The following is a 144,179-nucleotide window of genomic DNA, read 5'->3' as shown; positions in this document are numbered from 1 at the left end:
CCTTTCAGTCACTTCTAACCATTCCTAGTTCTAATCCCTCCCCTAATCCCACCTGCTCTCTTTCTCTGAGCCCCCACTGTTGTATGGGACACTGGTTGGCCTCCCCTCCCCCTACACTGACACTCAAGTCTCCATCACTCCCTCAGGGAAATCTTCAGGCTCCTCCTTAGCACCCCTGTGGAGCCTAGACCTGGCACCCACTTTAGGTGTAACAAAATGAGGCTGTGTCTGCATCCTGCCATCCCTGTAGGTGCCTCCTGGGGAGCTGTTTTCTTCCTGCCATGGCCCAAAACAGTGCTAGCATTTGCTAAATATATGTGGAGAATTGCATTGACCACAGGGAGACCCGTAAGCTCCTACAGTTCTGTGACCTGCTTGGCATTGGAGACAGCGCAGCTCACATCACCAGCTTTAAGACTTGGCTGCAGAAGCAGTCGGAGCTTTTTGCCCAGGGATTCTATCACTGAAGACGCGCATGCTCAACCTAGGGGAAACAGGCCCCAGTTCACTCCCAATGACTAAGTCCCCTCACAATACCCACTAATGACATGTGACCTTCAGTATGCTTGGTCTGTGGATTACAGGGGTGCAGATAGCCTCATTCTCACATGAGCAGCCCCACCTCGCCTCGTGTATATGTGTGTGTGTGTGTGTCTCTCTGTGTGTGTGCATATGTATGTGTTAAGACATTTGGTGTGTATGTGTGTGCATGTATGTTAACATGCTTGGTGTGTATGTGTGCATGCATGTGTATATGAGTGTATTGTGCATGTGTATGTGTGTGTATGTATGCTAACACATTTGGTGTATATGTGTGTGCCTGTGTGTGTGTTCATATGTATGTTAAAATGTTTGGTGTGTTTGTGTATGTGCATGTGCATATGTGTGCAGATATGTATGTTAACATGTTTTGTGTGTGTGTGTATGTGTGTACATGTGTATGTTAACACATTTGGTGTATATATGTGTGTGCATGTATATGTGTATATTGTGCATGTGTATGTATGTATGTATGTATGTTAACATGTTTGATGTGTATGCACGTGTGCATGTGTATGTGTATATGTATGCACATTTGTTAATAGTTTGGTGTGTGTGTGTGATGTGACGCATGTGGAGGCTAGAGGCTGACATCAGGTGTCTTCCTCCATCACTGCCTATCTCCTTAGTTTTTGAGACAGAGTCTCTCACCGAGCCTGGAGCTCACCAATTCAGCCAGTCTGAGCAGCCAATGAGTCCCAAGAATCCACCTCCCTCTGCCTCCCCAGCCGAGGTTACAGAAACGGGCTGTCACTTAGCTTTGCAGGAGGGTGCTGGGGACCCGAGTTCAGGTCCTCATGCTTCTGAGGCAGACACTTTACCCACTGGGCCATCTCCCAGCCCAGCTGTGTCTCCTCAACATTCCCAAAGGCTAGCTGGTCCAAGTCTGGCTTTGTCACCCAGTAGCACAGCCAGTGAGGTCCCCGCTAAGGGTGTTAAGGCATTAGCAACCAAACTTCTGCTTTAGGGTGGGGGTGCTCTCTTTGCCTTGACCCTTGCTGAGGTTGGCAGCGGGTAGCTACGAGAGGGAGAATTGTTCTTTTTGGAGAATGTGGCTGCTGGTGGGTTTCTCACTGGGTGGCCCCATAGGCAGCACCAAGCATTGGGCTTTTAGATAGATAGATAGATAGATAGATAGATAGATAGATAGATAGATATAGAGATATCACATATATGTGCGTGTGTCTGATACAAAGTACATACATATGTATAATATAATTATATATATATATGTGATACATATATAAAGTGTGATACATAAATATATGATACAAAGGTAGAAGGGGCATGTCAAAGAGGTATAAAGGTGAAATGAGGAGTGGATGCAATCATATTTTATTTTTATACATGTATAAAACTCTCAAGAACAAAGAAAAAATGTAATTAAAAAGAATGTTAAAGTATCTAAGTATGTCTTCAGTTAACTCTGCCATTCTTAAACCAGTCTGAAACACACACACAAACACTTCTCTTCTCTGGCATTCTCACTAACTCCCCAACTCCAGACAGTGGCTCTTGTTAAACTGCATAAAGACCAGAAGCTGAGAAGTTAAGGCTGCCAGGGTTTATTGGGAAATGAATAGGGACTAGACGCTGAGTCCTGGACTTCCCTGCAGAACCTGCAATTACCAGCAGGGGGCACCGGAACACTGGGTGTGGGACGGAAGATCTGCCTAGGTAGCCGGTCTGCTTTGCTCAGTCATGGCAGGGACCAGTGTGAGGAGCAGGCGAGGCTAATGTCTGCTGGCTGAGTACCGTGCACACAGCTGGGCCGCACTCCTCCCTCAGCGCGGCACACTGTGAGTGGCTGGGAGTGAGTCGTAGCTCTCCTGAAGAGGGTGATGAACTGCTCCTCAGACTACTGGCTCTACCAGCGGCTCTCAAACTGTGGGTTGCGACCCCTTTTTTTTTTGGGGGGGGGTCACATATCAATCAACTATTCTGCATACCAGATATTTACATTACAATTGATAGCCGTAGCAAAGTTACACTATGAAGTAGCAATGAAAATAATTCTATGGTTGGGGATCATCACAGCATGAGGAACTGTATCAAAGGGTCACAGCCCTGAAGAGTTGGAACCACTGAGCTTGAGGGATAAAGGGTTGGAGGCATGTATGCAGTTGATAGAGAACTTGCCTGGTATGTACAAAGCCTTGGGTTCCACCTCCAGCACTGCATAAAGTAGCCATGGTGGCACAAGTCTGTAGTCCCAGCATTTGAGAACCGATGGCAAGAGATCACAGGTCCTTGGCTACACGGAGCCCGTATTTCTGAGGCTGTGTTGTACGTCTATTAACACCTCATCTTCACCATGAGTTGCTGTCCAAATTCAAATGAGTGAAGTTTACCAATGGGACCAATGACAGTAGAGCAAAGGGGTAAGGAATGGGAGGAGTTTGTCTGGGGACTCTACTGAAGTTACGATGCTGACATGCACTTCCGGGAGGAGAGTCGGCGTGGGATGTATAACCACCAGCGTGAAGGACAGTGCATTTTTTTTTTCCTTTATTCCTTTATTCCTTTCTGTGGTCAAATACCTGGTGGAAGTGGCTTGGAGAGGGAGGCCAATTCGGGCTCTTAGTTCCAGGGCACAGTCCATCATAGTGAGAAGTGACACGGCAGCAGGGGTGTGAGGCGGCTGGTCACATGACATCCATCACATGACCGGAAGCAGAGAGATGGATGCCGGTGCTCGGCTCACTGTCTCCTTTGTATTTGGTCTGTGATCTCAGGCCATGGATGGAACCATTCACAGCAAGAGTGGGTCTTCCCACTCTTGTCCTCTGAGTACAGTGCCAGGGCCCCAGGGAGTTCCCCCAGCCTAGGATGCATGTGTCCCGTGGAGCAGCCCAGTGTTTGAGGCCTTGGTGTAAATGGGACTCCCAGAAGTTTCACTGAGCAGCGAAGAGCTAAGAGCTACAGCAGTGCCAAACCCTGCCTGTGCTACCCCACTGTCACTTCAGGCAAATCACAGCTCACTGGTGCCTCTTCCCTCAGCTGTGAAGGTGCGTGCTGTGCTGGATGAGTCTGTTTCCCTCCCTTGCTTGTCCAGGAGACCATACTTTAAGCAAGGGCAGAGTGATCCAGTGGTGTCTTGATCATGCATGCCTCTGTGTGTGTGTGTGTGTGTGTGTGTGTGTGTGTTGCATGCGTGTGTGACACGGGGCACATGTGCTGATCTTGCAGGAATCAGTTCTCTATGCCCACCATGTGAATCTCAGAGATCACACTCAGATCGCCGGGTTTGCAGCAAGCACCTTTTCTGCTCATCAGTGCCATCTGCTCTGCCTGGCTTTCCCCCTTAGATTCTGGATCTCAAACTCAGGTCTTCATGCTTGGACGGCAAGCGTGTTACCAACTGAGCCACCTCCCCTGTCTTAGTTCTAGTTTTGATTGTGAACCATGTTGGCTATGATATCCTGGACCAACTCCCAAAATCTAAACAGCTTCCAAAAAAACAAAACAAACAACAAACGAACAAAACCCCAAAACTCCACAAACCCAAAACAGAATCCTTTGGGTCTGGGACAGGAAGACTGAGACTGCACAACCCCAGACTTGAAGGATTTGGTGAGAAGTTGTCACTCAGAGGAGGGGCCTGGCTCTCCTAACCCCTCGTCACCATGTGTCCTCACGCCTGGAACACAGCAAAAGCACCAGTTGCAGCTTATCCTCCTGGGGCTGGCAGGTGGCAAAAGCCAGTATGTGAGCAGTCTGATGAATCTCAACCCCGGGGAGAGCTCAGCTGACTCCCACATTCATTCTGTGGAGTTTACCCTCCAGTGAGGAGGAGATCAGGCCTGCAATGTGTCGGTTGACTGTCTGAGGACTCCCAGCGCCTAGCACGCAGTGGAGACTGATGACCTGTTTTTTGACAGGTAAAGGGGCACAATGACCAGTGGTGACTTTATGTCATTCCTGTGTTCTTCTCTAGCCCCTCCCCCCTCTGTCCCTGTAATCCTCACCGGCACACCCCCATCATGCCTCTGATGAATGGCCAGTCCCCTAGAGCAGAAGAGGGGGGCACTTTCAGGGTACTGCAGGAAGCTGTGTAGGGCCTTGTCCTGCCTGACACCTTTATTAATCGCTTGGCCAGGAAGATAAACAGCTTGTTAATTAAATTTGCAGATGTTGCTAAATTGGGGGGGGGGGTGTTCTGACTGTTTGGTACTAGGAAGATAGAACGGTCTCATATTGGGCCTTGGGCAAGGTCAGCCTGGGCTAAGACTGCTGATGTGGGCGTGTGGGTTCCAGTAATACTAATGATAGCCAGCCTTTGTGGAGCACTTTACTGTATACCAGGCACTACTGTAGGTGCCCTACAGTGGCCAGCCTGGGTTTCCTCTACTTACGTGCAAGAGCATGGAATAACTCCGCTTTCCCCATGCTTGTTCATTCCTCTGTGAAGAATGTGGAACCATTGGTGGTAGGGTTCCAGAGCTTTAGTGTTATGGCTTTCACCAAAGAGAGGGAAGCACCCATCTTCCAGTTCATGGGGTGACCAACACCCAGACTCCTGACACAGAACTCCCCCAGGGCCTCGGATGAGGATGCTGCCTGACTGTAGGGCACAGATGTTGGCATGAAGACTTAAAGGGCTGGTAGGAGTGGGGTAAGTTGAACCTGGGGTTTCTAGCTGTGTAGAATCTAGAGGTCTGTGGGAGATCATGGGAGCCTGGTTGCTCTGAGGGGTCTAAGCATTACTGGAGTTGTTAGGGCCACTTGACCTCCATAGGACACTTAAACACACAATTGATACTGAAAAGCAGAGAAGAGACGATTGTTGTTATAAGAAGTCTGACCACAGCAAACAGGCCACTCCAGACCACACAGTTCCAAGGGGGGGGGGAGGTTTATTCAGGAGATAGGGCAAAGGTGGGGGGAAGAAGATGGAAGGATAAGAGAGCCAGGTCAGGGGGTCCTGCCTGTTTTATATGGGCAGTGACGTAGTATCTCCCAGGTGAAGGCGAGGTAGCCAGGTGGATTCTGGGAGTGTATGGTGGTTGCCTTGGCAACGATGTGGGGGTTGCCTAGATGTGATGTCACTGGGTTCGAAGCCTGATACCAACAAGGATCTATTCACTGGGGATGCATTGGGGAGAGGAACAAATAAAGGGGTCCACTTCTCCCCCTAACTCTGTCTTCAGGGCACCAATGAGGTTCAGGCTTAAACAAATGTTACTAAAGGCAAGAGCTGTGCATAGCTAAGCTGTCCTGGTCAAGGTGTGGTCCTGCCCTTCATCCCTGTCTGGGCTCAAGTCTCTCCTGCAAGGTGGTTTATCTAGCTGTCAGAACTGTGTAGTTTCTTTCTGGGAGACAGGCTCCCCCTCTTGCAGCACCAGCCTCCAGCCATTACCTTCTCCCAACATGACATTCTTGGGGAAATTCTCATTTTGGTGTGTGTGTGTGTGTGTGTATGTGTGTGTGTGTGTGTGTGTGTGTGTGTGTGTGTGTGTGTGTGTGGTCTGGTAGCCAAGGGGAGAGGCATGTGTCGTTTTAGAATAGCCTTACTTTTACCAGGACACTTAGGAGGACTCTGGAAGGATCTGAAGACTGCGGCGGGCAAGGTTTCTGCATCTAGGAGTCTAGGGGTCCACAGGTAGAGCGGCTAGGGCTCGAGCTCTTGACGGGAGCAGGGAAATCTGCAGCCATAGGGACCTGGAGCTGACTTTTAAGGGCTTTGAGGGATTGAGCTTAATTGAGGCTGGAATGATTTGAGAAGTTAGGAATCTAACATCTTGGAAGTCCGAAGGTGTGGCCCAGAATTTGGGGACGTGAGGGTCTAGGAAGACATAGTTATAGAGGTTTTGGATATAAGTGTGCTTGGAGATAAGGGGAGATAGAGTTCAGAGAGTCTGGGGCAGTCTGAAGCATTAGAAGTTTGTAGAGGAAGGAGCTGAAAGTGGAACATGGCCCAATAGCGCCTCTTAGTGTTCTTACTCATCTACTGCAACCAAAAAGGAGCTTGTGTGTGCATGCAGCTGCATTTTTGTATCTGGATATGTGTGTAAAAGACGAGAGCAACCTGGGATGTTGTTCTTCAGATGTCATCTACCTTGTATTATGAGTCAAGGTCTCTCTGGCCTGAAACTTACCAAGTAGGCTAGGCTGGCTGGCCAGTGAGGCCCAGGGACCTGCCTGTCTCCACAGTGCTGGGATTATAGTATGTCCCACTACAGATGGTGGTGTTGTTTGGTTGTTTAGGTAAATTTCATGGAGTAGAACTCGGGTCCTCACACCTCCAAGACAAGAATTATACTGACTAAGCCATCTCCCCACCCCCTGATATCTGCTTACAAAGATAGCCCTGGGTTAGGATTGCAGTGCTGACCTCTGGGGAGACAAATTCAGATCTCGGCAGGTGAGACAGATGGCTTCAGGGCTTCCTTTAGGTGATGGGGGTGGGGGAGGGGATTGGGAGCGGGGAACAGAAAGGTTCGTGTTTTTATAAAGGGGAAATAAAGACAGAAGATAAAGTTGTCCAGGGGGTGTCCCAGAGGGGACAGCTGTTGAGGGGCCACATGTAAATAAAGTCCCTCTTGAGAAAAGTTCCAGAAAAATAAAGCTATTCTACAGGGACACCCTTGCCCCTCCCTTTGGCTATCAAACTACGGAGACAGTGGATCCCGAGAGACTAGCATTTCCCCAGGAATCTCATGCTTAGAGAGTAGACAAGGGCCCTGGTGCCAGCCAGAGGGGAGCTTGTCTCCCAGGAAGAGACTTCACACAATGTTGATAGCTTGTCAGACCATCTTACAGGAGAGACTGGAAGTGAGATAGGGATGGGGCAGTAATGGGCGGGACCATTACATCAGTGAGGGGCAGAGCCACGTCTTGATAGCTTGCTCCACTTAGCCAAGTCCACCTCTGGTTCTATTTAAACCTGAAGGTGTTAAACCTTGGAGATGGACTTTGGGGGATCACTCACCTCCATAGCCACTGTGAATAGCTACCCTTCCTCTGCTTTTCACTATTTCTGGTCTAATTGGTCTAATGAGAATGGGCTGCTGAGCCTGGCTTGTTAGGGCTACAGGGACGAGACTGTGACCCAACAACACCACTAACATTAGCACATAATCGACAGTCATATTTATCCTCACCTCTGTCTCTGTCTCTCTGTCTCTGTCTCTGTCTCTCTGTCTCTGTCTCTCTGTCTCTCTCTGTCTCTATCTATCTATCTATCTATCTATCTCTCTGGTTAGATGGGCTGAGGGGCTTGGTTTAGTGCTGAGCAAAGCATTCTGGGTGGAGAATCTGGGGCAGCAGGGGGACTCTGTCAGAGGACAGCAGCTCTGATAAGATTCAGACAGCCAGAGACTGGAAGCCGAGTTCACAGGCTGAGCAGGGGACACTGGTGGCATCTGTAGGCCATGCGGCCACCTCCCACTTAAGGGTTGGCTGCCACCTGGGTAGGATGACAGCTATACCAAAGGTCAGGATGCATGTAAAATCCTGTTTAGGAGTTTTCAGTGATTGCTAAATTTGAAGTGTGACCTTCTGGGGCGAAATGGCCATTCCTGTGACAGAGTGCACCCGAGTAGAGTTCCCTGTGAGTCTGTAGCTCATGCCATTCCACTCAGGCACCACTGGGGCTACACATTCCCTGCACATCACCTCAGTCACTGCCTTCCAAAAGCACAACAAAGGCCACGGTGTGTTGCTAGTAGCCAGCAGAAGAACACAAGTTTTACACAGGAGTTTAAGGTCATCCTTACATAGTTGGTTACATCGTAAGTTCAATGTCTGTCTAGACTACATGATACCTTGTCTTAAAATGGGGAGGGGTGCTGGAGAAATGGTTCAGCATTTACTAGTGTTTGCCACTCTCCCAGAGGACCAGAGTTCAGTTCCCAGCACTTATGTTGGACAGCTCGCGACTTCCTGTAGCTCCAGGAGACCCGATGCTCTCTTCTGGGCTCCAGGCACCCACATACATGAGCACAGACAGACAAATGTGTAAACTGACGACATGACTGCTCCATGGTATGGTTGGGGCGGGGGAGGCTTTTATTATAGATACAATGGAGAAAATACCCAGAGGCATCTGGAGGAGTATGGAGCAGAGAGAAAAGTGGGAGACTGAACATGGCCAGCAGACTGGATCTGACTGGCCAGGAGAGAAACAGGAGCAGAGCAGAAAGAGGGATGGAGAGTAGGGGAGCAGAGCGTGGGGAAGAGAGAGGCAGAGCGAGAGACAAAGAGAGAGACAAAGAAAGGGAGCATATCTAACATCGGGTTATAAGGAGAGTGAGTAGCTGGGCAGGAAGGATCCCGGTGAACTGGAGAAGCTTAGGGTGGGGAAGAGGGTGAGAAGAACCAGAATAAAGCATAACAGGAACTTGTGATGCTGAAAAGCCTGGGGCCAGCCTGTGCTTCAGCCTGGGGCCAGCCTTGCTTTAGCCTGGGGCCACCTGTGCTTTACTATGCTAATGGGCACCACAGACAGCCCTTCTACCTTTCAGAATTTGGGAAAATCGGGTTTCCTTGGGACCTGAAAACAAACACATACACATACCTTTTTTTTTTTTTTTTTTAAATCTGGAGGAGGAGGAAGAGAAAGCAGCGGTGGCCACTGCAGCATCAAGCGGTGCTGATCTAGGATGCAGAGTCCACACCTTGCTCAGTGCGTTCCTGTGACTCTGAGTGCTTACATGGAAGCCCAGAAGGACGGAGGGGAAGCAATTGGACCAGTCCCCAGTTACATGGAGCATAGATCACAACAATATCACATTGTTGTAAGCACTGGACTCCCTTTGACCTTGTGAGGTTGGGAGGGGGAACCCAGGCCTGGGTCTGCTCATCTCCTGCATTTCTCTGGTGTCCATTACCACAGTCATCTCTCTGTATTAAATCCACAGCCTCCTCCTTAAAACCACCACACTCTGGGTCCAGTCAGATGGCTCAGCAGGTAGAGACAGGTGACACCACGCCTGAAGATGGGTTCACTCCCCAGGACCCACTGGATGCCTGAAAGTTGTCCTCTGAGCTCCAGAGTGTCCTGTGCTGTGATCTTCTGTGTGCACATGTGTGTTCTCTCTAGTGCGCACACACTGAAGAGATGTAATAAGAATGTGTTTTTAAGGGACCCCACTCTACAAATGCCAAGACACCTCAGTTCACTTCTAACCTGGTTTACAGAAAGGCAGGCACAGCCACCTCTCTGGCAGGCTGACAATTACATTTCTCCAAGCAAAAAGTGAAAAAAGCAAGCTCATTTCCCCCAGCAAAGGCACCCTGACACCCGCTGGTGATGAGCAGCCTCTGAATCCCCCAGGAAGGCAGGGCCATGACAGCAATCAGGTTGGCAAGGTCTGCTGCCTCAGCACTTGGGACCCGGCCAGAACTGGCTTCTCAAAGACACACCACATGGGGGAATCAGCAGAAGGGGCGAGCAGGTACCCACGTAAGGGACAACCGCAAACCAATTCAACACAAGTGTTTGGCGGGGGAGGGGATATCAATTTTAAGAACCTGTCAATGTGCATGACTTGGAAACATCTTGCAGACTTTTTCCGCCAGGGCTTGGGTGTAGTCGGTCAGTTGGTGGTGTGCTTGCCTGGCATGCACAAAGGCCTGGTTTCCCTTCCCAGCACTATACAGAGTGTGATGGTGCATACCTATAATTCTAACTTTCAGGAGGGAGAGACAGAGGCTCATAGACTATAAGCTACATAGAGAATTAGTAGTCTGCCTGGGATATATGAGGCTCTGTCTCAAAAAGGAGGCAGGCCTGAGAATATAGCTCAGTCCATAAAGCATTTGCCTTAGGGCCTAAGTTCAATTCCCAGAAAGAAGAAGAAGAAGAAGAAGAAGAAGAAGAAGAAGAAGAAGAAGAAGAAGAAGAAGAAGAAGAAGAAGAAGAAGAAGAAAAAAGGGGGAAAGGGGGGAAAAGGGGGAAAAGGGGAAAAAAAGGGGAAAGGGGGAAAGAGGGAAAGGGGGAAGAAAGAAGGGGAAGAAAGAAGGGGGAAAGGGGGAAGAAAGAAGGGGGAAAGGGGGAAGAAAGAAGGGGGAAAGGGGGAAGAAAGGGGGAAGGAAGGGGAAGGAAGGGGGAAGGAAGGGGAAGGAAGGGGGAAGAAGGGAAAGGAAGGGGGAAGAAGGGGAAGGAAGGGGGAAGAAGGGAAAGGAAGGGGGAAGAAGGGGAAGAAAGGGGGAAAGGGGGAAGAAGGGGAAGGAAGGGGGAAGAAGGGGAAGGGAGGGGGAAGAAGGGGAAGGGAGGGAGAAGAAGGAAGGGGAAGGGAGGGGGAAGAAGGAAGGGGAAGGGAGGGGAAGAAGGGGGAGGGGAAGAAGGGGAGGGGGAAGGGGAGGAGGAGGAGGAGGAGGAAGAAAGTCTGGCATAGTGGCGTGTGCTTATCATCCCAGGAGAGGCAAGTGGTAGAAAGGCCCCAGACTCTGACAGGGCAGCGTGTGTGGCCTGAAGGTGATCAAAAAGCAGCACCCAGTCCCACCTTTCTTCAGCCACACAGTAACAAGACAAGAACATGGTACTAACTTGGATTCTTGTTCAAGATATGAGCCAAAAGATTAGAGAAAATTAACAAAAAACAAATGAACCATGGTCCGCAGTAAAGAATTCAACTATACATAAAGAGTGTATTTAGCCCTTAGATTCCAGGAGGCCATCTCTAGACTATGTAAGCCAGCTCCCCTAGAATATCAGGCTGGGAGCCTTGGGACACACTGCCCAGACAACAGTGTCCCTTAAGACAAGCACTTGTGGGCTACAGAGGGTAGAGTGAGCTCTGCTCTTTTAGAAGATCCAAGTTCGGTTCCCAGTACCCACATGGCAGCTCACATCTGTTTGTAACTTCAGGTCCAGGGGCATTTGATACCTTCTTGTGGCCTTGATGGAACCCACAGTCATGTGCACACATGTGATAAAAAAAATTTAATCTTTGGTTTTTTTTTTTAAATAGAGACTACTTCATTAGTTATTTTTCCCATGGTGTGATGGGTTTCTATGTCAACTTCATACAGACTTCATTTGGGAAGAGAGACTCTCAGTTGAGAAAATGCCTGTAGGCCAACCAGTGGGCATTTTCTTAAATAGTGATTGATGTGGGAGAGTCCTGCCCACTGTGGTTGGTGTCACCCCTGGGCCCATCATCCTGGACAGTATGAAAAACCAGGCCGGGGTTGGGGGAGATAGCTCAGTGGTTAGATACCCACCATTCATCTAGAAGACCTGAGTTGGATTCTCTCAGAGGAGCTGCTCTGCTTGTGGCCTCTGTGTCAGCTCCTGCCTCCAGGTTTCTGCCTCGCTTTTGTCCTGGCTCCCTTAGTGATGGGCTGTGATGCAGAAGTAGAATAAACCCTTTCCTCCCCAGGTTGATTTTGGTCACAGTGTTTTATTATAGCAAGAGAAACTAAGACACGTGATCGTGATAACATACCAGACCAAACAACTTCAGGGAGGAAAGGTTTGTGTTGGCTCAGAGGTCAGAGGCCCACTCCACTATGGTGGCAGCAGAAGCATGAGGCAGCTGGTCACATGGCATCCACAGTCAGGAAGCAGAGAGATAGATGCTGGGGCTCAGCTCACCGTCTCCTGTTTACTCAGTGGACACATGCAGGCTGTGGATGGTGCAGCCAAAATTAAGGGCGAGGCTTCCCTTGTCAGTCAAACCATTTTGAAAACATTCTCACATATACCCAGAGATCTGTTTCCATGTTGATCATGAACCATCACAGGACTGTTCACAGAATGACCAGGTAAGTGACACAAAGCCAGACCCTGAGTCAAGCTGCAAGGGCTGGACACTGAGTTCAGTCATGGGGAACTAATGAAGCCCAGATGGTGAACCCAATAAAAAGTGAGCATTAAGGCTCAGGTGAGTTTCCCTTCTCGTCGGGACTGCAAGGGACACCAAACCTGCCACGGATGTAAAAATGCTGGTCTTCACCAGAAGGTGACTCAGAAGGTGAGGGCACCTGTTGCCAAGCCTGACGACCCAAGTTCAACACCCAGGACCCACATGGTGGAAAAAAAGGAACAGACTGCCAAGGGTTATCCTCTGCTCTCCACACCTGCACTTTAGCATAAGCTCACACACACACACACACACACACACACACACACACACACACACACACACACCCCTACATAATACACATACATACACACACCTACATCTATATACATACAAATACAAATAAATAAATGTTAAATTAAAAAAAGAAATGCTGGCCTTGGGACCCTGACTCTGCCGTTGGTATTAGAAGTGAGTCTGGCCTCTCTTTTGGACTGTGTTCTCTGGAGACCTTTCCATCCCTGTATTCCCTTCTATTTTAACCTCAACAACTGATTGAACTCTTTGTGGGTATATTTAAACTCTCGAATATAAAGTTAGGACTTTCATTTCTAGATTAGAGGAGGAAGGAGGAGGAGAAAAAGAAAAAAATTATAGACATGTTGATTAAAATAAAATAGATATTATTGGCAATAGCTACCTGATTAGGCAAGGTGGTATCTGTACCCAGGGGGCAGAGACAGGGGAATCCCTGTAAGCTGATGCTAGCCTGGTCTACACATTGAGTCCTAGACCAGAGCTATATAATCCCCAAAAGAAAGGAAGAAAAAGGAGGGAGAGAGAGAGACAGAGACAGAGAGACAGAGACAGAGAGACAGAGACAGAGAGACAGAGACAGAGAGACAGAGACAGAGAGACAGAGACAGAGAGACAGAGACAGAGAGACAGAGACAGGGAGAACCGAAACCCAATGGCAGATGCAGTTATAGGAACCCTGGGAGCATCTGGAATGATCTGAAACCTACAGTCACTGCTTTAAGTCCCACAGAAGAGAGAAGCTGGGATCAGTGGAGATAGTCACGAAAGAGCTTGCTGTGGGTGGTAGTTTGAATGAGAAATGTATCCCATAGCTTTATGTGTTTGGATACTTGGGTATCAGTCAATGGTGCTGTTTGGAAAGTTGAGGAACCTTTAGGAGACAGGTCACTGGAGGCGGGTCACTGGGGGTGGGCTTATCCACCCCTGCACAGCTTGCTGTCTGCTTTGTGTTTGCAGTTGAAGATGTGATGTCTCAGCTCCATGCTCCAGCTGCCATCCTGCCACTTTGCTGCGATGTTTCCCATCAGGATGGACTCTCCCTCTGGAACTGTAAGTCAATCCCATCTTCTGGAAGTGGCCTTGGTCATGGTGTTTCATCACAGCAACAGGAAAGTAACTGATACACTCTGGAAGCAGGAGGACCTGGGTAACCTGACTGTTCACTTCGGTGACTGTGTGAAAAGCTGGGTGTTGGGGTCTTGAGAGCAGGCTCGGTGGTTAAAAGCTGGCTGCTCTTAACAATCCAGTTCAGTTCCCAGAATAGGGGCATCAAGCAACTCACAACTCCACTTCCAGGAGATCCAGTGTCCTCTCTGGCTTCCACGGGAACATGTATGTATGTATGTGGCATACACATAAGCTCATGAAACCATACACACACACACACACACACACACACACACACACACACACACACACACAAATAAATAGATGAAACTTTTAAATTGTTTTAAATGCTTTATCTTTGTTTAAGTCAGATGCATGCACATGTAATCCTCATAAACTTGTCTGGGGTGGCAGCCCACCTATCACAGCTCGGAAGACAAAGATAAGATCCCCAGAGCAAGCTGGCAAGCTAGATGTGGTGAGTTGGCAACCTCTGGGATTGTGAAGGACCCTTCCTCATATATAAAGAGAAGACGGATCAAGGAAGATATCCAACCTCAACCTCTGCTTGCTGCTGACATAGGCTGACAAGAACCTGCAAACACACGTACACCCCCACACAAGCAAACATGGGAACACAGATGCACACACATCACACACTCATAGAGAGATGCTTACGAATTCTGCATCAACTGTACCAGCGCCATGTGTGTTGTCTTAACAGATGCTCTTAGTGGTGTGTAGGAGAAGCAACTGTGGAAATTCTCACAGCACTCCTTCAGTCCTTGTACACATCGAACCTGTCCTGCCAGCAGGTGGCAGTACAAGGCCAGAAATGAGGTAGCTGCAAGGGGCGCTCACTTTTGAGAGGTGAGTCTCTTGGGTAACAAGCACTTGGATCTCTGCAGAGGCCTGACACAGGGTTTGATGCTCTCGCCTTTGTTACTCTTAGGAGGTGGCGTTGGTGGGCACAGAGGCATCAGGGTTTGTCCTGTCTGGCCTAGGGATAGGGTTGATCACAAAATAAGACCTTACAAGCAGATGTCTCCTGCTCTTCTCTGTGGTGCCGGAAGATCATCACTGGGGAAAGTAGGGCACCGCATGGGGCAGGTGACTTCCATGTGTTCACCACCTAAAAACAAGGGAAGCATGAGTAGTGTTAATGAGCTCTGGGGGTGGGGTGATGGACTCACTAGGGAGCCAGCTTGGGGCTGAGTGGTGCAAACCTGTAGCTCTCAGCCTTCAGATCCATCCAATAAGATTAATGTTATTGTTATTATTATTATTATTATTATTATTATTATTATTATTATTATTATTATTAGTGTGTGTATGTGTGTGTGTGTGTGTGTGTGTGTGTGTGTGTGTGTGGTGTATAGTAGGTAGGTGTGCACACGTGAGCAGATCAGAACTTTGTGCCAGGTTCTCTCTTTTCACTTTTACTGACAGAGTCTCTGGTGCTCTATCCAATAATATTTCCAAGTTTCCTATTGACTATACACAGTAATAGATTGCATTATGATGTTCTCATACAAATATGGACTGAATTTTGATCCTATTCTCTTGTCACCTTTTACGCCTGCTGATGCCTTCTTCCCTTCTAGTCTCGTTTCATGTCTTTTTGAGAGTGAATCTGTGGGTTTAATTAGGATTACTTACAGACACTTGAGTGAGGGGTATTTACAGACAATATCTTTCCTTCTGTAGCAATTGCTAACTGCCTGTGGTTCCTCAGAAAGGGGTGGGGCCTTACAAGCCTTTCTGCCTTCTTCCATTATTATATGTGGATAGACCCAAAAGCAATTTAGAGAGGAAACAGTTTATTTTTTTCTCACACTTCCACATCACAGCCCAATCCCTGAAAGAAGTCAAGGCAAGAACCTGGAGGCAGGAGCTGATGCAGAGGCCATGGAGGGGTGCTGCTTACTGTCTTGCTCCCCAGTGTTTGTTCAGCCCATGTTAGTATAGAACCCAGGACCACCAGCATAGGAGTGGCCCAAGAATGAGCTGGACCCTCCCCCATCAATCAATCAGGCTCCCCACATTGCTATCTTTGGGAGGCATATTCTCAACTTAGGCTCCCTCATCTCTGGGGACTCTAGTTTATATCAAGTTTATATAAAACTAGACTGCACAGGCCCATCTTGGTCATTCTTGTGCAGGTAATCAGAGCTGATGTGAGTTCAATGATGCAAAACCCACATCATGTTCATGAGACCACATTCCTCAACACTCCACCCCTTCTTACTCTTACAGGCTTTCTGCCTCCTTTTCCGCAACGTCCCTGAACCCTAAAGAATGTGATGTAGCTGTAGATGGGCTTAGGGCTGAGCCGTCACTTATCCTGAGCATGGGGACCAGTTATAGCTATGAGAGGTAACCACCCAGTTACTCTCCCAGGGAACAAATCTTTTGCAGAGGTAAGCTCAGAGGGATGAGGGCCCTCTCCTGGGGTCCCCCACCACGTGGGAGGTTCCCCAGTGCCTCTTCAATGGTGTGTTGTGGGCAGTCCCAGACCCAGCATGCTCCATCCATATCAGTACCCTCAGAAACTCCTCATTTGCTGGTCTTTCTCTGACTTCAACCACCCAGAGAACCCTCATGCACAGAGTGAGCTACTCAAAGCAACTGTCGCTATTGGAGACACCTGGCATCCTTTAGGGACAGGACTCTTCCTACCCCAGCCTGCCCAGGTCAACACACAGGCCATCTGACTTGTTCCTGTGTGTCAAAGCATCTGGGGACATACTTCTTCTAGGTGACTGTGGTGGCTAATATTGATTGTCAGCTTGAAGGGATGGGTCGACAATTGCTTAGGATACTGCCCCAGTTCTGTTTCTGCTACTGTAATAAATACTCCAGAAAAAAAGCAACTTAATGGTGAAAGCTTTAGCTGAATCTCCCACATCAATTCTGAAGATCAAGAGACTCCCCACAGACTCCCCGCAGGCCAACCGTATCTACACAACCTCTTACGGACGTGTTCTTCCCAGGGAGAGTCTAGGTTGTGCTTACTAAACTAAACCACCATGCAGACAAACTTGTGGATGTACCCAAGAGAGTTTCCAGAGTGGGTCGTGGGGAGGGGAGAGGCGGCGGGGGAGGGGGGCGGAGAACACACTCTGCATGCGGTGGTACTGTCAGGTAGACTGATGTACCTGATGAACTGTACAGCAGGAAGTCACTTCCTCTCTATGGCGGACTGCATTCGTGCACTGGAAGCCAGAATAACCCTTTTGTCCTTTAAGTTGCCTTTGTCAGGTACCTTGTCACAGAAACCAATTCAGTGACCTTCGGGGACAAACTTCCATTGCCACCCTGCCACCGGGAACTACAGAGCACTGGGGCCTCATGCAGTGTCTCCCAGAACCGCTGGCTCGTGAGCAGCTGTGTATGCTTCTGCAAGTTCATACTCCATTCCAAGGCTGGCTGGGGCATTCTGAAAACATCCTGGAGAATCTTGATGTTGAGCAGGTGTTTGGGCAAGCGCTCTCTAGGGCATAGACTAGGAGAAAGGGGCCCTTAGCCCATGGAGACTTACATTCACACTATAAAGCAGGGCTGGGAGAGACATCTCAGTGAGCCCATTAGGGAAGAGGAGTCACTGGCTATATGCTGGCAGCCACTCTTCTGTTTCAATGCTTGGTTCTTTTGGCTGTCACCTGGGACACTTCATTACATCATTAATCTGAGAGGAGACCCAGTTTACCTAGCTCCAAGAACTCTGTGAACCATTGCAGTCAGCTCAATTGCCTGGGGCCTTTTGTGTTCTCCTAAAGTTGATGCTTAGAGTTAACAGAACCGTGGCCACTTCTCCATGTCCTAATAATCCTCAGGTCTATGACTTTACAGTAAAGTAATAATAGCTGTATCTCCAATCTTTTGTCATTGCAAAATGACGTTGTCAGCTACAATGACAATATCACACTCAAAAACCATACAGTTGACTTAAAGACAAAAAGAGACAAGAGACAGCTCAACAGCGAGCATTGTGAACTCTCGCCACAGGTGAGTACGGCTCTCAGACTCATCAGAGAGACTTCCTTGTACTGTAGATGATGCACACAGGCACCCACACTGGCCAAGGTGCAGAGAGTAAGTTTAGCGGAGTGCTCTGTCACAAACCGGACTTTTCCATCACAGTCTCAGGAAGCATCGCTGAAGAAGAGACAGAAAGATTATTAAATAAAGCACAATCCTGGGAGGAACAGGGTGAAGTGGTGTCTTCTGGACATGACAGGATCACTGCACTTAAGAACTCCTAGCAGCTGTGGCTGCCTGTGCAAGGCCTACCTAAGATCAAGCTAGTCAGCATTCCAACATGGACTGAGAAGGGGCTCATGAGCCCCCGTCCTTAGCTGAGGAGCTATTGACAGTTGATGGCTTTGAGAAGATAAAGATACTTTGCTTTAAAGGTATGGCCCCTGGAATGTTGACCATGCTCCAGTGGATGGCCCCATGGGGAGCACAAGTTTAACTGGGTGTAATAGAGAGGAAGAGGAAGAGGAAGAGGAGGAGGAGAAGAGAAGGAGGAGGAGGAGGAAGAGGAAGAAGAAGAAGAAGAAGAAGAAGAAGAAGAAGAAGAAGAAGAAGAAGAAGAAGAAGAAGAAGAAGAAGAAGAAGAAGAAGAAGAAGAAGAAGCAATGACTCAAAAGTTGGGAATGAATGAAAGGATGGATATAAGAGGAGTTAGCAGAGGGAGGATGAATATGATCACAATACATTGTCTGCATGTATGAAACTCTTAAATAATTCATAAAATATTATATTTTTAAAAAACACCAAAGTGAAACAACCCCTCAGGTGTGGTCCGAGTCTGGAGTTCAGTGGGTAGAGTGCTGCCTAGCACCCATAAAGCCCTGGGTTCAATCCCAGCCCTGCTTACACCAAGCGTGATGGTGCACACCTGCAATCCTAGTACACAGCAGGTGGAGACAGAAAAATTTCAAGGTTACCATCAACTACATAGCAAGGTCAGCCTGGGCTACATGGGATCTTGTCAAAAAAGGAAGAGTTTGACCAGGGACCTCAAACAGGTGGACACAACTATTCACAGACAGGTTTGAGGGAAGGGACCTAAGCTTGTTGCTTAGCTTAGCAGAAACACTTGAATGGCTCATTTCGTGATGCTGAGACCTGCCCTCTGAGCTCAGAGGTAGGAGGGCTGCTCTGTGGTCCCCGCTGGTCGGTCCACAGATGGCAGAGGGGAGCATTCCCACGAGTTCCGAAGGGTTGAGAGCTGGGTTGCACCTGGCTGTCCTGGGGCCTTCTGTTGGCCTTGTCCTGAAGGGAGGTTCCAGGCGAACAATTCAGGAATGAGGGGGGAATTCCCAAGTTCCATCCTCCCAAGTACGGAAAACCCGAGGAAGATAACTAGAGTAAGAAGTGAAAGTGAGACCCACATGCACCCAGAGTATTCATCGCTGTGGAGCAGGGTCTGCCCTCTCTCTACTGAGAGGGTTTTTATAAACACGTTCTGGGGCGAGGATGAAGGTGGGGAGCACAGGATAGAGAGCCCTCCCCCCACCAGTAGCAGCCAGCCAGCTTAGTCCATGGCAGTGAGGAAACCCTGGCCAGGGTTTGCTCTGGGGTAGACTACAGCTCAGAGGGAAGTGATTTGAAAATCAAATGGGCTTGCTGGAACATTCCATTCCTGAACCGAGAAGTTTCCAGCACTTGAACTGGAGCATAATGGCCTTGGTTATCTCGGGGGGCCTTGCAGGGATCCGCCTAGCATTCATCTGGTGCCCTAGGGAAATGACAGGGCCAGCAAGATGGCTCCAGAGGTAATGGCACTTGTTGCCATGCCTGAGAACCTCAGTCCAGTTCCTAAGTCCCACATGGTAGATGGAGAGGATCAGTTCCCACAGCTGTCCTCTGACCTCCACGTCTACACCAAGGCAAGACTGATACCACACAGGACACACACAGACACATACACATACACACACACATCCACATTATTACACACCATACATATACACATACCACATACATGTACATACCACACATACACACATATACATGGACACCATACATACACAGTTATACCACCACATAAATACACATCCACATACCACACATCAACACACACATACACACACACACCACATACATACACCACACATATACACATAGACATAGACACCATAGATACACAGATGTACCATATACATGCATATCTACATACCATACACCAACACACACACATACATATACACACACCACATATACACACATATACATAGATACCATACATACACAGATATACCACATACATGCACATCCACATACCATACATCATCCACTGCATCATGAGGCTAGTTGGTCCATCCAGGAGCTTCTGGAGATTGCCCTGCCTCTGCCTCCCATCATACCATATAAGTGCTGAGATTACAGGTGTGTGCTTCTGAATCTACCTTTACCTGGGTTCTGAGGACTCAGCTCAGGTCCCCACACTTGTATAACAAGCACTTTTACCCTCTGAGCCATCTCTCCAGCCCAGGCCAAATATCTTCATATATATTATGCCATTTTGTCTTGCTAACAGCCTGTGACAGCAGTCTTGATACTGCATTGCATTGGTTGTGTATGTATGCACGTGCGTGTGTATCTGTGTTTGTGTCTCTGTGTGTGTGTGCCTGTGTTTGTATGTGTATGTATATCTGTGTATGTGCATGTGTGTGTCATTGTGTGTGTCACTGTGTATATGTGTATCTGTGTCTGTATGTGTGTGTGCATGTGTTTGTATGTGTATCTGTGTGTGTGTGCATGTGTGTGTCATTGTGTGTGTCACTGTGTGTATGTGTATCTGTGTGTGCATGTGTTTGTATGTGTATGTGTATCTGTGTGTGTGCATGTGTGTGTGCATGTGTGTGTCACTGTGTGTATGTGTATGTGTATCTGTGTCTGTGTGTGTCTGTATGTGTCTGTGTGTGTGTCTATGTCTTGTGTGTGTGCATGTGTGTGTCATTGTGTGTGTCACTGTGTGTATGTGTATCTGTGTGTGTGCATATGTGTGTCATTGTGTGTGTGCATGTGTTTGTATGTGTATCTGTGTGTGTGCATGTGTGTGTCATTGTGTGTGTCACTGTGTGTATGTGTATCTGTGTCTGTGTGTGTCTGTATGTGTCTGTGTATCTCTGTCTGTATGTGTCTGTGTGTGTGTCTATGTCTTGTGTGTGTGCATGTGTGTGTCTGTATGTGTCTGTGTGTGTGCATCTGTGTGTGCATGTGTGTCACTGTGTGTTACTGTGTGTGTCACTGTGTGTGTGTGTCACTGTGTGTATGTCACTGTGTGTCCTGGACTATGCTGAAATACCCGATGGATCACCTAGCCTCTTTCCCCTGAATGCAGGGGATATGGGTGTACTCTGCTGTGTCTAGCTCTTCAGTTCTCTTCTACAGATGAGAAGACAGAACTGAGGAAGATGGCTTCGTGGATGTTCTTGCTATGCAAGCATGAGGACCCGAATTCTGCCCCAACATCCATATAAACACAAACAAAAAAACAAATGGAAAAGGAGATGTGCATCTGTAATCACACTCTGGGGAAGAGACAGAGACTGGAGGATCCTGGGAGCTCACTGGCTGGCCAGCCTAGCTAATCAGTGAGCTCTAGGTTCAGTGAGAGACCTGGTCTCAAAAAATAAGGTGGAGAACGACAGAGGAAGACACCTGATGTTGACCTTTGTCCTCCACATGTTCATCACGGGCATGTGAATCCATACACATGACGCCCATGCTTAAATTGCACACATGCATGGATAGATAATGATGGTGGTGATGATGGGAGAGACAGTGGAAGGCTCAAAATGATAAAGTCAATTTCTCAAGGTCCCCGCTGAACGCACAAGGTGCAGGCCAGCTCCATGTGGAATTTTCTCCCATTTCTCTTCCACCATCAGCCCACTTGCCCTCCTGCTTCCCTCAGCCTCATCCTGCTGTCTCAGGCCTGGTCTCTTCCTCTTTCAGCACACCCAGACATGCTTCTCTGTGTGTGTCTCTATTGTCCAAGACCCACTTCTTTTGCTCCCATTTCACGCCCCACCTCATCCTGCACAGACGCAAATGAATAAGACCCTGAATTGATACAAACTCAGAACCCCCCATTTCTGCCTTGCAAGCCCTGTGGCTCTGGGAAGTACTCACTATCCCCATGAGAGATTGAACAGACACCTAATCAGCAGAGGGTCCCCAGGAATGATGGGCATGTGTCAGGACCATGAATGAGCACCTGAAGCACAGATAACACTGGAAATCACCCAAGAGGGTGACAGGCAGGACTGCGGGGAGTGCCAGCTTCTATGAAAAGGGACTTCTTCCTATCACCTAAGATGTAGTTATGGTGTCCATATGTGTCTTTGTTTTTTCAAGTTAGTTTGCCTTTAAAAAACTATGTAGCAGAGACTGGTCTTGAACTCACAAACTTTTTGCCTTCACCTCACTAGTAACTAGATTACAAGGAAGAGTTCCTAGCTCTGTCTTGTTTTGCTTTGTTTTGTTGTTTTGTTTTGTTGAGTCAGGGTTTCTCTGTGTAGCCCTGGCCATCCTGGAACTCACTCTGTACTGTAGACCAGGCTGGCCTCAAACTCAGAGATCTACCTGTCTCTGCCTCCCAAGTGCTGGGATTAAAAGTGTGCACAACCACCCAGTGGAGCCACCACCACTTTCTTGAGTGATCATGGGCATATGAATCCATACACATGACACCCATGCTTACGTTGCACACATGCATGGATAGATAATGATGGTGGTGATGATTACATGTGCAATAGCCCAGCAGTATTTGGGGTCCCCGAGAAGAGGCCCTATTGAAAAGTATGTTTGCCATGTATCCCAGGACAACAGAAGAGTAGTCTGAAGTTTCTAATACACATATGGTTCAGGCTTCTGTGTGTGTGTGTGTGTGTGTGTGTGTGTGTGTGTGTGTGCGCGCGCGTATGCTCATGTACACACATGCACATACGTGCATACATGCATGCAATGCTATATATGTGACAACTTTCACAAGTTGGCTGTCTCCTTCCAACATGGGTTCTGGAGATGAAGTCAGGTCGTCAGGCTTGGGGACAAGTGCCTTCAGCAGCCGAGCCATCTCCCATCTCACTGGCCTCCGCTTCATTGTTTCAGACAAGGTCTCTCACTCAGTCTGGGGCTTGCCAATTTGGTGAGACCAGCTGGCCAGTGAGCCCCAGCAACCCTTCTGTATCTGCCTCCTCGGTGCATGGATCACAGGCCATGCTGCCGGTGGTGACTTTTACATGGGTGTTGAGCACCTGAGCCCAGGTCCTCATGCTTGCACAGCAAATACTTTTACCAACTGAGTCATTTCCACAGCCCCAGGTCTCTTTCTCCTGTGTCCTCACCTGATTAGACACAGCCCTGGATTCTTGCAAACTCATTCCCACACCCCAGATGACCAGTGGGGAATAATCAAGGCTAATCTCTGAACAAAAGTGCTTCATACCACTTCATGAGCACCCACGGTAACACACTAATCGTTGGACTATGTCTCTAGCCCTGTGTATTCTTCAGGTGATTGAGCTAACTAACATACCCCTCTGATGCCGTGATTATCCACCTGTCCTCAAACTTGTGAGGCAAGTACTCTAGCAACTGAGCCGTCTCCTCAGCCTTCTTTTTCTTTTCTTTTTTAAAGATAGAATCTCTTGTAGCCCAAATTGGCCTCAAACTCACTATTCAGCCAGGATAACCTTAGACTTCTGGTATCTCCTGCCTCTATCTCTAGAGTGCTTGGACAACAGGTCCCCTGGTTGGGGAAGGCTTCTACTTTCTTTGCCTGGTGAAAAACTTAGTAAGTTATCTGTAGTACCCAATGCCACCTAGGAAAGGTGTCCTAAAAAGATACTTTGCCTGATACTAGGGCAACTGGTCAACCTACACTTGGAGTTTTCTTCTTTTTTCTTCTTCCTTCCTTTCTTCCTTTCTTTCTTTCTTCCTCCTTTCTTTCTTTCTTTCTTTCTTTCTTTCTTTCTTTCTTTCTTTCTTTCTTTTTTTCTTTCTTTCTTTCTTTCTTTTTTGTTTTTGTTTTTGTTTTTCAAGACAGGGCTTCTCTGTCTGTAGACCAGGCTGGCCTTGAACTCAGAAATCTGCCTGCCTCTGCCTCCCAAGTGCTGAGATTAAAGGCGTGTGCCACCATTGTTCGGCTTCTTCTTCATTTTCTTCTTCTTCCTCTTCCTCTTCCTCTTTCTCTTCCTCTTTCTCTCCTCCTCTTTCTCTTCCCCCTCTCCCTTTTTCTTCTTTGATGAAAAGAATTTTTGGTCTGGTTTTTCTTTGAGTTTGACCATACCATCCCCCAAAAGTATGGTGGTGCTAGCTCATAATATTGACAGCATCTTGCTTTGCCTATCACTCAACGCTTATGTTGTGAGCTTATGTTGTTGAAACTTCATCCTGACTCAAAGTCATGGGCCATTAATAATGTCTGACTGCAAAACTAAGGAACCACTAAATATTATACTATTTATAAGTAATCTGTTGCCCAAGGCATTGTGCTACTTAATGAAAGTTTGAATTAATGTGTAACTTAAGAAATGGATCGTTCTACAAATATAAGCTACCAGAAGCATAATTTAAGCTGTTCTATTTGCTCCACTACTCGGGTGTGTGCGAGCACAGTGAATGAATACTGAATACAAATAATAATAAAGTGTGATGGGGCTAGGGATGTGGCTCAGTTGGTAGAGCGCTTGCCCTGCATGCATGGGGTCCTCAGTTCCATTCTCAGTGCTACATAAAGTGAGCATGATGGCATACACCTATAATCCCGGCACTTGGGAGGTTGAGATAGGAGGATCAAAAGTTTAAGGTCATCCTTGGCTACATATCCAGGTCAGCCTGGACTAAATGAGACCCTGTCTCAAAAATTAAAAGCAATCAGGTAACTGGCCAATGCCTTGCAATTAAATTTAAATGAAATATATGTGGGTCTTATAACCCTGGATGTGACATTGCTAAGGCAGAGTGAGGCATATGGCAGGTAACAGCAGTGGCTGTCACGTAATGTGGAGTCCAGCGCTTGCTCACATACTCTGCCGTGGACTGGTTAAAGAGTGCAGTGCCAGCATGAGACTGAGACCGATGCTGCTTGTATAGCAAGGGCGTCAGGAGAGAGGCGTGGACAGTGAATGAGGGGAGACCTGCCGTTTAGGTTCACTGTGCAGTTCTGAAGGGTGCCCAAGCCAGACCCATTAAAACTGTCCTGAAGGCTCAGTAGATACAGAGCATGTGACAAGTGTGCAAGGACTGAGCTCAGTTCCTTGGAGCCACACAATGTTGGATGTGGTAGATACATCTGCAACCCCAGAGCTCTTTCAGCAAGATGAGAGGCAGAATCAGGACAATCCCCAGAAGCTCGCAGGCCAGCTTGCCTGGCTCAAAAAAAAACAGTGAAAGGTTGAGACTGACCCCACCAGATGTTACATTTTGACTTCCATGTGACCTACAGAGAGAGAGAGAAAGAGAGAGAGAGAGAGAGAGAGAGAGAGAGAGAGAGAGAGGCAGACAGACAGTCATTCTCTTTTAAAACTGTCTTGAAGGGGTGCAGTGATAGCTCATTTGGAAAAGTGCTTGCCTTACAAGCATGAGGATTGAGTTGGATGCCCAGATCCCATGGAAAACAAAACTGCCTAGTAGGCAAATAGGAGCTAATACAAATGATGAAACAGCAGAGGGGACAGCTCCTGAAGAAACATACCTGAGATTGTCCTCTGGACACACATGTATGTGTACTCATACATACACAAACAGGAACACATACATGTGGTCTTGGTCTGTGATCCCGGATTCCCTGAGACTCACCCACCTCCAGTGGTGAAGGGGGTAAGCCTGAGCCTGTGAATGCCCTTAGAGAAGCTCACCCCTTCCACCCCACCTCCTCCCACAGCCTGGGGTAAATCTGATGGAGGCTTTGTCCTGGGGACGTCAAACAGCTCTCTGTCATTCTTGGTCACCCATGGCCACATACACAGAGTGATTTCTTTCTCTTTGATACATAGTTTGAGGTCTTGAAAGCGGTAATAGACAGCAGGGGTGTCAGGAGTGTGCTTGGTCGATGGGAGGCAGGAGGCTGCCCAGGCATGAGTTGGGAGGGAGGTGTCGGAAAGGACTGTGGTGACAGCCTAGAGTTTAGCTGGAAGCCCAGCCTGGCTCCAGACACCCAGAACTCTGATCTCAGCACCACATTCTTCTGCAGATCCTGGGCTCGGCCCCCTGACAGTTGCATCGAAGCCCAGATTCAAGACCCCAGTGGAAATGGGGACCATAGTGATTATGCCACTGGCTAAGGACTTTGGCTGGTGAAGGAGCAGGCTGAGAGAGTTTGGCCCTCATCTGCCATGAGGTTACTTCTTCTTTTCCTGGCCTAAACACTTCTCATGCAGCTACCTGACCTGAGCTACACAGTTGTGTGTGTGTGCGCGCGCGCGCGCATGTGGCAGTCAGAGGACAACTTTAGGAGTCAGGACTTTCCTTTTGCCCTGGGTTCCAGGGATTAAACTTGGGTTATCAGGCTTGGCTGTAAGCATTTTTACCTGCTGAACTATCTCACTAACTCCAACCTGAATAATTTTATATGTGCATGTATGTGCATGTATTAGTTAGATGCACAGGTGTGTGCAGATATATACATACTCACACATGTATGTGCATATGTAGGTCAGGGGCAGTCTTGGGTGTCTTTCCACAGGTGCCATCCGTGTTTTGTTTGAGACAGGGTCTTTCTTTCTTTCTTTCTTTCTTTCTTTCTTTCTTTCTTTCCTTCTTTCCTTCTTCTTCCTCCTCCTCCTCCTCTTTTTCCTCCTCCTCTTTCTCCTCCTCCTCCTCCTTCTTCTTCTTTTCCTTCTCCTCCTTCTTCTTCTTCTATTTGTTTTATGTATGAGTGCTCTATCTGCAGGTACACTTGCATGCCAGAAGAGGGCATCAAATCACATTACTGATGGTTGTGAGCCACCATGTGGTCGCTAGGAATTCAACTCAGGACCTATGGAAGAACAGTCAGTGCTTTTAACCACTGAGCCATGTCTCTATCCCAAGACAAGGTTTCTCACTAGCCTGAAACTTTAAAAAACAAACAAACAAAAACACCCCCCCCCAAACAAAACAAAACAAAAAACCCTAGACTAGCTGGTCAGCAAGCTCCAATGATCCTCCTGTCTCTGCTTCCTATCGCTGAAATAGTAAGTACACAGCACTGCACCTGAATATATCATCTATTTACTTAATGTGCAGAGGACACAAGCCCCAGCTCATGTGTGGATGTCAGAAGACAGCTCTCTCCTTTCATTATGTGTGTCCTGGGGATTGAACTCAGGTCCTCAGGCTTGCAAAGAAGCACTTTACAGATTAGCCTCCCCAACCCAATGTATCCAATTAATAAGGAGCATTATTCTAGATGACCCAGAGCCTTGGATAACTAAGGGCTTCTAGAATCTCAGGTCTGGAAGGAAGGGACAAACTCAGGTAAAAATGATGGTACCTGCACTCTCCTGGACAAAGTGTGGCCCACCCTTTCCAGCTGCAGCTGGCTTCCTCTGAGTGCCCTGGGAACTGTCCAGCTATCTCTCTGCTGAATTGCAGTCTAGTCCACCTGAGTCCCCACATTGGCTGAGGGCCTGAGTTAGATGTTCATCTATATTGGAGGGAGAGCACCAGTCTGCAGCTCTGGAAGGGAGTCTGTACCACTGCTGTGTATACCTGTAGGCATTCACATACCTGAAGTTCATGCTTTGTTCATTCAAAATGAGCCCAGGTCTTAAGGAAACCATGGCAGGGTGGGAATGTCTTTCATAAAAAATGAAAATCCAAATTTCACTGCTAAAGTAACATAAAAGGGTCAGATCACTGTCCAGAACCTTCTGTTTGGTTGGAAATGCCCTTACTTGGTAGCCTGTTTGTCTAGCATACCTGAGAGCCTGTGTTCAGTCCCCAGTTTCTACCCCTCCAGCACTCGGGGGAGGGGCCAAAGGATCAGAAGTTCAAGGTCATCCTTGTCTGTGTTGCAAGCTTGAGAGCAGCATGGCCTATTTGTGATCAATCCCCCAAACAAAGAGAGAACCATTTGTTGTAGGACAAAACTTGGAGACTGAAAGGGACAGGGGCCAAGGTCACAATGCTAGCAGTCATGAGTATGGCCCAGGCTCAGATCTTGTCTCAAGTGTGGCCTGTTCTTTGTGATTTTGGTTTTTTGGGATTTTTTTTGTGGGGGGCTCTTATCTTGGATATTTTCTTTATTTACATTTCAAATGTTATCCCCTTTCCTGGGTTCCCCTCCGGAAATTTCCTACCCCAGCCCCTCTCCCACTGCATCTATGAGGATGCTCCCTCACCACTCATCAACTCCCACCTCCCACCCTGGCATTCCTCTACACTGGGGCATCAAGCCTTCACAGGATCAAGGGCCTCTCCCCCCATTGATGCCCAACAAGGCCATCATCTGCTACACAAGTGGCTGGAGCCATGGGTTCCTCCATGTGTATTCCTTGGTTGGTGGTTTAGTCCCTGGGAGCTCTGGGGGTTCTGGTTGGTTGATATTATTGTTCTTCCTATGGGTCGCAAACCCCTTTAGATTCTTCAGTCCGTTCTCTAACTCCTCCATTGGAAACCCCGTGCTCAGTCCAGTGATTGGCTACAAGCATCCACCTCTGTATTTGTCAGGCTCTGGCAGAGCCTCTTAGGAGACAGCTATATCAGGCTCCTGTCAGCATGCACTTCTTGGCATCCTCAATAGTGTCTGGGTTTGGTGTTTATGTATGGAATGGATACCCAGGTGGGGCAATCTCTGGATGGCCTTTCCTTCAGTCTCTGCTCCAAGTGTGGCCTGTTCTTATAGGCACTAGTTAGGACCCATTTGGGCTCAAACGTTTACTGAGAGCAGCCAGTGGCCTTTGTCTTTCTGTGTCAGTACAACATTAGAATAATGTGACTACATGCTCACCACATGACATTCCTGTTGTAAGCACTCCACATACATGTTACATAGCAATCTTGGTTCTCTCAAAGCTCATGAGAGGTAACTCTCATGCTCATTTCCTGGATGGCGAAGTAGAACACATAGATCCTCTTTTTTAAATGAGGCAAATCTGGGGGCTGGGGAAAAGGCTCAGTCATAAAGTGATTGCAGAGCAAGCATGAGACCCCAAGTTCCTCCCCAGAACCTACCTCAAAGCTGGCTGTGCTCGTTCATGCATGTAATCTCAGCACTGTGAGGACAGAGACACGTAAGTCTCTGTGACCAGCTAGCTTAACTGAATTGGTAAGTTCCAAGACATATGAGAACCTTGACACCTGATGTCATCTGGCCTCCACATGCATGTACACACATGCGCACATACACCCCCATACATGTTCACCTGCACACACATACATGCACACATTTTAGGGGTTCCCCGAAAGCATGTGGGTGCACATATTATCCTGTGCATTCACTGGAGATGTTACCCTGAGTTCTGACAGAAAAGTGGAGTCAGAGAGGCGAGGGGTAACACTTCCTTTTCACTTCCTGTCTCTTGTTTACATTTTCTGAATCACATACATGGATCACATGCCTCGGCTTTTAAAAGATACAAATCCTATCAACAAGGAAATATAAAAGACACATATATAAGGGGAAAGTTGTGAGGACAAACAGAGCCAGTGTGGATGTGGCTGAGTTAGTAGTGTTTGCTGCACAGGCATGAGGACCTGAGGTAGAGTCCCAGAATCCGTGCTAAAAAACCAGGTGTAGCCCATGCTAACCCCAGTGCTGGGGCAAACAAGACAGATGGATCTCTGGGGCTTGCTGGTAAGGAATGACAGCCATAGTTGATTGCTGGCTTCAACATGGATGTGTGTGTGTACACACACACACACACACACACACACCAGGCAAATCCTAACATAGAGTAAATCAATAAAGAAAATTAATTCCGTGAAAGATTAGATTTAGGGAGAGACAGAAAAACTGCATGGTTGAGACACTATATATGGCAAACATCACAGACGCACAGGGGAAAGAGATTGTGTTATGGTCCTGAATTGAGCAAAAGGAAATGCACCTCCACTGTAGAGCATCAACTCATGATGTGCAGGGAGTGGTCACTGGTTTAGCCTTTCAGGAGAGCAATTTACTGCTGTTTACCCAACACACAATTCAAATGCCCTTTGACCGGACACTTGCCCGCCAAGATAACTTCTGGCTGAACATACTTTCTTGTGTTGCTCACCTCTGTCATTGCAGCACAATTCCTTTGAGTGGAGACTTAGAACCAGCCCAGACAGCCATCAGTGGGGAACTGATGGCTGCTAATAGAAAGCCTGCACAAATGGAAAGTCACTAAAGGGCAGATTAGCATTAGCAATGCAGAAAGGAACCAAGCTGCACCAAAAGCCCATGTCGCATCCACACAGGTCCAGTGGCCTGCACACGCACCGCCACCAGCCAGCTATCCTCCGTTTCCTCATTATCCAGATGGAATTAGATGATGTAGCTATTGAGGTACTGGAGGTACGTGAGAAGAGGCAGGGGGAGGGAGAGACCAGGAGGATCTGCCTCAGATGGTGCTTGGTAAATGTTTCCTAGCTATATGGTGTTGAGCAGGCGTGGCACCGGAAGTTGGAGGCTCCACAGACTCATATTCCCCTCGCCCCTGGGCACAGCATGCTATCCTGCAGCATCCAGTCCTTTCAAGTAGGTGGGGTGACTGAGGAGAACGTGGGCATGAGCAGTGCCAGTTAAGCTCTAGAATGTTCTCCAGAGGTCTGGGAGTTGAAGGCTTAGTTTCAGTGGGCAGAACATTCGGGAAGTGGTGTGTAAGTGGTTGGCCAGAGCCTTGGCCGGATAGCTCTCCTAACAAGTCAGGGTCACCCACCATCCTCAGTAGCCCAATTAACATAATTAATAACAGAAAGCAGAAAGGGAGAGTCAGTCAGTGTGACCACACTGGGAAGAGGAACAAAGAGGCCTATCGACTTCCCAAGGCTGTTTTCACGGTCCTGATGTGAGGAGATTCAGGTTTAAATGCAAAGCAAAAGGGTACACACCTAAGTAGTCCTGCTCAAGCTGTGGTCCTGCCCATCACTGCCCGGTTGATGTCTCAGCTCCAGACTCACCTGCAAGGTGGTCTGACAAGAGGTCAGCACTATGTGAACTCTTCCAGGGATACACGCTCCTCCTCTGGCTGACACCAGGCTTCAGTCTTTTCAGTCTTTTCCTCCTCCAGGTGTGAGCCTCCTGGGAAATTCCAATTTCTTGGCGATCATAGTCTCGATAGCCAAAGGGAGGGGCCAAGTGTATCTAGAACATCCTCATTCCTTCCTGGATGGCTGCCACTAAGCCAGGGACAGAGGGAACTTTGAGACCAGACTCAGAAGAAACAGCCTTAAAAGAACAGACACAGAGGTTACAGTGACATAGCCCAAACCAGGACACACCCTGGAGCCTCCAGAACCTAGGAAAGAAGTATAAAACAGACTCCTTAGAACATCCAGAAGGAACCAGCCTGCCAACACTTCTGGTTAGCCTGCAGCCTCCAGAGCTGGGAGGAAGTACAGCCTGCTCTGTAGCCTGTGATTACCATGAACCTCCACCTCTGAGTGCTGGGGTTACAGGCGTGTGATACCATGTGTGGTTATGCAGTATTGGCATGGAACATCCAGCTTCATCCATACTGAGTGAGCCTTCTGTCAACTGAGCCATATCCTCAGGCCTCCAATTGCTTTAAAAATACTACATAATGAACACAGTGAATAAAATACTACGTGAATAAAAATTTTAAAATGATGCTGATGGGAAAACAACATAATTGACTTTACATTAAAATGTTTTCATTGTTTTTATTTGTGTATGTATCTGTGTATGTATGTGTGTGCATATGTGTATGAGTGTGTGTGTGTGTGTAGGTGTGTAGTGTGTCTGTCTGTGACTGAGACTCTGTGTGTGTCTGTGTGTGCCTGTGTGTATGTGTGTGTGGTGTTGTGTGTGGGAGGGGCAGTGTGTTTGTGACTGAGACTGTGTGTGTGTGTGTGTGTGTGCGTGTGTGTGTGTGTGTGTGTGATATATGGGAGAGGCAGTGTGTCTTCTGTAGCTGAGACTCTGTGTGTGTGTGCATGTGGTGTGTGTGTACGTGTGTGTATGTGTGCGTGTGTGTGTGTGTGTGTGTGATATATGGGAGAGGCAGTGTGTCTGTCTGTAGCTGAGACTCTGTGTGTGTGTGCATGTGGTGTGTGTGTACGTGTGTGTATGTGTGTGTGTGTGTGTGTGTGTGTGTGTATGTGTGTGTGCACATGCCACATAGGACCAGAAGATAACGTTGGATCCTGGGAGCTGGAGTTAAGTAAGTTGTGAATTGCCTGACCTGGATATTGTGAGTCAAACTAAGGTCCTCTGTGGGAGCAACAAGGAGCCATGTTTCCAGTCCCCACACAAATAACTTTCAAACATTGTAAAAGCCATCCAAAAGTGCTGGTGGGGAAAGAAAATCCTCAGCAGACTGGTGGCAGCACATGGGACCTCATATGGCTCCCCATCTTGAGCATTGTGAACTTGACACAAGCTAAAGTCATCTCAGAGGAAACCTCAATTAAGGAAATGCCTCATAAACTTGAGCCATAGGCAGACCTGTAAGGCATTTTCTTAATTAGTGATTAACAGAGGATGGCCCAGCCCATTGTGGGTAGTGGTGATATCCCTGGGCAGGTGGCTCTGGGTTCTAGAAAAAAAGAAGGCTGAGCAAGCCACGAGGAGCAAGCAAGTAAGCAACACTCCTCCATGGCCTCTGCTTCAGCTCCTGCCTGCAGCTTCCAACCCTGTTTGAGTTCCTGTCCTGACCTGAGTGTAAATGAAATAAACCCTTCCCTCCCCAACTTCCCTTTTGGTCATGGTGTTTCATTGCAGCAATGGAAACCCTAAGACAAGTATATTTTAAATGTTTTATAAAGAAACACTAAAACATCAGTTGCTTTTCTTTTTGCTGTGACAAAATACCTAATAAGAAGAAACTTAATGAAAGAAAGGTTTGTTTTGGCTCACGGTCTGAGGCTACACAGTCTATCATGGTGGAGAAGCATGGGACAGCTGGTCACATGGCATCCACAGTCAGGAAACAGAAGATGAATTCTGGTATCCATCTCCTTTTTATTCTGTCCAGAACCTAAGAGTAGTACAAAATGGTGCCACCGCCGGGCAGTGGTGGCGCACGCCTTTAATCCCAGCACTTGGGAGGCAGAGGCAGGCGGATTTCTGAGTTCGAGGCCAGACTGGTCTACACAGTGAGTTCCAGGACAGCCAAGGCTACACAGAGAAACCCTGTCTCGAAAAAACAAAAACAAAACAAAAAAAGTTGTCCTTTGACTTCCACATGCAGCTCTGGTGCGTGCGCGCGTGCACACACACACTTCATGTGCACATACATGTATATGTACACACATACAAAGCCTGAGTGAATCCCAGTGGTGCTTGAGTACAGGAACATGTCGTGCAGCATGTGTGGAGATCCAGGATGGATGATAAAGGGTGTTGTCCATTTAACAGTGCTGGTCTCTGGTGATGGGGCTGTTTTTTTTTTTTTTTTTTTTTTTTTTTTTTTTTTTTTTTTTTTTTTTTTTTTCTGTTTTCTTCTTTTACTTGTTTTTATTTCTCCACATTTCTAAAATAAAAATATGTTTCTATTTTAGCCAGAGACCCAGGTGACAATGAAGAGCCTGTGTGACTTGGCTAGCTTGTGGGGCTGCATAAAGCCTCCCTGGCTGGTCACCTGCCCTCCAGGCCCCCACAAAGTTCTACGAAGCTGAGCACTTAAGACAGGAGCTGCCAGGATGGGAGGGGTAGGTAGGACCTTACAGACTCTCTCTTTTGACTTTTTGTACATGGATATGTGGGTTATATGTGTCTTCACATATATGTGAGTAGATAAGTGTTTGCCCAGGTATACATATGTGTATGTATATGTGTGTTTATGTGTGTAAGTTAGAGGTGGATTTAGGGGTCTTCCTTGACCACTCTCACCTCCTGTATTGAGGCAGGCTCTCTCACTTCAACACGGAGCATATGGAGTCAGTTAGCCTAGGTAGCCAGCTTGCTCCAGGATTACTCTGTCTCTGTCAGAAGTTCTGGGATTACATGTGCGCCACCATGCCTGACTGGAATTGCATTTGGGTACTGAGTATCTCCACTAGGGTCCTCACTGTTACACAACAGGCACTTTAACCTCTGAGCCATCTCCCCCAGACCCCCTGCTGATTATTGGCGGAGCCTGGCCAGGCCTGCTCAGGATGGAGAGAAGGTGATGTGCCTGTCTCTTTTGAGGTCTCTGGGCACCAGTCCCAGGAAACCTCACCATCTTACATGCTGCCCAGCCCAGCCCGGCCCAGATACTTTGGCCCTGGCTCAGGGGCTGGATGCCAGAGGAGGTGAGCCAGGTGTCAGGGATGAAGCCTGCATCTGGAGGTTTGTAGCAGAGAGGCACGTTGTCCCATTTCTCTGGATTGAGATCCGATTTCATCATTTGACCCTGACATGCAGGGTATCATATCAGAGCAGGGAGAGGGCAGGTGGTGCCAGCCAGGCCCAGCCAGCCAGCTCCTGTCCTTCTTGTGGTTGGCGGCAAGCTCATTCATGGACCTGCCGATGTCAGGAGCATCTCATTGTCTGTATGGGCAGGACAGCCAGGCCCATTCCTGTAGGAAAAGGAGCGGAAGTGAAGATTTCCATGCCCCTAACAGAAGTTCCCCAGGGATCCTTGCTGTCTTCTGTGACCCAGCCTATCCTCACCAGCCTGGCACCCTGTAGGATTCACAGTATGCCTGCTTGCCTTGTCTCTGTCCTCTTGTCATCTCAGCTCTGCCTTCACAGCCTTCTCCTCTTGTTCTATATGGACTGCCTTTGCCTCTCCTAGGCAGGCCCCCACTGGTGTGGCAACTCCTAGGTAATCAGTAGTCTTTTCATAGCTAATATATTATGTCATAAGGTTATCTTTCTGTCATTTACCCATATTACCCTTGACAGAGGACTCCCTGAGGCCTGAGACCACCATGCAAACTGGATCCTCCAGGACATTGCAGCCCCTTGAATGTCTGTGCAGTATACGACCTGCATAATTGCACAGTGCCTTGACCTGGGTCTGCCTTACCTCTGGGTCGTATAGGGGCCTGTAAGATGGGATGGATGAATAGATAAGGAAGAAGTAGAGAAAAGAGGGAGGGAAGAGAGGAAGCAAGGAGTTGGCCATAGTTTTGTAGTCTATCCACTCTTGTTCTGCATGTCTGAGGCTCAGAAGACAGAAAACACAACAGGATAGGCTTGGGATGCCTGGGAGGTTTTAACCCCAGCTCTCAGAAGGCAGAGGTGAAGAAATGGCATGCTCTTACAGAGGACCTGAATTTAGTTCCCAACATGCATATTGAGCATCTCAAAACCACCTGAAAGTCAGTTCCAGGGGATCCAACTCCCTCTTCTGGCCTCCATGGATACCTAAGCTCAAATACACATACCCACATACAAATAATTTAAAATCAAATAAATAAAGATTAAAAAAAAAAAAAACAAGGTGAACACCACCTGAGGAGAATAGCACTTGAGGTGTCCGCTGACATCTACAGGCAAAGACATATATGCACACACACGCACACACATACATACACAGAATGCAATAAAACCTGTGCAAGATGGAAGACCCATTATTGTAGTACGATGTGCTAGGTGCTGAGGACCAAACATGAGCTCTGCCTCCACCTTAGCTTCTTGTGGTCCAGATGGGAAAGTAAGAGTGTCTGTCCCTACCCTCTTCAGGACCAGGAAGGCTCAGGGAGCAGGACTCTGATTCTCCAGAAGAGGGTGTGGAAAGGAGACAGAGCAGGAGGCCAGGAGACCTGAGTGGAAGCCCACAGTGACCACACAGAGATGGGTCTCATGCTGAGACTACTCCAAGAGGCTGCAGTGGAATGCAATGGATCTGGGCCAGGCTCCATCTCTGCTCTTTGCTTAGGTGACATCTGTGACTGGCTGAGTGCCTGCCAGCCCCAGGGGTTTGACATGGTAAGGATGACACAACCTGCTGGAGCTTGCTAAGGCATGAGCTCTCTGAGCAGTGGAAGAAACTAAGCTAAGGGGTCCATCTATGGCCAAAGCGTGGCCCAGGGGTAGACACTTGGCTGGAGTGCAAACAGCACTAGGTTAGGCTGGTGAGATGGCTCAGTGCGCTAAGGGACTTGCTGTCAACACTGACAACTTGAGTTCTAGCCCCAGGTCTAGAAGGTAGAAGGAAAGAACAGACTCTATCAAGTTGTCTTCTGACCTCTACACACACACACACACACACACACACACACACACACACACACATATATATATATATATATATATATATATATATATATATATGGCATACATACAGATGCATATACAGATGTATACATACACTGTGCCAGGTGGCTTTATGTCAACTCGACTGAAGCTAAAGTCATCTGAGCGCAGGGAACTTTAACTGAGAAAGTGCCTTCATTATCTGAGGCTGTAGGCAAGCCTGTAAGTCGTTTTGTTTTTAAATGGTGATTGATGGGGGAGTCTAGTCCACTGTGGTTGGGGCCACTCCTGGGATGGGGCTCCTGGGTTCTATAAGAAAGCAGGCTGAGCAAGCCAGGGAAAGCAAGTCAGTAAGCAGCACCCCTCCATGGCCGCTCCATCAGCTGCTGCATCCAGGTTCCAGCCCTGTTTGAGTTTCTGTCCTGATTTCCTTCCATGATAAACTGTTACCTGTAAGTATAAGCTGAAAAAAAAAAAAAAAAAAAAAAAAAACCCTTTCCTTCCCAAGCTATTTTGGTCATGGTGTTTCATCACAGCAATGGTAAACCTAAGAGATAGATAGATAGATAGATAGATAGATAGATAGATAGATAGATAGAATAACAACCTGAAAATATGTTCAAGAAAACATTAAAGGCCCTCATCTCTATCCTAACACTGCAAAATGAGGATGGGGAGACCTGCTGTGTAATTCTACTGACCCCTAGTTCTAGAAAGTTCTGAACAATCCAGACTGATAGAAAGTAGGTTGGTATTGCCAGGGGATGGGTTGACAGAGATTGTGAAGGGTCACAGGACAGCTTTGGGGGTGAAAGGCATATTGGTTACTGTGGGTGGCAGGCAGTGATAGTCCCATGAGTGTGGGTTCTAAAAACAAAAGCATGCACTTAAAAATCTGTGCAGCCCATCGTAGGCCCAGTCTACCCTCAATAAAGCAGTTAAAGAAAAGGAATCCCTTGGGACTGGGGAAATGGCTCGGTGCCTAAAGTATCTGCCTCAAACACACAAGACCCTGAGTTTGGTTCCCAGAAATCACACAAAGCACCAGGCATGGTGGCATGCACTTGTAACCCCAGAGCTGGGAAGGCAGAGACGGGCCAGTCCTTGGGGCTCGATGGCCAGCCAGCTCATCTAAACTGGCAAGTCTCAGGCCAGCAAGAGACCCTCTCTCCCAAAACAAGCAAGTATACAGCTTCTGCAGTTGACCTCTGGCCTCCACAAAAATGCGTGCAGGTGTATGCACACATCTATTCTCATGTGCAAATGCACATTCACCTTCATATATGAAAATACACACACACACACATACACGCAGAGAAAAATAAATCTCAATTTCAAACAAAAATTTCCAACCTCAATTGCTCCTTCTGGAATACCCACAGGGGAGCAAACACACAGGGCACCTTGCCTACGGCTGGTTAGAACATGCCTCACCACAATTGGCTTCCTCCTAACTTTACATGCTCAAGCCCACTGACCCCTGACCCATTTCAGTGTATCCTTCTGCTGAGTCCCACATGGGACCAGGCAAGTGCCACGTGCTGGGCACTGGCCAAGTCTCCTGAGCAAGGTCATGCAGAAGGTAAGGCCTGCTTGTGGCTCCTGCTTGGCTAGGTGGAGTGCCAGTTGGGTTTTGCTTGGCATCCTCTAGGAAGGCCTTAGATTGTCTACTGGATCATTCTGGCAAGGAGAAAGAGGTGCAGTCCTAGATATGATGTCTGCACCCCTGCTTGTGAGTGGACTATGATTTTGCTGCCTGTTAAAGCAGGTGTCATTGTCAGAGTTGGGTGAGTGTTTTTCTGGGCTTCTGTTTGGTTTTGATCGATGTTTACCCAACCGTACCTGTTCTGAGCTGCGTTAGTAGGAAATTCTGCACCATAGAACAGTATGGAGTTGGTTTAAACAAGTTAGAATGGCAGCCTTTATTACAGTCAACACATAATCAGACTCCAGTATTTACCCTGGAAATAGCAAGCAAGGGTCCCCTTATACAAAGTCATAGGAATAACAACAGAAAGCTTGGAACCCGTAGCTCAGTGGGTGAAGCGCTTTTCTGGCACCTACAAAGCCCTGGGTTCCCTCCCCAGCACTGCGAAAACCAGCCTTGGTGATGCACGCCTGTAATTCAAGAATCGGGCAGAAGAATCAGAGTTCAAGGTCATCCCCAGCTACATAGCAAGGTGGAGAGTAACTTAAGCAAGAGATCCCCTCCCAAAACATTGGGAAGTGTTTAAGTTTCAAACTCAATTTGGTCAGTTGAGTAATAATGGCTGCAGGTCTAGGAAACTCTGAAGTTAGGAGGTGCTAGTACCTCTCACATTACAGATTTCCCTTCTTTCAAAGTCCAGGCTATGGTATATGCCAATAATCCCAACTCCTGGGTGGTGGAGACAGTGGACCCCTGAGACAGACCTAACCAGCCCAACCTAACCAGCGACTCCCAGGCCAATGAGAGACTCTGTCTTCCAAAATAAGGCAGTGCTTTAATCCCAGCAGAGGCAGGTGCATCTCTGCAAGTTCCACGCCAGCCAGGGTTATATAGTGAGAACCTGCCTTAAAAACAAACAAGCCAACCAACCAGAGGGCAGCCTCTGAGAAACATTCACTTAAGGTTGTCCTCTATTCCCCATATGCACACTCATGTGCATGCACACCTGTACACACACATACCCACACTCACATGAACACGAACACACATAAAACACACATGCTAAAAGAAAATAAGGAAAATATTAAACAGAAGTTGAGTGGCTGGGGAAATGGCTCGGTGGATAAAGGGTTTGCTCTGCAAGCATTCGGGCCTGAGTTCAAATCCATAGCACCCACATGAAAAGCTGGGCATGGCCATGCAAGCCTTTAACCCCAGGGTTGGAAGGTGGGAACAGGCAGACTCTGAGAGCGTGGCCAGCAAGCCTCGCTGAAGTGACAAGCTTTCAGTTCAGTGAAAAACCTTGTCTCTAGGCAGAGAATAATAGAAGATACTAGATGCCTGCTCTGGCTTCTGCATGTGTGGTCATAGATATATACACACTCATGTCCATACACCACACACAAATATCACACACACAAAGATACACACACATCATATACACACATCACACACACATCACACACACACTCACACACACACATCACACCATACATATCATACACACACACACATACACACATATGAGTTTTATTGTAGAGGTCTTAGGGAGGCAACTGCCTTGCTATGAAGTATAACTCTTTCTCTGCACAACAACCTCACTGATTTCTCTTTCACATCTTGTTTTCTAACTGGTATTGCTCTACGCCTAACAGGTCAGGTGTGGCTCAGTGGCAGAACATTTAGCAAGTTTGCACAAGGCCCCGGGAACACAAACAGTGGCAGCAATAAAATATTTATTTAAAATAAATAAATATAACAATAATTAACATAATATTTATCTAAAGTACTTATTCTTTATAAATATTTTATTTTGAGTTATGTGTATTTGCATCTGTCTGCATGAGAATATGTACATATAAGTGCAGATAACCTTCAGAGTCCAGAAGAGGGCTTTGGATGCCCCAGAGCTCGAGTCATGAGCAGTTGTGAGTGGCTTGGTGTGGGAGGTGAACTCAGCAAGGTCCTCAACAAGAATAGCCAGTGCTCTTAACCACTGAGCCCCTCTTCTAAGATTTATCTTTAGAAGTAATCTGCTGCCTTCCTAGTGCTAAGAGAAAGATAATGTGGCAAGTCCACAGAGTCACTTGTGGGCAACTCCCACTAAGGCCCCGGCTATGTTCAGCATCCTATCTTCCCTAGCCTGCTGCAGCAGGTGTTCCTTAGTCACCAGGCCATCCTCTCCTTTCTGTTCTGTACCTGGGAGAACTTCATGAGATGCAAATGTGATCATCTAATTGTATTCGTGTGTGTATTCGTGTGTGTGTGTGTGTGTGTGTGTGTGTGACTGAGTGTATGTGAGTGAGTGTGTGAGTATGAGTGTGTGAGAGAGTAAGAGTGTGTGTAAGAGTGTGTGTGAGAGTGTGTGAGTGTGAGAGTGTGTGTGAGAGTGTGTGACTGTATGAAACTGTGTGATTGTAGGGGTGTGTATGAGTGAATGTGTGTGTGTGAGAGTGTGTGAGTATGAGAGTATGTGAGTATAAGAGTATGTGAGGGTGTGCATGTGTGAGTGTAAGTGTGTGAATGTGTGTGAGTGTATGTGTGTGACTATGTGTGTGAGTGTGTCAGTGAGTATGTCAGTGAGTGCATGTGAGTGTGTGTGTGAATGAGTGTGTGAGTGTGTGTGCACACACATGCTCGTGAACACGTGCACGTGTGTGAGAGCAGTGTGCAGGAGGCCGGCAGTCTACTTTGAATGTCTTCTTCAATTGTTCCTCACCTTATGAGTTTTCCTTCATGTTCATGTTTATTAAAAACCAACAAACAAAACCTATACAAAATATCCCAAATTTCTCATCATTTTGAGACAGTTTTCTTGAGAGACATTTTCACCTAAGACCTCTTCTGCTGCTGCTACAGCCACAGTCCACAGCCTCAACCTTGATGTCTTCTTGAAACAGCTCTCCTTCTCTAAGATGTCACTTTAGGTCAACATCCACAATTAGCAGATCCAGAGGAAAGCTATCTTGTAAAAGCAAAAACCGTATGCTCTTTCCTCGGCTACTGAATGCTTCCAGGGTACAGTTTCTCTATTCTTCAGGGTTTTTTCACAGCTTGAAGATACTACAGTTCCATTTTTAAAAATCTTGGGGGCTGGCTCAGTTGATAAAAACACTGACTGCTCTTCCAGAGGTCCTGAGGTCAATTCCCAGCAACCACATTTAAACAACAACAAAAACCAACCTCATGTGCTTCTTCCTAGATGTGTCATCTCCCTTCTGGTGTGGATTGTACCCAGACCCCAACCACCAAAGACCAACTAGTAGTAAGAATAGTTAGAGAGACCCTGCAGGGCTGAGATGGCAGCCCCCAGAGACTAAAGGAGTGATTTGAGCTTTTTCTACATTGTTCTTTTAAAAACTTGTTTGTTCATTAATTAATTCATTTAGCTAGGTAGATGATTATGGTGATGATGACAGATACATACATACATACACACACACATACAAACATACATACCTAGATATGTAGATTATAGATATGTTTGTACATGTGTGCATGTATGAACACATTCATACCATGAAACACATACAGAGGTCTGACTGACCTTAGGGTCAGGTCTCTCTTACTTGATGGGTTCATAGACTTGAACTCAGGTTTTCAGGACTGGCAGGCAGTGAGTGCTTTTACCTGCTGAGCCATCTCATGAACTCTCTACCTTATTTTCTGAGGCAGTTCTCTCGCTGAATCTAAACTTCACCAAATCAACCAGCCTGGCTGACCAGTGAGCCCTAGACATCCTCCTGTCTCCACCTCCCCAGTTTCTCTGTGTGTTCTAGGAATCACACTCAGCGCCTCATGTTCACATGCAAACACTTTACTAACTAAGCTATCTCCAAGCTCCTATATATGGGTGTTTTTGTTTTTCAATGATGGGTAAAGCTAAAAACAAGGCAAAATCAATACATAAAAGCAGTACAATAATGCTAGAAACAGAGTCAATATATGTATGAGGTTTCTATTGGCCAGGGCCAAGAGGAAGGATGGTCAGCCTTGTAAACAGGCTGCTGTGAGCGTGATGTCTCAATGTGACCTCTCTTTTAGCTCCAGAAACCATGGTGCCATGGGGATAAGGACACCCTATCTCACAACCTCTTCTCATGGTGAGTTTCTGTAGGTTCTTCTTTCTTTTCAAATCTTCATTTCATTCTTCCTGGTGCTTTCATTCTTTTTGGTGCTTTGTTGTGTTTTTTGAGACAAACTGGCCCAGGCTTGCCTTGACGTGGTAGCGACCTTCTTCCCGCGGCCTCTCCAATGCTGGGATAACAGGTGTGAGCCACAAACCGAAGCTTTGGTTTTTGAATGGCATAGCCAAAGCACTTGGTTGACAACATGACAAAGTGGAATTCAATAGGTTCCTGTCTCCAGGGTGTGGTCAGGCAAGCCAGTGCTGGTTTGTCACCAATAAAGTGGGGAGGTAAGTTCAGAATAGCAGGGACGAAGGCACAGTTCCAGACCGCTGCCCTCTGCCATGACCTAGGCTCAAGTAAAACCAGATCCTCGGCTTTGAAAAGAATTGCAGGGCCAGTGTGTTAGTGACTTTCTGATGCTGTGATAAGACACCATGGACAAAGGCAACTTGAGGAAGAGAGGGTTTACTTGCTCTTACGGTTTCAGAAGGGAATCCATGAGGACAAGGAAGGCGTAGCGGCAGGCAGCCAGAGCAATAAGCTGAGAAACCACATTGATACTTGCTTTAAACCCTCAACTCCCTCCCAATGATGTGCTTCCTCCAGCAAGACCTCATTCACGTCCTAAAAGGTCTACAGCCCACCCCCAACAATGCCACCAATTGAGGACCAAGTGATCTAATATGTGAGCCCCTGGGGGACATTTCTCATTCAAACTTATGCAGCATAGGTAGGGTTTATCACAAATAGAAAGACAGGGCTGGGTTAAGAGCACCTGCTGTTCTTGCAGAAGACCCTGGTTCAGTTCCCAACACCCACATGGCAGCTTACAACTGTCTGTAACCAGTTCCAGAGGATCTTGTATCCTTTCCTGGCCTGTGTGAGCACCAGGCATGTACATGGCAATATATATGCATGCAGGCAAACCATTCATATGTATAAAATAAAAGTGGAGAGGCACTCGGGGGAGGATAAAACATAACTGAGAGCATGATGTGGCTGAAAGAAGAGTCCCAGCATATTTAACAACATTTAAACACGGATTTTAATCTTAGGGTCTTAGAGAAAGAAAAACACTTGGGGAAAGTAAGACATTCCAATACGAACATGGGCTTCTCAAAGGACAGTGACAAAGAATGTCTTAATGTCATCCATATAGATGATGCTCTGGGCTCTGAAATGATAGCTCACAAGACTGCTAAGAAACCTTTTTATTCCATCTCTCTTTCTGATAAATGAGAACAGTAGATGGCTCTGCAGAAGGCTCAGGGGAGCTACAACCTGATAAGGTGAGACAGAGGCCACTGGGTTGCATAAGGAGCTTAAGGCCTTCCCTGTCTCTGTGACACAGGTTTATGAGGAGACTTCTAGAAAATGTCAGACTTTCAGCTGAAGGGGGGAAGCCCTTCTTGCTCCTCTGAGAGGCTCCCATCAGGCTCTGGGCTGAAGGCCCCTTCCCTTCCTATCTTTTCCCCTGTCTTTCTTTCTACTTCAAGAAAGCCACAAGGGCAATGCTGGCAGAGACCACTGGGAGCAGTGTCATCCTGTTAGTGGCATCCCATTGGTGTCATCCTGGGGGTGGGGGAGAGAGAGAGAGAGAGAGAGAGAGAGAGAGAGAGAGAGAGAGAAGGAAAGAGAGAAGGAAGGAAGGAAGGAGAGAAAGGGAAGGAAGGAAAGAGAGAGAGGAGAGAGCGAGAGCGAGAGCGAGAGCGAGAGCGAGAGAGAGAGAGAGAGAGGAGAGAGCGAGTGAGCTTGGGGATGATGGCCCCTTCCGGGCTGAGTCCTGCAGAAGGCATGTGCTTACTGTCGAAAGCACTCCCTCCTTGGTCCTCCCTGCTTAGAGATGGGAGGCTGTGGCATTTGGGCATCTGGGGACTGCAGCCTTGAGCCTTGGGCTGTTCAGCCCTGCATGTCTTTGCTTAGAGCTAAATTGCTGGTTGCCTGCTTACTTCAAGGGTCGCAGCTGTGTGATGTCAACAGTGACTCCATCCGACTGCAGAAGAGGACCCTGAAGGCACCTACAGACCAGGCTTCCAGCCCAGCAAGGATCTGGGCTCTCCTGTAATAGCAGCCACCGTATGATGGGCTTTCATGGGCATGACCAAGTCCCAGCCACTAAGATGTGGTTTTCCACCACACTCTGCCCAATGAAGAACATTAGGGGTACTCTGTCCCACCTTCCTACCCTCCCCCAATGCAGCAGCCACTACCCTGTACGGCTACTTCAAGTGAAATTACACTTAATCTAATTAAGAAAATAGTCTCAGGCTGCGAAAGCAGCTCAGTTACCCAATATGCACAAAGCCTTAGGTTTGATTCCCCATCAGTGTCAAGAGACAGTCTTAACACACAACAGACAGCATCCTTCATCCTTGTCTGATGGCACTCCTATAATCTCAGGAAGTACAGAAAAGGGGACTCAGAAGTTCAAGATTATGATCAGAGTTTGGGGATAGCCTGGGCTACAGGAGATTAGCCACCTCCCATTCTGCCCACCCCCCAGACACATGCTCAGGCATGCACAAATGCATACAATCCCTTCTCATTAGCTACCCAGGGTTGCAACTTCATGCCTTAAAGGCATTCTTGCCTTGAGGGTGGAGAGTTCTGTCTCCAGACAGCATCCTCTTTCTATAAAGCCACTGTCTTCCATCCAGTGGGGCTGACCAACAGTTGGCCATTCATGGAGATAGCTGATGCATTGATTGGCAGAGAAATGTACTAAAAAAAAAAAAAAAAAAAAAAAAAAAAAAAAAAAAAAAAATGAGAAATGGGGCCATCAAGGCAGCTCAGCAGGTCACGGTGCCTGTCACAAAGCCTGATAACCTAAATTCAATCCCCTGATTCCCACAAGTTGTCTTGACCTCTGTACCCCCCACACACATGCGAACACAAAGTAAATAAATAAACATAATAATAAAAAGAGAGACACGGCTGTATTTTGACAAGGAAAGGTTGATAACGGCAGGCCATGCAACTGTGGCCCTTGAAATGAGGTGATCATGTGGGCCACAGTGCCAGGCAGGCAGGCTGGGAAAATGGCAGATACACAATGACTGCATTTTTGGATGGTTATTGTTTAAACACGGAAAAAGTCAAAGAGACAAAGGGAGTTTGTTTTGACAACTTGGCTTTCAGTGCAGGACCTGAGCTTTCCAGTTTGTTCCCTTGGGTCTTGGGTGTAGAGGAGGGAGGAGTCAAAGAGCAGGAGGGGTCTGGTGGCCTATGTGCAAGGAGAAGGGTGTACGGGCCTTTGCAGTGCCTGGGTGGCCTTGTCAGCTACACAGGCCCAGAAACTGAATGTCACCTGGGTTGTCAGTCTGGTTTAATTTTGCTTTGTTCACTATGGCGAAGGATGAGGAACCACCAGATCTTGGCTCTCCGTGCTCCCATGGTCCCTGATAACATATCTATCTCCTCTTATAGCCTGCTGTGGGCACAGGCTGGGTTACATCACTAGGTCCACCAGTTCAGGCAGCTTCAGGCACCTGGCCCTGCTTGAGAGTGGCCACTGCTATACCATGGTTAGTGAATGCCTTCCCCCAAAGCCTCTCACCCACCCCCTCACATGCCCATCAGGTGGATTGCTTTCAAAGTTCAGCGTTCAACCCACGAGACTACAAGAGTTTGGTGTAGTAGGGTATCTGTTGCCTTTCTGTATGAGGATAGCAAGCTTGAGGCCTATGCTACATGAGATCTTGTCCCCCCCCGAAATTGTTTTTATTAAAAATGAGAGAAGGTAGGGGACCTGGACCCTTCTGACCATCCTTTTTCTGGTAACAGTTTCTCAGCTCCACATTTAGCCTAGGCTGGCCTTGAATTATTTAGCTGAGAATGACTTTAAACTTATAATTCTCCCACTTATTGCTCCCATGTGCTGGCATTACAGGTGTGTACCACCATGTCCAGCTCAGGTGGTACTGAAATGGATCCTAAGGCTTTCTGAAAGCACCCTATCACACTGAGCCAAATCCCCAGCCCTGGTACCCACATTTTGCAGATGGCAATAGATCAGTCTGGCAGTGGGTTGGCCATCCAGCTTGTTGCTTACTTTCTGTGTAAGCAAACTCAAGTTGCTTGCCATCTTTCAACAAGACCAGAGTTCAGCCTTGACACACAACAGACAGCATCCTTCACCCTTGTCTGCTACATCATCTGGTTGCTCTACAGCTCCACCCTGGCTGTGGCTCAGACAGGACCTCCTGGGCAGCAGCTGGACTCCAGGACCCCCAGGCCACTGAGAATTATCAATGTTTTAGGGAGGGTAGGACTCTGAGATGAGTCAGGTTCCTGAACAGGGTCATACAGAGGCAGGGCCAGCTCACTGCCTCATCTGAGGTCAGCCCTGACTTCAAGACTAGAAAAGGTGGAGCAGAGCTGGGGTGGACTGGCTGAGCAGGTAAGGCACTGGTCCTGCAAGGCTGAAAACTGGTGTTTGGATACACAGTATTGGTGTAAAATGGGCAGGTCCAGGGACTCCTGTAATTCAAGCATTTTGATAGCGGCACAGGATTCTTGGGGCACTTTGGGGAGGTAGATTACTTGCATTGTGAGATCTGGAGTTAACTGAGAGGAGCTACTTCAGTGAAGAAAATGAAGGAGACTCCTGATTTTAGCCTCAGACCTCCACACACACATGCATGTGCACACACATACATGTGTACACATGCACACACACCAACACAAATATACACAGGCATGTATACCATATACACACATGAGAAAAGGAGAGAGAAAGAAAGAAAGAAAAAAGAAAGAAAGAAAGAAAGAAAGAAAGAAAGAAAGAAAGAAGAGACAGTACCCAGCCTGGTGTGGAGACACAAAGCCATCTCTGCCCTTATGCATTCCTAGAACAAAATACAAGCGTGTGTGTGTGAATATGTGAGTGGATGTGGTATTGTCTGTGTTTGTGAACACACGTGTGAGAGTGTGGCGTGTGGGGTGTGAAGTGGGAAATCAAGTCTGTAGAGTATGAGTCTGTGTGCTCATGTGAGAGGGTGTGTGTGAGCAACATGAGGATGCGTGTGAGTAGGTATGTGTAGTTTATATGTATGAGAGACTGATATATATATATATATATATGCATGTGTGTATGTGCATATGGATATATGTATATACGTATATCCGTGTATATGTGTATGCGTGTACGTGTATGTATGTATGTTATGTGTGTGCATGTGTGCGTGTGTGTGTACGTGGTTTGTGTGAGTATGTGAAGTGTATATGCTTGATGTGGCTGTCTGTCTGTCTGTCTGTCTGTGCTGTGTCTGTGTATTCTGTGTGTCCCCCCAAGAAAGGTGACCCAACGGCCAGAGGCATGGTCTTTGGCTGGCTTTCCCCCACCAGCAGAGCTGGGACCTGGTGACACTCTGCCAAGTGCAGTTCCTCCACAGAACAGAAGTCTAGAGCATGTGGCTTGGCTGGAAAGAGCCAGTCCTCTATCTGTCCCTAGCATCTGTGGGGACAGCTGCTGGAGCCAGAGCTGGGACCCCACGCTCAGCATGACACGGCAGGAGGTGCTATGTGTGATGATGCAGTGACCCGATGGTCAGTGCAGAGACTTCTGACAGTAAGACCACATCCCTGCAGGTCGGATGCTTGTCCAGGTTCCATCCTCAGCCCTGGGTAGACCAGGTGTGGTGGTCCATTTTTGTAATCAGAGCACTTGGGAGGTGAAGGAAGAGGAACGGTAAAGAGTGAGGGAAACCACCAATGACAGGAGGCATCCCAAAAGATGGGGAAATCTGAGGAGCTGCTCACGGGACTGGTTGCAGAAAATAAACACACTCCTACTAAAATCTCTTGGTTCTCTGGGCTTATCATGTTTTGAACAAAAAATATCCCCCATAGGATCATGTTTGAAAACTTGGTACCCAGCTTGGGGGTGGGGATAAGGAACCATTAGGAGGGGGAGCCTTGCTGGAGGAAGTATGTCGCTGTGGTCTTGAGGGCAAGCATCCGTGTCCCAGTTACTGCTCACTCACTCTCTGCTTCCAGTGTGTGGATGCAAATGTGATGAAGCAGCCTCCAGCTCCCGTGGTCAAGGTTCTCCTGATGCTGTCCTGCATGGTAGGCTCTATCCCTCTGAAACTGTGAGCTACGTAAATCTTTTCCCTTTTAAAACACTTTTTTTGGGGAGGGGGGTTGCAGTATTTTATCACAGCAACATAAAAGCAACCAATACAACCCTTGGTTTTTGAGACAGGGTCTCTCACAGACCAGGACTTTGAGAAGATAGGCTATGTGGGCTGGATAGCCGTCAAGTCCAAGGGGTCTACCTGTCTCTGCCTTGCCAGTACTGGGATTGCAAGCGTTTGCTGTGGAGCCTAGATTGTAATCCCCAGTACTGCCTGTAATCAGGTGTGGTGATGAATGCCTGTAGTTCCAACACTGGAGGCATAAAGGCATGAAGATCAGAGGGTTAGGGTCGTTCTCCGTTCTCTACTACATAATGAGTTTGAGGTCAGCCTGGCCTACATCAGACTTTGTTAGAGAGAGAGAGAGAGAGAGAGAGAGAGAGAGAGAGACAGAGACAGAGACAGACAGAGACAGAGACAGATAGAGAGAGAGAGACAGAGAGAGACGGAGAGAGAGAGATTGATTCTCTTTGCAGCTATAGCTGGAAACTAGAAGCACACACATAATGTTGCCCAGTGAGTCCAGAGGGGACCAGTCTGTTGGACCAGGGTCTGTCAGGTTTCCAGAGGTATGCAAGGCGTTCTGGGAACCTAGGGGAGTGGAAGGGCAAGGGCTCACGAACCTATCTTTGCCCTGACCCCTTCTGAAATTATCATCTCCAAGCTGCTTATGGCCACCCCAAGGTTGCCAGTTGCTACATTCCCAGAACTCTGTTCCAGCTCCCAGGCCACACACAAGGCCTTGCCTCCGACTTAAGGAAGGAACTCTCCTCCGTTAAGATCCTGTCAGCAGCCACATTCTTGCCGAGCCACCTGTCTTTCCACTGTGTCACTGAAACGGATTTTTCTCTCTTGACACATGTCTGAGATTCAGAGAGGAGGAAACAGAGGTGGGACAGAATTCATGCATGGGCATATACACGTGTCAGGATGGGGCTGACACTCAGAGGGAAGGCACTTCCCAGCAGGTCTGATGCCCCAGGCTAAGTCCTGGCACTGCCAAAACATTTTTTAAAAAAAAGAAAGCCAGGTGGCGGTACACACCTTTAATCCTAACACTCAGGCAGCAGAGACAGTCGGATCTCTGTGTTCTAGGCCAGCCTGGTTTACAAAAGTTCCAGGACATCCAGGGCCACCCAGAGAAACACTATCTTGAAAAACTAAAAAACAAACAAACAAACAAAAAAAACAAAAAACAAAACAAAAACAAACAAACAAACAAACAAAAAACCCAAAGGGATAGAAGAAAGAGAGAAAAACAAAGAGAAGGAAGGAAGCAAAGGATAGTGGTCTTTGCACTGGTTGGTTCCAGAACCATCCCCCAGGATACCACAGTCTGTTCATTGTGAACAGTCTTGGTCTGTAGCTCAGTAAAGGTCTTGCTTTGCAAGTCTGGGGACCTGAGTTCGAGCCACAGAACCCAAGCAAAAAACTGAACATGGTGCAGTGTGCTTTTAAGCTCAGTGAGAATCCCTGGGGCTCGCTGAGCAGCCAGCCTACCGAGCCTGGTGATTTCCAAGCCGGAGAGAAACTTTGTCTCAAAACTCACAATAGACAGCACTCGGTGGTATCCCACCTCGGCTCTCCACACTCAACGCACACGTATTTTTTAATGGCTGGTGTTTGCACGGAGTCTATACTTATCTTCTCGTATACTTTGAATTGTCCTAGACAGCTCATAGTCCTGAGCACAATGGAAATGCTATGGAAATAGCTGTATTGTTTAGGAAATAATGACACGGAGAAAAATGTGGGTCAGCGCAAACACAACTTTGTTTTGAACGTTTTCCAGCCACAGTTGGCTGAACCGGCAGAGGCGGAAGCCATGAGTAGCTGGCCCTCACAGTGTATCCGTGACGAATGGCAAGGTGTGGTAAGGTCTTGGCCTGCACTACACTGTTCTTCACGAACCATCTCATCTAACAATCCCAGCAACCCTGTGACGCAGGTGCTGGCTCCCCATTTTACAGAGGCCCGGGGAGATCAAGTCATTTGCCCGAAGTCTCAGTGCATGATTTTCCTTGTTTCCTTTCTGTTGCTATGATAAAAGATCCCAGCAAAAAAGCAATTCAAGGGAGAAAGGGCTTATTTGTGCACACAGTTCCAGGTCGCAGTCTGTCACTTCAGGGAAGTGGGTGGCGGGAACTTGAAGCAGCCAGTCACACCCCATTCATAGCAGGGACAGAGAGACACAAAGGCACACATGCCTAGTACTGGGTTCGCTTTGTCTACTCTTATACAATCCAGGACTCAAACCTAGGGAATGGTACCACTCATGGTGGGCTGGGTCTTCCCACACCAATTAATCCAACTCAGAACAAAACAAGATCTCTCACAAGCATGCTCACAGGCCCACTTGATCTAGATAATTTCTCATTGAAATGGTCTTCTCAAGTGACTCCAGATCATGGCAAATTAACAATTAAAACTAACCAGCACAGGTTCACCTGCCCAGCAGGTAAAGGCACCTGCCACTAACCTGACAACTTGAGTTCCATCCTGGAAGCCATATGATGAAGAAAGAATGGATTTCTGCAGGTTGTCTCTAACTGGCAAACACATGCATAGCATGTGCTCAAACAGACACACACAAACACCATGGCATTTGTTCAAGCACATACACACATAGTAAACAAACAAACAAACAAATAAAATGGAACAACAATAACCAAAAAAACTCCCCCAGCATATTAGTAGATTCAGCCTTTGATGCCATTGTCTGTGATACCCTCCCTGTGATGTTACTTGTCACCTCTTCCAGCTCATCTCCCTCCTTCCAGGAGAATGTCCATCATCGGTCCAGCTAAATCAGGCCTCCTTGGCTTTCTTGCCACTCTAGTGCTGGGGTTCCATGTGAACTCTCTTTCCTTCCTTAAGCTGCTCCTGGTACAGCCCCCAACCAAGGTATTCAAGGAATGCTAGCCTGATCTCTGGAGACATCTGAGGGATGAGACATACAGGGATAGACATCATCATAGCAGCCACTGAGAGGTTTTCTCCCATCCAAGTAGCCACCAGGTTGGATCCTGCTTAGCTTCCGAGAGCAAAAGAGAGGGGCTTCGTTCAGGGTGTGTGGCTGTAGACTTCCGAGGCTTTGGGGAAGAAGCTTACTGAGGGAGATTTCTCTTTTTGTTGTATTTGTTTGTTTGGGGAAGGGAGAGGTTTTGAGGCAGTTTTATGAATCCCAACTGGCTCCAAACTTTATAGCCAAGGGACAGCCTTTAACTCAGTGCTGGGATTACAGACGTGAGCTCCGATAGCAGGTTTGTACCGTACAGGGGAGAGAGCACAGCTTCCTGTTTGTCGGGCAAACTCTACCCACTGAGCCGGGTCTGCAGTCCTTCGTTCCTTCATATTTCTCGCGCTAGACTGTGAGACTCTACAGGCAGAGCTCTCCGTCTGCCTTCACCTCAGCTGTAGTCTCTGTGCTGCTGACACTCATGCCTGACAACAGCAGGCATTCCACAAACACTTCAGAGATGAATGGAGATGTTAGAAGACTCCCTAAAAGCTTTTGAAGCCTGAATGCAGAGTAGCCTGGAAGGCATGGGCGTCTGAGGATACACAACCAGCCTCTTTCCTCATGGGAACCATTGTAACTGTGGGGGAAATGTCCGTGTGGCTGCTTAGAGCACTTTAGATTTTTTTTTTTTTTTTTTTGGACAGGATGTCATGTAGCCCAGGCCAGCTCACTTTGTAGCTGATGATGGTCTTGAATTTGAATCCTCCTGCCTCTGCCTCCCTAGTGCTGGGATTACAGGTGAGGACCACTATCTCCAGTTTGTGCAGTCTAGGATAAAACCTGGGCTTGTGTATGCCAGGTCTGAAATCCCCACTGTGCTTAGCATTCCGAGGGCTTTCCAAAGCTCTCTATTTCCAGGAGGTCCCCCTCTCCTGTGCCACCTGGGAAGCAACCTCGACTGTGCCCGTTCTGTTTGGAGACTGCAGAGCCATGATCTTCATCTCCGTGACATGCCCTCAGATGAGTCCAGTCTCAGCCACCCCGAACCAGAGCAACAACTGCCCCATCCTGAAAACAAAAGTCAGTCACAGCCCAGGGAGCTGCCCCGCCCTCCTCTCACGTCTGCTTCAGCCCCATCAGATCCCACACAGCCCCTTTTGTTCTCTCTCCACTCCTCAACCCTCCTGATCCCTGTCTACCGACTCTTGCCCACCTGCCAGGAATGAAGCTTGTCTTGGTGACTGGAGGGGTTGATGGTTGTGGGACAGCCTCTCAGAGTTCTTCTCTGGACCCACAGAGGCCCTGGACCCACCTAGGCCCAGCTTAACAAAACACTTCCCTTTTACCACTTCCCATCTCCATCAGATTGAGCCCTGAGCGGGCTGGTCTGTAGCCCTCTGACCTCAGCCTGGCAGGGATAGGGCAAACCAGGGGAGGGGGACTCCTGATGCTCAGCCAGTGTGCCACTTCCAGACTGCCAGCCAGGCATCAACACGTTTGTCTGTGACAGGTGTTACAAAAATGCTGTTGGGGCTGGGGGTATGGCTCAGTTGGAAGAGTGCTTGCTTAACACGCATAAAGCCTTGGATTCCCTCCCTACTACTGCGTAAGCCAGTTATGGGTGCTTGGTCCTGTAACCGCGGCACTGAGATGTGGATGCAGAAAGTTCAGAAGTTCAAAACCAGGAGATGGAGAGATGGCTCAGCAGTTAAAAAGTACTTGGGCTTTTTTTTTGGGAGGGGGAGTTGGGGGGGTTGTTTTTTGGTTTTTGGTTTTTGTTTAGGGTTTTTGTTTGTGTTTGTTTAGGGTTTTTGGTTTTTGTTTTTAGTTTTTTGTTTGTTTGCAGAGACCATGGTTCAATTCCAAGCAACCATGCAGAAGTTTACAACTATCTATAACTCTAGTTCCAGAACATACATGACACACAGATATACATGTAAACAAAATACTAGTAAAAATAAATAAATCTAAAGAAAAAAATTAATTAAAAAAAAGTTCAAGATCATCCTTGGCCAAGTTCAAGGCTACCCCTGCGTACATGAAACTTTGTCAGGAGTGGGGAAGAGAGAGAGAGAGAGACAGAGACAGACAGAGAAACAGAGAGAGACACAGAGACAGAGAAAGACAAAGAGACAGAGAAAGACAAAGAGACAGAGAAAGACAGAGAGACAGAGAGATAGAGAGACAGAGAGACAGATACAAAGAGAGACAGAGAAAGGAGAGCCTGTAGTAGCGTCTACGTTGAGCCTACCCCAAGCCGCTGTACTTCTGAGACCTTCATTCATAATTCCAGAGCCAGAGCTAAGACACAAAAACTCATGCTCTGGATTTTAGTGACACCTAAGTCATCCTCAGTGGGACCCCCAGTACTGTCATACAAAGATTTAGATGCTTCCTCGTGCCCTACAGGCCCCTTCAGGAATGACCCCTGACCCTCAGCCTTGGGAGGAGACAGCTCCACTTCCTTAATGTGTCCTCATCTCTGGAAATAGAGGTCTTGGCTACCAGATTTCCCTCAGCGAGGACCACCCATGCTGGGGTGGGTTTTTCCGGTGATGTTCCTGTAAATAACCCTCTCCCCAAAACGTATTGGCTTGGCAATCTGGACCTTAGTAGAACTCTAGTAGCTTAGATATGGAATCAGTTCCATAGTGAGATGAGTAGGTACTTGTTAATGTCTCCCCAGAAAAGGTCACATAACCAATACAAAGAGGAGAAGCTCACTTTGACCAGACTGTCTTAGACAGAAGCCCCGCAGAAACATTGACTAGTTCTGAAGCTGGGCAAGTCCTGCTGTCTTATGACCTCTGAAGACTGAAATGACAGAAACCAACTCACAGGATTGTTATAGGCAATAGAAGCACCAGCATCTGATGGATGCCCTCTATTGTTACTGGAGTGAAAGGCTCCAGCATAAACAAAGTAGGTCCAATGTAAATACCGTAGATGTTATGAGGTGCGTGTGATTATCTGTGTGTGTGGACGGTTGTGTTTTTCAGTGGGGCGGGTGCCGAAGTACATCTCACAGACCACTGCCAAGTGCAAGTGAGCTGCCCCCAGGGTCCCTCAGCCAGAGCTCGGCCCCACCCTCCACCATGAAACTTGGGGCCAGATGGCTCAGCAACAAGGTCCCATTGTTCTTACATTTTCCACAGTACATGTTTAAGATACTTCAAGTTTCCTGTGCCTCAGCTCTCAGGTCACCACCAGCCTGTGAGCCACAGGGACATGTAGAAAGGACTTCAAGTTAATGGTGCGTGGCGCTCCGTGCTCAGCCAATCACAAGCCGGGGAGTGAGGAGATGCTGGTATGTAAACAAAAGGCTACTTCATTCTTGTGTCCACATTAATGTCACCTTTTCTTTTCTTTTTCTTTTTCTTTTTCTTTTTTTCTTTTTTTTTTAAAAGTTTTTCGAGACAGGGTTTCTCTGTGTAATCCTGGCTGTCCTGGAATTCACTCTGTAGACCAGGCTGGCCTCGAACTCAGAAATCCGCCTGCCTCTGCCTCCCAAGTGCTGGGATTGAAGGCGTGCGCCACAACCGCCCGGCTAATGTCACCTTTTCATCTCTATATTTTTCTTTTTAAATTACATTTATGTGTAGTGCCCTGAATTTTCCATTCACCTAAGAAAAGTGAGCTCTTTTGGTGGGTAAAAGAGCTTCTGCCGAGCTTGATGACCAAGGTTCGATTCCCCAGGACCTCGTGTAGTGGGAAGAGAAGAGCAACTTCAGCACGCTGTCCTCTGCCCTTCGCGTGTGCGCCGCGCTATGGTGGAGGACTGTGGTGCTATTTGATATGTCTCATACACCGGAGTATGGGTTGGCAAGTTTTTGTATAAAAGACAAACATAGGGCCAGTGAGATGGCTCAGTAAGTGAGGCTGCTGCCACCAAGGCTGATAACTTGGGTTTAATCCCGGTGGCAGAAGAAATTCAGTTCCTGAAAGTTGTCCTCTGATCTCCGCACACATGCTATGGCGTGTATGCTCTCCCATGCACTGACTAATTAATCAATAATCAATTGAAAGTTGTTTTTAAAAAAGTAAATGCTTTAGGCTCTATAAGCTAAACACTATTTCTATAGCAGATTCTTTCTTCCCATCCTCCCCTCATGTTCCTCTTTCTCCTCCTCCTTCATCTTTTTTTTTTTTTTTTTTTTTTTGGCAGGATTTTACCATGTAGCTCTCGTGGGTCTGGGACTCGATACATAGACCAGGTTGGCCTTGAACTCATAGAGATGTGATGACCAGATCTGCCTCCCTAACTTTGAACTAAAGGTATGTGCCACTATGCCTGGCGTATTTATTTGTTTATAATTTATCCTATTTTTATTTATGTGCATGTATGAGTGCATGCTTGCCAGTGATCGTGGAGGCTGGAAGAAGGTAACCATGTTCCCTGGAGCCGGAGGTACAGGCAGTTGGGAGCCACTCAGCATGGGTGCTGGGAACTGAACTCTGATAAATGAACTTAGATCTTCTGTAAGAGCAGCAAGGCCTCTTAACCACTGAGCCATCTCTCCAGCTCCCTTCTTCTTCTTCTTCTTTTTTTTTTTCTATCATAAATATTAAGGAACCAGTAACAAAAAGATAACTATAGCAGAGCTCAATGAAATAACATACTCACTAATACCTGTCTATAGTGGACCGTCAACCCTTCCTCTCTAGCTGTGCGTGTTGTCTGTATCCCCTTCATACCTCAGGTACTCTTTGTATGGGGTGTTTGGTGGTGTGTGTGGTGCGTGTGCCTCTGTGTGTGTGTGTGTGTGTGTGTGTGTGTGTGTGTGTGTGTTTGTGGGGGGGGCATATGTGCCTATGTCTCTCTCTCTCTCTCTCTCTCTCTCTCTCTCTCTCTGTGTGTGTGTGTGTATGTGTGTGGGGGGGCATATGTGCCTATGTCTCTCTCTCTCTCTCTCTCTCTCTCTCTTTGTGTGTGTGTGTATGTGGGGGGGGCATATGTGCCTATGTCTCTCTCTCTCTCTCTCTCTCTCTCTCTCTCTCTCTCTCTGTGTGTGTGTGTGTGTGTATGTGGGGGGGCATATGTGCCTATGTCTCTCTCTCTCTCTCTCTCTCTCTCTCTCTCTCTCTCTCTCTCTGTGTGTGTGTGTGGTATGTATGTATATACATATGAATGCCTAATTGCCTTGAGACAGGGTCTTTCAGTGAACCCAGAGCTCACATTTCCAGCTACACTGACAGCAGCAGGCCCCAGCAATCCTCCCATTTCTACTTTTAGTGCTGGGCCAGTAAAGGCTTCCCACGCTGTATGCAGGGCTTAATGGGCCATTCCGATGTGAGCTTAGAAGACAAGAAGGTTCAGGGGAGAGGGCAGTGGAGGCCTGGCAACTGAGGGCCAGTACTGAAAAGACTATCATCGGTACAGAGAAACCTCAAACTCTGCACCAAGGCCTTTAGAAAGTGCCTTTAGGACAAATGACTGAGCACCAGACGGCTCTGATTCACAAAAATACCAAGTTGTTTGAGAGGAAAGAGAGTGCAGCCGAAGGCTTCGTCAGAGGGAAAACAGGCACTTAGGAAAGTGTTTCCCTAGTGTCTAAATAGAAGGCAGAGAGAGAGCAGCTGGGCCCCATCAAGAGCTGGCAGCACTGTTCACATGGTATTGATTTTGTAGACATGAAAAATAAAAGATTCAGGGGCCCAAGCTCTGTGGTTCCAGAAAGGCTCTGAGGCCAAGCAATATATAACAGGGTCAGAGTTCCTACAAGGAGACCCTGAGGGGCCATTACATGAAGCTGTAAAGAGGAGACCCAAGTAACAGTAGAGACTCCAGGATATTAGAGATATCAGAACCATGGGATGTCTGCTGTGGAAAGCTACAGGCGTGTGGTGGATCTAGCCCAAGAGAGAGACTAGATGTGCTTTGGATGGCAAAGCTTGAGGGGTGGGATTATCCAAGCCCATTAGAGTCCGGATGGTCCAATCCTGAGTCCAGATGACAGATATGGAGGTTTTTAGGTCTCTGATTGTGTGCCCTTGAAGGGCAGAACAGTACCCTGCTACTTCCTCTCTTTGACTTCTGAAACAACTTAAGGGGAAAAGGGATTGGTTTTGGCTCATAGTTTGTAGTGATACAGTCCATCGTGGCGGAGAAGGCATGGCAGCAGGAGTGGGAGGCTGGCTGGTCATATTGCGTGTGCACTCAGAAAGCAGAGAGGGAACAAAAAGTGGGGCCGACTATAAAACTTCCAAGCCAGCCCCCTCTTCTGGCATCTGTATGCACCAACACACACACACACACACACACACACATACACACACACACACACACAATCTTTTAAAATAGAGCTAGCACCTGAGGAATAACTCTGACGTCCACATACATGTACATACTCTCACATCCACTCCCTCACATACACAAATAGACGTGTGTACACAGACCAAAGAAAATGGAAAACAATGTTCTACCCCTGTTCATGACTACTCTAGCCTTATAAATCTGATGTCTGACCATGTTTGTTTTCTGGCAGTGCTGGGGGTTGACCCCATGACCTTTCACAAGGTCATGCCTCTGGCAAGGCAGGTGTTCACTGAGTTACAACCCTCAGTTCCAACTTGATTCTTCTTTTTCTAGGTTAGTTTGGCTATTCAAAGGTCCCGGCGTTTCCATATAAATTTTCAGAGCAGCCTAACTTGACTACAGAAAGACCAACAAGGATCAGTGACTAGAAGCTGTGATGGATTCACAAATCAGTCCTGGCAGAGAGGCCCCCTAAGAAACAGTGATGCTGCTCCATAGACTGACAGGGATGGCTGTCTTCAGGAGTTTGTGAGTTAGTACTATATCTTCTGTTCCACCAGCTCTCTGTAGGCATAGAAAGTTCTCAACCTACCTTTAATAAGCATTCAGCCTCCCCTGCAGCCCCACCACCACTAGAGGTGGTAGGAAAAGAAAATTATTAGGATATGGGGGAAGTGAACCTGTTTAGAAACTGTTCTTTGGGGCTATTCCAATCTTCGTTGTCAGCAGCTGCAAACCAATCCACTCAGCAGACACCACACACAAACCAGCAACTGCCGTTCAATCCAGAAAAAAACTCGAGGCTTGCCGACCAACATGAGCCCTCAGAAGCAAGAGAAAGCCACAGGAACCTCACAAGAAGTTCTTTGGTGAGTTTCCCTCTGAAGTCACCACAAGCGAAGCTCAGCAATGCAGTGTAAGGAGAACCAACGCATGTGTGGTGAGCGAAGACAGCGAGGCAGAGCAAAGAGAACCAATGCTCAAGCCCTCACTCTCTGTGGGATCATAGTTATATTCCTTCTAAACAACAGGAGTGCTTTCATGTGTCTGCTTTAGCTAAACATCCTTTCAGCTGTGTGCCCCAGTAAAACATCATTGTGACATAACTGACTTTCCAAAGAAACCAGGAGCTTCCACTTCACTCTTCTTTCTTCCCCAGTCCTTTTGGTTTTTGTTTTGTTCTGTTTTGTTTGCATGTGTGCATGTGTGTATTTGTGCATGTGTGTGTGGTTATGTATGTATGTATGTATGTATGTATGTGCCTGTGTGTGCATTCCTGCATGTGCATGTGTGTGCATGTGTATGTGCATGCATGTCTGTGCCCGTGTGTGTGTGTGTGTGTGTGTGTGTGTGTGTATGTGTTGTGTGTGTGTGTGTGTGTGTGTGTGTGTAGGCCAGAGGTTAACCTTAGCTGCTGTGCTAGTTACTTTTTTTTTTCTTGACAAAAACTAGAGTCACCTGGGGAAAGAGAACCTTAGATGAGAAATTGCTTCCAACAGATTGGTATGTGAGCATGTCTGTAGGATTTTCTTAGTTAATTATTGATGTGGGTAGTGCTACCCCTGAGTAGGTAGTCCTGGGTTCTATAATAAAACAGGCTTAGGCAGTTGTGGAGAGCAGGGCAGTAAGCAGCACCCCTCTGTGGCCTCTGCGTTGGCTCCTGTCTTCAGGTTCTCCCTCCCTTCCTCGGTGACACATGGTTGCCTTTGCTCTTGGTATTCATCACAGCATCAACAAGCACACTAAGTCAAAAGTCATCCCTCAAGGGACTGTCCACCTTGTTCTTTGAGTAAAGGGTCTCACTGGCCATGAAACTTACTGATTTGGCTAGGCAGGCTGGCCATGAGCCCGGGGGTCTGTCGACTCCTTTAGTGTTGTGGTTATAAGTACTTCCCACTACTCCTATTTTGTCATAGAAGTCCTGGAATTGAACTCTGGTCCTCATGCTCGGAAGGTAAGCACTTTACCAACTGAGCCATCTCCTCAGGCCCTTTGCCTTTTCTTTAGAAGCTTCTTTTTATGTGGTTTGGATGATTGTGTCCAGAGGTAGTCTACCACTCTCTGACTAGTGCATCAAATGCACTGTGACGTGTGCGGCCTTGAAGTCCGTTGGGTCTAAGGGGGCTTGATGGCTCACTCTGACGATTGCTGGGGCCTCCGCCTCTCCTCCTTCCCCAGCTTCCGTGGGTGTGACCGGTAACCTTGATCATCAACTTGAAGGTGATGCAGGATTCTTTGGTACAGCAGGATCTTTCTCCATCTACTTGTGCTTGACCCAGGGTCCTGAGGGTACAGACATCCAATGTCCCCCAAAGGTCAGCCTCCAACAGTGGATCTGAGTTACTGTTTTTACACCAGTGGAGACTCAGACATGGACTCTAGGGGGTGTAGGCAAAGCAGATGTGAGCTTTATTAAGAATGACAGGAAAGTGAAAGATTGAGACAAAGTGGGTTTCCAAAAGAGCAAAGGACGTATGTCCTGGGATGGGTCAGTTCTCTGAGTGTCTCAGGCCCTTCCAGTAGGGGGACATGCTCCTTCTATAGGCCCCCAGTCTCAACTGTGCAGCTCTTGTCTCTGCACTGTCCTGTGAGCTCTGGCTACCCTGTTCTTCCCAGACCATCAGCCCCATCTCAAGTAAGGATCCCAGCCTACCGCTCTTCTTCTCTGCTTTGTTGCCTGTGAACTTGTGGGCTTGGTGGGAGTAAAGCTTACTCTGTCTGTTTCTATTCCTTGGGAATATTGCCTCATTGCCATTGTGCTACAAACTGTTGCTTCAGATAACTTGTCGATTTGTTCAGGTGACTGGCTAACTTGGTTCCTATTGGTTCAGTCTTATTTCTTCTCTCCCTTTTTCTCCCCTTCTGTCTCCCTTTCTCTCCCTCCCTCTCTCCTTCCCTCCCTCCCTCCCTCCCTCCCTTCCCTCCCTCCCTCCCTCCCTCTCTCCCTCCCTCCCTCCCTCCCTCCCTCCCTCCTTCCTTCCTTCCTTCCTTCCTTCCTTCCTTCCTTCCTTCCTTCCTTCCTTCCCTGCCTCCATCTTCCCTCTTTCTCTCCCTGCTTGCTTGATTTCTTGATTCCTTCCTTCCCCTCTTTCTTTCTTCCTTCCTTCCTTCTTCCTTCATACCCTCTCTTCCTTTCTCCCTTTCTTTCTTTCTTTCTTTCTTTCTCTCTCTCTCTCTCTTTCTCTCTTTCTCTTTCTTTCTTTCTTTCTTTCTTTCTTTCTTTCTTTCTTTCTTCAGTGTCTCCTATCTCTCAAGCTTCTCTCTAACTCTCTCCATAGTCAAGAATGACCTTGAGCTCCTGCCCTTCTGACTACTACCTCCCAAGTGCTGAGATTGCATGTGTGTCCCTCCATGCCCAGAGCTGGGAATCAAAGCCAGAGCTTTGTGTGTTCTACCAATGAAGGTGCACCCTCGGCCCCATGGTATATCATTCATAGGCAAACAGAAACACCAGTAATCGTGCACCGCTCTCCCTGGCTTTTCCACATGGGTTGAGGACTGAACTCAAGTTCTGTTTGCAAAACAAACACAAGACCAACTGAGCCATCTCCAGCTGACCTTCTTCATGGGGTTTCATATGCTGAGCTGGGAAATTTCTAGACTCCAAACCTGAGAGACACTGCCCTGGATTTCTCCCATCTTTAAAAGAAAGTCTGCAGTCTAGAGGTCACTTGGGCATCCGGGGTCAGCCATGTATGGTACGTACTGAGTGACCCCAGGGCACAGTCTGGTGGGGGGAAGGAGAGCTGCCACCCTTTCCTTGAGGTTCAGGTGACACCAAGCCCTGTTCCCTCCCCGGCACTCAGCCATCCAGCAGCGTCTCAGCCCTGCCTGCTCATGCACCAGGAAAACCACACACTTGAGCCCCTTACATTCACATTGGCCCCGGTGTCTTGGTTAAGAGCCAAGTCTCTAGCATACCCTGTTCTACCAGGCTACCAAATACCTGGGGGGGGGGAGTGTCATTCCATGCTGTCACTCTCCCTGAGCTGAGCCAAAGCCTTAAGAACACATGTATTCACTATGTTGGGAGCAGACCAAAGCCCCATGACTTCTGTGTCCCCTCTGGGACGTCAGTTTCTATGTTAAGACAGATGGATATGACAGTGGGGAGAAAAAACTTGGAATCTCACGGAGTTCCTACTGTACTGAAAGATGCTTCCCTCAATGTCTCCGAACTTTGTTTTCAACTAGAGGGGACAATAGCATACCTATTAAAATAAGAAAAAGGATTTAGAAGACAGTGGGCTATAGAGATGGCTCAGCTGGTTGAGTACCTTTGGCACAAGAATGGGGAGCTGGGTTCAATCCCCAGAACTCATGTAAAAAAGCTGAGTATAATCCCAGTGCCAAGGGGTAGAGATAGGTAGGTCCCTATGTCTCTCTAGTCAGCCAGTTTAGCCCACTTGGTGAGTGTGAGAGACCCTGTACCAAAATACAAGGTGGATGGATGAGCTCTGACCTCCACAGGGATGCACATAATACATGTACACACATACCTGCACAACATGAACACCCTTATACAAGCAAGCAGGCCTAATCACACACACAAAAAGGAGGAAGGAAGGAAGGAAGGAAGGAAGGAAAAAGGAAAGAAGGAAGGAAGGAAGGAAGGAAGGAAAAAGGAAAGAAGGAAGGAAGGAAGGAAGGAAGGAAGGAAGGAAAAAGGAAAGAAGGAAGGAAGGGAGAAATGTTGAGTCCTGGCACCTGCATAACCATCAGCTGGGTCCTTATAGGAGGTCCCTATGTCATTCTTGCAAGCATACTCAGGATGTGTCCTGGAGTCCTGACTGAGGCTTTCTTTTAGGAGTGAGGAGACAGAAGACAGACAGAGTAAACTACTAGGTGAGGATGGGGGTGGCAGTGTGGGCCTTTACCTGTCTATGCACATGCTGAGGAGACAGACCAGCAACAAGTGGGGCAAAGTGCTTAATGCTTCAGGCAGGAGGATGTCAGTGAGTAAAGTGTTTGCAATATAAGTGTGGGGATCCCCAGAGCCGGTGTAATGCCAGGCTTAAGGTTACACATCTGTAATCACACAATTCCTACAGAGAGACGTGAGGCAAAGGCAGGAGCATCTCCAGATGTTTTGGGGCCAGCTAGCCTGGTTAGGCAATATTGGACAACAGAGAGGCCCTGTCTAAATAAGGTAGAAAATGAAGGTGAACACCTGAAGTTGTGCTGTAACTTCTACATATGCACTGTGGCATGCACATCTCTGCAAGATGGCACACACACACACACACACACACACACACACACATACACACACACAAAGGACCGCTCCTGCCCCGTAGCATGCACTGAGAAATGAATAGGAGGGGGGGTGGGTCGTAGTTGGTTGTGTGTTTGCCTGGCATGCACCAAGTTCCAGGTTCGATCTCCAATATTTCATAAACTTCTCATGATGGTGCACAGCTGTAATCCCAATATTTGATAGAGGCACGAGGACCAGAAGTTCAAAGTCATTCTTACCTGTGTCATGTGTTCAAGGTAAGCCTGGGCTATCTGAGATGACATCATCATCATCATCATCATCATCATCAAAGGGAAAGACTAGGTGTGGTGGTTCACTACTGTAATCCCAGTCTCAGACTGACAAAGCCAGGAGGAGACAAGTTGGAGGACAACATGGGTGTATAGGGAAAGCCTCTCTCAAAAAAAAACAAAACAATTCTCGCATGCACATACACACACACACACACACACACACACACCAATTAAAAAGGAAAGAAAAAACAACTCAGGAAGAAATAAACCAAATTTTTTTTTATAGTTGTACATGCCAATAGTCCCATCTCTTAGGAGGCTGAGGCAGGAGCATTACCAAAAGCTTAAGGACAGCCTCATTTACATAGTAAGACCCTGTCTCAAAGAAAGAGAAGGAAAGAAGGGAGAGGGGAAGGAAGAAGAAGAAAGAAAGAGACAAAAGAAGGGGGAAGAAGAAGGGGGAGAAAGGCAACAGAGGGAGCAGGGAGAAGAAAGAAAGGAGGACAGAAAGAGGGGGAGAGGAAGAAAGGGAAGAAAAAACAGTAAAATGAAAGTCTGAATGAACAAAATAAATATACTCTCAGTTTGGCTTCCCAGGACAGAAGTACTGAAATGAGCTACATCCCCACCAGCACACCAGGGACAGAGGCTCCTTTTTCCCGGGATCTGTCTTCCTCAGAACACGAGCCAGACACTCCTGAACACCACTCCCTTCCTCTAGACCTACTTTTTCTGGGAAGTTGGCCCTGGGCTCATCCCCGCCAATGTGCCTGAGGCCTCTGAGAGGCAGGTGGCTGCTCAGGCTAAGCTGCTTCATTGTTTGTAGCTTTGAGGCAGGGGAGTAAGGTTTGGCAGTTCTCACTGCCAGGTTGGGCCTGCCAGAACAGGGGGACAGAGCGAAGCCAGAGAATATCTCAGGAGATTCCAAGAGAGGAGCAGGATCCTCAGAGCGTGCCTGAGCTGCAGGTTGTCAAGGGAGTTGTGCTGCCCACAGAGGTGAGAGCTGCTGCCAAGGGCAGGGATGTGCCAGGAGACTGGGTCAGCCTGGCACAGCCCCCCTTCCCCTTGAACAGAGGTCATGAAAAAACGTTTCCAGTTTTGTAGCTGGGCAGCAGGTAGGCGTGTATGGTCCACCACCATTGACACCTAAGCCACTGTCAGCTCCTCACCCTGGATTTCGTGTGTGTGTGTGTGTGTGTGTGTGTGTGTGTGTGTGTGTGTGTGTGTGTGTGTGGTGTCTTACTTAGGGTTTCTATTGCTATGATGAGACACCATAACCAAAAAAGCAAGTTGGAGAGACAAAAGTTTATTTGGTTTACACTTCCATATCACACTTCATCCTCGAAGGAAGTCAGGACAGGAACTCACACAGGGCAGGAACCTGGAGGCAGGAAGGTGATGCAGAGGCCAAGGAAGGATACTGCTTACAGCTTGTGCCCCATGGTTTGCTCAGTCTGCTTTCTTATAAAACCCAGGACCATGTACCACGTAGTGGCCCCACCCAGAATAGGCTGGGCCTTCCCACATCAATCACCAATTAAGAAAGTGCCCTCCAGGTGCTACAGCTCGATGTTATAAAGGCGTTTTCTCAATTGAGGCTCCCTCCTCTCTAGTGACTCTAGCTTGTGTCAAGTTGGCATAAAACTAGCAGCACGAGAGGCAAGCCTCTCGGTGTCTGTCTCCAGAATATCTTCTATGGAGCCTATGCTCCGTGTCCTTGTGTTGTGGTAAAGTCTAGTCTCTTCAATAATCTCCTCTCCTGGGGTGGTGGGCGCTTTGAGGAGTTACTACTGCCACCAGACGGTGGTATTCTTTTGCCCTTTTTAGTTAACTAACAACTTTATGCCTGATTAACATCATTAAGCTGCTGCTGGTGTGTCAGCGCACGCCTGTGACTCCTGCACTTTGTGGGTAGAGGCTGAAAATCAGGAGAACAAGGTCGTCTTCAGTTACATGGTGAATTTGAGACCAGCATGGGCTATTTGAGAACCTTTAAATCGGGCTTTTCTACTTGCATGTCAGTTCCTGAATAACAACTCTGATACTTATTATTTATGAATAAATGCCTAGGCCATAGGCTTGGGCCCACTTCCTGACTAGGTCGTAACTTCCCTAGCCCACTTACTCTGTTCTCTGAACATGTGTGTGGCTGGTTAGCTCTCCTCAGATTCATGCTTCTGGTGTCCTCTGAGTTCAGGACAGATCTCTTCCCACGCCTGACTCTATCCCAGAGTTCCTCTCTTCCTACCGGAACTCCCACCTCCTACTTCCTGCTTCAGCTAATAAGCCATCAGCTTTTCATTGACAGGTGATGTTTCCATCCAGGATGCAAGAGATTCTCATACAAGATCCGATCTCAACAACAAGCAAATGGCGCCCAGGGACTGGTCAGTTAGTAAAGTGCTTGCTTTTCTGAGTTTAATCCCCAGAACCCATGGGAAAGACATAAAAGTGGGTGGCTTGTAATCCTGGCACCAGAGAGTCTGAGACAGATTATCCATAGGGTTCACTAGTGCCTAGACAGATGAGGGCCAATGAGAGACCCTGTATCAAGAATGTGGGCAACATCCCTAAGCATGACACTTACTGGTTACCCTCCAGCCTCCGTATTCATGTATGCACATGTGAACATGTATGTGCACACATATAAACATGCATGTGAGGATTAGAAAAAAACAGAATACTGTTTAAATTCTGTCTGCAGTCCCTGCCAGGCCCTCAGCAACTTCTTGGGCTAATGACACACGTTTTTATTGCCTTCTCTGGGTGAAGTCAGATGACCTTGTCATGACATTTAACATGTTAAGGAGCCTTCAGACCTCCCCTCAGATCGCCCAGAAAGTCACTGGGTACCAAATTTTCAAAAACCTTCCACTTTTCCTGGAGAAAAATTCAAGTTCACATGTTTATAGACAAATAGAGTCTTACTTGAATCAAAGTTCTACTTCCTGGTACATAGGTGGCCTGGTTCTCCTCTCACGGCCTGGTGTATCATGTAGAAATAACAACAGCACTTGCTGAAAAGCTGAGGCCAGCCTGAGATACACAATGAACCTTTCCAACTCTAAATCCATGAGCTAGAGGTGTTGTTCAGTGGTAGATCATTGGCCTAGTATATACAAGGACCTGAGTTCAATCCCCCACAACATAAAAACCTTAACTGGACCCTACGTGCCAGTGACACTGTTCGCCAAACTTCAGAGATCTGCCTCGTAGTACACGGAGTGCAGCACCCATGGAATCTGCTCGCTGCTTTCAAAAGTACTTGACAATTTCACACGTGTACTAACTATATTTTGATAATATTCATTGCTCTCTTTAACCACCTACCCACTTTTAGAGACAGGATCTTTATAGCCCAGGCTAGCTTCAAACTTGATAGGTAACAAAGCATGACCTTGAACTCTTTATCCTCCTGTCTCCACCTCTCCAGTTCTGAAATTACAGACATGAGCAATAACACCCAGTTTATATAGGGCCGGAGATTCTAGACAGACACTCTACCAACTGAGAAATATTATCATCCAGTTTCTTTTTTCCAGTTTTGGTCTCACTGTGTAGCCCAGGCTGGCCTCGAACAGATGATGGTGACCCTCCTGCTTTAGCCTACTGAGTGCTAGGATTAGAGGAATATGCTACCATATTTAGCTTCTGCTTGCTTCTAGTTCCACAAACATATTGATCAGAACTCATCAACTGAATGCTGTCTTACTCAGAGTAAAGTCTTCTCAGTTTTTAATAATCCTGCTGATAGCTTAATATTCAGCAAATTCTCGTACAATGCAGGCATGTCTCTAAAACTGCATAAGCATTAAGATTTGGGGGGGGGGGAAGTTGGGGGATGCCTCAGCAGTTAAGAATGTGTAGTATTCTTGTCGAGAATTCAAATTTTCTTCCCAGCACTCACACTGGGTGGCTCACAACTAGCTGTAACTGCAGCTCCAAGGGCCTGGCACTCTTTTGTGAACTCTTGAAGCATCTGCACTCACAGATGTGTGCACTCACACATGCGTGCACTCACACATGCATACACACACGCACACACACAATTAAAAATAAAATAAATATTAAAACTGGCTTTGCTTTATGCAGTACTAAAGACTGAACCTCGCATATATTAGGAAAGTGCCCTACCACTGAGAGCATGGCTTTAGAGTTGAAAAGTCTAAGGCTGTCCTGGAGATGAAGAGCTGATACAGATGGTGTGGTCTAACCAGCAGCCGCTGGGCATCCTCAGAATGTGGCCACGGGACTGTGATAGGGTTAATCCTGACTGTCAGTTTGATGGGGTTTAGAATCACCTAGGAGACAAGCTCCAGGTCTGTCTGTGGGGAAGCTTCTAGATCGAGATAATTGAGGCAGGAGGACCACCCTAACTAAACATGCAGGCAGCAGCATCCCGGGAGCTGAATACAATGGTGAACCGTGTATCAGCACTCACTCATCCCTCTCTGTTTCCCAGCCATGGACATGATGCCACCAGCTGCCTCTACTGCCTCTCGCCATGCTTTCCCCACCATGGTAGACTGAATCCTCAAACTGTGAACCTAAGAAAATCCCATCTCCCTTAAGTTGCTTTTGTCAGGGATTTCTGTCAAGGGTTGAGAAAAGCAGCTAATTTGTTCTCCACTGGGAAGAAAAGTCCTTACACAGAAGTGAAGGCTGATCCGTTTACTTCCCTCGTGTGTCTGCATCTATAGGTGACAGCACTTGTGAGTCTCCCTCTCCCCAGTAACTCTTCCTGGTGGATTCTTCCTTGATGAATCCGGTGTTGTGCTCCCTCTTTTTTTCTGAATGCAGTTCACAGGTGTGTATATGCAGTCCTGTCTTGCCCTGGGGCTGATCCAACAAGAGTCGGTAGGGCATCGCTCTTAGGGCAACACACTGCCCACTTTGATGTGGTCTGGAGTCACAGTGTGCTTGGATGCCATGTTTCACCCTTTTAACTTACAGTCAACTCAACCTCTGTTTAAGTCCAAGTTCTGACTTGTGAATGACAAAAAATAATCTGTAGCTGAATCATGAACAAGACATATAGATATTGGGTCATCCTCAGTTATTCTTCTTCAGGCACCACATACCTGATCTTGAGAGACGGGTCTCTCACTAGCCAAGGGGCCACCAAGTAGTCTATGTTGGCTGGCTAGCAAGTCCCAGGGACCTGCCTGTCTCCATCTCCCCGGAGCTGAGACTACAAGTGCATGCTCTATATTCACTTTTAACCGCTTCCCCTGGCTTCTGGGGGATAAGAACTCAGATGCGAGGCAAGATCTTGAGTGGTTATCTCCACTCTCCCTCAGTTTCCCTTTCTGTGAAAGGAACTCAGTGATTTAGTAGATCCCATCTCTAGGGATGACTTGTATGGTTGCCATGGGACAAAATAAGATTGTAAATGAAGATGCAGTCATAGTGCTACTCATGCATGGGAGATACTCCATCCTTACTGTCTGAGCTGAGGGAGTGGACAGCTACAGACATTAAGTAATTTGCCAAGGACACACAGCTGAAAGAGGTGCCAGACGGCTGCCCTCCATCTCCTGCATAAGGATGCAGAGATTGATCTTGCCGCGAATGCTAGAGAGGCTGCAGAACACTTCAATCGTTGCTCTTCCCTGCTCATCCATAAAGCCTGACCTGAGAAAGATGAAGGATGGAAGTGAAGAAAGGATGTGAGAAGGGATGGTGGAGATGGCTCAGTGGGATGAGGGACTGGATTTGCATCCTCAGCATCCATGTCAAAACTGGACACAGTGGGCAGAGATGTGCGGATCCTTTGAACTCAGTGACCAGCAAGCCTAGCCAGTTCTTGAACTCCAGGTTCAGTGAGAGTCCCTGCCTCAAAGACATAAAGTAGCGAGTGATCAAGGGGACTACCTCTGGTGGTCTCTACACACGCATGTTTGCACCTGCATGTGCATCTCCACAAAAGCATACACAAAGAGGGAAAGAGAGAAACAGAGAGAGAGAGAGACACACAGAGTAAATAAATAAATTAGAGACTTGATTAAGGGCTGGCTGAGAACTTCCTCTATCTAGGTGATGTGAAAGGAGGTCAGAGCATGAGGGTCAGCAGAAAGGGAAGACAGAGCAGATATGTGGATGAATGAGGGGAGTGTACACCTGGGCCAGACACAGTGAAGTTATTGGTAGACCATATCCATGGTGACCCTGGTTGTGACAACCTCTAATGCCAAAGGCATCTCTGGGGGTGTTTTATCCTCTGCCCCTCAGGATGTTTTAACTGCTTGCTGTATGACACCTAGGGACATTTCTTGTGAGTGTGTGTGTGTGTGTGTGTGTACATGCATGCCATAGCACACATGTTTAGAACACATGTCACTGCCACACACACCAGGCTAGCTGTTCCCAGAGTTTCCAGGGATCTTCCTGTGTCTGCCTCCCAGCTCCCCAAAAGGCGCTATGCTTACAGAAGGCCACTGCTGTGTCTGGCTTTTCATGGGGGCCTGGGAATCAAACTTAGATCTTCATGCTTGTGCAGCAAGCACTTTCCTGGCTGAGCCATGTCTCCAACCCCATGTGGGGACATTTTCAATGTCAAAAATTATCACCAACTATAAAACGTTCCAGTCCAAGCGACAACCATGCCTGTTGTGTAAACAAATGTGACCTTGACCTTGACTATAAGGTCCCATGATAGTATTACCCACAAGTCTCTGGTGACTTAGGTGCCTGTGCCCATTCTAAAACTGTGCTGAAAGATTGAAATCCTCATTGTGAATCTATCTACCTGAGCCAGACTATAAGAAGTTACCAACCTGCTGCTGCTGATGCCCTAAACAGCAAGCCACATGGAGATGCTTCAGGGTAGCAGTGCAGGGACAAGGAGTCCTCCATCTGCAGAAGTAAGCTCCAAGGGGTTTCCCCTACTTCTTGCCTTGCCTCATACTGCCGCTGCTCATGATTTAGAGGGCCCGCCTACCTGTGAGATTGACAATCCCAGGCTCCAGTAATTATCTCCTCTACCTCATTCCTTCAAGATTCAGTTCATATTGTCATTACTTTTGTGAATGCTTGAAAATAACTGTTATTTAAAAGTCATGTTTGTATGCATGCCTGTACACGTGTGTGTGTGTGTGTGTGTGTGTGTGTGTGTGTGGTGTGAATGTGGAAGTCAGGGGTTGATGACAGACGTCTTCCTCAATTACCTTCCAACTTAGTTTTTGAGACAACGCCTCTCACTGAGCCTGGAACTCACTAATTCTGCTTGACTGGGTGATCAGTAAGACCCAGGGATCCTCTCATCTCTATTTCCCTAGTGCCAGGGACACAGGGCCACACTGATGAACCCAGTCTTTTTACATGGGTGCTCACAATCAAACTCGTCCTGATGCTTGTATGGCAAGCACTTTACCTTCCCAGGCCAAAGAGTGGTGTTTAAAACATTTAGTTCAGATATCATCTCCTCCAGGAAGCGTGCCTTGACATTTTGAGACAACTCACATGTCATCTCTTTCCTTCAGATTTTGGCAACATACAGGGTTTATCTACTAAAGCAGCACATAGCAATGACATTGCAGCGCCCTGTGTGGTGTGCATTTGAGTGGGTCCTTAACCATTGGATTACATTTTATACAGTTGGCTTGATAGCAAACCCTCAGAGGGTTTAGGTTTTACAACAGTTGAATGACAGGAGACACCGAGGAAACTGTCATGAGTGACATGGGGGTGTGCTGAGCAAACGGCAGTGGTCATTTGTAAATGGCCATTTTAACATGTGTGACAGTAAGGAGGGTATGATTGTTCATCATCTTCTTGTCCGCTCGACAGGAGTTTAAATCACCATGGAACAGCACCTCTGTGTGTAATTTCCAGAAAGGCTTGACTGAGAAAGGAAGACTCATCTTGACTGTGAAAGGAGCTGGTCCAGGGCTGTGGTCCCGGACTGAGTAAGGAGACAGTGATCTGAGCGCCAGCATCCATCTCTCTGCTTCCTGACTGAAGATGCCATGTGACCAGCTGCCTCACTCCTGCTGCTGCACCTTCCCCACCATGGTTGTCTGTACCCTCAAACTGTGAGCCAAAATAAACTCTCCCTTCTTAAGTATCTTTGGTTAGGTATTTTGTTACAGCAAGGAGAAAGTAACTTCCTGCTTTCCTACCATAGTGACCACAGGGGACTAGAAGGCAGGTGACCTTCTGTGAGTCCTGATTTGGCCAAGTGATGCATGACCTTCCAATGCCCTCCAGGATGGCAATGTCTCTTTCTATATGAGACAAGAAACCAGCTACATCAAACCTCAGGCCTCTGTGTGTCACTGGTGACCGACTATGGGTATCCCTCTGTCCCTGTGGGATAGCACCGTGTAGATGCCCATAAAGCACTCCTGTTGGGTCATATGTCCACAGCTGGAAGACAGCCGTCAAGGGCAGTGGGCAGGATTCTAGTCACCGTTTCAGAAATAAGGCCCAGGCTCAGCCTCTGTACTCTCTGACACCCCTGTTTTCTTTCTCACAGCCATGCCCTGACGCCTCTTCCCCTCCCTCCCCAAAGTCATGCTCTCTTACAAGACCCCATTGGGAAGTTGTAAGCTCTGGCTGGGATATTCCTCAGCTGTGGAACACTTGCCTAGTGTTCATGAGGCCTTGATTTTGACCAGGCGTGCCACATAAATGAACTGTACTGCTGTACATCTGTAACCTTAGGACTTAGAAGGTGGGCAGATCAGGATTTAAAGGTCATCCTTAGCTACACAGCGAGTTCAAGGCCAGCCTGGGCTAAAGAGAAACAGCAGCAGCAGGAGGGGGAGCAGTCAGCTCTGCATCTCAGAGAACAATAGATCCGGGGATGCCTCAGGCTTCCGTCTATCTGTGACACAGAGTGTGTTCTTTAGGCAACACTGGACCAGATTCGAGTCATTCAATTCACGTCACATGATATGCGACCCTGCCTGTTCATTGTACATCTGATCCATAGTTCCTTCCTCTGTGACATGGAGCTAAGCTCCTGGAGCCAATAGATAGTATAGCTGCAGTGTCCTCTGCTGCAGGCCTCGCACCCTGTAGGAGCTCTTTAAACAAAAACAACTACCATTTGAAGTTTGCATGGGGTGCCAAGGGCGACAAGTAGAACCCCCATATGTCTGTTCCTCTAGAAGCAATTCGAGGAACATGTGCATCCAGAAGGCCCCATAACACTGGGCCTCGTTTCCCCTCCATAGGCCCCAGGATCCAGCATCCACAGTCTTAATGCCCTAGGCTAAATGATGTATGCCCTGGGTCTCAAGCCCAGAACCAGGGCCAAGATCCCGGCAAGCATTCAAGATCAACAAGCCTCGAGGTTCCTGCTCGAGGTCACACTTGAACAACATGTTCCCTCTTCCCAGAAAGGGGGAGAAGCCACAGAACCCAGCAACCCAGCCCTGGTACCTCTCCAACGCTCTGCCCTGTCCTTGCCCTATGCCTTCAGTTTCCCTCTCTATGGACTCTGCCTGTCCACATGGATGAACAACAAGTCCTGCTCAGCTTGAAGGAACCTGGATCTACACTCTGCTTAGCCAGTGTCCAGCCCTGGGTAACACCCAGCCCAAGGTGTTTGCTCCCACAGGATCAGTGATGGCAACTGCCTTTTACCTCTGGCTGCTTGGGGGTCCCAGAGGCCCAGGAGAACGAAAGGCAGGCATGAATGAGGCATGCTATCTGTGGCCAGGCTGTTATGCCCTGATATTGCCCCCAGCCCTCTGGATGAAAGCTGCAGGTTGCCTGATACAACCCTCTTAGAGCTATTGACCCATGCGGATCCCTGAGTCAGCTACAATCCCTTGTGTCTCCACATGCGTCTCCCCAGGGAGGCTTCTCCCCAGCCCCGGCCTCCTAGCACCCACAAGCCACAGGACTCGGTGGGACTTTGGAGTCAGGGCACTCAGAGCCACACTTCTCTTGCTACCCTACCCCCACTCCCACTCTGGGAATGCTGAGCTGAGTTTGCCAAACTCCCGTGAGTCTTAGCATGGTACTTGCAGACTAAAGCTCAGACCAAACCAGTCCTGGGATCCTTGTCCTTTCAAGGCCATCAGTGGGAAGAAGTCTCCTGAAAACTCTGGCTTGCCCAGTGGTCCCACCTCACCAGCCACCTTGTCTCCTGTTCTAGTTTGAATGTGTATTTAATTATTATGTATATTATAAACGATTTTTATGTACTATAATATATAATTATATATTATACACAATTCTATATAGTATATGGAATCTAATTCTGTACATATATAGAATTATATATGTATATATACATATATATGTATAAAATTATATCCCTGTGGGGAAAAAATCTCGTTGGGGGGGAGGGAGTCCGGCGGCGGGGTCTCGGAGGCGGGCCTCCCACACCACTGCCGAGGGTCCCACATTCACGCAGCTGTTGGTGGGCTGGCCAGCAGCTGCATCGGCAAGGATCCAGGGTTCCAAAAGCTGGGAATCTGGCGGCGAGACCAGGCGACACGTGGAGTCCGGTTTTCCAAAGCTTTATTGTTCATGGCATGTGGAGTGGATATAGATGGTATGCGCTTCCCCCCCAAAAGCCAGGGGAGCCTGGTTCTTATAGGGAGGGGAAAGGGGGAGGAAATAACTTAATTAGCTACGCCCCTGGCCTTTTGATAATTCATTAATATTTAAATCTCTGGAGGTGGAGACTTGTTAATCACGCCTTCTACCTGTGCCTTATGTGACTGAAGGTGGCAGGTTAAATGGAATTACCTTGTCCAAGGCCCAACATTTCCCCTATAATCTTGAATGTTGGATCTCTTGGTGTCTTGATGGTGGCAATGAATGGGAAGGTTCTTGAACATTACTGCACAGAGGGGTGAGCCTTGAGATCTGATAGCCAGGCCCTACTTCCTTTCACTCTGGTTCCTGACTGTGAGTTGTGTCCAGCCAGTCTCTTGCTGCCATGCCTTCCCCATGAATTTTATCACAGAAATGATAAAAAATAACTGACATTTAAGAATATGTAATGTAATAATATATCATGTGAATAACAGCCAGTGCCCAGAGGTTGTGCCACACTGTCTCACCGTGAGTTGTGGTGCATTGTATTCCTGTCCATCATGGTGCTTGCTTCTTCTCTGAAAAATGGCCACCTGTTTTATCTTACAACCTCATGTTTCACCAATGGTTAGGGAAATGTGTTACTTTTCCCCCACAATGTGGCCAAATACCTGACAAGAACATAAGGGAAGAAGGGTTCCTTTTAGCTTGTGATTGAGGGTAGAGATTCTCATGGGCTGGGGGGGTTGGGGGGGAGGCAGTGGCTCTTAGCTGCGCCAGTAGAAAAAGAAAGATGTCTGCTCATATCTCAGTGAGTCAAGAAGCAGGGGTGGCTGAGACTACGGCCTGATTCTAACCCAGAAGGCCTTTCTTTTCCAGGAAAACCCACTTCATACAGGTCCCACGTGGCCTCCCGAGAGAGAACTGACAGCTGAGGACCAAGTGTGCAAACACAGGAGTCTGTGGGAAGCATGTCATGTCTGAGTAATACTGGGAAACTTCCTAGATGAAAAATCCCCCAGGCCACGCGGGGTGTCTCCTGGGGGCCCCTCAGAACTGGAGCCTTTTTCTGTCCCGTTGTGCCTATCATTTGCTTGTGTGATCCTACCCACTGACAGGGTTCTCTGATGATAGACTACATGTCCCCTCCGGTCCCGGGGGCTCAGCAAAGTCTCAGTACATTATAGAGCTATACAGCAGCAGCAGCACCCAAGTGTTTACCGGGATGGGCAGATAGATGGGTGGACAGCCAATAGGAAAGACACACTAATAGATGGGTACCTGTGAGTAGCAAGGAGTTCTGGATTTCCCCTTATCTTCCACAGTCAATAAAAGTTTAAATAGTATGATAAAATTGAATTGCAAAGCCCCTGAGAGGAAGGGCCCCCCCCACCCCACAGACACCTGCCTTACTCATATAGTTAGCATTTACTGCCAGAGGCCCACATGGGCCCAAAGGAGGCCGAAAGCCCAGCAATGAAAGACCATGGCTTTGTCTGCAAGAAGCCAGCACCACCGCCCAGGCACACCAGCCTGGTGTATAAGACATGCCAAGATCCAGCAAATTCCCCACTGACCAGGATGGTTGGGGCAGTGAGGACGATCCCAAGCTGCTCTGTGCTGGGCACTCAGGCCCTTTAGGACTTGAAATCTTCTCAAACTCAGTGCTCTCATCCCATGTATGCACATAACCTCTGCAGCCCTGGCCTCTGACCTTGACCAGTCAAACCTTTGTGTGTGAGTATGTGTGTGTGCGCAGGTACTTCAAATGTGCAGGTGTGTGTGTGTGTGTGTGTGTGTATGTGTGTGTCTGTGTGTGTATGTGTCTGTGTATGTGTGTGTGTATGTGTGTATGTGTGTGTATGTGTGTGTGTATGTGTGTGTGTATGTGTGTGTGTATGTGTGTGTGTGTATGTGTGTGTGTCTGTGTGTGTGTGTGTGTGTGTGTGTGTGTACCTCAGGTTTGGTTGCTCAGTTACTTCCTATGTTTACCTCAAGAGATGGTCTTTGTGGTAGTTTGAATATTCTTGGCTCATGGAAAGTGCCACTATTAGGTGTCCTTGTTGGAGTAGGTGTGACCTTGGAGGAAGTTCGTCAATGTGGGGGAAGTTCACCACTCTGAGGTCCCATGCTCAAGCTCTGTCTAGTGTGAAAGAGAGACTCTCTTCCTGGCTGGCTGCAGAAGGGAGTCTTCTCCTGGTGACCATGGGATCAAGATGTAGAACCCTCAGCTCCTTCTCCAGCATCATGTCTGCCTGGATGCTGTCATGCTTCCTGTCATGATGATAATGGACAGAACCTCTAAAACTGTAAGAAAGCCCCAATTAAATGTTGTTCCTTATAAGAGTTGTCTTGTTCATGGTGTCTCTTCACAGCAATGAAACCCTAACTAAGACAGTCTCTCACTAGCCTGTATCACATTCAGTAGGCTAAGTTGTCTGGACATCAAGATCCAGAGGTCCACTGTCCATAATAGGGTTCTAGGGATAGAATTCAGTTCCTAGTGTTTGTAAGGCAAGCATTTGACTGATGGAGAAGTCCCCTTAGCCCTGAGTCCAACCATTACCTTAGCCTGTGGCTAATTCTGAACTTTTCCAGCCTGTATGAAGTCCCATCCTAGGACTCCATGCTTTGCCCATACAATGGGGCCTCAGGAAATGACAGCAAGAAGCCTGCATAACTCTGAAACCCTGAAGAGAAGACACTGGTAAAAGCAGACGAGCTTTAAAGAGCAGCTTCAAGACTCTGGAAAGATAGCTTGAGTCCATTAAGAGTTAGCTTCAGCCTTACAAACATGAGGACCTGGGTTTGACTCCCAGAATGCCCACAAAAAAGCCGGGTGTGGACACAGCCAGGTCCCTGGGACTCACCACCAACTACACTAATCCAACAGCTGAGTTTGTTCTCTGGTCTCTGCATGCATATACACACATACACTCTACTTTTAAAGTTGTCTGTTGCCACTAGCTCAGTGCACACTAGCTGTACAGCTATGGTCCCAGTCCAGAGATGTCGCTAAAGGTCTGGGGCATTATAAAGACTTGAAGTACCTTTCCCTAGCCCAAGTCCCCAGATAGCCTTCCCCCTTCATTCCTGGGTCAGCCCAACCCCCTCATTCCTTGATTCCACCAATGGGAGCCAGGCGCTACATGCCGCATGTATCTTCCATCTGGAGACAGCATGGCAGGGTCCAGGAGTGGGACTCTGCTTGAGCCATCTGGAACTCTGGGGAGCATGGGCCTGCACCACCCTGGTGCCCAATGGCTTCTGACTACAGTGATTCTACCTGGTCCTATTCCCAGGGGATACAGGGGTGCTGTGATGCCACCCAGAAGGACTTAGATTAGCAGGTTCTGTAGGCTTTCTGGAATTCCGATGGCTGGATAGGAATATCTTGGAAGACTCAGTGAGCACTTGCTCTGGGCCTTGACATGGCAGAGCAGGGAAGAGGAGAGGGAGCAGAGGGGGGTTTGTTGCTGAGTGTTATCTCCTGGACATGGGGTTGAGGCAGTCTATCCCCCACCACACAGGCAGCTGTGGAATTGGATATGACCCTGCAGAGCTATCTCAAGCAGGAACAGAGGCCACATCTTTATATTTCCATGGAGTCATCACTCAAGGTCACCATGCAGAAGACACAAGTGTTCATTCTCTGGCAGGAAAGGAGACTGTAGCCACGACAATGCTTAGTCCCAGCAGCTGGCAACTAAGATGGACCAGGGCCACTCACTTCAGCAGCCCTCCAAAGCCTTAACTGCAAAAAGCAGAATGTCTAGAGGAGACAGAAGCAGCCTTGGAATCCAGTCTCTGCCTTCTGTGTCTATAACCAAGCTCCGGGAGCCAAGAACCCAGCTTCTTCAATCCTCACGACACCATTAGCTTCCTGGGGGCGGAGATGCATAAGCTAAGGAACAGGTGCTGGGCCTGCCTGGTGCAGAACACTACTCAAGGATGAGCTGAGCGGCCCTCAGGGTGGTTGCAGGCTTAGGGTGGTGCTGAAGGAAGGTTTGAATGGTGACACATGTGGCCAGCCATTGGACGGGGGTCAAATCACACAGGGCTACAGGACAAGCAAGGAGAAGGTGGCCCTACTCACCGTCAGGAAAGGGACAGCATCCTTGTTAAAAGGGCTGTTATATGTTATGTATCCCGTTACTGTGATGTGCACACCAGGCCAGGCTACTGTGAGCAGTTATTCAGACACACTCAATAAACCTAACACAGCACCACCGGTAGGCGATACTAGCTCTGTTTCATAGATGAGTTAGCTGAGGCCCCCCTGAAGGTTCAGTCAGCCGTCCAGTGTCACCTATCTAGTAAGAGGCACCAGACTGGCTGGCTTCAGAGCCCAGCCCAGGAGCACCTGAATCTTCCTGAACCCTAGCCTGCTCCTCCTAGTGCCAAGATGCTGATAACCTCCAGGCTCTAAGGCCTTAAAGGCAATTTGTATTCCAGAGACAATGCAGCTGGCACCAAGCCTCGTGGTGGCGACAGTAGGCAAGGGACATAGTTTGGCCCCAGAACATCCCTGAGCAGTTGGCAGCACCTTCAAACTGCAACTGGAGCAGCTAGGGGAGCCAGGGGAGGTACAGGAGCAAGGCTGTATTGTCCTCACCCCCGTTTCAGTGGTGCACCCCCTTTTCCCATGTAGCCTCTGCAGCTTCAACTATGACTTCCTTCCTTACCCCACATGCACACTCTGGCTGCTGCTGCTCCACCTCTCTCCTCTAAGTCTCAGGGGTTCGGGTATCTCCCAGCACAGTTAAGGTCACTTTGCCCTGCCCACCAACTCATCATGAGATTTCTTGCCTCTGAGCAGGTTCTCTGGAGCATACTTCTGGCCTAAAGGCCTTGCAGGAGACATGATGCTTCCCAAGGGTCAGTCATGTGTGAGGCATATGGTTTAGCTCACTGAAACTTTGCCAAATGTTTATATAGAAAAGCCATGGGTCTCTTTCGTGTGCTGTGAAGCCTGGCAAGAATGTCCTGGTTGGAAGGTATGGCTCAGTCAATGAAGTGCTTGCCTTGCAAGCATATGGACCTTGCCTCAATCCTGAGAACCCACATTAAAAGAAGAAAATTTCCATGGCGGTGTACACCCTCATATTGGAATAACCCCCATATTGGGAAAGCAGGGACAGTTTGCTGGACCAGTGGACGCAAAAACAAACAAAACAGAGAAGAGGTAGAGTAGATGGCACCTGGGGAACAATGGCAGGAGCATCCTGTGCCATCCTCAGACAAATGCAAAGACAGTCACCTGTACGCACACACACGCACTCACACACTCTCTCTCACACACACACACACACACACACACACACACACTCACATGCACTCACACACGCACTCACACACACACACACATGCACTCACACACGCACACTCACGCGCACACACACACACACACACTCACATGCACTCACACACGCACTCACACACTCACACACACACACACACACTCACATGCACTCACACACGCACACTCACGCACACACACACGCACACACACTCACTCACACTCACATGCACTCACACACGCACTCACACACTCACACACACATGCACACACACACATGCACACACATACTCACACACACGCGCACACACATACACACACACACGCACTCACACACACATGCACACACACACTCACACACACACATGCAGTCACACACTCACACGCACTCACACACACACACTCATACACATGCACACACAGCATGCACACGCACATGCATGCACACATGCTCTCTCACACATGCACACACACACTCACACACACATGCACTCACACACATGCACACACACACATGCACACACACACAGAATATCTAGGTGAGCCAGCCACAAGCCAGTGCTTAAGTGACTCATTCCTCATTTGCATGTGAGGGATGTGTGGTGACAGGAGACTAGACATCTTACCCCGTCTTACCCACCAGGGGCCAACAAGTGACAGATACAGGCCTGCCTAAGACTGCTTTGAGCAAGTCACCTGTCATCTGCCCGGAGCTCCCACAACATCATTGAGGCCCACATTGGACTCAAAGCATCCTTCTCCGAGTTCAGACATCAGCCCAGGAGGGTTTAAATCCAGTTCTGTAACCCAGGTCCAGGTGCACCACTATTATTGGGGATGGGAAGGGACAGAATTATGTGGCTTGTGACACAGAAGATGAAGGCCCTGAGAGAAAGGGTGACTCATCAGGTGGTTACAAAGCAGACCTGGCTCCTGCCAGTTGCTTTCCCTGACTTGATTTTTCTGTTCCTTCCTGCCCTCCACTCCCTGTTCCCTGCTTGAGGACATTCTGTTCTCACTGAACAGGACGACCCAGGGTCCTTGGCTGACCGGGATTGTCAGCCCAGTGTGAAGCCGGTCTTTGTGTAGGATCCTAGACACAGGGCTGAAGGACACCCTTGATCCCCACTTGTGAGTCCCGGGCTCCCCACTCTGTTCCAGCTAGGTTCAGTCTCAGGCTTCATCCCAGGCCTCTGTGAGGGGTGCTACCAGCTCCAAAGTCTCCTTCCTACTCTCTCTGGCCACACCACAGCCTCACTTGTCCACCCTGCACTGTACCAGCCTGCTCCTCCTGCCAACAGCCTCAGAGCCTCAAAATAACCCAAATTAATTCCTTGTGCCCCAGTAACTGCCTGGTGTGGGTCACGGTGCTAAGGTCATGCTTGAAAATGCCCTCAGTTGGGGATTTGGATCAGTTGGTAGAGTGCTTACCTGAAATACACAAAATCCTGGGTTCAGTCTCCAGCACTGCATAAAGGGGCATGTGGTCCACACCTGTAGTCACTCTACAGAGGTAGAAGTGAGAAGGTCAGAAGTTCAAGGTCATCCTTCCCAACCCGAGCTACATGAGACTCTGAAGTGAACAGGACACTAAGGAGATGCTTCAGTGGGTAAGATCTTGCCATGCCTCCTGGGACCTGAACTCCAATCTCCAGCACCCATGTAACCCCAGTGCTAAGGGGAAGAGGGAAGTGGACATAGGTGGACCTCTGAGCTCGCTGGCCAGAGACTCTTGCCCAAATGGTGAGCTCCAGGTTCAGTGAGAGACCTCGTCTCAAAGTATAAGGAGAAGAGCAATTAAGAAAGAAACCAGATGCTGATCTCTGGTTTCACGCTTGCGTGCACAGATGAGTGTACCCACACATACACACTGAGGTGGGGATGTATGAATATAAGAACATGGGGCTGAAGAGAGAGAGAGAGAGAGAGAGAGAGAGAGAGAGAGAGAGAGAGAGAGAGAGATCACAAGTAAACACATGCATATTCATCTCAAACATGATGTCCAGAAAACACCCAAACCTTCAAAGCTGGTCTGTGGGGCTTTTTCCAGGCAGCTCCTCCCACGTTCCCGACGTGACCCCTCACTTCATGCCCTGGGGCCTGGGGGGATGGGTAAGGTCTAAGTCAGATCTGGGGCTCACAGTGTGGGAACTTCACTCTGCACCATGGGTTCCGCCAAGTGAGATGATGCTGGTGCCCAACACCCACAGGTAACAAGGAAAGGAGAGTCATGGCATTGAGTCCCAGGCCTGGGAAGACCCTCAGCGTGTAGCACCTAAGGCCCACTTTCTTGAGCCTTTTCTTTTACCTGACTGGAGGCAATCAGCTCCTGTGAGTTGGGGCCAGGCTCTAGGAGAGCCCAGTGTCCCTCTGGGGCTCTGAGAGGAAACATCCATGGAAAGCCTGGCAGCCAGGGCATGAACGGAGGTAAGGAACAGTGACAGTCATCGGGTCTCAGTGTCAGTCAGTCACTGCAGGTGTAACACAGGTAAGTGGAGAGTACACACGCATGAGACAGGAGGAGCCCCGTTTGGTCACTGCGTGTATGTTGGGAGTAGGGGTGTGCATGAACACAAATGCATGTGAATGCATCTATCTGTGCACATGTGTGAAGGCCAGAGGAGGACTTCAGGCGTCTGACATCATTGATCCCCAGCTGGTTCCTTTGAGACAGTGTCTCTTCCCAAATCTAGAGCCAGGCTAGAAGCCAGAAAACCCCAGCAACCCACTTGTCTCTGCCCCCCCCTGCCCCCCCTCTAGCACTGGGGTTACATGCATGTGCTCATAGTCACACCTAGGCTTTTACATGTGTGTTCTAGGGATGTAAACACAGGGCCTCATGTCTCCACAATGATCACTCTTACGGAGCCATCTCCCCGCTTGCTTCCTCTTGTCTTTACTGAACATCTTGTCTGGCTCTGTTCCAGGCAGCTGCAACACAGAGGGTAAGAAAGAAAGGCCCACATCCCACTGGATGGCATCCTAATCCATGGGCCAGTGACAGACACAACCCTCTGTGGCATTATGAAACAGATTCAGAGGACTGACAGGGCATAAGGGATGGTGTGGGACTGCTTCTTGAGGGAATAGAGAGGCTTTCTTTGCTCACTAAATTGCTGGAAGCCATTCATTCACGCTGTGGGCTGTCGAGTTGACTCAGAGAGAAAGTACTTGCTGCTCTAACCTGAGAACCTGGGCTTGAATCCCAAGTACCTATGTTAGGTGCCAGGCAGTGCCCAGGTAGAGTCCCAGAGCTGGGAAGATGAAATCAGATCTCTGGGGCTTGATGGCCAGCAAGGCCAACCTAGCTGACTCTAGGTTCATTTCTTTGAGAGGCCCTCTCTCAAAGAAATGTGGAGAGCATTAGAGGAAGGCACCCATTGTAAAGCTCTGCTTGCCCTCTACATGTGCATGCATGGGCATGCATACCTGCACACACAAATGTATACACATGGGAACAACACAGGCATACACACTGTGTGGCCCAGGTTGGCCTGGAAACTCATGATCCTCCTGCCTCAGTGCTATGATTACAGGCTTGAGTCACACATGGGGGGGGGGGGCGGGGCAGAGAATGAATGGAATGTGATAAGACCTTAAAAAGCCATCTGTGTAGACACCCAGGTGAGGCCCCAGCTTCTAGAATTCTCAGTCCCCTTAAGTAGGGACAGTAGAGAAATTACACCCACCTTGGCCTGGAAGTAAGAGTGTATGGCTGGTAGAGATGGGTGAGGCCCCCCGAAGGAGGGTGCCTAGCGTCCCATTCACACCTGTACCAGGAAGGTGATGCAAGGGAAGCCAGAACTACCCTAGCTCTCAGGAATAGCACTCCAGCCGGACACACCCCAAGGGCAGGTCCTTCAGCAGAATGGCACATTTAGTTTATTGCTTGTCCCCCCCTTTTCTGTCAGCTCCCCATTGTGCAATGGAATTCATATGCAGAAAAGTACAAAACAGCACAGCTCAGTGACTTAGCACAAAGCCTCACGGTTGTCACCCAGGCCAGAAATAGACACCTTTGTGTTCCCACCAGGCACTAGCCTCTCTCATGGCCCCTCCCTCCCAGAGAAAGCCTCCCTTGTAACTTTGGGGTAGTAAGACCTACCTTGCCCATCTACCTGGTGTCACCATGACTCCTTAGGTACCCACTTTGTGGGCCTTCTGCTGTGTGTAGAGAGTGACAGAGAATACCATTGATGGATCAGTGGTTAAAAGCACAGGCTGCCTCTCCCAGAGGACCCAGGTTTAATTTCTAGCACCCACATGGCAGCCCACAACTGTCTGTAATTCCAGTTCCAGTTGATCCCACACCCTTCTACAGATATACAAGTGGGCAAAACACCAATTCACATAAAATTTTAATAATAATGATGATGATGATGATGATGATGATGATGATGATGATGATGATGATGATGATAAATTAAGAAAAGGAAAGCAGGCTAGTGAGCCCTGGGAAAGGAAGACATCAAAAGGGATGGCCCAGAAGCCAGCAACGTGGTTCCACAGATAAAGCCGCTTTCTGCCAAGCTTAAAGTGCCGAGTTTGACTCCCAGAACCAAAATGATGGAAGGCAAGAACTGCTGCCATGAATGTCCCTCCGACTTCCACACACACATAATGCAGCAGGTATGTGCACATCCCCACATATCAAACAAACAAACAGCCAACAAGGGTCACTGAAGAAAAGGTGCTGGGCCACGAGGCTCAGGACCTTCTTATAGGTGATTTTCACAGCACAGACCTCGTCCACATTTGAGTGTGGCAGGCTTTTCTCCCAGTGACTGCTGTATGAAGCCCAGCTCAGCTGAGGAAGGGCTTCTAGTCTTTTTTCTAACCGGCTTCAGGATAATCTTGATGAGCTTTTTCCAATCTCTACTCTCCTGCCACACGGTGATGATTTGGACGACACCCCACTGGCTTCCAGAGCAAGGAAGCACTTAGCGGTGCGTTGTGTATGACATACAGGGAACAGTTTACAGGGCTGAGGAGATAGAACATTTGCCTGGCACGCTCGTCCCCCCACCCCCACCCCCAGCACCACATAAACTGAGTGAGGTATGCACTCGGGGTGGAGACAGGATCACAAGTTCAAGATCAAATGGTGTTTGAGGTCAGCCTGGGCTACAAGGAGAAGGTGGCTCAGCCTATACACCTTATGTGTGGGTACCTGACTTCTTTGTTTCCTTCCAGTGGGCCTCAGTTTTCCCCAGCAGCAGCAGGAACCACAGACATTAGACTAGCTCTGAGTCCTCACACAGTCCTGAGGGTTTTTTTTTTTTTTTTTCTGAAGGCCTCAGAGCACCCTGCCTTCCAAAGCCCCCCTGAGTTGCTCCCCTAAGGAGGGGTTGAAAGGGTGAATCTACATGATTCCCTACGGCATGCCCCTCCAGGTTTGCAGTCAGTCAGGCTGAAATCCCACCACAGTAACATTACTCTGTCACATAGGAGCTTCGACCTTCAGCCCTGCCTGACAGTGGGCCTCTGTGTACCCAGCCCTGGCTGTCCCACACCGCCCTTCTCTGTTTTGTACACAAACATGGCCCTTGGGGCTTTGGAAGCTGCAGGCTCACTCTGTCTTTCCACCAACAATGAACTTTTTTTCTTAAAGGTGACAGCGTATGCTTGAGTTAGCCACACAAGTAGGGGCCTTGGAAAGATTCTGCACGTAGGAGACAGTCACTCTCTCTATTCATGTCTCCATTATAGTGCCTGGTACCCCACACTGTGGCGCAAGAGGACCACTGGTTGAAAAAGAACATGAATGAATTACAGATGAACAGCCCCTAAAGATCAACCAGTTCATCTTTTCTTCTCACCCCCACGATGCACCCCACCCCAGCTGCCCTGGACCAGGTATGGGCTCCTCAAGGAAGAGTTGCCTTGGTTTTGGTTGTTGCTTTGAACAGAGTCTCAGGTAATCTAGGTTGGCCTTGAACTCTCCATGTAGCCGACAATGAACACTAATGTCTGATCCTCTTGCCCTTTCCTCCCAAATTCTGGGGTCATAGGTATGTATTATCATGTCTGGTTTATGCAATGCTGAGGATGAAAATCAGGGCTTCCAGCAGGCTAGGCAAACGTTTTACCAACTAGACCATACTCCAGTCTCAGCCTTCTTTTGTAAAAAAATAAAAGCCGGTTATGGAGCCTAAATAGGGGTGCTATAAACCTTGGTACCAGGTTCAGAATCCAGCCAGGCAGAACCGGTGTGGGCAACATTGAATTTTCATTTTTTTCTTTCCCACTCCATTCTCACATGTGCATATGTGTGGGCATTTGTACATGTTCATGTGTACGGTGGTGTGTGTATGTGTATGGTATGTTTGTACATATTTGTAAAGGCCAGAGGTCAATGCTGAGGGTCCTACTCTATCATTATTTTCCTAATTTGTTGTTTGAGACAAGGTGTAGCCCTGGCTGTCCTGGAACTCACTTGGTATGTAGACCAGCTGGCCTCAGAGTCACAGAGATCCTCCTGCCTCTCTGACTTCCTATATCAAGTGCTAGGGTAAAAGGCATATGCCACCAGGCTCAGCTTGCCTAACTTATTTAAACAGTATCCCTCACTGAATTCAGAGCTCATTAATTGAACTAGCCAGCACTCCAGGGACCTGCCTGTCTCCATTTCCTCAGTGCTGGCTTTAACCTATCCATCTATCCATCTATCCATCTATCCATCTATCCATCTATCCATCTATCCATCTATCCATCCATCCATCCATCCATCCATCCATCCATCCATCCATCCATCCACCTACCTACCTACCTACCTACCTACCTACCTATCTATCTATCTATCTATCTATCTATCTATCTATCTATCTATCTAAATAAATAAATAAATAAATAAATAAATAAATTTTAAAATTTAAAGTTTGGGTTCTAATGCTCAAATGGCAGATACTCTATTGAAGAGTTATGTCCTGATCCCTAGGAAGAGAGGTTTCCTAGACCTCTGAGAATAACCCCAGTCAGATTGGGAACCCCAGGTGAAATGTGCCAGAGCTAAAAAAATATATCTTCATGTGTCAGTCTGAAGCAGAAATTAACAGTCTTCATTTTAAAATTCATAATTACAATAAAATCGCAGGCTTAAGATTTAATAAGAAAAGAGGACATGCCATGGTGTCTAAGCTAGGCCTTCCTACCCTAGCTCTGCAAGTCCTACACTTCTCTGGGAGGGAAAATACCCCTGTGTCAGGACATGGAGGAGGGCGGCAGCAGGAAATCACAGGCCTTTCCAGTCATCAGCAGGAGGCACCAGCAATGTCAACATAGGTCTAGGTCCAGGAGGTACCAGAGAGAGGTGTGCTGAGGCCAAACCTTAGACATCAGAGGTTTGTAGGGTCCACAGAAGAGGTGACTCTGCAGGGACCCAGGGTGAGCATAATTTTTTTTTTTTGAGACAATATCTCATTTTAAGTAAGCCTGGCCTCAATCTTGGTGTATAGCCAGGGATGACCTTGAACTTCTGATCCTCTTGCCTCTACTCCTTACTGCTGAAATTACAGGTGTTCAGGAAATTTAGAAGTTTCAGGTCATCCTTACTACATGGAGAGTTTAAGTTTGGAACCTTAAGCAGTACTGATGTCTAACAGTTTCTACCTCTGGCTGCAGAATTAAACAGAATACCATTTTTTTTTTTAACTTCTGAATTTTTATATTTGTACTTAATCAAGAGCGACCTTCGGAGGAATCTGCAGAGCAGTGTCATTCACCATGGTCACGGGTGGGAGTCGTCTGTGTTCCTTGAGAGTGAACAGACACATACATACATGGTCCAGCCACACAGCTGAGTATCCCTAAGCTTTGAAAAGAGGAGACCCTAAACCATGCTGTAACTCAATCTCCTACACAAGACATATACTGAATTTCACTTTAAATGAAGCCCCTCATTTTTAGATTGACACAAAGTAGGTGGTAGCTGCAAAGGGCTGGTGGGAGGGACTGGGGAGCCATGTTTAATGGCTGCGGGGTTTCAGTTCTGCAAGAAAGAACTCCACAGAGGATGCTTAGGGCGGCATGCATGTGTACCTAATGCCACTGAGCTGCGTCCCCCAATACTCCACAACAGTGACATCATTTGTTCAGTAAACAAAGCAACTTGAGGCCCCAGCCACGTGGGTTTAGTACAAATGGTTTTATTTGCATTCTGACCCAGCACAGAGCTCACATACAGATTTCTCATTTACAAGTGCAAAATATGCTTTTTTTTTTTTTCAGGTACAAAAACAACATAGCATTATGACAATGTGGGTTTCCATGGTCCCCTTCCCCATGACCTGCCATACACATTCGACCAATCTGGACTACCCCAAAAAAATCACCCACCACCTTTAGAAAAAAAATCACCCCACCCAGAGAAAGAAGGTAGGTGAGAAAACCTCAAGAAAGAATCACTTCAAAGCATGAAAGTAATGAAACCTTAACCCAGCAGGAAGAGATAGGTCAGTGCATGAAACCGTCCCCTTTGCTTGTCTCTAATACTGGACCCACAAAGCTCTCTCCAGTAGTACGGTCAGCTGAGTGACAGAGCAACAGGGCAGCCATGTAGGAAGGAGCTTGTCCGTGTACCTAACAGATGCATGGGACCTGAACTGGATGCTAGATACTCAACCTGGCTCAGTCCACTGGAGGTTGCATATCCTAGATTTTTTTTTTTTTTAAAGCCTCTATCTGGGCAGGTTGAGGTCTTAAACTACCAATACGAACATACATAATACATTATCTTGGGGATGGGATTTATATCTAGACACAAGATCCACTTGTATTTCTGTATATGCTGTACACATGACCCAAGGGCAATTTTGTTTGTAGTGTATCCATGTTTTGAATGTGACCTGTCAACTTGCTGTAGTTTAAGGACCCAGTCTGTCCCTCACTTTTCAATGGTTTGTTTCCCCAGCTAGAAACCTGGGCAGAGGGCTGGGGGGAAACTTAATGAGAAGCAGGTCAAAGTGGAACATAGGAGAGGCAGGTTTAGAGTGGCCTACAGATGATAAGACAAGCCATGAAAGATGAACATTGCTGAGGAACACAACTCTCTGCCCACCAAGAACTGTAGAAATCTGGGTCCAGGGACAGCAGGAAGCTGCCCAGCAATCACAACCACACAGGAAGTATCCAGCGTATATGAAGAAGAATCTGCACACTCCAGAGATGCCAAGCCAACAGGAGTTTAGTCTAAAGGCACCTGCTGAAATCAGTCTGTCCTTTCCAGGACAGGTTCTGGTAGGAGGCTCTGGCCGCTGCCACCCCCTACAGTTCTGCAGCCCATAAATACAGCACAAAAGTCCTTTCTTCTATCAAACCCTGGCCAGGGGACCAGGGCAAAGGCCGAGCAGGGTTCCAGGTAGCAGGGAGCATTTGAGGAAGAGACCTCTGTACTCTCTCTGTCTCATGGAAAGGCTGGGCATAGTCCCTGGGAGCCAAGTGAGGATCAGAACTTTCCAGAAGTCAGACACACAGAAGGCAAAGAACTCTCCAGACGTCTCTGAATACCTCTGAATACACAGACTTCTCCTAAGTTTATGCAGAATGCTTTGTTAAGACAGCCCTTAGTGCTTGTGAGTGCTTTAAATAATCCTAAGGAGAGAGAAGGCAACTGAGCTTAGGGCCAGCTCAAGACACCTGCCTCACATGTGTGAGGCTGTGGGTTCTGGGTTTGTTCTCTATCACTGCCAAATAAGACAATAAAATACAAAAAATACATATATATAAAAAGGAGGAGTTGAGGACTAAATATTTCAGTATTTAAGGGCCAAGAGGTAAAATTATGTATGCTGGCACGAGAGAAAACAATTTCTTAATAATAGCCTAGACTAGCCTCAAACTCAGTCACCCTGCTTCCAATCCCCAGTTGCAGCACTGCCCTGAGTACTCGGATTACAGGTTTGCACCACCACACCCAGCTCTCCACAACGTATTATTGGTTTTATGAAAGTAGGGATAGAACTCAGAGCCTTGCTCATGGTTGGCAAGTGCTCTGCCATTGTGCCACACCCCAGTCCTGCATGATTTAACACAAGCAATCCAAAATATAATAATTTACTGTAATTTTTGATGGCAAGGCTATCATTCCCCAAACTAGGTTCGAAGATAATGTTCTCTAATAACCAATTGATGGCAAGATCAGACAGACAGCACTGAGTTCAGTCCCTGCCTGCAAATATAAAGGGAACACTCTTTGGAAGGAAGGGAACACAGACGTCTTCACTCCAGTCCTTAGAAAGAACAGCCTGAAGGCCCAGGCTAGATACAGACCCTTTACAGCAATACCTGGAGGGGTTCAGAGACTCTTCTGTGAGCCTAGTGAGACTGAGGAGCAGCTAAGTAGAGCCGACCTTGGGAAGGGAGTCTGGGTGCTTCCCAGGGTCTCACTGTTTCTTGGGCCCAGTACTCTTGTCTTCAGAGGACAAAGAGACAGGAAGAGGAAAGAGAAAAGAACATTCCATACTGGCCAAGAAAACTAGCTCGGATGACAGCATCCAGCAGCTCATCACTCTGAGGTCCACACCTACACAATCACACTCACCTAGCTGCAGTCAGGGAAGGCCTGGGGCTTGGTGACCAGGCGTCCACTAGGGTTGACATGCAGCAGCACTGGTGGCACTGTGCATACTGAGGACAATCAAAGGTCACCTGTCTACCACATGACTTTGAAGAAAGGGAAACAGTGGTCAAGTTTTCCCGCAGCTCAGATTCACCTACTGACTACAGTTTCCAGGTTCTCAGGTCTCCAAGTCAATGCTTCTTGTTTTCGGGGGTAGTTCTGGAGTTCAAACACAGGGACACTCTATCAATGGGTTATACTGTTCACCTTGTATTAAAGGGAGACAGTCATTCATGATGCAGCCTGGGACCCTTGACTTTTGGTTCTGTTCCTCCAGTGTACCTAAGGCAGTGACTATATTCAATTCCCCTTGCCCCCAACAACCTCAACTTTCCACTGACAACAGCTAAAGAGTCTTTCTATTTCTTCCACTGATGTGTTAATGATTTTCAGAACTTCAGTCACTTGGGCCAGCCCCTGAAGCAACACTGGACTTAGGAACTGGTGACGTGCTTATGGGTTCTAGCCTTTTCCCGGTTAATAGCTCTCAAGGGGCTCCAGGCAGACTGGGTAAGAGGTCACTAGGGCAATGTCTGACCTTTTCTAGACCCCCACAATAACTAATCTTGATAGTCAACTTGATGGGACTTAGTATCACCATGGAAACAAACCTCTGGCTATGTCTGCCAGGGGGTTTCTTTTCTATTCTTTTAATTCACTCAGCAAGAGCAAGAATGCATTCCTCCACTACCAAAAATTATTCAGTCAAGCACATCCAGAGTGCAAAAGATAAGCACTGCCCTGGAAAGACTACCTCCTTGATCCTGGTCTCCCCCTGCCAGGTAAGTGTGTGAGGAGTCTTCTAGATTAGTTACCTGAGGTGGGAAGACCTGCCCTAACATTTTATGGCTGAGGTTTTGCAGAGTAAAAACGTGTACTGGCAGTTTTGTGTGTCAACTTGTGTCACAGAGAAAGGAGCCTCCCTTGAGAAAATGCCTCCATGAGATCCAGCATTTATTTTCTCAATTAGTGATCAAGGGTGGGAGGACCCATTGTGGGTGGTGCTCTCCCTGGGCTGGTAGTCCTGGGTTCTATAAGGAAGCAAGCCAGTAAGTAACATCCCTCCATAGCCTCTGCATCGGCTCCTGCTTCCTGACAGGTTTGAACTCCTGTCCTGACTTCCTTTGGTGATGAACAGCAATGTGGAAGTATAAGCTGAGTAAACCCTTTCCTTCCCAACTTGCTTCTTGGTCATGATGTTTTTGTGCAGGAATACAAACCCTGACTAAGACAAAAGGAGATGGTAATATAAGCATTGTATCCATCTGTTTCTGCTTTGGGTTGTCCCATGCTCCAGCTGCCAAGACGTCTCAGCCATGACAGACTGGACCTTCAAACTGTGAGCCAGAAAGAAACCCTTGCTCCTGGTAACTTGTTGTCATATGTTTACTTGCAACAATGAGAAAAATAACTAATACAGGCCCCCAAACAAGACTTGGAACATCTCATGCCATCTGTTCTTTCTACACTGTGCCATCTTTGGCTCTCCAGTTAGATTCACTTTGGTATGAGAAAAAAAAAGTATCAGTTTAGTCTCTATTCCTGTGGCCCATGTAGAGCTATCACTTGACCAGGGGCCACAGAAAGCCTGATGGGCTGAAAGTCAGAGGTCCAAAGTCTAGTCTGGTTTCTCCTAGTACCTTGCAAATTATTCTAAGTGACTTGCCTGCCCCTCTATCCAAGCATAGAAACATTTGGGAAACATCTGGTTATGACCTTCCTCTAGAACTAGGAAGTGTTAGTGCCAGGAAAAATGGCAGAACAGAGGGTTATCACCCAGTCCTGCTGACAGAAAGAAAGAGAACATGGGGGAAAGTAGGGGGGCTGACTGTAAGAACAGGAGACACAAATGCAGACCAAGAAGGTACAAAGAACAAAATATCAGCAATGGTCCCACCATGCTCACAGAGATCCAGGAATTAGAGGTCTCCAACAAAAGGCTGCCTACAGAAGCTCCAGTCCTTTCAAAAAATTAAAGGTAAAGATAATCAGATACTCACATGTAAAAGGACAAAACTAGACTATCTCACTACATATCATATATGTAAAACTGTCTCAGATCAGATCAGAACTCATTGTAACAACTAAAACTTTAATCAAGTTCTAAGAAGGGGACAGGAGAGATGGCTCAGTAGTTAGGAGCACTGGCCGCTCTTCCAAAGGACCAAGGATCAATTTCCAGCACCCACATGGCAGCTCATACCCACTTGTAACTCCAGTTCCAAAGGATCTAACATTCTCACAGGGGTGTGTGTGTGTGTGTGTGTGTGTGTGTGTGTGTATATATCAATGTGTAAAATACTAATGCAATACAATGAAAACAAACTTTTTTTTTAATTCTAAGAAGAAAGCACAGATATTCCTGAGTTTGCATTAGGTCATGGTTTTTTAACATCCACATCAAAAACAGAAGCAATAGAAGGTAACTCAGGCATCACACACATTAAAATAATAATGATGACCATTGTTTCTGAGACTGGGTCTTACTATGTAGGCTGGGCTGGACTTGGGATCCTCAGTTGAGTACTGGGACTGCTGGTTCAGACCATCAAGCACAACCAATTTATAAACTTGTACACCCAAGGAACATCAACCATTAAGAGGGTAAAGACAGCCTACAGAATGGAGCACAATAAAGAAAAAAATGATAAAGGATTTGCACTTAGAATTTACCAACTTTTACAATTCAATGAAAAGACAGCCCAATTAAAAAAATGGGCAAAGAACCTGACCAGACATTTTCCCAAAGGTAGACAAATGGCCAATCAACGTGAAGAGACATTGAACATCATTAGCCAGAGATATGCACGACACCTGCAGGATATTGTAATAAAAAAAAGACAGCCCAACACTAGGGAGGTGGCTCCGCTGGTAGAGAGAGCTCTTGCCTAGCAAGAACAAAGCCCTGGTTCTATTCCAGCACGGCATAAACTAGGTGCGGAGGTACTTTTCTATATTCTTAGCACTTAGGAAGCAGAGGCAGGGGGATCAGAAGTTCAATTATCCTCTTCTACTTAGTGACTTTGAGGCCAGGCTGGACTACACAGAAGGGGGGGATGGAAGAAGAGGGGGAGGGAGACAGGCAAGAACGAGGTATCACAGCGCTTGCGGACGAGGAGGCAGAGAAATCAGAGCCATCCTCCACTGCTGGTGGCAATGCAAACAAACAGGTGTAGCCATGTGGGAAACATGGGGCAGTTCCTCAAGGAGGTGAAGTTACCTTTGAAGCTGTCCATTCTACCAGGCAGGTTCCCAGAATGAAACCCTGTCCACATGGGAGCCTGTGCCAATATATTCACAGCACCAACGTCTCAATAAAGCTGTCAACCCCGCCCACATGTCCCAAAAGACAAGGAACTGAGAGCCCAGCTTTGCTGTGAGGGTAGTTTCTCTGCCTGTAAAATAGTATTTGCCAAAACCTTTGGCAAATCTTCGAGCCTAAAAGGAACTTACCATGGCTCGAGGAAACTTGAGTTATGAAAGAGTTGGTTGAAGCTTCGGGTGGGCATAGATTCCTGACAAAATGAAGATGAATTCTTAAGTCTACCATAGCTACTGATCCTCAGATTCCCCCAAAGTTAAGAAAGGTGACTGACTCAACCATGCCAACAAAGACAAAGCACTAGCTATACACTTACAGTTGGGAAAACATAGAATCTTAAATGAGCACTGAAGAAAACACAGTGCTAACCACCCCGGGCCACGTGGCAAACAGCAATGGTTAGCGGAGGTTGTCTGAAAGAGGGATTCCCTAAGTCCCTCCTGTTGTAGTACCTGGCTGGTGCCCAGGGCCTCATACTTGCCAGGGAGATCTACTGAGACATACCCCAAACCAAGGTCTAGAAGGGATGGTTCAAGCCACTGGATCATGAAATCTTTACCTCTTAAGTACTTACTCAACAGGAAATGAGACTACACAGTAGAAGTCCAGGAGGAATCATTCTGTTCTCATCTCTCTCCACTGGTGAGGAAGCCACATGTCATCTCCTAGTCCATAGCATCTTTAACTACCAACTGTGAGAGGTCGCATGGGCAAAACGTGTGGCTTGAATGAGAAATGTGTCCCTAGGCTCATGTATTTAAACATGTGGTCCCAGTTGGTGATGTTGTCTGCTGAGGTTGTGGGACTTTTAGAGGACACAGTCTTGCTGGAGGATGTATATCACTGGGGATGGTGGGCCTTGAGGGCTTGCACCACTCCCTGTTCTCCCACTCTCTCTCTCTCTGTGCTTCCTATGTATATGAAAATGAGATCAACTAGCTTTCTGTTCTACCTTCCTCACCACAATAGTCTATCCCTACAAAACTCTAAGCCAAAACGAGCCCTTTCTTCATCAAGCTGCCTTTGTCAGAGTATCTTATCACAGAACAGAAAAGGAACTAATACACAATGGCCATGAGCGGCCACATAGGTACACCGTGTCATCTACCATGTCAATGCAGAGACTCTGAGCTTGAATGTAGCAGATCCTTAGATACAAGGCAACTGAGAAAGAAGTGGAAGGCACAATAAATAGCCCCAGTCCCACAGTTTATCCAAGAACAAGAGAGGCGTGGCTACCAGGGTCCTGAGAAGGGAAGCCAGTATTAGGAGGAGAGCTGTGTGTGGTGTCCCTGTGAGGTTGGCAGAGCTAGCCATGAAGACAATGACTGGAGAAGAAGGTGCAGGATCAGGGTGAGGCAAGAGAGTAGTCAGGATGAACTGATACAGCAAAGGAGCCTCCAACTACAGGGCCCAGGGTTAAGAGATGCACGCTCCCACTGTCTGCCTGGGAAACAGAACAAGAAACTGTTAAAAAGCTAAAAGCCAAGAAGAAAGGAGAAGGGGCTTTCTGTCCACCAGACTTTGTGTCCATGGTCATCTGTAGCTTTCCTGGTCTGGGCAGAATCCCTTCTGGTCTGAGCTTGTCAGGTGAGACAGCCGCTGACAGTGGCGCACCTTCTACAGCCAGAAATCCCTGGGGCGGGGACAGGCACAGGAACCTGCTGCTCAGAGTCCACACTTCAGGATGATGTGGTAGCCGTCATTGCTTTCTGCTGCAAGAGAAACACTGGGCATGGGTGTGTGTCACAGGAAGAGAGGTGGCACAGTGTGACTTAGGTGTCACAAAAGGCCTGTATTAAGACAAAGGCAAAACATCACTCAATAACTTCATAAGGAAGAGTCTGTTTACAGAAGCAGGGATTCCTACAAAGGTTTTGGCATCTGTCTTACACAATTAGTGTGTGTGTGTGTGTGTGTGTGTGTGTGTGTGTGTGTGTGTGTGTGTGCGTGTGCGCGTGTGTGTACTAGTGCAAAATCCAAAAGACAATCTCAGGTATCATTCCTTAGCAGTTGTCCACCTTGTGTTTTTGGGACAGGGTGTCTCATTGGTCTGGAGCTCAACAAGTAAGCTAGGCAGGCTGGCCAGTGAGGCCAGTGAGGCCAGTGAGGCCAGTGAGGCCAGTGAGGCCAGTGAGGCCGTCTCTATCTCACCAGGCAAGAACGGATTACAAGCACACACCACCAATGCCCAGCTTGAAAACAAAACAATAGCAAAACATGGCTTCTGAAGACTGAGCTGGAGGCTTTAGGCTTGCGAGGCAAGCACTGTATTGACTAAACAATCTTCCCAGGCACTCTGGTTCTTACAAAGAGCCTATTCTCCATAGCCCTAGGCCCAAGGAGGCTTTAGGCAAACTATGGCTTTCTGCACTGCAGTGACTCGGCTGAGAGGCCTGTAAGATCCATTGTTCGTTCTCTCTTTAGGACTTAAGGCCCAGTTGTCTAAGGTTTGGTCACCAGCTTATGCTAGGAAAGATAATGGAACCTTCAAGGGGTGGAGCCTAGTGGGAGATAGCACCTCCTCTTCTTTCACTTGCCAGCTGTACTGAAGGGAACAGAGCAGCTCACCACACTCACACCAAGTGCTGCCTTGCCACAGGGCCAAATGCAACAGGGCTCACTGGCCATGGCTGAAGCCTCCAGAACTGAGCCCGAACAACCAACCTCATGCATTGTCACAGTAACAAAAAGTTAGCTAACACAGCCTAGGTCCCTAGAACAGGGCAGGAGGTTGTCTCAGATCAGTCTGGACCTAGTCTGTCTCTGTCTGTCTGTCTAGGTGCAAATGAATGAAGTAACTGAAACTGCAGAGCCCAGAAAAGGGCTTTGAATCCCCTGAAGCTGGAGCTATATATAAGTGGTTGTGAACCACCAGACATGGGTGCTGGCAACCAAACTTGGGGGCTATGTGAGAGCAGTTCGTGCTCTCATCCACTGAGCTTCCTCTTCAGCTCAAGAAAGTAACAGCAGGTCTTTCTCTGCCTTGTGTGAATAAACAGAGGCTCACTCTCGGCAGAGTATAGGCATTGTGGCGCTCTCTACGAAGTCCCTTACTCACACTGCCCATCATGCTAGTCCTTACTTGGGCCTCCCAGAGACCCGTCTATGAAACTCAAACACCATGTTCATAGAGAACAAATGACCAGGCCTGCAGTGTCCCTGAAGATGTCACTCATTCTGTCTTGGCCAGGACTAGGTATGAGAAGACTTGGTTTATCTTGCTCTCAAAGGCTGTTCCAAGTTCAGCATTTTCTGGAGGGACCCTGTACTGGTAGATCCCACCTGCCACCCATCACCCATGACACCAAAGGACACAGAAACACACTTCAGTCATCAGGAAGGCAATGAGATGCTTACCTTTTAACGTGCTGAGGATAAAACAAGACTCGTCTTGGAAATTCTGAACCATCTGAAAGGCAAAAGCAAGACATGTTTTTCTCAATGACATCTTCATATCATCAAAAGGTTTGAAGAGAAGTTGGAGAGACAGACCCGTCAGCAAAGTGACTGTTGTGTGAGCAGGCAGGAGGCACCACAGAGTCACCATTCAGGGTCTCCTTTGACCTCCACATGCACAAAATAAAAAGTTAGTGAAAAATAATAGGTGAGCAGTGGTGGCACAGGCCTTTAATCCCAGCGCTCAGGAGGAAGCAGAGGCAGGTGGATTTCTGTGAGTTCAAGGACAGTCTGGTGTACAGAGTGAGTTCCAGGATAGCTGGTGCTCTGCTAAACAGAGAAACTCTATCTCCAAAAAAGTAAAAGATAGAACACTTATTTGTTTATGAGTTGGGTCATCTAGGTCTTTACTGGACTCATTAAAGGAAGGTTTATACTACAACAAAAAAAATTTAAAAAACTGAACACAAAGCCAGGCATGGTGGTATACACCTTTAATCCCAGCATGCAGGTGGCAGAGGCAAAGGCAGAGAGGCTGAGAGGCAGAGAGGCAGAGAGAGAGGCAGAGAGGCAGAGAGGCAGAGAGGCAGAGAGGCAGAGAGGCAGAGAGGCAGAGAGGCAGAGGAAGCAGGTAGATCTCTAAGTTTGAGGGCAGCCTGATCTATAGAGCTAGTTCCAGACCTGTTAGGGCTATTACATTGTGAGACTCCTTCAAAAACAAACAACAAAATCAAGCACAGTCAATCCCATTTTGGTCAACAACAAAACACATATACAATTGGTGGAGCTGAAAATTTCTCATTGCTTAGTGGCACCATCTCCTGGTAACACTGTAGCACAATTACTCATGTCTGTGGTGAAGTTGTAGGCACCCTACTATGTTGCCAGTATGGTACAGATGACACACAGTACACACCACTTGGTAGTGACTCTAAATGACGCCGCTGCTGATTGGTTGACACATGTGACATATCATCCTTTGTGCTACTATTTTAGAGTGTCCCCACACACAGCAGTCCACTCAAGTGCATTGATGCTGTGCTCAGTGACTGTACTGTCCAAGTTTGAGTACCTATAAGCTAGGGTGCTTCCAGTGATGTCCTCACCTAGCAATAGCATCTCAGCGTTCACATGACTGTAACGTGTTTCTAAAACAGTTGTGCCTGAATGCAATGCAAATGTCCTCCCTGGGCCAATGTCTTTGAACACTTGGTCCAGAGCCAGTGGTAGCACTGGGAAAGTTGTGGAACCTTCATAAGGTGGAGCTTTGCTAAAGAAAGGGGGCCAATGGTGGGTCTCGAGTGCTAGACTCTTTGCTTCCTGATGGCACGCAGACGGGCTCCTGCTGCTATGCTTTCCCTACCTACACTGATGGATCACAAGAACCCGTCCTCCCCTGCTGCTTCTCAGCAGGTCTTTTGCTACAGCAACAAGAACTAACTAACAGTGATTAATGTGAGTGTCAGCGGCTTTATAAGAAAGACGACGTATAGCCACTTCTCCTAAGCTCTCACTATGATTTCCAAACCCTGACCACAAGGAAATCTTTCTGGCTCCATGGTCCCATCTGTAAAATGGGGCCTTAAGAGCCATGGTGAGTAGTGCCTGAGGAACACGAGGAACAACAGCCAAGCTATCCCATAGTCCCCACAAGCACACAAGCATGTGTATACTGCCCCCACCTCTAAGGAGCACATTAGGGAGAGAAGAGGAAACGATTAGTATAAAATGTACACGGACAGGCAAGGGCCAAAGATGATACCAGCCTACAAAGAGGTTCATAACCATCATAGTCTAGTGACCTGGGTGCAAGGCCTTAAATACTGATTAAAATTGCAAGTCGGGGCGGTGAGGGAGCTCAGTGGGCAAAAGCACTTATCATGCGAGCCTTGTAGACCCACGTTTCATTCACAAAACCCACTCACGCCACAATGTCCTACCATTTCTACACATACACTACAAGTATCTGCATATGCACACACACACACACACACACACACACACACACAAGTAAAATAAGTTTTAAAAACAAAATTTACATTATTTTTATAGAACCTTTCTGTATATGCTACATTTCCCAATACATTCAGAAACAGTTAAAAATATAAATATATACATAAACATGCATGCCAAAATCAACAGGGTAGCAAATCTCCTTTATATATATATATATATATTAAAAAAAAAAAAAAAAAAAAAAAAAAAAGCCAGGCAGTGGTGGCGCACGCCTTTAATCCCAGCACTTGGGAGGCAGAGGCAGGCGGATTTCTGAGTTCGAGGCCAGCCTGGTCTACAGAGTGAGTTCCAGGAGAGCCAGGACTACACAGAAAAACCCTGTCTCAAAAAACAAACAAACAAACAAACAAAAGAAGCCCACGATTTATTGCGTGCTCTGAACTACTGCCTCCAATCCTGCCGATGCATCCTCCTGCAGCCCCTGACCCTCCCCGCAGGGCCTAATGGTGCATGAAGTACATTTATTCTATACCTCAGCCTGCTCCAGCTCGGACTCTTGGCCGCCCAGCCACTTGGGCATGAAAAGCCCTAAGCAGGGCCCACAAGGGCTTAATCAGTAACTCCCTGTTTAATTGAGTGCCCTTGCACCCCAGGAGCCGGCTCCTTGCTGGCCAGGCTGCCTCCAGCACTGAGTAATTCAGAGCTGAAGGTTTCCAAATTGATTCTGGTTGAGTGGGAAGGAGACTTGGGGAATGAGAATGGCCTACTTAGCCAGGGTGGCATTTGAGGTCTGTTCTCTGCTTCACTTGCTTAACTGCCTGCTGTTGAGGGCGCAGGGCAAGTGGGGGAGGGACTTCCTCAGGAACCCGGAAAGTTGCAAGAAACATTCATGGTTTTTGTCTTCTCAAAAAGAAATCCTGGGGGGCGAGGGGGTCTGAGGATGAGGCTCGAGCGCGTGCTTACTTAGCGTGTACAAAGCTCTGGAGTCCGTCTCCAGCACAGAGCAGGCACAGAGCAGGCACAGAGCAGGCATGCTACAGTACATGGGTGTAATTAATCTCAGCACTATAATCCCAGAACTGGGGAGGGGGAGGTGGCAGAATCAGAAAGTCAAGGTTATCCTTGGCTACACAGTAAGTTCAAGGGCACCCTGGGCTACCGATCTTCCTTGAGGTGCAAAGTGACATGCCTTCTAGTCCATTCGAGTGGTCTACGGCTAAGGCCCTTTCACCCCTCTAGCTTCTCTTAGTCAGCCCTAGAGGCAGGAACTTCTGGTCTCATTATCATTTTCTGTGAAATAGGAGCAAAAAGTAGCTACTTTAAGCTAGACCTGGTGGTACAGGCCTGTAGTTCCAATACTCACAAGGCAGTAGCAAGATGACTGTAACATGATTGAGGCTAGCCTGGTCTTTTCTGGGCCAGTCAGGGTTTTACACTGACACTCTGCCATGAAACAAACCAGAACAGAACAACAAAGTGCAACTTCATTGAGCTGGGCTTGTTGCATACTCCTCTAACGGCACTCGGAGGACAGAGGCAAGCAGGAGTGTAGCAAGGTCAAGGTGAGCCTGGGTTTCATAGAAGATTGTCACAAAACCAACCAGACACACACAACCATAGCTCTCATTTCTCAAGAGGTGGGTTTCTACCTTAACTTCACCCCACATCAGCTGTAGCATCTGTGCCTCAGTTTCCTATGTATGCCATGGGATGCTAGCAGACATGTATATCTATATGTGTGTATATACACATATATGAATATCATATACATATTATTTAATACACAATGCATGTGCAATGTAGACATACATATGTAAGCTGGAGTAGCAGCCAGGACACAGTGGCTATGTGACCGTGACCATGGTTTGGATATGGAGTGTCTCTCAAAGGCCCCTGTTCTGAATGCTTGGTCTTGGCTTCCGTGCTGCTGAGATGTGGAACCTTTAAGAGGTTGGACCCAGCAAAAAGAAGTTAGGCCACCAAGGTTAGTAGTGAAGGGGATATTGGGACCTTAGTGCCCCACACCCTTCGTGGCCATAGTGAGAACAATTTGCTGAGCCACTGTCCTACCATGACAGCTTGTATCTCTCCAGCACTGCAACTGCACTGGGGTTCACCACTGGGCCCAGCTTTCGACACAGGCTCAGGACACTGAGCTCAGGTGCTCACCCTTTCAAGGTGAGCACTTTACTGAGTGAGCCTCTCCCCAGACTGAACCATTCTTCTTAAGTTCGTGATCCCAGATGTTTGTTACAGTGCCAGAACACTGGCCAATACAACACCAAACACACATTTTTGTTAGTTGGAAGCATCAGTGGAAGGAAGATCCAGGACAGAGCAAGCTTGAGATCATCTGTTCCATCACGGGCAAGGGATGCTGAATTTGGCAAGTCTGCTCAATACATCACCCTTCGAGGGGCTGGAGCAAGACTCTGGCAAGGCTCTGTCACTTCCCGAATTGTCCCTCAGCAACCATTTCCACCTCCCACAGCATTGTGTTCAGCACAAACTCAGTGGTACCTTCATCACCCAGGGAGGCCTTGCTAGTGTCTCCCATGGGCCATAGCAGCCCCTCATTTAACTACTGGCCTCTCAGGACATGATTCCTACTTGATGAGTGGCCCATTCTTCAGAATGCATGTGCCACAAGAGCACCCAGCCAAGGACACTTGAAGAAGGCTGTCCTCAGAGTATAACAGCCATCGGCATCTTAGTCACAGAAGCTATGATTACCCACAAGAGACCCTCAAGTAGAGCCTGTGGGGCCAAGGAGATGAGCAAAGGCGCCGGCCCCAAGTCTGACCCCTTATTCCCACATGGAAGGACAGGACTGACTCCTTCAATCTGTCCTCTAATCTGTGTGTGCATTGTACCTTTGTACCCACTCACCTGCCTACCACCCCCCAGAATAAACAAATAAATAAATGTAATAAATACCTGTAATTACAGGGCTTGTTACCAGTCCCTTACAGAGGCAGAGGGCATGAGGCAGGTCCTTGGCTCCTCACATGGGACTCCAGCTGATTCTGCACATCAGCCCACTCAGGTTTAAGTAACTAGTTTGGAAGGTAAACTGAAAGGCAGACTCCATCTATGCAGCTATGGGGACAGACTTTTGGTGATATGGCTGTTTTGGGGTCATCTATGCTACTGTTAGCAAACCCAATAAATGAATCAGTTTTGGAATTGTTATTTAAGTCTGTTGTTGTTGACACCCTAAGAAAACATTTGTTCATATTTTTCCAGGAAAAGTCACACAACATCGACTCAGCAGCCCTTTAGACCCAGGTGTAGTAAGAAAACAGAGACACCCTGACCCCTGGTAGAGGGTGCTCCTGAGTGGGGATGTGGGGCTCTCCCTGAGGGCCAGGTTAGCTCACCTCATTGCTTACCACCACATGGATACCAGCAGGACCCTGCCGATACACCCGGTGGATGTGCTGTGGGGGAATGCTGAACAGACTGGCGATCTTCTCTGTCAGCTCCAGGGTAGTCAGCTCTTCCAGGAAGATAGCATGGTATACTGTAGGGGGAGGAGCAAGGGCCTTCTTTTAAGGGGACATTAATCAACAAGAACCTGTCTTGTTTCTACCGCATTCTGAGAAGCCAAAGCTTACATGTAAAGGGTGCTCATGCCCCTAGCCATGGATGCCTGTCAAGCTAAGAAGGCTGGGAAGGCCTACTGGCAGGTAAACATAAGTTAGCTGTTTTCGTCTCTCTTGGGAACGTCTGTTGGTTCCTGGGCTCAAAGAGGTGAGGAGCCCTGATTCAGATGCGGTGCTCAGTATGCACAGTGGAAAGGGGAAGCACTAAGTCACCTTTCTGATGGTGGCAGAAAGATATTTAAAGGCAACTGCACCAGTATTCATTGCTCTCTGTTCTCTGCTTCCTCACTTTGGATTCAGTGTGAGCAACTGCCTCAAGCTCCTGCTGCCGTGCCTTCCCCATCATGCCTTCCCCACCTCGATGAACTACCATCAGACTGTGAGTGGTAAGAAACCTTTCCTAGCTGTCGCAGGTGTCAGGTATTTTGTCACAACAATGAGAAAAGTAACTGAAACATTGAGAACAGAGAATGAGCAGGCTAAGGGTCAGGTATGAGGCTCTATTCCACTCACCACACAGGCTGTTGTCCCCATTGTCATCCTGCTTCTGTGGCAGGGGTAGCTGGTTCTGTTCTAGCTCCTGACAGACATAGATGGTCATCTTTGGCCTCACATTTCTTGCAGAGAGAGAGGAAGAGAGAGGGAGAAGGAAAGGGAGAGAGGGAAGGAGGGAAGGAGACAAAGAGAGAGAGAGAGAAAATGAATAATTCGCTGATATGATGGACTGTTGCTCTAAAATGTTCTAGAATACTCCAAAACCTAGAGCAGACCCTGCAATATAAAGGGATTTATTTAGGGAAGAAGCAGGTGGACACAGAATGCTTTTCAAGGACAGGTTTCCAGGGATAGGATCCAGTCCTCATGGATCTTTATGGCTTCACAGAGAGTGTATAGGAAGAGGTGGGGTAGATGATTCTTCCCAATCTGCCATCTGAGGCTTTTCTGTAGAACTGAATCTCAAGATCAGGGTTTCAAGAGGTGGCCTGGTGGTATGGGATGTAGGTGGTGGCAGGACATGTGCACAGCATGTGTGCAGCATGTGCAGCCCTGGGTTCCATCCCCATCAAGGGAGAGAAAAGAGACAGAGAAAGAACTTGAAATAGAGAGCTCCTCACACAAGGCTCATCTCTCCGATTCCACATACAGGGAAACTGAGGTTCAGAGGGGCAATGGCTTTTTTTTCTTTCATTGCACAGCTCTTCGGAGATAAATCTGGGATTCATCCTCTGTTAACTGTACTGTTGCCAGCTGTCCTTGGAGCTCAGGAGCAGCTCAAGGACAGAGCATGTGCCTGGCATACACAAGCTCTGGGTTCTAGTCTCAGCACCAGAAAAAATGAAAAGTACAAAACTTCAAAACTGGGTCTGACTGTGATGGTAACTCTAGTGCCACAGTACAGGGTTTTACTTGGCCAGAGAGATATTTCTGGACTGTCATAGAACATTCCATATCCGTGGTGGGGGACAGTTCTATCAAACAGCATTGCCCTCAACACTGCACTGTGGTTTTCAAGGCCATGCCCAGCCCCCGGGGAGCTGGAGCTCTCAGCCTGGACTCTGCCAGTGTCCAGAGTCTGGGCTAGTGACTAAAGGCCAAGATCTCAGGCTCTGGGCCCAATGGAGGACAGGGAGGCTGTGATGGTTAATATTAATTGATGATCTAGAATCACCTAGGAGACGAACTTCTGTGAGGGAGAGTTTCTAGACGGGGTTACTGAATGGGAAGGCCCACCATCAGTGTCGGCAGTGCTATCTATGTCATGACCTGGGTCTCCTGCTGCACACAGACAGGGAGATAATCCAAATCTCCAGCATGCTCCTCTTCCTGCTTCCTGACTTGAAGACACAACAGGACCAGACACCTCCCACTATCGCAGCCATGACTTCCTTGTCATGATGAAGTACTGCAGAGTGGAGGAAGCCCAAGGGACATGTGTGCTGTGGACATGACCTGGCAATGCCAAGGGCCCTAGTGTCAAAGCCATAAACTAGGCAAAGCCTTGCTCTGGAGTGGGGCTCAGAATAATATGAATAATGACAGTGGGTTCAGAAATGTCTACCGTGGTGCCACCCACCCTGGATATTTATGGCCTACAGACTGTTCCTATGAAGATTAGCTAAATCTGCCTCCTTGTTTAGCTGTATACTGTAAACCCTCTTTCCTGTTTACCTGTACGCATTAAGCCTTGTTCAGCTGCATGCAATAACCTTACCTCCCTGTGCAACTCTCATAAAGACACTGCGCCTCTGGGCTCCTGAGGTTTCTCCATCAGAGAGCCCTTTCTCTCCAAACCCAGCTTTCCTGTACATGCGACTGTCCTTCCTTCATTCCTTAGGGGCCGGTCTAGTCCATCCCTTGAGATGCCAGGATGTGTGTGTGACATTGTACCTTCAAACCATGAGCCAAAATAAACCTTTCTTTCATAAGCTGACTTAGTCATTTTGTCACAGTGATGAGAAAAGTAACTAATGCTGAGATATTTGGAGCAAGAGCTTCTGCAGCCAGATACTAAGGTGGTCTCCACATGGCACCTCATTCACCATTCCACCCTCCTGGCACCTCCTCCAGCATTGACCTCCATGTTGAAAGAAGGATTCCTTCCATCACCTAGTCCTACCAGCAGTCCCACCACAGTTCAAGAGGCTAAGGTGGGGCTTCTTGCTATACAGAGCCAGCCTAGTGGCCACAGTCTTTTGTTGGCTTCTCTATGAAACTGCACCTACCTGCCTTTGATGGCATTAAAGAGCCGAATTCCATCCGCAGGGCCACAGACCTGGACCAAATCATCTCTGGACATCTTCAGAAGGTCAGCACCTAAGTAAGCAGAGACATGCACCACTCATTACAGGCAAATATCTGTCGATCCCACAACAGGGCTGGGGGACAAAGAAGGGCCAGCCTCACCCTCAGTGGGCACCAGACCTTCCACAGAGGGAAATGATGTAAGGATAAGCAATCCTAGCAGATCACAGCCATACAATATCAGAAGCTAAAAGATAGTGTGCTCTCAAGAGAAGATAAGTCCACCCCCATGCCCACCCTACCCCTGCTTGACTGCCCAACCCCCTCTCTGTCCTCTTCATTGGCACAGATTTTATCAGCATGCTGCCACCAAAAACATGTGTATATCTCTGTGCAGAAGCACACAGATCCCTGGAAGTTGAAAATACAAACACACCCTGGGAACCAACCAGCACAAACCAAGAGGCAAAAACACTAGTCTCCCAAGAGACAGCCATGGAAAGACCTAGCACCCCATTTGAAGGGGCAGAAGAAGGCCAACAGTGTGAAGTCTTTAAAGATTGAGAGTCCCCCAGATCCCAGTGCTTCAGAAACATATTTCTCTCTCTCTCTCTTTCTCTTCTTCCCTCCCTCCTCCCTCCCTCTATCTCATGACTTGTCAGAAGTAGCTGCAAACACAATGGCTCCCCAAATCTAGCCCCCACTTTTTCTTTTCTTTGAGACAGACATAGTTTCATGTAACACAGGGTGGCCTTAAACTATACAGCTGGGGTAACCTAGAACCTCTCACTCTTTCTAAGTGCCCTATTCCCAGTTCATGTCGTGCTGAAGAACAGAACAGAACAGCCTCCTGTATGCTAAGCCTGCAGTCTACTACCTGGGCTACAGCTTTAATCCAGAGTCGTTAGTAAGGCCAATATCCTTCTGTGGTCCTGCCAGAATCCAGATCACTGCCCCTAGTGACCTGACCTCCCTCATTGCTTCCCTGGTAGTTCTGTGGCACCCACCTCACTGAGGGCTCCCCTGGACATAGCCATAGTCCCATGGAACCAAGAGCAAGCCAGAACACCTGTGGATTCCAAACCTAACTCTACAATACTCACCTGAGAAGCTGGCAAAGAGCCAGCAGAACTGTGAGAAGCGGTTGCGGTGCAGCCACTGCTGTGCATCCTGGATAGAGGCTGATGGGAGCAGGTGCTGCCATTGAGAGACAGAGAAGGTTCAAAATGGCCACTGAGCCAGAGGGACCACCAGCCCACCGATACCCACGCACACTTACATCACTGCCCAGGGGTAAGGGCTCCACTGGGTGACTAGGTGAGCTGTTACTGTAATAGAAAGGGGACAGTTGATGAGCATGAGTACTTCCAGGGACACCAAGAAGGTTCCAGAACCTAAGTGGTACCTACACTCCAGCAGGTGTGTGACTTGCTTTAAATAAGTCTTGCAAGACTTCCAGAATCAGTACAAATGTTAGACCCAATCTTTCACAACGGATGTCACTCAACTGTCACTGCATGACTGCACGGGAGGTTGAGATGGGTCACACTTTTCCAAACAACAGCATTAGCTCTACCTGTGTAGTCTTCAGCAACAATCAAGAAGAACTTGTCTGTCTTGACTGGATCTTGTTCTGCATAGTGGAGCCTCACCTTTGTGATGGTCCACCTTGACTGGACTTAGAGTCACCATGGAAACAAACTTCCAAGCATGTCTGGGAAGGAGTTTCTACATTAAATTAATTAACGTGGGAAGAACCACCCTAACTGTAGGCAGCACCATCCCACGGGCTGCGGTCCTGGACTGAGTGAGGAGACAGTGAGTTGAGCGCTAGTGTCCATCTCTCTGCTTCCTGACTACAGAGACAATGTGAACAGCTGCCTCAGGCTCCGTCTGCCAAGGCTTCTGCACAATGATGGACTATCTCTCCTCGAATTGAGAGCTGAAATAAACCCTTCCTTAAGTCACTTCTTGAAGTATTTTTGTTCCCATGCCAAAAAAAAAAGGCTAAAATACCCACCACGTTCCAGCCTAAGAAAAGGACAAGCTGACCAGAGCACAGGCCACACTCCTTAAACTAATCCAGCACCTAGGAAGCTACAACTGAACCGAAGTCATCAACCAAGTCCTAGCCAGATAGGCATGTAAGGCCCACATGTGGTGTACACATACACGTGCAATCCACAGGTTGGCCTGGGTTTTCTCAGTAGGAAGGTACAGGAGTGCTTACCATGCGAGCATGTTTGATACCCAACAACCACATTAAAAAACTGGTGTGGAGGGACATGCCTCTAATCCCAGTACTGGGACGTGAAACAGAAGCTTCACTAGAGAGAGCACTGGGCAGCCAGTCTCACCAATCAGTGAGCTCCAGTGAGAAGCCCTGTATCAGAGAGTAAGGTAGAGAAAGACAGAGATGCCTAACATCAACTCAGGGCTTCCACACGCACATGTGCGCACACCCACACATTCTTATACACATACAAGACCCTTGCAGAGGTGAGCCTCATCCCAGCCCTTCCACTGTCTGCATCATGCACATCCCTCCTCACGCCCTTTGTTGAGCCCCCAGCCCCCTTCTGCATTAGGCAAAGCAGGACTTAGGAAAGTTAAGGAAATTGTTCCCCTAAGGTAGACATTAAAGAGCAGGTCTGCCTGATCTAAAGGACCCTTTTTGGTTTTTATTCTATACTCATGAGAAGACACACCACAATGTAAAATCAAGCTCACATAGACCTCCTTTGGCTTGAGATTTCCGTGAACTTGCTATAGAACCTACAACTGCTGATTCTCGTCCTCTCCCTTCAGGATGCTGGAATTACAGGTGCCACCACACCAGGTCAAACTCAGTGTCTCCTCTACTAAATGAGCTCCAGCTCCATCACCCAACCCTGCTGCTTTATTATAGACTGACTGCAGAGCAGGGGCTCAAAACAGAGGTCCTGCACCCACTAGCAGGAGTTCTCCTCTACTCACTACCAGGATATTACTTCAGGAGCCACCACAGTGATGTCAGAGCCTCAGTCTACACAGCCTGCAGTTAGAATCTGCCTGTGGTGCTGGCACTGTCCTATCCCTGTATCCTTGGGGCCACATGACCTATCTGCAGAGTCAGCCAGGTTTCAGCAAGACTAGCTTCGGTGCTACGATACTGAAACCCAGGGTAGAGGCTCCTACCTGGATAGTCCCTTCAGGAAGCATACAAGAGGTAGACAGAAAACCAAGGAGGGCCTTCCAGATGCCTCAGCTATCCAGCACCCACCTCAGTCAAACATTGGTCTTCAAGGTAAATTCTTATAAACCTGTTGCCACTTACGGAAGTATATAGAAAAGAACACACACAGCATGCGGTCCAGGTGTGATAGCATACACCTATACTCCACCATGCAAGAGGTTGAAAAACTAGGATTGCAAATTCAAGGCCAGCCTGAGATAACCAAATTCAGATCAGTCTAGGCTATATACAACCCTGCCTTGAAAACGCAGAGCTATCTGGGCGGTGGTGGTGCACGCCTTTAATCCCAGCACTCAGGGAGGCAAAGGAAAGCAGATCTCTGAGTTTGAGGCTAGCCTGGTCTAGAGTGGGTTCCAGGACAGTTAAGGTTACAGAGAAACCCTGCCTCAAAACAACAAAACAAAAACAAACCCCAAAGCTAACTATAATTGCTGAGATGCAGCTCAGTGGTAGAGTGCTTGCCTAGCATGTACCAGGCCCTGGATTCCACCCTCAGCATGAGGAGCTAGAGAGAATAGATAAATATGGCTGTGACTGCTATACCAGTTAGCCACACTAAAACCAAACAGATGCCAAGCCATAGCATGAAGGAAGATCAAAAAAGAACTACCCCACTGCATGCCGGGACCCCGAGGAGAGGAAGGTTAGACATACCCTTCACGGAGGCCAAAGCTGTTGGGCGAGCCATTGTAGCTTGGGGATGGAGTGCTGTTCGCCTGGTAGGGTACGTCAGGCCACGGAGAGCACTATGGGAAGGAAGAGACATGAGCAGTGTGATGCAACAGTGGTAACAGTGATCTTGGGATAACCCACAGGCCCTTCTGAGCAAGCATTCATGAGCTCTGATGCCTAAGACCCTGCTGTGTCAGCATAGAGACCACAGTGACTGAGCGCTTATGAGGAACCGGGGCCAGTCAGACTACTAGGGTCATCTACCATGACAGAAAATACCTAGAACTCAGGAAGTCATCCTGGATCAGGCAAACCATGAAATGCACCACCCCTTAGAGCTTCCTGGTAATCAAACCAAAGGGGAAAGAAGCATCATATAATGCCAAAGCCCACAAACTAACTGGTCAAACATGTTTAAACATGCATTACACAGAGGATAGATGACTTGTAAAGAAAAAGAAAACAGTAAAGTGCAGGGTTAAAACCCGTGCCACTGGGTGAGAAAACTGCAGGCAGGGAGGGCTGGCATAGGTAGGAGGGGTCCTGGAACTCTTCCAAGGGTAGCTCCTCCCAGCCAACTTAAACAGTTACTCTGTGTTAGTGTCCATCTGGGCTCCAAAGACAGAAGCACCCATGATGGGAGTCTTCCTCTGCTGGACATTCCAATGCTCAAGCAAAAATGAAGAGACCCAGGGAAAGGGAGTGCCCCATGCCTGCATTTCTTCCCTCCCTCTAAACAGTGACTTTGCTTGGAGAGGGCCAGTCTGAAGCATTCCTAAAGACTGACTATCCCCCACCAAATGCCAGGCTGGTAAATATTTAACCATTGTGAGTGTGGGCTGGAATTTGTTGATGCTAAATCCTACCAAGGGAGGAAATCTGATGAGCCGATAGAAGGAGTGCACTGGCATCTGCCAAGGTCAGTCTGGACTCTTTACAGCAGCCATGCTGATAGAGAGGCTGTGCGGAGGGCCTGCACAGCCACAGCACCCTCTCTCCTCTCAGGGGAGTCAGGACTGGACAGAGAAGTGGCAACTCAGCCAGGATGAGAAACCCAGCCCTAGGTGGGGGTACTCCTGGCAGCGTCATCAATCAGACATGGGCCAGGCATGGGAAGAAACGACATAAGATGCAGTCCTTGTATCTCTCTGTGGCAGAGAGTAAGCGGAAGTTTTCCTATACTGGGCTCTCTGCTCACTGTCACCCTTAGAAAAACTGAAGTGCCAGTACATACTGTGAGCCGCCTTAGCCGCTTACCCTGCCTCATGCAAACGTTCCTCCCAGAGCGGCTTAGAACAGACTCACATAGGCATGTACACACAGCTGGCCACCCCTCTGGGATTTCTGTACCCGAGTCTGGATGGATGAATGGATGGATGGAGAATATATATATATATATATATATATACCTTTAAGGTGAATCCAATTAGTCAAAAATCACTAACACAATGAGGAATAGCTATTAAAAACAAAAACAAACAACAAATACCCAGGAGGGCCGAGCAGTGGTGGCACAAGCCTTTAATCCCAGCACTTGGAAGGCAGAGAGACAGAGGATCTCTGTGAGTCTGAGGACAGCCAGGGCTGCAGAGAAACCCCATGTGGGAAGGAAGGAAGGAAGGAAGGAAGGAAGGAAGGAAGGAAGGAAGGAAGGAAGGAAGGAAGGACAGAAGGAGGGAGGGAGGGAGGGAGGGAAGGAGGGAAGGAAGGAAGGAAGGAGAAAAAGAAAGCGTAGGTCAAGAGGGAGGGAGGAAGGGAAGAAAGAAGAGAGTGAAAACAGGCCAACAAAAGGAAAGGCACCGAGATGGCCAGTGACAGGAAGCAGGAGAGCTGCTAATAGTATCTGAGGAACTTCCTGAACCTGCACGACTGCTGACCGGCTGCCAGCTATAGAGGGTTGTCTCTTTGGTGTCCGGCTTAACAGGAAGTGCATTTCTTTATCTGTCCAAATAAGAACTAGCCAGTGCTGGGGATGGGTTACAGCTCAGTGAGTTGCTGGGTTCCAGCTCTAACACCAAATCTTAAATTTATTTGTATTGCCCGGCAGTGGTGGCGCACGCCTTTAATCCCAGCACTTAGGAGGCAGAGGCAGGCAGATTTCTGAGTTCGAAGCCAGCTTGGTCTACAAAGTGAGTTCCAGGGCTACACAGAGAAACCCTGTCTCAAAAAAAACCAAAAAAAAAAAAAAGAAAAAGAAAAAGAAAAAAAGAAAAGAAAAAGAAAAAAAGAACAGTCAATGATTATATTTTATTTTACAAGTTTATTTTTTATTTTATTATATGAGTATATGTGTGTGTGTGTGTGTGTGTGTGTGTGTATGTGTGTGTGTGTGTGTGTGTGTTTATTCTGGTGTGCATGTGACATGGCTTGTGTACGGAGGTCAGAGGTTAACACTCGGAAGTCAGTTCTTTCCTTCCACCTTGGATCTGGGGCTCAAACTCAGTTGCCAGGCTTATGCAGCAAGCACTTTTACCCGCTGAGCAGTCTCTCAGGCACCAGCCCAGAACTATAAAAAAAATCCACGCTAGTGGACGTAGTGGCACACACTTTTAATCCCAGCACTCAAGAAGCAGAGACAGGTGGACCTCTGTGAGTTGGAGGCCAGCCTGATCTGGTCTACAGAAAGAATTCCAGGACAGCCAGGGATACATAGAGGCCCCTGTCTCAACAAAACACAACACAACAGCCAGAGCTTACACTGCTGGCCAGTGACCTCATGCAGAGTGAAGCCCTGTGCATAGTCCTGCTGTGTTCAGTCTACAAGAGGCCTGCACTAGAACACTGCACAGCTGAACAAGGAACTAGAAAGCTCTTGATGAGAGGGCAGGAGTCATGTGCAAAATGAGCCACTAAATACAAAAGATACAGCACAGAACAGTGTGCACTGTTGATATGCAGACACGGGCATGCCTAGAGAGAGGCTGCGAGTGGAGAAGAGCCATGGCATGGGTCAGTGGGGGAGACACTTTTGGTTGTACTGTTTTACATTTTCAACTATGACTGAATGTATCACCTGTTCATTCACATTTTCCTCAAAAGCACCAACATTCAAAGGCAGCAGGCAGCTCAAAGCGACCTCAGAATAACCCACCAGCTGCCTCATGGATGTGCACATGGGGCTCTCCACAAAATTCCCACCTACCTTCTCTAATGGCCGATCTTCCACTTCTGTGCTCCAGGCCCACTCTCAGCCTCAGCCCTAACTCACCTCAGTGAGGATGGTGGTTTCATAGGATGGTTGGTACTTCTCCTTCTCCTGAGCTGTCCTTTTTTCCATCTTTTCCCGGTCGGTCTTCTGTTTCCGATCAGCTCCCTTGGGCTGCAAGCACAGAACACAGGGTCCACTTAGGCCAGAAATCAGCCATTGGCTGGGAAAGAAGACCAAGGTCTGCAGAATCACACTTCAACCTGGCGCCCAAAAGGCAGTCAGGACAGCTCTTGAACCTTCTGAGTGGCACAGTTTCTTTCCATCCCTGGGATCTTTGAGCTCAGTGCATTAGGAAGATTGCTACCAATGGTTACTTGCTTTTGGAGAACCACGACAGGATATATCTATCTATTATAGTACTGATCACAGGGGCAACTGATGGAGACCGAAGAAAGGTGGGAGAGTGGATTCTGGCCCACACTGTGCCATGTTCAACTCTGCTCAGGCCTAGCATCACACCCGGCCCTCAGGACATCTCAGACCCAAAGGCTCTGCTGTGGCTAAATGATGGTGCAACAGGCTGCAGAATATATTGCTCTTCACAAAGAGTGCCAGCGAGTGACAGCCTCGGAACCATCATCATCTCTTCTTCACAAACTAGAGGCTCAGGGTTTATTGGCAGGAGAGAACTGAAGGTACAGTCCCTTCTTCCTGTGTCTCCTTCACTGTTCCTCCCTCATGGCTGCCATCCCGCTTGACAAACACCGGTACATGACTCAGACTCCTTGATGTGCAGATATACTTAGTTCAGGTCTAGTGGCCTCACAGAACTTGCATCCCAGTGTGTGTCTTCCTCAGGGGATGCCTTTGGTTCCTCCCTTAAGGGCTTTTAGGGAAGCCTCCCTCAGGGTGACCCATCAGTAGGTAAAGATAAGCTTGTAGTAAGCCACATAGAGATACTAACAGCAGACATGGGATTCAATGTGAGCAGCAAAAACCTGTCTGGGGACTGGGCAAGCAGCCACACCTAGCTCTCTGCACTACTACTGAAGTCCTGTGCTCACTGGAGGCCTCTCCTCCTTGCATCAGGAGCCACAGGTGAGGTAGATACGGCAGGACCATGGGCTAGCATGCATGTGGAGTAAAGCATTCCACCTCACATCCTTCAAGGAGCTGGTCACAACAGGATGGCTTTGTCTTTCAGAAATTCAACACATCAAGAACCCAAATTCGATCCCCTGAAACCATGTAAAAAGGCTAGGGCATGGTGACAAACACTTGTAATTCCAGAGGTGGGGAAGCAGACAGGCAGATCCTTTAGCCTAATGGGCTAGTTCTAGGTCCAGTGAGAGAGCCTATCTAGAAATGAGGCAGATGGATCCCAAAGAACCTAAGATTGACCTCTGACCTCCACATTCTACACATGTGTACTCGCCACACACACACACACACACAAATATACTCCCCATACATATAGAAAAAAATAGTTTATAGGTAACATGCCTGCCATAGACTCTAAGTAGCAGAGCGAAGGCAGTCTTGCTTTCAGGGCACACAAACCAGTTGGGGGGCAGCCTCAGCTGCTCAGCCTCCAGGTCTGTGGTTACACCTGTGAATATTCGGTTCCAGTCAATCCCGGCTAAGGAAGATCAACATGACCCTGCTGTCTCTCTAACACAGTCCTATCTGAAACTAACCTGTTTCCAACAGGTTCCAGATTCATCAAGGTGTGGAAAAGGGTATTGAGTCTTGTCACCCATAGTGACCCCTGATAGGAAGGGGCTCCCCTTCTCAACAGGTGGACAGAAACAGGTTAGACCTGCTGGTCATGGGCTAGCCTCATGCTGCAAGAATGACACAGGCCTGCTGCACCCTCCTTTTCCCTAAGGGCATTAGGGATGATGAGTAAGAAGCTGGCTCCCACCTTCAGGAAATAATCAATCCTGATGAAGAGATAGGAACCAGCGATGAGAGACTGCAGGGTGAGTCAGGGAAAGAGGGGGCTGCATGGACTTATAAAGATATTTCTTTCTTGAAGATGAACTTACTGTTCCTGGTCCATGTGTGAGAACGCAGGGCCTCCTTGAATGCTAGAGCCAATCCGCTATCACTGAGCCACAAGACAGTGCTTCTGAGGAAAGCTAGACTGGAGCTGGCGGCATTTCTCAACAGCAGAGCTCTGTAGAGTGCCTGTCTGCCTACCAGGCAAGAATGAGGCCCGAACCAACACCAGCGTGCGTGTGTACAGCGCCAGGTGTGGCAGGCAGCACATGCCTTCAGTGCTGGTCCTGAGGAGGCAGAAACAGGAGGATCCCTACAGCTCAACGGTCAGCTAGTCTTACTGAACTGGGAAGTTCCAGGTTCAGTGAGAAAACCTGTCTCAAAAACTAAGGTGGACAATGAACTGGCAAGATTGCTGAGATCAACTTCAATCCCCAGGACACACACACACACACACACACACACACACACACACACACCCAATGCAGAGAAAAATGGCATTGAGCTAAACTACCAGAGAACGGCCCTCTTGGCCTCATGTTTGCTTCTTTTTTGTTCTTGTTTTGTTTTGAGACAGGATTTCACTAGCTATGTTGCCCTGGCTGGCCTGGAGCTCACTACTGTAGACCAGGCTGGCCTGAATATCAGAGATGAACTTGCCTCTGGGTGCTGGCACACCTACATTTGCCCTCATGTTTAAGGAGATAGATGGGAGAACATATGTATACCTGTGAAAACACTTGGAGTAGGGAAAAATACAACTTAAAGATGCAAAGCCAGTCATTCTTACAAAAGCAGAGCCTTGTACTGACATGGGGAGACACCCCTTCCCAACACTTTTGAGTGACAAGAGAAGGCTGGGCAGGGACAGAAGCCAGAGTCAAGAGAGAGGCCCCAGCTAGTGGGAGGCCACACAGTCAGCTGGCTCTGTGATCTAATAACATGGGCCCTTTGACCAGGCGTGAGCAGGGTGGCTGTGGTAAGTGCGTCCTACCTTGAACACCTTGATCTGGCAGCTGGCAGAGTGTAGATGCTCTGTGTACTCCCCGTTCTCGTTCTGTTTAAACGTGTCAATCTGCACCCGAAAAGGCACCCCCTTCTCACCCCCATGCTTCCTGGGGGTGAATTCCGTGCTGATACAGTGCACCTGGGAGGGGAATGTGGGGCCTTTAGTCAGAAAGATGAGGGGACTCGATGCCCCTAAGGGCTCCCCCTCCTCAAGGAGGTGACCAAGCCTGCTTTGCCTAACTCCCTGCTTCCCCCATCAGGCCCAGGCCTCCTTGCCCTCCAGCCACAGAACATACTCAGAGAACATACATATCACCCCACCTCTGTCCCTTTACTCTGGGGCTCTGTCTGATCAGCTAAATCTTCACCATTGTTCCCGGCCACTAACCACAGTAGCCATACCATCACCCCATCCAGAAACCTTCCCCTTCAAAAATCCCAGCCTTGTGGGGCAACTGAGCACAGCCCTGCTGCTCTCTGACATACTAGTCCCTGAACAAGTCTAGAGCCATACCAAAGTCTCCTATTTCTAAGTGCGTGCTACATAGGAGGCACCAGATGCTTACTTATTGTTCTGATACTGTAATGTTATAAAATACAGTAGTACTGCAGTATAAAAATAACTAAATTTTGCAACAAGAATATTGTTTTTAAAAATTGTATCACTGTGTTCCTGTGTGTGTGTGTGTGTGTGTGTGTGTGTGTGTGTGTGTGTGTGTGTGAATGTGAATGGCCCATGTGAAGGGTTAGGGGACTTTGGGGAGTTAGTTCACCTTTTACCATTTAGATCCAGGGAATCAAACCCAGGCCATCAGGATTAGTGCCAGACACCTTTACCTCAAGCAATCTCATAGCTCCAAAATACTGATTTTTTTTTTAAATGGGGTAGAGTGTGTGTGTGTGTGTGTGTGTGTGTCCATATAGAGATTAGAGATCAATCTCAGGTATGATCCCTCAGATCTACCTTGGTTTTTTTTTTTGTTTGTTTGTTTTGTTTTGTTTTTTGTTTTTGTTTTTTCTTGAGCCAGGGTCTCTCATTGGCCTGGGACTCAACAATTAAGCTAGGCTGACTGCAGGAAGCCCCAGGTTTCTACCTGGTATCACCTCCCCATTCTAGTGGGGTTTTGTTTGTTTGTTTGTTTTTAGTTTTTCGAGACAGGGTTTCTCTGTGTAATCCTGGCTGTCCTGGAACTCACTCTGTAGACCAGGTTAGCCTCGAACTCAGAAATCCGCCTGCCTCTGCCTCCTAAGCGCTGGGATTAAAGGAGTGTGCCACCACCGCCCGGCCATTCTAGTGTTTCTTTATATGGAGGCTTGAACTCAGGTTCCCAGGCTTCTGTGGTAAGTACCTTGCTGAGTTTGATGAACCATCTCCCTAGCCTTGGAAATACCAAATCCTTTTTAACCTCTCAGCATTCTAAAAGCAAGAACACAAACATAACTCCACACCATTCCAAGTCCTTGCCTCAGTGTTCCTGACCTGTGACCCCAAGTCCTCCCATTCTCTGTCTTCCCTCAGCTACTGTCCCTCTATCTGGAGACCATCTTAGCTAGAGCTGGTAGACCCCCTCCCAAGTTCTCATGTTTGCTTACCTGAATGAATGCAGACGCTCTCTTTGCAGGATCCCACAAAAACTCCACAGCATTCAGTTGGGTTGGGCTGGCCCTGGGGTCCAAGATACCAACAGACAGTGGAATATCTGTACACACACATACACAAAAGTACAATGGTCAGCCTCTCCCAAATACTGAGGAGAAGGACCCAATATGGGCCCCAACTCCTTCACTGTGGTTTGAAACAGCACCTGATCTGGAAGTGAAGTTTGCCCAGCTCTGCTGGCAGATAGCCTGGCTGGAAATGCTGCAGAATGCTTGAGGTCTTTATGTTTTCTTATGACAAGTTTCCAACATAGTCTACCTAGTGAGTGTCAAGCTAGCCAGGTTGCTCACCCTTTAAGGCTTTGTATTCTTCTACAGAGAGTTCCTGGAGGGTGGTACCCAGTAAAAGTTCTGTTTCCTTCTTTCCTTCCTTATATAGGTGTATGGAGGTATTCATGCCTCTCACTCTGTGTGTATGTGCCTGTGTGTGCACGCACACGCAGGCTCTAGGGACTGAACTCATGCTTGCACTAAGCTGAGCCATCTCATTAGTCCTCTTTCTTTTGGAAAAAGAAACATTTATATTTATACATATTTATATTTATATTTACGGACTTACTATTTATAGACCATCATGGCCTCAACTTCAATGTCTTTATGCCTGTGCATCTCCAGTACTGGGCTTGCATGTATGTGCCACCATGCTGGCTTCCCTGTGAGCATTAATCCAAGTGGTACCCACAAAGAAGGCCCATATGGCCCAAGCATCCAGGGTTGGGTTTGCTGAGGAAACTCACCAATGTCCAGGATGCGGTCCCCAGGCCGGCTCCACCTCCATCCTTCCAACTGCTGGTACTCTGTGTACTGCAGCCGGCGGTCATGGAAAACAACACGTATGATGCTCTGTGGAAGGCAAATGTTGGAGACAGCTGTGTGTAGGGACTGTGGGGCCCCAAGATGAGCATGTATCCTGTCCCCAGCCAGGGAAAACCCTCCACCCCTCTCCAGCCCCTTTTTCCTGGGGCTTCCTTTGCTCAGAATCCCAAGAACACCGACAATGGTAAGAAGGAGGATGCCTTCCATGGTTTCCAGTATTCTAAACAGCTTCACATACATGTCTGACTACTATGCTGTTATGTGCAGGTAAGAAAGGTTCAATTGAGGGCAAAATTAGGCCACAGCTTCTATCTATCTAATCCAGAGCATACTTCACCGATGTAAGCCATCCCCACCCTGGTCCACTGCCCCATCTAATCCCCATGGGAACAGTGCACTCCAGAAACTGGGATGGAACTATAGCCCAGGGATTCCTTCCTACCACCCCCAGCCCCAGGCATTCAGACCCCACAGGCCCCTCTAGCATGTGAGGAGCCAGTCCTGAGGCTCACTCACCTTCACGTATTTTGTGTTCAGATCTTGGAAGTCCCCTAGCTTCCGATTCTCCAGCAGCCGGATTTCATATGACTGACCTGAGAGAGGAAGGCATACATTTCCTTTCTTCATACATTCTTTCTGTAATTTTATTCTGAGATAGGCTCTCATAGAGCCTGAGCTGGCCTCAGACTGGCTATGCAGCTAAGGGAGACCTTGAACTCCTGATCCTCTTGTGTGTGCCTCCTAGCCACATCCAGTTTATTCATGGGTTCTGGGGTTCAGAGCTTAGGTCTAAATGCTTGCACAATAAAAAACTTTACACAGAGCAAAAATGTTTTTTAAAAATTGATTTAAAAAAAAAATCAACTTCTCAGGGCCAGAGAGATGGCTCAGCAGTTAGGACATTGACTGCTCTTCCAGAGATCCTCAGTTCAATTCCCAGCTCTTCCATGGTGACTTACAACCAGCTATAGCTACAGTTCCAGGAATCTATCCTCTGGAGGCATCAGGCACATATGTGATGTACATGCAGACATATATACAACCAGAACACCCATACACATAATTTTTTAAAAATTAAAAATCAAAATTTCATCCAGGCATGCTGGCACTTGAGAGGCAAAGGCAGGTAGATAGGTTACTGTGAGTTGCAAGCCAACCAGGGCTACACAGCCCTGAGACTTTGCCTCAGAATAAATAAACAAGTCATTTCTCAGGGCTTTATTTTAATATGAACAGGTGCTATGAGATACTTAGAATGAACAGACTTTCCCAACCTGACATCAGAGACAAAGAGGAGGTGTGGCTCTAAAGACACATGCATATGAATGTGAACCTAATCCCAAACAAAGCAGCCACAGCGACTGCTGGATGGCTTCACAGGCAGCTAACAGAACTGCAGAGAATGGAGATACAGTCTAGAATCCCAGTATAGGGGAAGTTGTCAGTTCAAGGCACGCATGGGTCATGTGGTGAGATTCTGTCTCAAAACAAAACAAAGGGCTGGTGAAATGGTGTAAGGAGAGAACTCCACCACTAACACACACACACACACACACACACACACACACACACACACACACACACAGTGTAAAACATTTTAAACAAAAGAAGCAAGTAGTCAGAGAAATACCTCCACCCTCCTTCTGCACTGAGCTGAATGGGAATCCAGTCATGGAAACCGGGAATGTGGCCTTAAATTAATTAGATAGTCTCAGACAATTAGAGCACAGATTCTACGGAAAGATGATAATCTGAGAAAACCCCTGGGCCCTGAGTTCAATGACATGCACAGTGAGACACACAGAGATGGCAGACAGGGGAAAAAAAAAAAAAAAAAAAAAAAAAAAAAAAAAAAAAAGATGTGGCCACAAGCTAAGGACTGCCTGGAGATACCAGAAGGTTAGTGGCCAACAGTGGCACCTCCCATGGGTGCCCAAGAAACAGCCTAGTCCTGTGACTCTTCTCTCCCAGCCTTCAGAGGTGGGAGAACAAGCCCGAGTAAGAATGCTGGAATAGGCAGAGAGCTGGGAACTAAACCATTTGGACCGTGTTGCCGATCACATGCAGAGCACTCTGCAAACCCCAAGACCTTGAGAGTAAGCAGAAGGGCCTCGGCTAGCATGCGGACCACAGAGATTCCTGACCACAGCATCAGGGCCCAGCCTGGATATTGGCTGTACAGAGCCATTCACCTTTCTCTATTCACCACTGTGTGCATGTAGGTGGGCGTGTCTGCTTTTGTGTGCAGAAGCTCTTCTGTATGGGTGTGTACAGGAGTGTAGTATAGCTCTTCTGTATGGGTGTGTACAGGAGTGTAGTATATGCACATGAATTGGGCAGCCAGAGGACAACCAACAGCTGTCCTTCCTCAAGCACTAGCCAACTGACCTGGGGCTGCCAAGTTTACTAGATTGGCTGGTCAGAGAGCCACAGTGATCTATCTGTTTTCACCTCCCTCACCATGCCCAGCTTTTTCTATGTGAGTGCTGGGAATCAAACTTAGCCCCAAGCATTGTTATCAGCTGAGGTATGTTCTCAGCAACTAAGACTCCATTTCTGGGCTCCTGAACCAAGAGTCTAACACCCCCTAGGCCTGGACATACTAAGGGTCTTCCACACCCTAACTGGTTGTTCCAGAATCCTGGCCTTTGCTGAATAATATAGATGGTGTTGGCAGAGGTTCAAGGCCCAAGTGGTCATTACATGAGTGTCCAGGCACCTCAGGGACCAATTAGCACTGGACCCAGGATCTGCAGGGTGACCTCTACTCAGGCCAAGCAGAGGCAGCTCCTGCCAGATCTACACCAAGAGGCAGCACTGGTACCTCACACCCATTGCCTGGGTTGTGGGCCAGGATCACATGGTGAGCTTCCTTATCACAATGGGAATCTAGTCCCAGGAACCTTCCTGATCTATCCTCTCAAACATACATTCCTAAGATGCTTTCCAGCCACCCTGCCTCTCCCATGTCATCCTGTTCCTCTTGATCAGCTGCCCTGCCTATGTGTGCCTCAAAGCTAACACACTAAGGACCAGAGCGACTTCCCTAGTCCTCACAGAATCCTCAAAATCTAGGATTAAATGAGTTTGTTATCGTGCCTGATTTGTTTTCCACCCTATTTTTTGAGACAAGAATCTCTCATGGAACCTGGAGTTCACCAATCCAGCTAGACTGATACACGAGCAAACCCCAGGGACCTAGCAGTCTTTACCTTCTCTGTACTGGGAATACCAGTGCCAGCTCTTTTTTCTTTTAGATTTAATTTAAAACTTTCAAATCTATGGGTGCATGTGTACATGCCCGCAGAGGCCAACGGAGGGTGTTAGATTCACTGTTATAGGCAGTTGCGTGCCTTCTGTTGTGGGTGCTGGGTCCTCTGAAAGAGTATCCAGTGCTCATAACCCGAGTCATCTCTGCAGCCCAGCATGCCCAGTTTTATGGGGTCTAAGGGGTCAACTCAAAAGGATCTCATGCTTGCACAGCAAGCATCCTTACCAACTGAGCCATTTCCCCAGCCCCAATTTCAGATTCTTTACAGTGCTCTTCTATGCTATAACTATGGGGTTTTGCAAAGGCTTTTACATATTCCTAACCTCAAATGTTTATCATTTTCCAGGTGCATCAAACAGCAAAAGAAGGACAGGGTGAAGCAGAATTCGAATAATTCCTTAAAAGACTAGGAGATGGGAAGGCTAGGTCCACTCATTCTGACAATGGACAGGGCATCTGGAACAGGCTTGAACATGCAGGTGGCATGGAAAAGGGCTCTGAAGAATAGGTAGGTTGTCTATGGTCAAGGGAAGGAGTGACCATGACAAAAACTCCAAGCAAAGTGCAGCAAGGCACCAGGGTTTCCTCTGGAGAACATTCACGAACAGCTTTACTCATAGGAACACAATGGTGACAGACACTACTGGGATATTGATTTGTCAAGGTCTCTCAACTAGGCAACAACAGAACTAGAAACCAGGAGCCTCACCAGATTAAAGTTGAAACTCACAGAAGTTTGGTCCCAAGACAAACACCCAGAGGGTGAGAGGGCCAGGCTGTGTGATTCTCTTTCACCTGTTCCTATCTGGAAGGTGTGTACTTGGCTATCCCAAGTATCTTACAGCATGTCTGCCATATTAAGATCTTTCCAACACCCCAAGCGATTATTTGATAATGGAGTGGGGAAAAATTATTACTGGAAATGAGAATTTTGATTTCAGAGTTACGAAACAAAAGGGTTCTTGAGGTTGTTTTGTTTCTGACACAGGGTCCCCACAAAACTGAGAATGACTTTGAGAATGAACGATCCCCCTGCTCCACCTCCAGAGCACTGTGATTACAGATGATAGACACACCACCACCCTCAGTTAAGGGGTTATGGGACACTGAGGTCACCCCAAGGCTTTGTTCAGGTTAGGTGAACACTCACTCTACCAACCAACTTGGTAGCCACTCTTGGCCTCAGCCAATCAAGTCACTTTTTAAACCTGAACCACTATTTTAAATCATGCATCACATCTTCACACAATAAATCATAATCATACACCATAAAAAACAATGGGGAACATTGTCCTTGTGGGGTCTCGCATCCAGGTTTGGAGCCTACCTCCCTATCCTAGTTAGTCTCTTGCAACTCTGACACTGACAGTGTTGGAAGGGTCACAGTATGCCCAGCAGGGAATCTGGTGTGGAAGGTCAGAGAATCCCAGCCTGGCAAGAGGAAGTAGATAAGCAACAGGCAGTCAGGTGACACCAGAAAATAGCTTCAAGGAAATTCCCTGGGAAGACCCAGCCCAGCTCTCTACTAGTAATTGTTAAAGGCCTGCCAAAGGATAGCCAGGAAAGAGCTCCAGGCCACTTTGTGATGTAAACTAGCCCTTGGCAGGTGGCTCCCAGCCCAACCCAGGGAGCCAAGGTGACCTGGGAGTGGCAGGAACAGAGGCAGGTCTCACACCACCCACTCAAACAAGGTGGGTGAGCATTGCTGACCCCTCTTCCTTCAATCCCGGGCTCCAGTCCAGTCCCTCCAGGGAGGCGTGGGGACTCTCTGGGAGAATTTAAGCTTAGACTGACTCCACACCTCACCTCTACCTCCAAGGATGGCTTGAAACATGCCTGCCCAAAGGGACCTGAGCCACCAGAATGAGCAAAGAAATTTCTAGATTCTATCGGCTTTATCTGTTAGCACCCTTACCTTACAATGGCAGAAGGAGTAGTGAGACAGACAGACAGACACACAGACACCTCATTTTTCTCCTTTTCCTTATAGTGATCCACACTATCTGTGGTAGTATCAGAGTTCCTGTGAAGGCTCAAGTAGTAACTACAATCAGTAACAAGTCCCAGTGGCTGGCAAGGACCCTACCATTAGAATGTGGAAGCAACTCAGGATCACACAGGAAAGGGCACAGTTGAGGTTTTTGTTGTTGTTGTTTTCCCCGGAGACAGGGTTTCTCTGTGTAGCCCTGGCTGTCCTGGAATTCACTATAGACCAGGCTGGCCTCAAACTCAGAAATCCACCTGCCTCTGCCTCCCAAGTGCCGGGGATTAAAGGCATGCGCCACCACTGCCAGGCCACAGTTGAGTTTTAACAAAAGATTTTACAGGTCTGGTGGCAGCCACAGGGTAACCTGTGGGAGAGAGTTCTCTCCCTATACCACGTATGTTCTGGGACAGAACTCAGGTCCTCAGGCATGATGATAAGTGTGTAAGGGGAGGTTCTGTCCCTAAGGTCGAGTTCCCCAATTGTTTCTTGACTTGTTGATAAGGGGGGGTGGGGGTGGCAATTGCTGGATGGAAGGTACAGATGGGACTTCTGGGTCCTTTTCCCAAGAGGAAAAGGAGAGGCAGGGAAAAAGGGTGGGAGGTTTTTCTGCCATGCTTTGGAACAAGAAAAAAGCAGCAGTCATATAAAGTCTCCAGACAGCTAGGGCCTGCAGCCTTCACTATAGGCAGGGGCCAAGGATGTTGGCGAGGCACATCCTTGCTATGGGCACAAATTTCCAGGCAGGAGTTATCTGTGCCCAGCAATTGTGCCTAGAGGCAAGTTCTAAAGGTGAGAGAACAGTGTGTGTGTGTGTCTTTTATCCTTAGATTCAAGGGTCTCTGGAACAGCCTGGGAAAGGCCAGTAGGAAAGAGAAGCTGGGTCAGCTCTAGATTGTAGAGCTAAGCCAGGAGGAACAAGAGGGAGCTGAGAGGAGCTGGTGGGGGTCGTGGTGCCCAGGCAACAAAAGTGCTTAGATCTTTGGAGCTACCCTGCTGGCCTGAAATATGAAATGTCTTATAATCTTTGATATTTTGCCAGTATCTCTGAGGGTCCTTCCTGCATCATGGTGAAGTCACAGGTCCCAGGAAAAGCCCCGACCTGTTCCCTGGAACAGCCTTCCCCAAGTTTCTTGTTCATAGTTGATTCCACCATAACCCCTAAGAGAGCTGGAGCTGGTGAACCAAGAAGAGCATGAATCTTCCTTATCCCCATAAATGATTTAAAAATGGTGAGTAAAAATAAGAGTCTGACTCATATCAGGTTATCAATAAGTGAACAAATGCAGCAGACTGCTACTATCCCACAGGACACAGGTAAGAGTCATTATCTTACTGTGCTGTAGGAAGACGGGGCAGGCATTCTATTGGACATTTTGACACCCCTCAGTGTGATGGTGAATACTGACTGTCGACTTGACAGGATCTAGAACCACCTAGGAGACAGAGCTCTGAGACACCAAGAGAACCTTCTAGGTTAGGTTCACTGAGGTAGGAAGACCCATCCTAATGTGGGTGGCACCCGTCCATGGTCTGGGGTCTAAGAGTGACTAGAAAGGAGGAGTGAGCTAGCTGAGCACTGGCGTCATTTGTCTGTTTTCTGACAGTATGTCCAGCTGCCTTGCAGCTCTCTGCCATGCCTTCCCTGCCATGGTGAACTGTACCCAAAAACTATGACCAAAATAAGCGTTCTCTCCAGTGATGTTTTTATTGAATATTTTGTCACAGCAAGAAGACAAGTAGCTAATGGCATCCATCCCCCACCTCCAGGGTGCTCATTGGTGCTTTAGAATATTTGTGCAAGGGGTTGGGAAATGGCTCAGTGGGTAAAGTGCTTGTTCACATAAAAGCCAGGTGAGCTTTTTGTGTGAGACGTGGAGACCATGGAGCAAGCTGGCTACCCAAAAGAGCAGAACCTCAAAACTCACAGTTCAGAGAGAGATCCTACTTCAGTATAGAAAGAGCAGCATGGTGGAGGAAGGTGCTCACATCTTGGGCATCCATATATACATACACACAGGCACACACACACACACACACACACACACACACGGGCACGTCCTCCACACATGTGCATAAGTAAAAGAAAAATACTTGCACAAGGCTGTATCAAGCAGCAGTACTGATAATTAAACCCTGGAAATATACTGAAATAATCTACCACCGTGTTCTCAGGAAACTGTAATACAGATGTGGAGAATAAGGTATATGCTGTCACTTAGGGGTTCAAGTTAGCATTATGTTGGCACAGGGGAGGCAAACCTAAATGGAGTAACAGTATACAGCCACCTTGCCTGCATCCTTCAGTATCATGGTCAACAGGGGGAGATCAAAACAGGTACAGCTGATGAGCTGATGGGAGAGACTGAGTACAAAACCTCATCCTCCAGGGAGCTTCAATCAGGCCAGAAACCTGTTACAAAGGACACTGTCAAGGTCTGGAGGTGTGTGTGGCACTGTGAAAGAACACTGGCTTAGTCTGCTCAAGACCCTAGGTTTGATTCCCAGAACATTAAAAAGAAAATGGTGTGGGGGGTTTAAGAGACAGTCCTGGTGTCCTGGAACTCCCTATATAGACCACAAAGGCCTCCAGCTCACAAAGATCCACCTGTCTCTGTCTACTGAGTGCTGCACTTAAAAGGTGTGCACCACCATGCCAGAGCCTTATCAGCACTGCTAAGGTATATGACAAATGCTGCCATTTTATCTGTGCTAAATTTTCTCAGTTTGAGTATATAAAATAATGTCCTTGGGGACACCAAGATGGCTCTGTTGGGAAAGATCCCTGTCACTAAGCCTGAACACCTGAGGAGTTCAATCGTGGGACACATATGGTAGAAGCCAGAACCAGCTCCCCATAGGTTGTCCTCTAACCTGTGTACATGTACACACACACACACACACACACACACACACACACACACACACACGTTAATAAAGATGTAAAAAAAAAAGTCCTTGTTTTTAAGTGAATTGAAATAGGGATTATATTGTATGCAATGAACTCTAAAATGATTCAAGCAAGACATTTGAGGTCAACCTTGGACCTCCACACAGGCACACACATGTAATCAGACTCCCACACACCCAAACATGCATAAACATGCATACCATATACACACATATGCAAATACATATATTTTCTACCCATTAAAGATGCAGAGGCAGATAAATATATACAGACTCACACAAGGCATCTTCTGACCCCCATCTGCTGTCATTACACACACACCAAAGATCCACATACCAAAAAAGTAAATAAAAAATAAAATGTTAAATTCTTCTTCAAGGGCAGTGGTGGCGCATGCCTTTAATCCCAGCACTTGGGAAGCAGAGGCAGGTGGATTTCTGAGTTCGAGGCCAGCCTGGTCTACAGAGTGAGTTCCAGGACAGCCAGGACTACACAGAGAAACCCTGTCTCGAAAAACCAAAAAAAAAAAAAAAAAAATCTTCAAAAAAAAAAAAAAAAAAATTCAAAAAAAAAAAAAAAAACCAGTAAAAACATAGAAAATTGGAGTATGTTATAAGTGAATTTGAAGAAACACGAACCAAGAAGACTAGCAAGTGTCTCAAGCTGTTCCAGGCCACAGCTGATGCTTAGGATAACAGTGGTTACTATTTATTCTTCCAAGGTCAAATTTGTGCCCCAAGGCTAATCAGACAGGTAGTCATTTGAGGAAGGGGAACCAATTAAGAGGCACAAAATGTGAGCAAACCACATCAAGCAGACAGGAGGAGGCACCAGCCCGAGGAGCCAGGACTTCCATAGTGCTGGAGATTAGCTCAGTTGGTAGAGCACTCACCTAGTGTTTGAGTGCCCTGGGTTTGCTACCCAGCACTACACAAACAGAGCAGTGGTGCACACTTGTAATCCCAGAACTAAGGAGAGGTAAGACAATCAGGACTTTAAGATCATTTTAGATTTCATAGCACTAAGTCAGCCTGGGTTTCATGAGACCTTGTCTTGAAAACCAATCAAAGACACCACAGTGCAGGGTGACTATGCCACTCCAAGATGGGAAAAGGAGGCCCAGGGGATGCTAACATGCCCCAAATCATGGGGTATTACATACAGGTCAGTGGCAAAGACTCGGCTGCCTGCCGCCTGGACCTAAACAGGGAAGGGAAAGGGAGCTGGGGTCAGGGCAGATGGGGTTGAGGCTAGACCCTCCAAAGTTTGCTCTGTATGAGCAAGCAATTGCTTTGTTTAGGGTTTTGCTTTTTTGCTGTGATAGAACCAAATAAATATGGCCCCAATGAATGTTAGGCAAGTACTCTCTACCACAGGACTATACAAGTTGTCGTTCAACTTGTGTCATGGGCAAGTTGTGAAGGTGTGTGTGTTGTGAGGGTTAGGTGTGTGTATGCTGCATATGAATATGTGTGTAGAGGTTACTGGGACAGTAGGTGGGAGGGAGAGTAAGGAAAGAGAAGACAGACAGACAGACAGACAGATTATGTGTGTGTGTGTGTGTGTGTGTGTGAGAGAGAGAGAGAGAGAGAGAGAGAGAGAGAATGTGCTGCATATGTGTGTGTGTATATGTTGTTCCTGGGCACTATACAGAGGCCACAAAGACACTGGGTGTCCTGCTCTGTTATGCTGTCTTATTCTCTTGAGAGAGAGAATAAGGAGCTAGACTGGCAGCCAGCAAACAGCAGTTATCCTCCTGTCTCTAGCAGCTACAGCACTGGGGCTGTTGGTGCAGGTGTAGTTATACCCATTGTTTTATGTGTGTGCTGGGGATCTGAACTCTGGACCTCATGCTGGCCCAGTATGAACATCTCCCCAGATCCCAGAGGCAAATTTTCAACCTCCCTTTGTCTCTTTCTCAACACTTACAAAATACTGTCTGGAGTGCCTCTTGTGAGTACTCTTCATGACCACATCCTAACAGCAAGGACAGCACTTTCCTGACCTGCCCCACCCCTGTGCTGGCCTCTCTAAACTACACAAATAAACTCTCCTGCAGCCACACCACCGAATACCCCAAGTGATCCAGTACTCAAGGTCACTAAGCCAGGAAGCAACCTAGCTTCCTAGCAAACCCATCCCTGAGACTTGAACTCTAACAGGCAGTCTTCCAGAAGCCAGCTCCTGTGTCCACAGTACTGCCCAAAGGCTATCCCAGCTGACCTCCAATGGGCAGAGCCCACCAGGTGCTGTTTCGAGAAGGGTAGACAATCCAGTGTAGTTCTGCCCAGTGGGCAGAACCCAGATCACGGCCTTCTGCCCAGATCACCGTGTTCCCAAGAACAGGAGGCAATTGTCAGGCCAGCCAAGATTTACAGGTTGTTTACTTTCCGACAGTCGCTGGTTTGGGTAATGAATGCCACGTAAAATATAATAAGAGGCCATCCTCACCCCAGAGAAAGGAGGGCAGTGTGCCAAGAGTACTAGAGGAATGGCAGAGGAGGAAAGAACAGTGCAGAGCCACGCAGCCCAGCATAGGCAGTTTGTCTCGTCACCTCTGCCTGTATAGTACTATGCAAGTGCCTGTGACTGACAGAGTGCACTCAGTCAAGGAGACAGCACACTGCAGGGACAAAGGCCTTTCTGGCCAGGGACCTGAGCCCTTTCCCTGAAGGTCATGACCTATGTCTCAGAAGGCCTTAACCTTCCTGCTATGGATGTCATGAACGAAGTATCATGCCTGGCACACTGTATTCAGAACATGCAGATATGTGGGTACTCCAGAAAAAGAAACTTCTTAGACACTTCTTAGAAGGGGCTGCTGCCAGGGCTGGCACAGGGCAAACACCAGAAGAGCAGGAAACACCTTGTGGTGCAAATGGTGAGGAAATGTTCAAGGCACAAGTGACAGGGGAGCCAGGCAGAGGCACTCCCCGCAGCATCAGCAAGACAACATGAACAATGGAATGTGTACCAAAGAAGTCAATGTTAACCTGTAAGTGCCAGGAGTACACACCAGGACAGGAAGATCAGGAAAATAATGGGAAAGAGAGCAAATTTTTTCAAGATTCTTTAAATGTGTGTATTTATGGGGCAAAGGAACACATACGTATGTGGAGTCACAAGACAACTATGGGGAGTCACCATATGTGAAGTCACAAGACAACAACTATGGGGAGTCAGCTCTCTCCTCTAGCCATGTGGGTCCCAGGGACTGAATTCAGGTCAGACTTGAGGGCAGACTTTACCTGCCGAGCCATCACCAACACAGGCAGTCTTTTTACCTCTATTATTATTTTATTATTGTTGTTGTTATTGTGTGTGTGTAGGCCAGAAGTCAATGTCAGGGCTCCTCTTCTATCCCTCTCCACATTACCTTTTGAGGCAGAGTCTCTCACTGAACCTGGAACTCATTGATTCAGTGATCCTGGCTAGCCAGTGTGCTCTGGGGATTCACTTGTCTTTATCTTTCCCAACACTGGGATTGAAAGCATGCGCTACCCACTACCACTCATGGATTTTTTTTCTTTCTATGGGTGTTGGGAACCAAACTTGGGTCCTCAGGCTTGCTTGACAAGCTTTTCACTGCCTGAGCTGTTTTATCTCCCCAGCTAGAGAAAGCTTACAGATGCATTCCTAATACAAGTGTAGGAAGAGGGAAATAAATAGAAAATTACTATCAGGCAACTACAGAAAGGGGGTCAAGCTATCAGCACAGTCTCAGTGACCCCTCAGCTAAAAGAATTCATTAGCTGCACAGGGATGCTTGTAAATCCACCACACAGAAGCCTGACACAGACACACATTGACCATTGAAGGTATCAAGTCAGTCTTTAAGCAACCATCACTAGCATGATTCCCAGTGGGACGCCCTGCCAAAGAGCCTTTACTTCAGCAGCACTCAGGCCGAGAGATGCAGAATCTGAATGTGAAATACTTCTGAGAGGGGCTCAGGAGCCAGCTCAGTGAGTGAAGTACTGCTGCACAAGGGTAAAAGCCTGAGTTCTGTGCCTGGAACCAGGGCTTCATTTGTTAAAGATAAACAAACAGAGCCATGCTGGCCAGGCCTGGGAGTCAGTGCACGCCTTCAAACCCAGCAGTAAGGAACTAGAGGGAGCCAGCCCTCTGAGTTCCAGGAGCCAGGTCTAAGAAGGGACTAAAAAGCCATAACAAAAGGAGACCTGGAGTCCCTGGTGCTCAGGTGTTCAAGTGAGCTCAGCGCCAGTTTTAGACCCTAAGTCAAAAGGCAAATGGAGGGTACTTGGGGGAAGGACATCACAGGTATCCTCTGGCCTCCACATGCAGATGCTCCCCCACCCCCGAGATATACACAGAATCTAAGTTCAATTCCCAGCAACCACATGGTGGCTCACAACCATCTGTAATGGAATTTGATGCCCTCTTCTGGTGTGTCTGAAGACAGCTACAGTGCACTCATATACATTAAATAAACAAATCTTTAAAAACAAAACCCTACAGATATACATAGAAGACCTCAGAGGATGCTGCGGGCTCAGTGGTAGATGTGTATATGTGTATAACATGCTCAAAGCACTGGGTGGAATCCCTAACGGTATCATTTCCCACAAAAAAATACATCAGAGGGAGGTTGGATGCTTGAATACTGGGTACCAGAACAAGCTGGAAAGAAAGGGCAAGCTCCAGTGTTCTACAGGACTGCAGGATAACTATGGTTTACAGCTTCTTATTGGATGTCCACTCACAAAGGTTTGAGGCCAGCCTAGGCTACAAAGAGAGATCCTATCTCAAGAAAATAAAATGACAAAATAATAAGAGGAAGGAGTTCAAAGATTCCCAACACAACAGACACACACACAGAGAGCCAGAGCAACTGTCCGCCGACTAGAGAACGACTAAACAGGATCCAGACACATTACCCACACACAGAAGGCGGTTCTGTGCTTTCAAGGAGTTGTGGTTCTGATATGAGGGTATCATGGCTAAGCTGTTGAAATACTATGCTGAGTTAAAGACAATCTCAAATGGCCAACATTTCCAGGACATCATTAGATGGCAAAGTGTATTGTATGTGTCCAGCCCATATGTGTGCATCTTCCTCTTTTTGTCTCTCCCTCCCTCCTTCCCTCCCTCCCTCTCTTGGTCAGGGTCTTTCACTGGACCTGGAACTACCTTGCTAGCAAGCCCCCATGGACTCTCCTACCTCTACTTCCAGTGCTGGAATTAAAGGTGTACCACCACATCCAGACACACACACACACACACACACACACACACACACACACACACACACATACACACACACACACACACACACACACAGGTTCTAAGGGATTGAGCTGAGGTCCTCATGCTGTTTTTACAGAGAACTGAATTCAGTTTTACCCATGAGGCAGCTCACAGCCATCTGTAACTCTAGTTGCAGTGGATTTGATGCCTTCTTCTGACCTCCACCTGCCCAAGGCACATGCATGGTATACATACATACATGCAGGGTGTGGTGGTTTGAATGAGAATGGCCCCATAGGCTCCTGTTTGAATGCTTAGTCCCCAGTTAGTGGAACTTTTGGAAGGATTGGGAGCTGTAGCCATGTTGGAGGAGGTGTGTCACTGGGGATGGGCTTTGAGGTTTTAAAAGCCCCCTCCAGGCCTAGTTTCTCTCTCTCTCTCTCTCTCTCTCTCTCTCTCTCTCTCTCTCTCTCTCTCTCTCTCCCCCCCACCCCCCCAGGATCAGGTTGTAAAGCTCTCAGCACTGCATCTGTCTACTTCTTGCCATGATGATAATGAACGAACCCTCTAAAACTGTAAGCAAGCCTCCAATTAAATGCTTTCTTTTATACGAGCTGCCTTAGTCATGGTGTCTCTTCAGAGCAATAGAACAGTGACTAAGACATGGGGAAAGCACTCATATGCATAAAATAAAAATAAACCTTAAAAAAAAAAAAGCCAGGTGTGGTGCCATGCCTATAATCCCCAGAAGCTCATCAAAGTGGAAGTGGCCTGCGTGCCTGTAACCTCAATACCAGGAAGATCAGTAGTTCAGGGCCATTCCTCAGCTATATGAGACCCCAGAGAAGGGCGAGAGGGACCTGGAGGAAGGGGAGGGAAAAGAGGGGTACCACCACGTGCTCTGGGGTAAGTCGTACAACCTCTCTAAGCCTCAGTTTACCCACCTGTGAAACCAAAGGCTAGCTCAAGCTATAATTTAAATTTAAATACATTTATAATGACCAGTAGTCCGCAGGTTCTGATCAGTTGTCCTGGTGGCAGACACCCAAAGGACTCTGCATTTCTGTAGGGATGCTGCTGCAAAGACATTTAGAGAGCAAGGTAGTATAATGTCACCTGTGCTTGGGGTGGGGGTGGGGGTTCTAATTTTTGCACTCTGGATTCCTAGAACACCTGGCCTCTCCCTTCCATCATTCTGGATCTACAGGGTCCATGGTAACTAGCTGGGGAATGGGAGAGGTCAAGAACACCCTAGGTTCTCTCAGGCACAGAGAGCCCTGAGCACTGAGTGCTCTTCAGCCAGCAAGGCAGAGTCTTCTTCAAGGGACAGAGCAGCCCATCTTCTCTACACATTCCAGCCTGCACAGTGAAAACAGACCTCCTAGCCTTCTGAACTGAGGCTCACACACAGAGGAAAGTACACAGGAGCCCTGGGAACACCATCCTTGAGCCCTAGAAAGGAGCCAGGGCTGTACTCAGAGATGGTTAAGACCCCACTATGTATGCTGAGAAGTGTTATTCCCCTCCCCTGACCTCAGTTTTCCCATCAATTAGATGGGGTTAGAAGAAGGGGGCTTCAAGTTATTCCAAGGTCTTTCCTATGATATGTAGCGGTTCTAGGTCTGGAGAGATAACTCAGTGGTTAAGAGCACTTGAACCTTTCCAGAAGTTCCCAGAACCTACATCAGGTGACTCCCTTCCTCATAGCCTCCAGGGTGCTTATACTTGTATGTATCCACCCACCTACACAGACACATAAGTACAGTTTTAAAAATTAAAAGCATGTGGAGGGGCCTGGGGATGAGGCTTGGCTGTAGAATGTGTTCTGCGCTCAGCATATACACTGTGGGATGAAGCTTGGCTGTAGAATGTGTTCTGTGCTCGGCATATACACTGTGGGATGAGGCTTGGCTGTAGAATGTGTTCTGCGCTCAGCATATACACTGTAGGATGAAGCTTGGCTGTAGAATGTGTTCTGTGTTCGGCATATACACTGTGGGATGAAGCTTGGCTGTAGAATGTGTTCTTAGCATATACACTGTGCTAGGTTCGGGCTCCGGCACCAAGCCAGGCAATGGTGGCACACACCTTAATCCCAGCACTCTGAAGGCAGAGTCAGGTAGATCTGAGAGTTTGAGGCCAGCCTAGTCTACAGAGTGAGTTCCAGACCAGCCAAGGCTACATATTAGGACTCTGCCTCAAAAAGAAAAGCATATGCCCATGCTAGTGTGACCAAGAAAAAAATGTAGAAGACAGGAGACTGGGGGACATTATTTCTAAAGTGGGCATGTGTCTCTGCTCAGTAAACTCCTTTCAGAATAAAAACAGAGGGAAAACATGTTTTGTTTGGGTTTTTTGTTTGTTTGTTTGTTTGTTTGTTTTTGTTTTGTTTTTCGAGACAGGGTTTCTCTGTGTAGCCCTGGCTGTCCTGGAACTCACTCTGTAGACCAGGCTGGCCTCGAACTCAGAAATCCGCCTGGCTCTGCCTCCCCAGTGCTGGGATTAAAGGCGTGCGCCACCACCGCCCAGCTGTTTGTTTGTTTTTAGGTAATGTGCACCAGGATCATTTGTCTTCTGTAGTTGATAGTCCCAAACTTGAGGCTAAAAATTAAACTGAAAAAGAAAACTTAGCTGTGGAGGAAAGAGAGCAGAGAGGCTAATCCCACCCCCTTCTTTAAATTTACTTAGAGACCTAGAAGAAGGGAAAATGTAAACAGACATTCATGGAACACTTAATTCTCCAGGCAATAGCCCCAACAGCAGGCTGTGCTGGAGAGAACAGCCAGGGATCCAGAGATTAAAGGACTTCCCTGGACCAGAGGCTGGGAAACAGCTTAACTACTGGGAGGAAAGGACCTGCATGGCCCTGAGGAGAACACACTCTAATCTCTCCCTGAAGGGGTGTTTCTCTTTTCTTTCCCTGAAGGTATTTTTCCCCACAGTTCCTCAGAGACTATAGAAAGTGCAGGGCCTAGACCTACTAAAACCAAAAACCTGGTTTGCCAATGTCTCCTCCCTTCCTGCATGGCCCACCAAAGCCCTACCACTCTCTAGAACCCCGTCTGCCCAGGAAATGGTGGTCCAGGCGTTCAGTAAGAGAATTTGACTTATAGATAAGAATCAACATAATAAATATAAATAACTTAAGAGAAAACCTTTCAATAAGTTAAAAAGGTCTTATGGGGCAGTGGTGGCACACGCCTTTAATCCTAGCACTTGGGAGGCAGAGGCAGGTGCATTTCTGAGTTTGAGGCCAGTCTAGTCTACAGAGTGAGTTCCAGGACAGCCAGGGCTATACAAAGAAACCCTGTATAGAACCCCACCCACACCCACCCCCAAAAGTTAAAAAGGTCTTAAATGGCATATTGTTGATTTTTAAAAACTGTGATCTTAATATATAGCCCAGGCTAGCCTCCAACTCATGATCCTCCTGCCTCAGCTCAGGAGTGCTGAGATCACAGATGTAATTATGCCTGGCTCATAAGAACTGCTTTTTAAAAATTAGATCAAAATCTATAATATGACTTGAAGGATAAAGTAATTAATTCTGCAGCCATACCACCCTGAAGGCACCCAATATTATCTGATCTCAGAAGTTAATGGAGGCAAGTCCTGGTTAAGTGCATGGGTGGGGGGGGGGTTACACTGAGAAGACACTTAGTAGAGTAGCTTTAATAAAAGAGAAGAAAAAAATGATATATAAAATAAAGGCACAGGCAGGCAAGATGTAGCCTGTCGAGCCGAGCTGATCCCCACGATTCCAGAACCCATAGAGTTAAAGGATGGAACTGTTAAGTTCTCATCAGATCTCTAAATGTATGCATGGCTTGTACAGATTCACACAAAAGTGTAATACTAAAACTTAACCATGGTCTGGGAGCATAGGCCCAGTGGCAGCATACTTGGTTAGCATGCTCAAGACTCTCGGATCTTATATGCTACACACCATAAATATAAACACCACAAAATACAGCTAAATGTCTGTCAGAGGAAAAATAGTACAATGTATGGCCACTAAATGGTTCATAAATTATGTCTCTTCCAATGGATGGGACAAAGAGAAATGGTACAGCAGACATAATAAAATTACAAAGACATTCTAGAAGACCAATGGACATTTTAGGTATTTCATCATGTCAGTCACTATGGAGCACAGAATGTTTAACCAAGCTGATGGTCACCTATAATCCTAGCACTATGGGAGACTGGCATAGGAGGATTACAAGTTTGAGGCCACACTAGGCTCCATAAAGCCTGGGACCATACCTTAAAACAAAATAAAAATAAAAAATACAAAAAAGAATAAAATTTTGAGGACTGAAGACAAGCTTAGAGGTAAAGAGCACTTACTGTTTTTGCAGAAGTCCCACATTCAGTACCCCGCACCCACCATCAGGCAGTTCACAACCACCTATGACACCTTCTCCTGGGTACCTGATGCCTCTGACCTCCAGGGGTATTGTACTTGCTCTTACAACCTGACTCCACACACCATACATAGTTAAAAGTGATTTTAAAATAATCTTTTCAAAAAAGTAAATTCCAGTATTGGGGAGATGGCTTAGTGAGTAATGCATTTGCCATGCAAGCATGAGGACCTGGCTTGCATCACCAGAACCCACATAAAGCTAACTGGCAATAATTTTATGGTGCCATGGTAAATATCGACAGGAGAATCCCACAAGCTTATGGCAAACGACTGAGAGCCTGTCTCAAACAAGGAAGAGGATGAAGCCAGACACCCAGTGCTGTCATGCATCTATATGTGTATCTATACGTGATGATCTGAGTAAGAATGAAAGGACTGGGAGGCGTGGCCTTGTTAGAGGAAGTGTGTCACTGGGGGTGGGCTTTGATTTTCAGAAGCCCATGCCAAGCCCAAGTCTCTTTCCCTCTCTGCCTGCAGAGCAGGATGTAGCTCTCAACAGTTTCTCCAGCACCATTGTGGCCATGCTTCCCACCATGACGATAATGGACTAAACCTCTGAAACTGTAAACCAGCCCCAGCTAAATGCATTCTTTTTAAGAGTTGCTTTGGTCATGGTGTCTCTTCACAGCAATAGGACAATGTCTAAAATACTACACGAAGATTTTTATTAAAAAAAAAAAATCAAATCCCATGTTCTACTAATTGTAAAAACTGGGAACACCTGACTTTGAGAGAGACCTTGAGATGATGCATGGGGCTGGCTGGTATGATACACTCTGCCAAGAAGATAACGTGTAACATCTTAACACTGTAATTCTATGTTAAGTATATAACTAAAAAACAATCAAGTTGTACATGCAAGGATGTTTTGTCAGTGTTTAATTTCTAGACAACCACTGAGCTATATCCCTAGTCCTCAAAATTCAATTTTTAAAAAGTTATTACATTTATTTGTATGTGTGTACACATGCCCAAGCCATGGCACGTACGTAGAGATCGGAGGACAGCTTCTGGAACTCAGTTCTCTCTTTCCACAATGTGGATCCTGGGGATTGAACTCAGGTTATCAGGCTGCCCTGCTGAGTTGTCTCACTGACCTTTAATATGTAATTTCTTTTTTTTTTTTAAAGATGTATTTTTGTATATGAGTACACTGCAGTTGTCCTCAGACACACCAGAAGAGGGCATCAGATCCCATTACAGATGGCTGTGAGCCACCATGTGGCTGCTGGGAATTGAACTCAGGACCTCTGGAAGAGCAGTCAGTACTCTTAACCTCTGAGCCATCTTTCCAGCACCCTAATACGTAATTTCTAACAACAAAAAATGACTGCCCACAATATAAACACTAGAGTAACAGAGTTCATGGTATACTACTATATGATCCCAATTTTAAAACATGCATATATAAAATACATAGACAGTCAGTGGCCAGGCTGGCAAGATGGCTCAGCGTACTGGTAAAGGCACTTGCTGCCAAGCCTGACGACTCCCACTGCCAGGACCCATGTGGTGGAAGGAGAGAGAACCGACTTCTGAGAATTGTTCTCTGCATGTGTGCCACAGCAAGAGTTACACACACACACACACACACACACACACACACACACACACACTAACTAGCACACACACACACGATATTAGAGAGGATTTAAATTTGATTTTCTTTGAATTTTTTGTCTTTTGCTCTTCTGTTTTAAGCTTTCTTGAGTTTCAGTTGGATTTTTTAAAAATTTGGCAAAAACATGCAAATTAGCAACAATGAATATATTTAGCATATTGACTGGCTGTGGTCACACAGTAGTTACTTCAGAGAAGAAAGCATAGAATGTGAATAGTAACTTTTAAAAAGGTTTTTATAAGGGGTTTTTATGTAACTATGGCTGTCCTAGAACTCACAATGTAGACCTGATCTCAAACTCACGGAAATACCCCTGTATCTGTTTTCTGAGTGCTGGCATTAAAGGTGTATATGGGCAAATAACTTATGTTCTAACTATAATTCTAATCCTTCCTTCCTTCCTTCCTTCCTTCCTTCCTTCCTTCCTTCCTTCCTTCTTTCCTTCTCCTCCTCCCTCTCTCTTTCTCTCTCTTTCTCTCTCTCTCTCTCTCTCTCTCTCTCTCTCTCTCTCTCTCTCTCTCTCTCTCTCTCCCCCGTTTTTGAGACAGGGTTTCTCTATGTAGGCCAGGCTAGCCTCAAACTCAGAGATCTGCCTGAGTCTACCTCCTAAGTGCTGGGATTAAAGGTGTACACCACCATCACCCAGCTTGAGAGCCTGCCTTCCTTCTTTCCTTCCTTCCTTCCTTCCTTCCTTCCTTCCTTCCTTCCTTCCCTCCCTCCCTCCCTCCCTCCCTCCCTCCCTCCCTCCTTCCCTCCCTCCCTCTCTTCCTTCCTTCCCAAAGATAGGGGTCTCAAGCATCTCAGGCTGTCCTCACTCTCTAAGTAGTTGAGGATGGCCTTGAACTCCTGATTCTCCTGCCTCTCAGAGAGCTGGGATTACAAGTATGTACCACCACACTTGGTTTATGAGGTACTGTCAATCAAACCCATGGCTTCCTGCATGCTATGTAAGTACTCTGACAACTGACCTATGTTCCAACCCTTCTAAAAAATGTCAAAGCAATCTACATTTTCTGTAATAAACCTCTATTATTTTACTAGTTAGTCAAGACAGTACATTTGCAAAATCTCACAAGAGACAAGAGGCCTCTGTCTGACCAGAGGCCAATCTGGAATGCTCAAGGGGGTTTATTACATTTTCTGTAATAAACCTCTATTATTTTACTAGTTAGTCAAGACAGTGCATTTGCAAACTCTCACAAGAGACAAGAGGCCTCTCTCTGACCAGAGGTCAATATGGTATGCTCAGTGGAGTTCCATGAGAACCCTGGAATCAGAGATACCCTGCCACAAAACACCAAAGAACAAGAATACATAACCAACAATATCTAGGGATGGAGTGAGTGTGGTTCTGTGATAGAAGCCTATCGTGCCGGGCTTCTCTGTGCAAGGGTTCAATTCTATTGTTGTAAAATAATAAATCCAGGGAATATACTAAGTTAACACAAGCAGACGGACAGAACCTTAGAGTGGGCCCTTTCCCCTTTTTTAACATCTACGATGGAAAGGAGGATGTTCTTTTAAACGTGTTTGTAAGACCGCATATGCTAGTAAACAACCTTCTAACATTGGCTAAATAACAGCGGAGGGGCATGGTGAACACAAGCAAAGAAAGCCTTAAGATGGGGAAGGGAACAGACACACAGTGTCCCTGTTCAGCCTCAACACCTCACACTGCTCACTCATCAGCTCACAGAAACATGGCCCCAAACAAGTCCCACATCAGTTCACTCTCAAGTTTAGGCAAGAATCAGGAAGGAGACTTGGGGGAAGAATGATAAGGAGACTGGTGAGGAAAGAGACTGCTCAGAGAGAAAGCTGGCAGCATTTAACCTTCAACAAGAGAGGACAATGACAGAAGCCACTGTGCAAACACAAGGGACTACTTCCAGTTGGCTTGTCACCTGCCATCAGTGGCCACCAAGCCACCACAGGAGTAATAAGCATGCAGCCCACAGAGGTGAGCAGTGCGTTCCTTGGGGAGAGGCCAGCAATGACAGGGGCAGATTCCACACAGAGGTAGCCCAGCCATTCCATTTGTTTTGAGTTCTAGACATGAGCAAGGTCAAATCCAGGAGGCAATTCTACAGAATAGAGGAAGTTTTGCTGGGCTCGGCTGCCCCTCCCAGATTCCAACCCATAGCAGTGGGAATCAGATTCTTTGAGGCAATCCAGGAGACAGTGCTAAATACTGTCCCATCATCAGGACAGACACCAACAAAGTTCTAGCCACCAGGGTACAGCTGGGGTGTCTGACAAATGAAGCACTCAAAAAGGGGAACATGGGGTGGAGAGATGGTTGGCTGGTCAGAGACACCTGCTGCCAAGTCACTGACCTGAATTCTATGTAATCACACATGTACAAACATACATACATAGACATAAAAAAAACTTTAAAGACTTTAAGTCTCAGCACTTAGGAAATTGAAGCAGAAGTACCTTGAGTTCCATCCTAATCCGGGCTACATAGCAAGACTCCAACTTAAAACACAAGAAAGACTGGAAGGGCTGATGGTTGCTCAACTGTCATCAAATCAGCCAGGCAGGTCACTTACCTTCACCCCTTTAAACACCCCCCCCCCCCAATCAGACTTCCTCCTTTTACACAAGAAAGGATAGATGGAGACTCTGAGAATAAGAAACAGCAGGTCACCGTGCTAGAGCCAGCAAGGGCAGCTGCTCTCTGACAGGTGGAAGCCAGACTCTGAGCTGGGGAGGACATGGGCCAGCTGTTATTCCATAAGGACAGCAGACCAGGTATGAAAAGCAGCAAACAGTAAGAGCAACCATCAACCAGAGAGTTCGGGAGGCACATGAGGAGTGTTATGAGATGACCCAGCCCTGGCTGTCCCTCCCTTCTTCTCTTCCCCCTTCTCACTCTGTTGCTCAGGCTGCCTCAGCATACGGAGTAGGACTCCAGGCTCACACGATCACTCCCAGTTCAGATTTCAGTATTTCCATGTACCCAGTGACGTCATGTAGGTCCTGGGACACCACACAGTTAAGCCACAGAATCTGACCCTGCACCTGACTCCTAGTCCCAAGTCACAGGTAAAGAGGCCTAACAGGGTCTTACACATCTTCTGCTAACTCTCCCACTTGTCCCCTACACCCAGGTTACAATTCTACCTTGATTGAGGTATGTCAAGGTCTCTTCATGTAGCTTTACCGCTGGAGAGGTGGCGGCACACAGCACATACTGTAGGGGCGGCAAGCGGGTCCCATTCTCAGGAGATAGCTGCGGCTCCTCCTGCTTGAAGATAGGCAGAGCCAGCACATCTCTGTAAAACACAGGAAGCAGTAGTCAGGAACAAAGAGCAATGTTGGGCAAGGTAGATGCGAGGCCATGGTAGCAAAGACAACCTCAGAGACCTCAGAGTCCATCGTGACACACTGGCTGGCCTAGCTCCTCATCCGCACGCCAAATCCCAGATGCAACCATTACTGTATGATCCTAGCTTCATCCACTGGCTCTCATGAGATCTGGTCACCCAAGGGCTGGAAATATGAAAGTGTAAAGTTGTCTCCTACCTCTCAAAACCTAAGTGACAGAAACCAGCAGCAAGTGACTTTATTCTTCCTTTTTTTTTTTTCCTCCTTTTTTTCTGGGAGGAGGGATACAACACTCAGGGACTGAACCCAGAACAGTGTGCATGCAGCAAGTGTGTTATGACTGAGCTATACCCCCGGGCCATGGGCACCTCGTTTCTATCTGTAAGCACTCACACAAAACATCTTCCAGGACATTCATCTGAACGGTTTTATTCCTTTTTTACATTATTTATTTATTGAGTGCGTTCTGTATATGTGTGGAGGTCACAGAACAACTTGCAAAATTCAGGTCTTCCCTGGTATGTGGGTCCCAGGGACTGAACCTGGGTTGTCAAACTTGGCACCTTTACACACCTCCCCAGCCTCAACTTTTAGTCTTGAATCAACTCTTTTATGTATCAACAGTTGGCAGTACACCATAACTGTAAACCACATAACTAAAGAGCCATTGGCTTCCTCATCGCATGGACCTACACCTTCATCTCTTCCAAAAAGGGGGTGACTGACCTGCCTTGTTTTAGGTTTTTTAACATGTATTTAGTATGTACTTATTGAGATATTTGTGTGTGCACACACACCCAGACACACGTGCATTTGAACAAGTGCACACCCAGCACATGCACACACATTAATATTAGGGGACAACAGTTGGGAGCTGGTTCTCTCTTGTTACCATGTGGACTCCTGGGATTGAACTCCAGTCACTAGGCTTGGCAGCAAAGACCTTTTACATCAAACAGAAAGGAGAGGGAGAGACTAAAGGCCACTCACTGTTCATTGAAATCAGATGGCTTGCAGAATTTCTAGCAGAATAAAAAATTATAATAATAAAAAAGGAGGGCTGGAAGTTATCAAAATGGAAGAACAAATGTAAGGCCCAAGGTTCATGAGCCATGTTGCAGGCAGGCCTATAGCTCCTCCTTTTAAAGCTCATAATGAACTCTCCAAAATACTATGAAGATAGAAAAACCTTGATTTCAGTTTTCTTACCCAAGTAGCAAATCTTAAAATATTCAAAAAGCTGTTTGTTTCCTTCACCTCTAAATAATGTTCCCTTCACCAAAAACATCAGCCCTGGACTGGGAGACAGTCTGTAAAGCACTTGCTTTACAACAAGGACCTAATTTCAATCCCAGAGGCCACAGCCTACAAAAGCTGAGTGTGGTTAGTGTGTGCTAGCTACGTATCTCCCAGTGCTGACCCTGAGGCTCAGCAGCTAGGCAGTTTAGTCTGCCTGTCAACTTCTAGATCAGTAGGAGCTCCAACCTCAAAACACAAAGTGCATAGTACCTGAGGAACAATTATTGAAGGCTAGTCGGTGGCCATAGTGGCCCTCGCCTTAAATCCCAGCTCTTGGGAGGCAGAAACAGGTAGATCTCTGTGAGTTCCAGGCCAAGCTGAGTTTCAGGACACCTGGGGCTACATAATGAGACCCTGTCTGAAAACAAAAACAATCCCCCCCCCACACACAATGCTCACACACCATCACATACATGGCACATCAGTCTCCAATCACCCTGTGACAGAGGAACTTGTTTTTAGACTTCAAGAGGGTATCAGTATGTTGCCCAGGCTAGCCTTGAAGGCCCAGACTCAAGGAACTGTTCCACCTCAGCCCGCTGGGACTTCAGATGGATGTCCTTACAAGGAACAGTAAAATCCCTGAGGACCAGAATGACCTACAGGTAGGTGAGACTTCCTTAAAGATTCTAAACTATGTTGCCACGGAAACAATTACCAAAAGATACCCTGCCCTATCTTGATGACCCTCCTCCCATCATGGGTCTGGGCCATGAATCAGATCAGCTGACCCAGCTTCACTGCACTGTCACCAGTACGATGTGTTCCCAGTACAGCATCATAAATGACTGTCCATGAAATACAACCCAGCACACACCCCAACAGGAGCTAACAAATTCTCAGAAAGCTTGCCTTTGGGCACACCTGGGAGACATTCCCTGTGTGGCATTTTTTTCTGCTATTCCTGTCTGTTGCCCAAAGTAGAGAGAATACAGGGCTGGCCAGCTTCACCTTCGCCAGAAGCAAATCTTTCCCCTTTCCCAGCCTGGGCAGTTATTAAGAAGCACGGAAAGAAGTAAGCCATCCTGTTCCCCCGGGGACTGCATAATTTCATGTTTGCCCAGACCATGCAAGTTAATAACCCATGCACTGTTACTTTTAAATTAAAAAAAAAAAAAAAGAAGGGGTGTGTGATGTCTTAACAGCCATCATTCAACCCCAACTTGTTTCTGGACTGGTGTCCTTATTTGCCAAGGAATAAAAGTCACCAGAACATCAAACAGAAAGGAGAGGGAGAGACTAAAGGCCACTCACTGTTCATTGAAATCAGATGGCTTGCAGAATTTCTAGCAGAATAAAAAATTATAATAATAAAAAAGGAGGGCTGGAAGTTATCAAAATGGAAGAACAAGTGTAAGGCCCAAGGTTCATCCCAGCACTGGAAAAAAAAACCAATAATAATAATATAAAATTAAATTTTAAAATTCTCTTTAAAAAGGAAAAAAAGAAAAGAAAAATATCCTTGTGTTAACATAGGACACAAGGCTCAAGATCAAACTACTTGAAGGTAAAAAAAAAAAAAAAACAACGAAAAACAACACCACCAGCTTCGAGTGGGGAGTATGGCCTGTCTTTACCCATTGCTTCCCCAAAGCACCCAGAGAAACAGTGCTGCTCTGTGGCAACTCTCAGCCTCAAATGTTTGCCTTCCTCCTTTCATGCTAAGTCAAAATCTTAAAAAGTATCTGGGTTGGCTCACAAACTTCCATCTCAGGCACAGATACAAAAACCACACCTCTCCTCTAACAAGGATGTTTTATGCAACTAGATTTCAAATACGAATACTTCAGCTCAAGGTCACCTTCAGCTTCATTTTTAAGATAGGATAAGATAGATACCTAATGGCCAGTCACTATATAATCCGAAAGAAACTGCAGGTAACCCTATAGAGTGTTGCACAGCTAGCATCTATTTATTCTGTAGCATTTTAACTGTGGGCTTTGCATTACCTCAACACTGCTGGGGTCTTCGGTCCCAAGACCCTAGATGGATTGCCACGTTTGATGGTTTGGAGTTGGGGTTTTTTTTTTGTTGTTTTTTTTTTTTTTTTTTTTTAAACCAAACCAAAACCAAAAAGCCCTGAAGATACACCAGTGAAACCTGGTCAATCCTCAGCTTTCTAAGAAGAGATCTGGACATACATGAATCAGAAGCCAGGAAGTACAAATAAAAAAATCCAAGAGGGAAGAGTTGGGGGGGGGGGGGGTCCAAAGAAGCACTTAAAGGTTCTGTAGTTAGGGCTGACAGCCCCTGGGATGCCTTCCTGAGCCCACATCAAACACCCTTTGGGTTAAGTAAGGCACATATAATAAACTGTGACTAGGATGGAAATAAAGACAGGTTGAAGCTGGTTCTGGCGAGTTCAGAAAAAGAAATGCCTGCCTATTAGCCCTCCAGCCAGCTGCACCGCAGTGGGGGGAAAAAAAGAATCCCGTAGTCACTGAAGCAAAGTGGGGAGGTGGGGGAGGTTCTACTTCCTAAAAGAGGGAGTTCAGAGAACTTTGCAAAATCCCGCGGGACCCTCTTCCCTTGAAGAGCGCTAGTGAAATCCCCGCAGAAGAGAAGATTTCGGTTAAGCCCGGGCCTGGGGGCCATACTAAGCTCACCGGGGGGCAGGGGCGGCCAATCCCTGAAGCCCGAGCCCTCAGGCTGCCCCGCAGACCCGCTCCCACCTGTGGGCAAAGAGCTGGGGCACGGCTTCCCGGGACACTCCAGCTCCTGATGGATGAGGCAAGTTTATTTCTCCGACTGAAGTGGAGAAGGGAGAAGGAAGGCTACGAGACCTGGCCGGGGACACATCGAGCGGCTTGGAGACCTCGGAGAGGCACCCCGCGGGCATTAGCGCGCCTCTTCCCCGACCCTACCCTAGGGGTCTCCCACAGGGCCCTTCCCTGGAGGCCGCACTGGTCAGTCAGCGCTCGGACCCGGATCGTAGGCAGGTGTTGCCGCGTCTTACCGCAAGTAGCTGCCAGAGTTGTGCTGGTTGTAGTGTTCGGGCTGCGTGTGCCAGAACAGCATGGCTGAGGCTCTCGCAGCACCGACCGGGGCGTGGCACTGAGCTGGACGCGGCGACCCTAGCCGCTGCCCACCCCAAAGCAGCTCTCGAACCCGAGGGGGCTGCGGCCGGCGCCTTTTATAGGCTGTCAGGTGGGCGTGGTTATCGCAGGCCCGCCCCCACGGCTAGCACGGAGGGAGGGCGGGGCTGAGACGCACCTGCCTGAGCTGTGCTTTTCTGAGAGCTGGCTCTTGCTTGGCCACTGACCCTGGGGACACAGCCACTCTCGCTGTGGCCTACTCGCCTCTCAGCTTCCACGCTGAGCTCAAGGCGGTTGCCCAGGGCCCGATTGTGGCCAGGAGTACCTAAGCACTCCCCTTAAGGCTTCTGTTTTTCCTTGCACTGAACACGGATGTTATAGCCTTTTCCCCCCTATTGCTTTTACTTGTCTTTAACTCCAGGACTAGCTCACCTAGCATACCATACACAAAGCTGCCTAGCATACAAAAGGCCTAGGCT

The 144,179-nt window shown here is 47.6% G+C and overlaps 1 protein-coding gene across 2 annotated transcripts; it reads right to left on the bottom strand.

Moving 5' to 3' along the window:
* Positions 1-86,559: 86,559 nt before the first annotated feature.
* On the bottom strand, positions 86,560-143,815 carry Tfcp2l1 (transcription factor CP2 like 1). Of its 2 annotated transcripts, none has more exons than XM_076941027.1 (15): positions 143,622-143,815; positions 139,163-139,314; positions 117,126-117,202; positions 116,531-116,636; positions 115,728-115,834; positions 114,121-114,273; positions 111,186-111,296; positions 107,960-108,051; positions 105,350-105,398; positions 105,174-105,267; positions 104,052-104,142; positions 101,842-101,945; positions 101,104-101,246; positions 95,729-95,780; positions 86,560-94,080 (listed from the first exon to the last, which is right to left on the bottom strand). In XM_076941027.1, exons 1-15 carry the CDS (start codon positions 143,681-143,683, stop codon positions 94,037-94,039), a joined length of 1,437 nt encoding a protein of 478 aa, XP_076797142.1. In that variant the 5' UTR covers positions 143,684-143,815; the 3' UTR covers positions 86,560-94,036. The 2 variants fall into 2 exon arrangements, with proteins under 2 accessions (XP_076797142.1, XP_034369300.1); XM_034513409.2 differs by having other exon boundaries at positions 86,560-94,083; positions 143,622-143,813.
* Positions 143,816-144,179: the final 364 nt, after the last annotated feature.

This window comes from Arvicanthis niloticus, chromosome 10 (genome assembly GCF_011762505.2).
Source record: "Arvicanthis niloticus isolate mArvNil1 chromosome 10, mArvNil1.pat.X, whole genome shotgun sequence".
Lineage (NCBI taxonomy): Eukaryota > Metazoa > Chordata > Mammalia > Rodentia > Muridae > Arvicanthis > Arvicanthis niloticus.
This window is presented reverse-complemented; position numbering and strand designations above follow the sequence as displayed.

Excerpts from the sequence above, each read along its gene's own strand:
- Tfcp2l1 (XM_034513409.2), bottom strand. The coding sequence starts at position 143,683 with ATGCTGTTCTGGCACACGCAGCCCGAACACTACAACCAGCACAACTCT. Across the intron at positions 139,315-143,621 it reads AACTCTGGCAGCTACTTGCG|AGATGTGCTGGCTCTGCCTA; the intron begins GTAAGACGCGGC and ends TGTGTTTTACAG. Across the intron at positions 105,399-107,959 it reads AGCTTTGGCCTCCGTGAAGG|TAACAGCTCACCTAGTCACC; the intron begins GTATGTCTAACC and ends TTTCTATTACAG.